Below are 120284 nucleotides of genomic sequence, written 5' to 3' on the forward strand. Positions count from 1 at the left end.
TACATTTAAAAATAAAAAAAATGAATGCAAAAATAGATGAATAAATACAAATAAATGCAAAAATAGATGAATAAATACAAATAAATGCAAAATTGTATTTAAAAATGAATAAAAATAAATACATTAAAAAATATAAGGGAAAATTAAACAGAATAATAAATAAATAAGGGAATTAATACAAGGACAAATAAATAAATAAGGGAATTAAAACAGAAATATCAATGTGTTGGCAGTAATGGGACATGTAGCTAGCTAGCTGGCTAGCTACGTTATGTAGTAAGCTTACACTTGACGTTTAGCTATAGAGGCACTGAAAGCTGCTGGTTAGCTCTATGAAGCTAACGTGTTAGCATCTTTCAGTTCACTATTTTACAGTTTTGGTTCACTCAGTTCTCTCATAGCCTCGTTTTTGGCGGTTATTTTAATAAAAAAAGAAGCTTTAACACCGATTATAGCGTTAACTACCTTTTCAACAGACAGACAGTTAAAGTTACCAACTAGTTAGCTTAGCTTAGTTAGCAACTAGCTAGCTTAGCTTAGTTAGCAATTAGCTTAGCTTAGTTAGAAGCTAGCTTAGCTTAGTTAACAACTAGGTAGCTTAGCTTAGTTAGCAAGTAGCTAGCTTAGCGTAGTTAGCAACTAGCTAGGTAGCTTAGCTTAGTTAGCAACTCGCTAGCTTAGCCAAGTTAACAACTAGGTAGCTTAGCTTAGTTAGCAACTCGCTAGCTTAGCCAAGTTAACAACTAGGTAGCTTAGCTTAGTTAGCAAGTAGCTAGCTAGCTTAGCTTGTGAACATAGCAGCATTTAGCTAGTAGCTAACGTTAGCTCGCTAAACCTCAGGAGTTGGAGAGAGAAACAGAGTTAAAAGGAAATATAATATATTAGACTTACTGTTGTCAGGTGGTCAGAAAACAAATCCATTATGGAGTTTAAATATCTGTCATCCGTTCAGAAGTCCAGACCAAACAGCATCACTTTCTCTGTGGTTTTATTTTCTTCTAAGGCCAGCTGAGCTCCCCTCACTCATCCCCTCACTCAACCCCTCACTCATCCCCTCACTCAACCCCTCACTCATCCCCTCACTCATCCCCTCACTCAACCCCTCACACATCCCCTCACTCATCCCCTCACTCAACCCCTCACTCATCCCCTCACTCAACCCCTCACTCATCCCCTCACTCAACCCTTAACACAACACTCAACCCCTCACTCATCCCCTCACTCAACCCCTCACTCAACCCCTCACTCATCCCCTCACTCAACCCCTCACTCAACCCCTCACTCATCCCCTCACTCAACCCCTCACTCATCCCCTCACTCATCCCCTCACTCAACCCCTCACTCAACCCCTAACACAACACTCAACCCCTCACTCAACCCCTCACACAACCCCTCACTCAACCCCTCACTCAACCCCTAACACAACACTCAACCCCTCACTCATCCCCTCACTCAACCCCTCACTCAACCCCTAACACAACACACAACCCCTCACACAACCCCTCACTCAACCCCTCACTCAACCCCTCACACAACACACAACCCCTCACTCAACCCCTCACTCAACCCCTAACACAACACACAACCCCTCACTCATCCCCTCACACAACCCCTCACTCAACCCCTCACACAACACACAACCCCTCACACAACACACAACCCCTCACTCAACCCCTCACACAACCCCTCACACAACACACAACCCCTCACTCAACCCCTCACTCAACCCCTAACACAACACACAACCCCTCACTCATCCCCTCACACAACCCCTCACTCAACCCCTCACACAACACACAACCCCTCACACAACACACAACCCCTCACTCAACCCCTCACACAACCCCTCACACAACCCCTCACTCAACCCCTCACTCAACCCCTAACACAACACTCAACACACACATGTAACTATGCATAAGAGGGAAGGACTGATACAAAACATTTACAAATAAATTAAGGCAAATATATGTGGCAAAGAATTCAATGTAAATAAACTAAATTAAATGTCAGAATTCAGTGAAAATATGAATACATCCTGCAGGTCAAATATAAGGCAATGATCTGTGGGCTTCACAATAAGAATTCATACTTTGACTTATTATTATTATGACACAATAACTGCTATATTATAGGGGTATCTCATTTTGGCAAATATGATTATTCCTATTTTAATGTAATTTTTTACCAAACATTTAGCAAATGTTACTATGTCAACATTTTGGCAAAATATGCAGTCCTAATCTGTAACAGAGAGATACAATTGGTGCAAAAATGATCATACATACTGATATTAATGACTAATCTGGTGCTATGTTGCCATAATTCATGTATAATTCAGTTAGGTATTAACTGACTTAAATTATAACAAGATTTCTTTTCATTTAAAAAAAAAAATCAGGACCTAAATGTGTTCATTGTATTTGTATATTCAGAGAAGCACCCTGATAGTAGCTGGATGTATGTTACCCATCAACAGACAGCATGGAAACAACCTGACAGCCTCACAGTGACCTCTCAAATCACAATTTAAAAAGAAATATTGAAAATAAGGCAGAGTGATAACCGATTCTGCGATATTAGTATCCAACAAACATAAACAAAGTAATATAACAGTGGAACAGTAGGAACATTAAATGATTGTCATTTTCCTCTGGAATAAATAAATTAAAACACCATGAAGCCACAATGTACAGACAAAAAATGATTAAAAACAACCAAACATGCATTTATGTTTTGATGTATAGACAGCATGCTATCAAGCCCGAGTTCACACTTCCACAATGTATACTAGAATATTCTGCAGTCTAAGTAGGTTCATCACATCTATGGAGGAAAAATAATCATCCAGTCATTAAATATAGGAAACATAATATTAAAAATAAATGCAGCCATTAATTAATTGATACAATTTCTGTTGTATTAATTCCGTTATATATTTACTCTTCTGTTTAATTTTCCCTTTTATTTATGTATTTATTTTTTTAATTTATTAATACATTATTATTTTTATTTATTTTTTTATTATTAATGTATTTTTTTATTTTTTATTTACGCATTTATTTTTTAATTATTTTATATTTCTATTTTAATTATTTTATATTTATTTTTAAATGTATGTATTTATTTATATATTTATGTATTTATTTATGCAAGATTTCCCCTATGCATTTCACCCATTATTTATTTCCGCAAACTTATTCATTTATGTATAAAGAAATGTATAAAGAAAAGAATACATAAATAAATAAGTTTGGGGAAATAAATAAGGGGTGAAATGCAAAAGGAAAATTGTGCAGAAATAAACAAATGCTTAAATACATAAGTAAACATATAAATTTAAAAATAAAACATAAATGCAAAAATAAAAAGGAATGCAAAAATTAATTTAAAAATTAATAAAAATAAATACATATAAACATAAGGGAAAATTAAATTGAATAATAAATAAATAAGGGAAAGATAATACAAAAAGATAATTAAATAAACAAGCAAATTAAAACAGAAATATCAATTTGTTACATTTTATCAATTAATTAATTAATAGCTAAATTTATTTTTTATATTATTTTTGCTAAATTTAATGACATTTATTTATCAATTTATTTTTGGCAGGTTCCGTCCTCCATACACATCCACCAGCATTAGTGTCAATCCCTTCATGATAAAACAAAATGTATTAATATATAATAATAAAATAGTAAAGTAGTATTGTTTATGGTAAGACTTCTATGGATTTTGCCATGAAATCATTAATATTCTCATAGCTGATACGGGTAGAGGGTGGCAGCACACATTCTCCAGACTAACAGACAGAGAAGCTGGGTCTTTAAAGACTTCCAGGATCATGTCCTGTGGCATTTATCATAGTGGAATAATCACATTAAAAGACCTTTTTCATTGCAGGAAACACACAAGTGGAACTAATAATATTAATAACAATGGTTCTGTTCCATTGAAGTGTCCCAGTAAGACACAGCTGTCCTTGAACTGCAGTACTTGAATGGAAGTGCAGTCATGATTTGATATTAGCTACATGTGTGTTTGACAAGTTGAGCAACATGAGAAATATAACGGTCAAGGCAAAAAACATCGACCACGACCTCCTTTCATGTTGATTATACATTTTAAATGTTTGGCATTCAAGCAGGTGCAAACCTAAAAAACGACGACAGCGCTAGTAACAAAATATGTAGAGAAATAAATTTCATTCCAAACAGGCAAGTTCAAAAAGGTGATGATTAGTGTTATAAAAAAATGAGTGACAACAGGAAAGAAAAGGACATTATGGGCTCTATTGTCATGTCAGCACAAAGACAAGTGGCATGTTTTGTTTACTTAGTGCAGTACTCAGTTGTTGTATGTCACCACGAATGCAAATTTAACTTTAAAAAGGCAGATCATCTAATTTTGGCTGCAGATCGTAAGTTAGGGATAATGTACAGTGAGCCGGTCATTGTTGTGAAATAAACCCCGACAAGGCCTGAAGGGTTTTATTTCACAACAATGACCCCGCCAGCTGTACATTATTGTATTATTATCCTGGCTTCTTAATGAGGAAATCAATAATTTGGCACAAAAATGGTCCGCCAGAGTCTGACATCAGAACTGCACCCATAGCAACGGTCTGTTATACATAGCAACGGTCTGCTATAAAGAAATAACAGACTGTAGAACGCCATGATTGACCAATCAGAGTTGAGTATTCAACAAAGCCGTGTAATAATGCCCCGTATTTGCTGCTTGGTGAGTTATTTTTTTCCCATGCACTAATGTGATTAGCACAACTGTTAAAAAGGTATGAGACAAGTAATGTGACTGAGTGAGAGGATGAATAATCACCACTGCATCTATATGAGCAATAATAGCAGATGCACCTGTGTTCATGTTTGTGCTGGTCCTCGTGATTGCAACAGGAAAATAGAGCCCTATGTGTTTGCTGTTAGAGAGCTTTCCTTATGAGGTTTTTTTTTATGAATGCAATATATGTTTTTGATGAAGACAGCCTTTTGGAATGAAAGCCTTTCAGGTAATAAATATTAATATTAATCTGTCACGTTTCTGTACAGTGCAGAAGTCCCGCAGTGAGTTCAGTCGGGCCTGTTGCGTCTCCTGAGGCCAGACGCAAGCTGCTCCGCTCCGACCTCCTCAATGTTTGTCTCATAGGGGTCCTCAAGTGAAGGCATGAGCTCACAGTCCTCCGATCCTTCTTCCTCCGCCTCCTCCTCAACCTCCTCCTCCTCCTCCTTATCGTCGTCCTCCTCTTCCTCCGCTTCCCCATCCGATTCCTCCGGTACGAGCTCCTTCATCTCTTCACCTTCCGTCGCAGCTTCATCTTCCACAAGCTTTTGATAGACTTTTTCCGAAGGCTCTGCCGTCACCGGAGAGGTCTGCTTGTCCACCAGAGAAGCTTCCACTGTCGAGGTGTCGTTGGCTCCGAGCGACTCGATGAGGTCGTCCAGGTTACGCTCGCAGGATGCCTCTGAAAGACAAGCGATAACATATTCTATTGATTATCAATAACAAAACTGTGTGAGTAAATTCTCTACTAAAAGCTGGTATTTAGACACAGTCAAGTCCCAGTCTCAAAGAACAGACGGACACTAACTAGTATAGATGGTTTGGGTGTTTTGAAGTGGGGTTGTATGAAGTACTTCTCCATAGTCAGTGTATTACCTACAGTAGATGACGGACGGCAAGCCCCCAGCGAGGTTGTGTTCTGATCTTTTTGCAATTAGACTTCAACCACATTCATGAGTGGAAAATCAGATGCAAAACTCTTTGTTTTTTTTAAGAGATGTGTCTCAATGTGGCTGCTCTATTTGAATTTCAAATTGTGGTTTATCACAACAACACACGCAAAGCTGATGTCACACCAACACAGTATACAGGTTGTGACTGCAGCATGAGTGTGGCTGCATTTTCAGTATCTTGCTGTTTGTTTGCTGTTTTTAGGTCTTTATTGGAAAAAATGCACCGAGTCGTAATTCTTAAATTCCTGAGAAAACAGTCAAAGTCAGTTGATGAACCCACCGTTGATGTTGAGGGGTGGACAGTCCATACCTCTCTTCTTCATCAGGTAGCGGATGGTCTGGAGCTGAGACATGATCTCGTTCTTCTGCTCCTGGGCCACTGACTTCACACTGAGGAGAAAATAAGAACACATTAACCTCAGAGGAGCTACTCCGAGCACGGAGTAAAACACTGCCCTTTAAAGCTGGGGTAGGCAGGGTGAAGAATAAAACGGTCACTATATCCTGACAGTAGTGCATGTTTATTTTGGGTTCATACCGCAGTAGCGACGTGTGGCTCGCTAGATATAGTCAGTGCAATGGCAATGTATGAGAATAAAGAACGCCGCCGGGTGACGTTATGAAACCAACAGACGACAGCGTTTGGTTTTCCGACACATCTGGGACATTATGTACAAAGCAGCAACGGTGGTTACTTCTTCCGTGGTTAATGGCGGAAACGATGGATAGAAAAGTTGTTGTATCTATGGAGACAAGCTCTTTCTCCCTCTCTGGTGCGTCTAGCGTGAATGAACAGAAATGATACTGGCGCGCGTAAAGCAAGGTGAAAATTCGCTTCACTCTTGGTCTGAACGCAGCTGATCATCACTCACCAGTTGGTGAGCGGGTCCAGCTGCGTGAGGATGGAGTTGAGCATCCTCTCTGTCTGCGCTAGCCTTTGTTCCAGCTCGTTCAACTGGTTCTCTGCAAACACACACACACACAAGAGAGAATAGAAACCCCATATCTGAGTTACTCACGGTAACCAAATACATGTTTGACCAAAGAAAACACACATATACAAACAGTGCATGCAACACACACCTGCCTCCACTGATTTTTTGGCCCCTTTTGCAAACTTGTCCTTCTGTGCCTGGTCGTCTGCAGACTTGATCTGAGAGTTGAAAAGAATGATGCAGATTTTAGCCTTTCAAAGTTGTGAATGATCTCGATGTCATTTGTTTGTTGCATTTTTTAACTTACCTTCAAAAACTTGTAGGCGGCAAACACTCCCACTCCGATGGCGTAGAGAGGCATCAGCGTGAACACGTAGCCCTTGTTGCTGTTGGTCTTGTACTTGTCACTCTTCAGCTCTTGCTCCATCAGCTTCTTCATCTGCTGCATGTTCTCGGGGGTCTGAGGCGAGCCGGGTGCGTTCACGTTGATGGGTTGACCTCGGACCGCGCCGGGACCCGGAGCTGCTGCTGCAGACACAACGTGATGAGGACAGACGGGGACAGATGGAGACGCTGCTGTGAAAAATTCAGTCTGACTGAGAAGTGTTTCATAAAACAGAGTTACCAATGAAACCAGGCTTACTGCAGGAAGTCAGGAAATGTGCTTTACTAAACGGAGGTTTGAATAAATCTGACCTGAGTTACATAGAGACAGCGCCGCTGACGCTCTACTGTACACACAACAAACACTGATATCTGTCTGAGAACAACTAACAATTAATGTTGAATACGAATACTGAATAATGCTCTGGGGTTATTCCTCATTTCATGATTTATAATATATAATATACTGTCTGTAGTCTTCTGTCATGCCTCGAGCGCTGCAGGACAGAAGACTACAGACACAGTTTATAGTCAGGACAGAAGACTACAGACGGAACACTACAGACAGTTTATGGTCCAGACAGAAGACTACAGACAGAAGACTACAGACTACAGACAGAAGACTACAGACACAGTTTATGGTCCAGACAGAAGACTACAGACAGAAGACTACAGACGGAAGACAGAAGACAGAATACTATAGACAGAAGACTACAGACGGAAGACAGAAGACTACAGACACAGTTTATGGTCCAGACAGAAGACTACAGACAGAAGACTACAGACGGAAGACAGAAGACAGAATACTATAGACAGAAGACTACAGACGGAAGACAGAAGACTACAGACACAGTTTATGGTCCAGACAGAAGACTACAGACAGAAGACTACAGATGGAAGATTACAGACAGAAGACTACAGACGGAAGACAGAAGACTACAGACGGAAGATTACAGACAGAAGACTACAGACAGAAGACTACAGACAGTTTATGGTCCAGACAGAAGACTACAGACAGAAGACTACAGACAGAAGACTACAGACAGAGGACTACAGACAGAAGACTACAGACAGTTTATGGTCCAGACAGAAGACTACAGACAGAAGACTACAGACAGAAGACTACAGACAGAGGACTACAGACAGAAGACTACAGACAGTTTATGGTCAGGACAGAAGACTACAGACGGAATACTACAGACAAAAAGACTAGACAGACGACTACAGACAGTTTATGGTCCAGACAGAAGACTACAGACAGAAGACTACAGACAGAAGACAGAAGACAGAAGACTACAGACGGAAGACAGAAGACTACAGACACAGTTTATAGTCAGAACAGAAGACTACAGACACAGTTTATAGTCAGAACAGAAGACTACAGACGGAAGACAGAAGATTACAGGGGGAAGTTTACAGACAGAAGACTACAGACAGTTTATGGTCAGGACAGAAGACTACAGACAGAAGACTACAGACAGAAGGTTACAGACAGACAGACAAAAGACAGCTGTCTGTTGTCTGTCTGTCTGTCTGTAGTCTTCTGTCTGTAGTCTTCTGTCATGGAGCCGTTCCTGCAGCTGTCTGTCCCTCTGCAGACAGACAGACAGACAACAGACAGCCAGCTGTGTGTCCTCTCACCCTTCCGGGAGTAGCGGGGGTCGAACCGGGTCTCCTTCGCTCCGGTTCCTCCTCCCACTCCGAACATCCGGGGCAGAACGACGAAGGTGAAGAGAACCGCCGTGAACGCCAGAGCGACCTGCTGAGCCGTGGACAGCACCATCACTACAACCGACAGAACCGACACCAGAACACCCAGACAGCCCGCTGAGAGACAGGAGACAGACAGGAGACAGACAGGAGACAGACAGGAGACAGACAGGAGACAGACAGGAGACAGACAGGAGACGCTGAGCTGTCAGCCTGCAGTAGAACTGAGTGAAGCTGGTTGATATCTGAGACTGAACCAGATCTTCTCTTCTGGTCTAAACAGCTGCTGTCTGATCCGCTGCAATAACACTAACAGGATATCCGGGAGGGGTGTTTTCACAATAAAAGCGTCAACTAAAGAAACTGCATGTGAATGGATTTTTTTTAAACTCTTATATATAAAAAGGAAATAGCAAGTGGTGGAGGCAGTCTATTTTAATTAAATAAATATTTAGAAATATTTTATTATATTTATTTTTATTTATATAATATTTTGTATTATATTATAATTTGAAATAAATTACTTGATAAATAAATAAATGTCATTAACTGTAGTAAAAAATATAAAAAATAAATGTAGCCATTAATTGATTGATAAAATGTGACATAATTTGATATTTCTGTTCTTTATTTATTTATGAAATAAATTATAAAACAAATGATCAATTTTCTTATTTATTTTCTCTTCTGTTTAATTTTACCATTTATTTATTTATATATTTATTTTTTTATAAGGGGTAGAATGCAAAGGGAAAATCGTGCATAAATAAATAAATGCATACATTTAAAAATAATTATCAATATGAAATCAATAAAAAACAAATGAAAACAAATTATAAATAAATGCAAAAATAAAGGAATAAATGAAAAGTAAATGCAAAAATAAATACATAAATCTAAAAATTAATGAAAGTATATACATAGATAAATAAAAGGGAAAATGTAATAGAAGAGTAAATAAATACAAAGATAAATAAATAAAGAAGCAAATTAAAACAGAATTTATCAATTTATGTCACATTTGATCAATGAATTAATGGCAACATTTATTTTTAATATTATTTTGCTACATTTAATGACATGTTTTAATTTATCGAGTCATTTATTTATTTATTTATTTATTTTTTGCACGTTCTGCCATCCATATCTGTGTCCCTGGTCTGCATCACAACAAAATAACAAAAAAGAAAAAAACACAAATCTACTGTGGCATACAATCCTATTTTGTGTGTTTGGAACTATACATTGTGGAATTATATACAATATGGATCAGTATTAGACCTGCAATGATTCCTTTGAAAATACTTGGGTGTAAATATTAAAGGTCACCTATTATGCAAAATGCACTTTTCCATGTCTTTTAAACATCAATATCTGTCCCCAGTGTGTCTACAGGTCACCATAGTATCATAAAAGACCATCCTCTCTCTTTTTCTCCTGCTCCGTTTGTCCGGAAATGGGTGTAGAAAATCACTTCGCAGATTTGCCTTCTCTTCTGACGTCATTAGAGAATTGCAAGCCATGTAAGGGTTTCCTGGTCGAACCAGAGCAGAGCCTTCAGTAGCTGACCCCGCCCCACACTCTCAACCGAACTATGAGCAAAGTAGCTCCTGTTAGTCTGCAAGAACCAGCAGAACAGCCTTCATGTACTCCCATCATCTAAATATAACATGTTCTTTCACAAAGGCTTCTGTATCTCCATGTAAACAACTATTTGCTCACTGCTAATGTTTTCTTCTCCTCTGGGACGATTCTGTCGGTCATTTCTCACAGATGGACCTGTAAAGACAGACGTAAAACAGAGTGTATGTTTACGGTTTACAGAGTTGATGCATAAGGTAAACACTGAGCTAACTAACAGAGATATAAACAGCATTATTTACCTGAGAGAAACCGTCAGGAAAACCTGGAGTATGGACCGCAGATGTTGTTCATTTGTCGCCGATTTCTGATCAGATTCCTCCGGTAACCTGCGCTGTGTGAAGTTTCTGGTTTATAAACTTTAAAGTGGTTTATAAACGCTGACGCTGTGTTGTTGAGGACGTTTGATTGACAGAAACGCTGACCAATCAGAGCAGAGTGGGAGGAGACAGGCTGTAAATCAGGATCTCTCAGACAGAGGCTAAATGCAGGCTGAGTGAGAGAGACACTATGAGAAGAATAAAGTTTTTTTTGAACATTGCAGCATGTAAACATGTTCTAGTGCAACATCAAAATACATCTATGAACCTGGAAATGAGCATAATATGAGACCTTTAAAGTACCTAATTTGCCTGCTTATATGCTGCTGTTGTTATTCAACCTATAACCCAACGGTTTAATAAAATTACACATTCTCAACTTTATTACATCATCAATTCATCTTAACTTTTAGCAGGTGTGGTGAGTAGATACAGAACCTATTTTAAACAAAACATTTTTTACCAGTGAAGAGTTTGGGGCTTTTATTTTGAATGCTACCTGCACAAACTTCCAGGACTACTCGTTTGACGTCATCTCTGGTAGTAACACACCAAGGAACCAGCCTGACTGCCCTCTGCAGGCTTCAGATAGACTCTACATCTCTGTTTAGAGAGCCAGCAACACATGAGGTCACCACTGTGCCTGTATAATAAATGAGGCAAATATGTGACAGAAATCACACAAAAATTAATTCTTTAAAAAAAACATAAATCTAGGCTATTTTAATATTATCATAAGTATTAAATTAACAAAATTCAGAAATAAACTCTGTTTAAAAAAATAATAATAATAAATGTAGCTATTAATTAATTTATAAAATGTGACATAAATGTATTGATTTTTATTTATTCATGAAATAAATTATAAAACAAATGATTAATTTTCTTATTTATTTTCTCTTCTGTTTAATTTTACCTTTTATTTATTTATTTTTTATATATGTATTTTTATAAGGGGTGAAATGCAAAGGGAAAATCGTGCATAAATAAATAAATGCCTAATTACATAAATAAATACATACATTTAAAATTAATATCAATATATAGTAACTAGTGGTGGAGGCAGTCTATTTTAATTAAATGAAATATTTATTATTATATTATATATATTATAATTTGAAATAAATGACTTGATCAATAAATAAATAAATGTCATGAACTGCAGCAAAAATATTAAAAATAGCCACTAATTATTGATAAAATGTGACATAAATTTATATTTCTGTTTCAATGTGCTTCTTTATTTATTTATGAAATAAATTATAAAACATATGATTAATTTTCTTATTTATTTTCTATTCTGTTTATTTTTACTTTATTTATTAATATATATTTATTTTTAAAAATCACACAAAAATAAATTGCTAAAAAAAACATAAATGTAGGCTATTTTAATATTTTTAATTTAAAGATATATTCACAAATCTCTAAAAGTAAAAGACAGGTTTAGTGGGGTCACATTTCCTGACGACAGCCGTCAAAAATGGTGACCTTTTATGTGTTGCTGGCTCTCTGCGGCCACCACCTTTCAGCAGAGATCGACAAGTGTTGCTCATGGGTGTATGGTGTTGCTGCTCGCAGCTTTCTCGAGAACTGCTCCTACAAACAACTTCACACTCATCACTGCACTTCCTTTGGTCCTCAGCAATATACTGCTCCTTTCTAATGACATAGTTGCATCACACACCCAAGTCTAATACATTCATGTCTGTTCCAACAAACATTAATGTACATTTAAGTTATTGTGCTGATAATGTACTTAAATGTACTTAATGTTTGTTCCAGGTGGAGCTTTCAATTTAATTATGTGAATCAAATCTGAATCTGCAACGTATCCAGCCAAGTTATTGTGCTGATAATGAATGAATGAATGAATGAATGAATGAATGAAAGACTTTATTTCGAACATATAATAAATAAAAACAGATACAAAATAATAACAAACAAAACAAGAGTTATAGTGTCCGAAAAGGAGTAGGTAGAAGAAAAACTTATATTACCCTACCCCTTTCTCACTTCTCCTCTATTAACTCATATATCATAGAATGATAATATAAAATAATATAATATAATATAAAAACTATCCCAGATTTATTTACATCCTAAGTTGAATATATGAACAGCATCCCAAGTTTATTTACAACCCACAAATACATCCGGAGTTAAAAAGTATATAACCAACCTTTAACACAACTCTTCTTCAACCATATACCTCCCAAAAATATCTTTCTTGTATAGCTTTTTAAATTGATTTATATTTGTGCTCCCCTTCAACCCATCACCTAACCCATTCCACAAATCCACCCCACAGACTGAAATACACATACTCTTCTTTTTTGTACGAACACAATGCTTTTTAAAATTAAATTTTCCTCTAAAATTATAACCCCCCTCCCTGTCACAAAACATTTTTTGAATATTGCCCGGAAGTGAATTATGTCTTGCTTTAAACATAATTATTGCGGTTTTAAATTTGACCAAATCCATAAATTTCAATGCATGTGACTTCAAAAACAGTGTGTTCGTCTGTTCCCTATATCCCACATTATTTACTATCCTGATTGCTCTCTTCTGTAGTATGCATAATGGTTGTAAGTTGCTTTTATAAGTGTTACCCCAAACTTCTACACAGTAATTCAGATATGGTGATACAAGCGAAGAATACAGAATGTGCAGTGATTTATGATCCAGTGTGTGTCTTGTTTTCCCTAAGACTGCTATGCTCTTTGCCAGCTTTGTTCTACATAATTTATCTGAGGTTTCCAGCAGATTTTGTGGTCCAGTATTACACCCAGAAATTTATTTACATATACTCTTTCAATAGTCACATCATCTATTATCATTTGTACTGGTATGTCTATTTTTTGGTTTCCAAATAACATAAATTTAGTTTTGTCCAAATTTAATGACAATTTATTTCTGTCAAACCACCGTTGCAATTTTCTGATTTCTGATGTGGCCACCTCCAAAAGCTGCTGCAGATTTTCCCCAGAACAAAAAATATTTGTGTCATCTGCAAATAAAACTAAATTCAGTATCCTTGATACCCTACCTATGTCATTTATATACATAATAAACAATTTTGGACCCAATACTGATCCCTGCGGGACCCCACAAGTAATACCTGAGCATGTTGATTTGTAGTCCCCTATTTGCACGTACTGCTGCCTGTTTCCTATATAACTTCTCAACCAGTTCAGCACTACCCCTCTTATACCATACCTTTCCATTTTATTGAATAATATATCATGATCAATGGTGTCAAATGCTTTTTTTAAATCTATAAATACTCCTACCACATACTTCTTGTTATCAATACAACTGGTTATTTCTTCTGTTAGCTCCATTAATGCCATTGCTGTTGATCTGTTTGCTCTGAACCCGTATTGACTGTCTGTCAGTAAATGGTGCTTGTCAATGAAGTTATCTAATCTTCCAATGAACAGTTTCTCCAATATTTTAGAGAACTGGCAAAGTAAAGATACAGGCCTGTAATTAGTGAAATTATGTTTGTCCCCAGTTTTATATAGTGGAATAACTTTAGCAGTTTTCATTTTATGTGGAAATGTGCCAGTTATGAATGATAAGTTACAAATGTAGGTTAGGGGGTTTGCAATACTGTCAATGACTTTCTTGACTATCGTCATATCGATTCCATTCAAGTCAGTAGATGTTTTATTCTTGCACTTGTTAACTATGTCTATGATTTCTTTTCTGTCTATAGCTTTGATATAAATTGAGTTTGAATTTCTTGCAATGTGGCTTTCAACAACCTCCCCATCCTTTGGAGACGTGTCATTGATTTTTCCTGCCAACTTTGGTCCCACATTTACAAAAAATTCATTAAACCCATTAACCACATCATTCATATCATTTAAAGACCTATCATTATCAATAAAATATTCAGGGTAACTTGAGCTCGTCGAACGGTTTCTGATAATACTGTTTAATATATTCCATATGCCTTTTATATTGTTTTTGTTATTTTCTAGTAATTTGGTATAATATTCCTTCTTGCATATCCTCATAATATTAGTTAATTTATTTTTGTATTTCTTATATTTATGTTCTGCCTCTTTAGTTTTACATTTTATGAATTGTCTATATAGAGTATTCTTTTTTTTACAGGCATTTTGCAGTCCCTTTGTGATCCATGGTCTGTTTGTGTTATTATTCCTAGCATTATCTTGTTTTATTGGACAGTTTTTGTCATATAATGACTTAAATATATTTAGAAATGTTTCATATGCTGTATCAACATCATTTCCTTCATAGAGGGTTTTCCAGTTTTGTGATAGCAATTCGGTTCTGAATGCATTTATGGATTCTTCTGTTCTCAATCTCCTATATTTGATTTTATGGTCCTCCTTCTCTTTTCCACAATCACAGTCATGGATCACAAAAACTGGCAAATGGTCACTGATGTCATTCATCAGCAGCCCGCTCACTAAGCTACTTTCCATGTAATTTGTAAATATATTGTCGATTAGAGTTGCACAGTGCGCTGTTATTCTGCTTGGTTTGGTGATCAGTGGATATAAACTCATACTATACATTGTGTTAATAAATTCGTCTGTCATTTTGTGTTTGTTAGGATTTAGCAGGTCTATATTGAAGTCCCCACAAATGAATGTAACCTTCTGATTAGTTTTGGCAAATATTTTCTCCATACTGTCTTTAAAAGTTTCAATGCAGGCTCCTGGTGCTCTGTATACACAACTGACCATCACATTTCTTTGGTTTTCCATGCAGATCTCTACAGTGATGCATTCCATCACATCATCAATAGTGGTTGACATGTTTTCTAAAATCTTATATTTCAGACTATTTTTCACGTACAGGGCCACACCACCTCCTTTTTTGCTCTTCCTGTTCATGTAATTGAATTCATATCCTTTCAACTCGAAATCTGCTTCTTTCTCAGAATTGAGCCAGGTTTCAGATATTGCAATGACATTGAATGGTTTTGTGAATTGACCTAAGTATTCTTTGATGTTTTGGTGATTAGCATATAAGCTTCTACTGTTGAAGTGAATAATTGACATTCCTTGAGTTGACTTCACATTGCTGTTATACTGTTCATCGGTGTAGTAGCAACATGTGTTGTTTAGATGGTTAAAAAAGTTATTGTCAGGATCAATATCTTCCAGTTCCAGTTCATGCATATTGTGTTCAGATAATGTTCAGTGAATGTTATGTAATTCCACAAGAACCCATTTTCCACAGACAGGTATGATTACCTTGTTGTGTTGTTCTGATGTCACTGGTATTTGTCCAATTCTTCAATTTCTCTGATAACCAGCACTCTGGCCTCCTCTGGTGACCCGTTCAGTTTGATGATCACTTTACAGTTTGCAGTCCACGTTGATTGAATTTTCCTCTGCTTCCTTAGAAAGCGTGCCTTTCTGGCAATGTCTGCGTTTTTCTTTGTAAGATGTTCATTCACATAAACGTCGGACCCCTTTAGCTTCCTTCCTTGTCTAAGCAGCGTATTTTTGTGCTTTCTGTTGGTAAACCGGATTATTAAGGCCGGTTTGTCGCTCTTGTTCCTCCGGGGGAGAGGGTGGCATGACTCGATGTCGGTGTTGTTGATGGAGATGCCTTTGTTGTTGAAGAAAGCCGTCACCTGTTGTTCAAGGGACTGTTGGTCGGGCTCGGTGAGCCCCCCGCCGTCCGCTGGTGTCACCGCCCGGGCGTATGACCGTGGCCTGGTCTCCAACCCGCTAACGATCACGTCGTTTATGCGGGAGTACTGCTCCAGATCCGCCACCCGGCACTCTAAGAGGGTTATCCTCTTGTCCTTCTCGACATGTTGTCTCTTCAGCTCCTTAATTTCCCCCATCAAGTCCATTATTAGTTTTTGCTGTTTAGACACAGTTGCAATTTCTCCAGACATAAAGTTCAGCGCCTTCTTTATCTCTTCGATCTCCTCGTCCGAGATTGCACTGCTTTGTTTGGTTGTCTTTGGTGGCATGTTGTTGTTTTGTTTGTTGCTAATAATTCACTATGTTAGTTTTTTTCACTTGGCCTTGGTCCAAAAGAAAAGTTTCTCCGTCCACATGAATCCAACGCTGCGTTCAAGGGCTGTAGGAGAACAGCTACGTCACGTAAACAACAGCCATAATGTACTTCAATGTACTTCAATGTACTTAATGTCTGTTCCAACAGACAGTGGTGTAACTTAAGTATGGAAATTACGTGACAAAAACTACTTAGTTAGCTTTTAATTGTGTGAATTCCCCTTTTATATAGACTTATTACACAGCTGTGTTGAATATTCAATTCTGGTTGGTTAATCCTTAAACCGTGAAGATAACATATTTACTTAAACCACAATGTAATCACACTTTTATGCCACTAAAAATGCAGTTGTAAATTCCCCATCTGTGGGACCAATAAAGGATCATCTCATGTTATCTTGTCTTATCTTACAATAGATCAGGTGTCCTTGCAATATCTTACAATACAAAGCTTCCTCTGAATGCTTTTTATGAGCGGGAGAGACTTTGCCCTTAACATTGTGTTCACTGTCTACTGATAGGAAAGAAACTGATCACCGTTACAATCTAGGAGAAGTCATGCAAAGGTCAGGATTAAACAAACCCTGGAGCAGGCAAACACGGGTATCATTCAAGAGATCCGTTACCTTGTCTGTTCTACCCACACAGATATGTGTTGGTTTGGGGGGCAAGAGCCAATAGTTTCAGTTGAATCATTAACCCCTCATGAAAAATGTTGTGTACTTTCGCGGTCGATGAAGACAGACTTCACTGTCGTTCAGAGGCTGCAGCAGGTTCAGAGCTGGAGAGAAGCTACTGACATCATATGAAAATAGAAAACCTAAAGAATCCACCGGTATCAACCATGTTATACGAGCATGTCGGGAAGGAGGCTAAATAACGCTCCAAAGTTGGGCTCAATTTAGGCAAGGAAAAACTGGCAAGGCCATTTTCAAAGGGATCCCTTGACCTCTGACCTGCCCACTTTATGACTAACACTTTCAGTTTTATGCATGCAGTATACTAAATGTATTATTTTTAACCTATTCTAAGAAATGATGTATATGAATATTTCTGCATATTGAGGTCCCTAAACAGTCTTGGAATTACATAAATTGGGTATCACTGTAAAGCTGAGAGTCTTGTGGATCCAGTGAGCCCAACTGTATTCATGTGTGGTTATGTTAGTCCCCATAGGAGACATTTCATTGCAGTGAGACCATTTTTTTTAAAAACTTGACTTCACTGAATAAAATGACCTGTGGTGACCTCTAGGATAATCACAGCCTCACGAAACTTTACAGCCACAAACTAGAGACCTAGAGCATTCAGAGGATGGATGGATCAAACTAGAGACCTAGAGCATTCAGAGGATGGATGGATCAAACTAGAGACCTAGAGCATTCAGAGGATGGATGGATCAAGCTAGAGACCTAGAGCATTCAGAGGATGGATGGATCAGACTAGAGACCTAGAGCATTCAGAGGATGGATGGATCAGACTAGAGACCTAGAGCATTCAGAGGATGGATGGATCAAACTACAGACCTACAGCATTCAGAGGATGGATGGTTTTCCTAGCTACATTGACAATAAGGGGGTTTCTGAGCAGATTACACAACAGAAGTGCTCGCCATCCAATTGTCGAAAAATGCAATTCTTGCAGAAATCTCAAAATGTCTAAAGTTTCGCAAATCACAGCATGGCCTTTTATAAATCCAAAAACGCTGATCTCTGATTTTTGACAGTTGAAGTACAATCAGTCATAAAATATATTACTATTACTTTATTGTCACTTTATCCCTTTCATTCCGATGTTTATCTTTAACGTGAAATAAAGCAATAAAATTCCCAAGGTGGAGCTCTCTTAAAAGATTAAAATACATGTTTATACTGCAGCATTAAAAGAAATGAAGATACCTTTGTCTTTATTGAGCCAGCGGATGCAGCGTCCACAGTGGGTGAGGTTTAAGCAGGAGTTCTCTGAGGAACCGCCACAGATGAACGGGCTGACCCGAACAAGACCAAACTTCACTAAATGCAACATGTGTTATCAGCCAAACCAGAAACTCTGGTCTGTTTTAGGCCCTTTTGAGATTCTGTGTTCTTTGTGTTTTGTTTATTGAGAGTGTTGACTATCCTAGTTTGGGAAACAAAATAAATACCAATCAACTGGGTTACCTGCACTAGGACGATTAGGTGCTATTTGTGCAAGAATCTGGCTTGCCTCACGATAGCCTAACGCCTGCAGGCTGTATTTTGTTATTCTATTCATTTGTTGATTTTCAATGAAACCCTTTATACCCATTTCTTTTAGTGTATTTTATTGGGGGAAACTTTAAAGGAGGGTAAAAGGAAAAATAAAACCAATATTTCAGTTTCCTTAATTGTTTGTTATTGTAGAGGCATTTGTTCATTATTATTATTAAGGAGGCATTTTATTTTATATTATTATGTGGATGGGAACTGTTTTTCAGTCTTCTGCCTGAACAACTAAAGTCTGGGGAAATCAGTACCGCCACAACGATACACTTTATTTTCCCATTGGAGAAATTTGTCTTGGACTCAGTGCTGCACACCATCAGCTGCCTCCACAGCAGCATCAATAAATAGAAACATTAAAAACATTAAAAACAAACAACATGTAAACAGAGAAACACATAACAATGTAAACCATAAACAACATATATTGCACATTACCCGACTGACATAGAGGTACAATAACCTTATATTTTTGATGTTAATAAAATTCACGAACATGTAGGACATCACTACTGACATTCGTGTAATATTACGTCACAACGTCTGCTGTATCAGCCGTGTGTTTACTACGTGTTTATGTGGGGTGTTATATTTACCTAACGACAGGTATCTAAAGAGCCAGGGGGCTAAAAACAACCGGATTGACGGGTGGTTACATTAATTATTAAAGCTGCTGGGGTAATGGTTAACTATCTTGCAAAGCAAAATGTGCCTTTTATTTCTCAAATGTAATCAAGTGTGTGTGCGTATAAACTATTCAATATTTTAATATTTTAAAAAAGGAGATTGATACTCGAACCACTTCAGCAACACACCGTAGCCTGCTGTCCATCCATCTCCATCTCCTCCAGCATTGATGAGCAGCAAAGAGCTGCTGTCTGTTTAGCTTGATTTTTATTTTCTAATCTTTAACGTTTTTTATTTAATTATGTCTTGATGTTCTTTTGCACTTTTGTCGCAATGTTCTTGATTGTTTTGTGTAAAGCACTTTGAATTGCCATAGAAATAAAGCTGCCTTGCCTTGCCTGTGTGTCTGGCTGCAGATCAACTTCACAACTTTTTGGAAGAAACCAATTCCATGAAGAGAGAGGGGGGGGTGATAAGACTTTTTGAGGTATGATCTATGACATAATTAGAATAAATTTGACTCCTATTATAAAATAACAATAACTACATATTATAAAAATACTAATAAAATAAAATATAAAATAAAAATGTAAAAAAAAATGAAGATATCAAGATCTGGTGGTGATGCTCCAGCTGGAATGGGCTTGACCGTTTAGTAACTGTATTTCACTGAACCTCTTTACAATTACTCTTGGGATAAAGGAGCATCTCTATCTGGGTGAGTAAGATGTGTTATTCTGTTGAAATGCTCTTAAACCAGTCCGCAGCCAGGTGTGACAGGTGAGTCACTAACTTTCCCACTAAGGCTAATCTAAGTTATTGTTTCATTTATTGTTTTTTTTGTACGGTGTTGGCAGCAAAAAATGATTAGCCCGGTTTTCTAATTACATTTGAGGTTGGTTCCTTTGAAAATAAAAGTGGAAAAAGTAGTTTCTACTCAAAGAAGCAGTACTACAGTATAAAAATACACCCTCACAAGCAAAATTCTTGCAGCCGAAAATTCAATAAGTAGCCTAAAAGTAGGCTATGATATTGATATACTGATATTACTCAGTGGATTAATGAGTAAATTCATGTGCTCCCTTGGAAAAAAATAACCTCTGCTGTAAGAGGTAGCACACAGCTTTTCTGTAGGATATGGGATCCATGGATCACTTATATAGAATTTTCTTAATCTAACCTTTCTATTGTATTTACTTAATTATTAAATATTATTATTATTAATTTATACCGACAAAAATAAATCAGTAATTGGACTTTTAATCTAGTAAATAAGACAAAATTAAACACAGAAAATATTTGAATACTCAAACATCTTTTGCATTTTAGTTTACAAAAAGGTTTTTTTTGTGACATTTTCCCTCTGCTTTTTATGTACCTTTTTTCGATGTTATGTTTTTATTCCTGTTTTTATTCCACTTTGGGAACCTTTTGGTTTGTTGTAAAGGGCTAAACAAATAAATGTTGATTGATTGATTGATATTTGTTCCAATCTGCCTACTGCTGCTTTAATAGTAAAGTCTCTCTTTCATGATATCGATCACATATTGAAACACATGTTGTACAACAACACATTATACAAGGTGGCATGACGAAGGAAAAAAGACTATTGTGTAAAGATGACAGTGCACAAACAAAATCAAATCAGCCATGCAAATAGCAAGAAGAGGAAGCTGAACATGATATGCAGTGGCAGGTGCACAGCTAGCTTTTCTAGGGTTGCATTTTTTGCATTGTGCTTTTGTTGGGCGGTTAGAGCCGGTTGTCCACCAATCGGAAGGTCGGTGGTTCGATCCCCGGCTGCTCTGGGTCACATGTCGATGTGTCCTTGAGCAAGACTCTTAACCCAAATTTGCTCCCAAAGGCATAGGTGTGTGAATGAGTATTTAGATTAGATCCTGATGGACAGGTTGGCACCTTAGCAGCCTCTGCCATCAGTGTATGAAAGTGTTCCAAATGGTTTATTATAATTTGGTTGATTCACTGTCCGACTGCTGCTGAGGCAGAACAGGGTTAGAGAGTGAACTCAGCGTCAGGACTTCTCTTTGCTCAGCTCTCGGCATTGAGGGGCTTTGTGGTGATAGGAGTTGCTGGTTTTTTTTAATGAAGCCGATATTTGATTGTTCTTTTTGGACTTCTGATCAGGGATGTTAATAATTAACCTTTAACCGACATTGAGAATTTTTGTATTTTCAATTTTGGGTTAATGCTCCCAGTAGTTCTCTTCTCCCTCTCTCTGATTCAAATGATTGACCGAGTGTTTTTTTTAAACACATTTGATAATAACTTTCCTTGAGAGCAGGGATACTCAGCTTGCTTTGTAAAATGACAGGAGGCCAGGGGGGTCAGTTAATAAACACATAACAGACATTCAGGGCTTAGCTTGCAGCTCTATTAGTCTATTTTGATGCTTTCTTTATTATCATGCACCTTCATTCAAAGTACAAAAAAAAAATTAAAATAGTTTATTTTTTTTGTGAATTCAAAACAGATCGGGCGAGGCCACCTGGCACTCCATCTGGCCTGTTGGCTGTACGTTGAGCATTAGGAGTGGCACTCTCCTATTCACACCCACACACATAGAGTAATTAGCTCAAGTAACAACTGCATCCCGTAACTATGGGAGGAAACCGAAGCAACGCCTTGAACGGGAAACCGGAGCACCAGGATTGAATAATAATAATTAAACATAATTAATATTTAATTCGCCCTTACCTAGTTTGGAGATTTATGACCTGAAGACTTTGGGTAACATTTTATAATAAGCATCATTTATAAATGGTAAATTGATAGTTTATTGAAATTGAGATAATAGTTATTTCTGTACTATTAACAAACAAAGAAATTATGATTAATAATGTTTACTAATTATTAGTAATGCCATGTTATTTTAACAGTTTATTGTTGCACAATATTTTATATACTCGGCCTGCGGTGTATGAAGAACAGTTTATTTTCTCAGTCTCAATAGATAGTCAGCTTTTAAGCCAATTTATCAATCAACGTATCAAATTTCAAGACTTAGTCAGGATTGTGGTGTTCAGAAATGGACAAAAATATGATTGACGGTAACATTTTACTGTTCCCAACATGAGGATCCTCAGTATCCTCGAAGTACAGCAGCAACTTTTCTCTGCTAAAATGTTCTTTTCTCCACTTAAAATTGAACTTGTGTCTAACGTTTAGGTAAAATGACCTCTCAAACAGCGGAGGTGCTGCTATCACTGGATGCTGAAGCAGTCAGCTCACTCAAAGAGGGAGTCAATTTCAAGAAACACCCGGAGGACGGTAAATGTTTCATCATATACAAGAACGACGACGGCCTCAAAGCGTGCAAGAACCAATGCAAACACCAAGGAGGGTTGTTCATCAAAGACATCGAAGACCTGGATGGCAGGTGAGATCATTCTGGCAGAAGCACTACGGAGGGTGGAACCTGCCACAATCATAAATAAATAAATTAAAAAATTAAAAAAATTAAAAAAATAAAAAAATAAATGACTCGATAAATAAATAAATATTTCATTAAATGTAGCAAAACTAATATTCAAAATTAATATAGCCATCAATAAATTGATCAAATATGACATAAATTCATATTTCTGTTTTAGTTTGCTTCTTTATTTATTTATCTTTGAATGAACTCCCTTATTTATTTACTCTTCTGTTAATCATTATTATTTATTATTATTATTTGTGTATTTATTTTAGTTAATTTTTAAATTTATTTAATTTATTTTTGCTTTTTAATTTATTTTAATTTATTTTTTTAAATGTGTGTATTTATTCATGTATTTCTGCATGATTTCCCCTAAATAAATATAAAGGGGAAAATAAACAGAAGAGTAAACAAATAAGGGGATTAATACAAAGACACATCAATAAAGAAGCAAATTAAAACAGAAATATCAATTTACGTCACAATATGATCAATTAATTTAATTTAATTTTTTTTTTGTCTACATTTAATGAGATATTTATTTATTTATTTATTTACAGCAGGGATTATGCTGTGTTAATAGAACTTTTCGGTAGAACTGACAGGCTGCTATGTTCCCACAGGACTGTTAAATGCACTAAACACAACTGGAAGTTAAACGTATCGACAATGAAATATGTGAATCCACCAGACAGCTTCTTGCAGGACGAGCTCGGTAAGTTCTGTACCGTGTACTGTAATCACTACTGTACTGTTGTGTTGTCAACACACTGTTGTCCTTTTGTGTGCACACGTTCATGTTTTTAACCGTCTTCTCTTTATAACTACTTCTTTATCACTGCCTCTTTATAACTACCTCTTTATCACTACCTCTTTATAACTACCTCTTTATAACGACCTCTTTATCACTACCTCTTTATAACTACCTCTTTATAACTACCTCTTTATCACTACCTCTTTATAACTACCTCTTTATGCACCATACTGTCACACTACCAGCTACTGCTGACTACCCAAACAAAGTCATCCCTCAGTGCCACAGGCACTCTGACCCATCCACCTCCCAACCTGGTTAAATAAATAAGGTGTTTGTTGGACCCATCCACCTATAAGTGGTCTTTCTCGCTTTTTATACTACTAACTCTACCGTCACATTTATACGCAGGTGCGTTTACATTGCAGTCAGTACAGGATACGTGGCGTACAAATGACACACGGAAATCAAGAAAGGCGTACTTACTGCACGCTTAACGCCTTACATGCCAGGGCTCTAGACTTTCCACTGGTAGCACTTGTGCTACCAACTTTCTCAGTTGGTCGCACCCTTTTTTTTGGGTTACAGCATGGTATTAATCAATGACCTTGCATGCTAGTAAATAACATTGACAATGCCTCGAAACTTGATAATTGCAAAATATTTTAACCAACAAGTTTAGAGTTGCCTGCAACAGACGGACCACATTGCCTACAATTAACACACAGCACAGTGTTCCCCTTGTACTGTAACCACGGGTACTGTTTTAGCCATTGTGGTTGAAAGTGGTACTTCTTTTTCTCCACCTGTCTGTCAGATAGTCTATCCGTGCCTGTTGCACATTCATCATCGGTGGAGTCTGAGTCGGCACCCCCCTTTTAGACTCTCCCTCACCGCCAGCTTCCTCCTTTCTCTCCTCATTTGTTTTTTTTAAATAATCAACGATAGACCGCTTCATTTTGGTGAACAGTGAAACTTTGGCGCCCTGCAGTGTGTGATGCACGTGAGCAGGGTCTTTAAATTGAAATTAACTTTTTTCCATTAACTGTAGTTTGTTTTTTGCCATCTGTAGTGGTTATTTGCATAAAAACATAATTATTAATTGTGATTATTTAAATATGATATGTATAATAATAATTCCCTTTTTATTATATATTTTTCGAGGAGAGAGGAAACGAGGAAACATGTTTTTAGAGACATGAGACGTCGTTTCCTCTGAAGCGTCACGTGAAGCGACGTCAGCAGCTGATCACATCTGGATCAGCTGTCAGTCTGCTTTAACAGCTGTTATCAGAGCAGCAGTGTTTCTCTCTGTAGCCTGTTATCTGTTTAACAAACACCTGCACATGAATAACAGCTGCAGTCTGTATTTATACTGTGGACTGAGTCCTGCTTAGAGGACCAGGAACCATCTCTACTGGATCAATATCTTTATATTATTTATTCATTATTAGCGTCTGTAGTTATTGATATTCTGACAGTAGAAGTTATGTATTAGGCTGAATGTTTCAGGGAAAAGTGAAATGATATAACTCATATCAAACCCGACGTTCAGGAATTATCAGCCTCATGTGACTGAATGGAAAAGAGGATAAATTATGTAAAAGGTGTAAAAGACAGACCCTCCTTCTCTCTCTGACTTTAACTGGATACTTGATAAAAGTTATTGAGTGAAATAACAGATCATCAAAAGATTTTGATCTCTTTTTAAGGTGTATTGGTGTTGGGATGTGTTTAAGCTACTGGATGCCTAAATTTCCTTCGGGATCAATAAAGTATTTATCTATCTATCTATCTGAGTTCTGCAAATCCAGCTAAACACATATGTTATGTTATGTCACATACAGAAGTAGAGATTTTGGATGATGGGGGTCTTCAGCTGGTCGAGTTGAACCCCATGGACCCCTGGCTGGCTGACCCTCGAGAGCCTGTGGAGCTCCAGGAAGGAGAAGTGAAAGTATGTATCTCGCTGTCTACTTTTTACTTTTTACTCTCTTATCACAGTTTGTCAGATCTGTCCATTGTGACACAACAGAATTGTTAACTTCCCACCCAGGTGACGTACTTGACCCACGCCTGCATGGAGCTGCAGCTGGGACAGAGGCGGTTCATGTTTGACCCGTGGTTGAAGGGTCCTGCGTTTGCCAGAGGCTGGTGGCTTCTCCATGAGCCTCCAGCAGACTCCCTGGACAGACTGTGTGCAGCAGATCTCATCTACATCAGCCATATGCACTCTGACCACCTCAGGTAAACCCCGTCAGTGTTGTTAAATATAGGTACTGTTGTCACCCCTTAAAGTGGAAGTGAATCAGTCAACCAAGTTAAGCTGGCCAAGCTAAAGCGACATCTGATTACCAAGCACCCGGAATATCAGGGCAAAAAAAAAGTGAAAGTTGAAAATACAAATAGTTCCAATGGCAGTACAAATGGTTGTAAGCATTATGCTTTATCGGTGTTACGATTATGAGGGGGTCCTTTAAGGGGTCCCTAGCCCCAAAACGTTTGAGAACCCCTGCTTTAACGTATGGAGAGGGGGCTGCCTCATAAGAAGCGACCAGAGCAGCTGGGGGTTTGCTGCCTTTTGGTGTTTGGTCAGGGAATTTCATTCACTTATAGTTTTAACTTAAAATGAACTTAAAAAGGCGTCAACATTTAGACAGTTTGTAAAAGAACATGTACTGTCCTGGGATCTGACCTGTCCTGTTTCTTTTCTAGTTACCCCACACTGAAAGCTTTGTCAGAGAGAAGGCCAGATGTCCCCATTTACGTCGGGGACACATCGAGACCTGTCTTTTGGTTAGTAAAGCGATGGAGCTCAGTTTAATCCATTACATCTATTATATTAGAAACAGATTGTTTATGCCACATTTATCCACATGTCTCTCTCTCTGTCTTAATGCAACAGGTATTTGGAGCAAAGCCAAGTCAAGTTGACGAACATCAACGTTGTTCCTTTTGGTGTCTGGCAAAATGTAACTCTCTGCTGCTCACGTCTGGTCAAAGGGCGATAAACAGAACACCCTTTCATGAAATGTGTAATGAACTAGAAATGAAACTACACAATACTGTCATTAGTCACAACCCCGACCCTTGGTCTCCCTCAGATTGACAAAGACCTGAGATTCATGATCCTGATGGATGGAGTGCATCCCGAAATGGACACCTGCATCATTGTTGACTATAAAGGTGAATACATTTAAATACCAGTTGCAGACTAAAACATATTCATACGATCGGTTTGTTAAAATGTGTTTGTCGATTGCAGGTCACGTGATCCTCAACAATGTGGACTGCACCAGGCCAAACGGGGGCAGGCTACCGCAGAACGTGGACTTAATGATGAGTGACTTCGCTGGGGGTGCATCTGGATTCCCCATGACCTTCTATGGTGGGAAATACAGCGGTGAGGCTCACTTCAGTGGTTGGGAATTTCACCTCATACTGCACGCCACACTATAGACCCTTTTTTGTGTCGACGTCATGATGACGTCACAGGGTTAGCTGGAGGCAAGACAAAGCAAACACTGGAGGCTAAAGTCACTCATCTAAAATGTAATCTTGTTGTGTTGTTGGGTGCCAGAATTGAGATATTGCTGACATCTGAGATGACAAACTGTGATTCGAGGCTCTAGCGAGCTACAATATTGGAGAAACGTTACAGAGATTAGCTTCCCTTTCTCTCCGTCTCTGAAACGCTTCGCCGATATTGTACGACCCTCTTTTTGACTGACTTTACTGAAGGATAGTTAACTATAGACATCCAAAGATTTATACGCCCTCAATTGATCTTTACAGCGCTGCCGTTGGCTGCCAGCCACATGCATGTGAGAACTATGTTTGTAGAATGACGCTGAACTGAACTGACTTCAAAGAAAAAAGAGTCCTGCCAAAATATAGATGCGGTTTAGCAACGGCACAGTATGTCTATTATGTACCACACTGTCTGCATAACAGCATTTATTCAAGCAGATGACAGTGTTTTTGTCTGTGCCCAGATTCCTGGAAAGCGGGGTTCATCAAGAACGAAAGGAAGAAGCTGCTGAACTACAAAGCTCAGCTGGTGAAGTCCCTGCAGCCGGCGATCTACTGCCCGTTCGCTGGCTATTTTGTGGAGGCTCATCCATCAGACAGGTAGTACAGAAGGGTTGGCCAGAATCTGTGCAATATCAGTGGACGATAAATAAATTTCAGAGAAAGAGAATTGGGCTTTGAATGGACGTTAATATTTTCCATGACGTCACAGTTGATGCAGCTGCTATGTTTAACTCTATATCAGACTTCTCTTGGAAAATAAACTATAATATGAATAAACTGCTGAATCGTGATAACATGCACAAACATGAGTCCTTGTACGGTAAAAGTGTCTCTACTGTGTGTCTAGATACATAAGGGATACAAATGTTAAGAACAGTGCAGAGGACCTCAATGCGCTCATCAATAAGGTCGCACCGGACATCAAGACATGGACGCCCAAGCCGGGCGCTGTGCTGGACCTTGGCCTCGCTCTGAAAGACCCCACTAACAGGTTGACAACACCTCAAGCTCTGTGTGTGTGTGTGTGTGTGTGTGTGTGTGTGTGTGTGTGTGTGTGTGTGTATGCGTGTGTGTGTGTGTGTGTGTTTTATCTCACATGAGAAAGCAAAAGACTGTTTGACTCAGTGATTACATTACCACTAGATAAATCATGAAAATTTAAACATACATGTCTTTAGTTTTGGTCATCATTTCTACTGGGTATGATAACATTCTGTTCACATCGGTTGAGATGTGGGAACACGTTGGCATTGCCACAACGAAGAAACGCGAGCAGTCAGATGATCAGACGATCTAAACCACTTTATGTAGTGGTAAAACTAAAAGTGAGCACATCTGAAATGTCAGTAACCGTCTCTTATCGCACAGGAAAGGTTGATCCAAGAAGTCCGGCATGTAATCTGTGATGGATGTTTCAGCAAAAGTGCAAAGAGTGGATTAAACTGTGTTTTGCTGCTCAATCATAAGCTGCAAATGTTAGCATGTCCAGCTAACTATCTTACTACCTACAATAGTAATGCCAGCATAGGGTTATTTACTTGTATGTCCTACGCATATCTCGAGAACCGTTCATCCGATCTACTTCACACTTGGCGGGTGTATTGCTGGGGATCCAAAGACGTGCAGTGTCGAAGCTGGTACAATTTGGAAACGCGCAACTTTCAATATTAATATTAATGAGTCCTAAAACCCAGAAATGAGTTAGCGTTTTAGCACTTCCTGTTCCCTCGTCTGGAAGTTGATGGGTTTCTTTAATGGGTTTATAGTTAGATGCTTGAAATAAGGTCTGCGGTTAACACAAGAACAACACATATAAAATACGTCAGTAAATATCCCATAATCCCATAATCCAAAACCCAATGGAAAAATCCCATTGGCGTTTTGTCAAGGGAACCAGGGTGATGCCAACTTCCTGGTTGGCTGACAAAAATACGTCATCCCTGGAGCACTCTGTTGGCTAACGTTACATTACTTTGTGGGGTTACAGGTTACATTAGGAAAAGCTCTGTTGCCAGGATGCTGACTTGGTCTTGGAAAATTTAGGTTTAGCCTCAGTCTTTTAGTTCAATATTACATATGTAGCCATTAATTGTATATTTAAGAGCCTACATGTTTTTAAATGAGTCAGTCGGAGAACGCGTTTTCAAACCAACTGCATTAGCATTAATTAGCTAGCTAGCTACAGCTGATAAAACCTGCCAGCAATGGTTGTCTTTTCAACAAGCTAAATCGACATTTGCCAGCTAGAAGCTTTTGGAGGATAAAGGGTAAAAGAGTATCATCCGCTGACTGTTTACTGCAAAAGATAACGCAAAACAGTGCACAGTGAATAGATTCAAAAGCTGAATTGTAGTATATATAGTCAGACACAAAGGTAGGTTGATGTTATGGGTTTCATTTTACAAGATACCGGCAGATTAAATATGTAGTATTAATGGACGTTTTGTTAGTACTCCGTTAGCACAACATTAACTAGCTTATCTTTGTCCGGATGATTGTGTAGTTGGCTTGTAGATCTTAATGTCGTATACATACCCATCGGCCTCCAAAGATACAATACACTACCCTCCAAAAATGGCGGCACGACCCCAAATGCTCCGCGATTCCCATTCCCTATTAACATGGTGAGTGTGATGTTATTATTACTAATAGGAATGGTGGCCAAACTACAAAGAAAAAACATCCAAATGGTAATACATTGAAATTATCCTTTAAACTGCTCATATGACGACCAATAAGTTCTATAAGTTTCACCTTATTTTTATGTGAATATTTCCTTTACTGCACTGCCAAACATAGTGAGGCCATCACCAATCCCCCAGCCAGTGCTAAAATCTACAAGGACAGTTGGGAGTTCGACTTGTATGTGGATGAACTGAACAGCGCCATCAGCTGTGAGATATTTAAACGTCCGAGCTGGACCCGGTTTTACTACACCTGGGCAGGCTTTCAAAACTACAACCTAGTAGTGCGGGTAAATATATACTTGACAAACAAGATCCTCTGTGTTCTTTTTGAAACTCGGACACTTCTAGCTGTTCTTTTGCATAGACTTTCCTGAGCAATGGAGCATGTTAATGTGGTCTGACCTTTGGGTGGCACAAACTTTGTTCTGGTGCTTTGTTCTACTTGAGAATCATGGCGTAGAAGAACAGCAGCATCCCCGGTTCAATTCCAGCCAGTGGCCTTTGCATGTCATCTTACCTCTCTCCTGTCATTTCCTGTCACCCCTCTAATTCCTGCTACCTTCTCTGTTCATACATCAAGGTGCACCATTGACCTCTGGGTACGATACATATTCAAGCATAGGTTTTTTTTGTAGTTTAATAGTTTAAGTTGGAGAGAACTAAGTAGCTTTGAAAGGTTTAAAAACAGCTTCCTTACAATGTTCTTGGCTAAAGATATGCATCATCTGTAGGGGTGGAACGGTTCACAAAATTCACGGTTCGGAGATATTTCTTTCTGTACCAAAGTGGTCGACCGACTGACCGACCATTGCTATCTCATCAGAGCTAGCAAGGCCATGAAAGGACATGTGGAGGTCATATCGTGCAACGTAGAGATTTTAAAAGCCAGCGCTCTGCTCGGTTTCCTCCTCATCATCTTTTTTCTTTCCTTCCAGCTCTGATTTGTCCTCCTTTGCTGATTTCTTTCAGAAGCCCCGGTCTGTGGGCTTATTATGAACTGTGACTTCTTTTTATTGCTTGTTCAAAGTGGATGTCTGTTTGATGAAATGCAAATGTCCCAACATGTACTATATTCAAGGTGATTGAGACAGATGACAACTTTGAACCCCTCACTGACGGCTACGACTACTTGGTGGACTTTTTGGATCTGTCGTTCCCCAAGAAGAGACCTGACAGAGAGCACTCCTACGTAGAGGTGAGACACACTACAGCATAACAGAGCTTTTGCAAATATTTTAACTTTACTACCTAAAAAGCATCTATTAGAAGACACTAAAGGAACAAGAGAGGTAGAAGATCTTATAATCAACGTGTTTCCATTTCCCTTAAAAATGGACGATGGATCCAGTAAGAAACACACAACACAGTTTACATGAGTACAAACAAACTGATGGCTGACAATGTCAAAGCAGACTGAGCATCTTAAGGCAAACCAGTCCTCCCATTGGTTTGAATGTGGGTAGTACGTTTAGGCTGCGGTGGTTGGGAGCACAGGGGATGCCGGGAAAAAGAAACGCAGCGACCTGCAGCAAAAAGCTGAAACGGAATCAACTTTTGGAGAAACGTAACCCGACGTCACGCTGCATTTAAGTCGTATATTAGTATGTTTATAGTGTATTTTAGTATATTCTTTATAATGTGTATTTTATTGATGGATGTATCTCTCTCTCTTCTAGTGTTGATGATGTATATTTATTATGTATTTGCTGCTGTAATTGGGATCAATAAAGTACATCTATCCATCCATTCATCCATCCATCTAACCGTCCATCATCTATCTATCCATCCAAGCATTTTCCATCATCTATCCATCATTTATCCATCCATCCATTTATCCATCATCTATCCATCCATCCATCCATCTATCTATCCATCTTTCCATTTATCCATCATCTATCCACCATCAATCAATCCATCCATCCATCCATCTATCTATCCATTTATCCATCATCTACCAATCCTCTATCCATCATATATCCATCATCTATCCATCCATCCATCCATCTATCTTTCCATTTATCCATCATCTATCCATCATCTATCTATCTATCTATCTATCTATCTATCTATCTATCTATCTATCTATCTCTCTATCCATCATATATTCATCATATATCCATCCATCCATCCATCTCCCATCTATTCATCCATCCATCATTATCTATCCATCTATCCATCATCTATCAATCTATCTATCTACCCATCAATCAATCCATCCATCCATCTATCTATCCATTTATCCATCCTCTATCCATCCATCCATCCATCCATCTATCCATCTATCTATCTATCTATCTGTCTATCTGGAAACCAGATACAGGAAACCACCAGTAAAGTGTGGGCCCTGGTTGGTTTCAGGTGGTTGTCAACATGTTTTGGTGATCTATATCACAGAGGTTAAAATTGTCCAGAGGATCCACTTCTCCAAATCTCTGTGTATCAGTCGTCTGACTCACCGGATGTAGTCTGTGGGTATGAGCCTACCATTAGCTAAATATTTCATGTGGCACTCTCCTACCCAAGAGCACCGTCGCTGCATCCTGGACTTGTGATCGGTTTAAAGAAATACAAACAAGACAGAGCAGACAGAATTTTCTCCAGCACCGTGTCTGGCTATGTGAGACGAGTCTATCAGTATCACCGTTATGTGTAAATCGCTATCTTTCAGAGAGTTGGAAGAGAGGCGTGTTGCTTTGACGGAGCAGTAACTCTGATGTTTCTTTGGTTTCCTCCTTAAAGGTTAAAAACAGGATTGGGGTGATGAGGTACGTGGTGCTGCACGGTCGTCTCTGGGATGATCTGTACATCGGCTTCCAGAACCGCATAAGCCGAGACCCGGATATCTACCATCACAAGTACGCACACTTTATCTCGTATAGAAAACACCAGACATTTGCTACTGATCACAAAAGAGGAGACGTTCAGGTAACACTTTATAATAACCACCGCGAATAAATGGTACATTGATAGTTAATTAAACTTTAGTTTATTGTTATTTTATGTTAACAAACAATGAAATGATAATAATGTTTACAAAGTATTAGTATGCTATAATCAATGTTATTTTATCAGTAGTTTATGTAATATGAAATAATTAGTTTATAAATTATATATTGTACCATAGACAATAACAATTATATTCTGATTACATTAGTAAAGTATTTATTAACAGTTAATTGTTGCACACATTATTACATTTTATATACTATATTAAGTATTTGCTAGTGATTACCAAATGATTTGTAAAGCTTTAAGAAACTGTTAAATTTGTAAAACATCTATAAACGTTACATAGATAGATGGACCAGAAACCAATTATTAACCATTGACAAAGTATTAACTATACAAATAATTAATGTTTATAATAATTAAATAAATAATTAAAGATGCGTTACAAAGTATTTATTAAGCATTTAACAAGGTATTATAATCATCAGTTGCAACTTTATAATAAACATCCAAATAATGTTTATAGATGTTTTACAAACAATTTCTTAAAGGTTTACAAATTATTTCGTAATAATTAACAAATACTTAAAATAGTATATAAAAGTGTGCAATAATAAACTGTTAAAATAATAAATTATAGCATTAATAATAATTGGTAAACATTATTAATTATCATTTAATTGTAACAGTAAAATAACCATTAAATAATGTTAAATTAGCTATCAATTTATTTATATACCATTTATTAATGACGGTTATTATAAAGTGTGAAATATTACAGTATGCATCGCTGGACACTACGGCGGTAAAATATCCCACAATTCAATGCGGTAGTGACGACAACGTTCATAACGGATGTTGACGGACAGTTCTGTAACATCATTAACACTTCAATTTAAGTATAAGATTTCACTTTGCTATAGACGTTATATATATTTTAAATTAACTCAGATTATGATTCTCACAATACGTCGTTTTGGGCACATGATGCTGGCACGGGTTACCATGCCAACCAACAAGAAGGCTCTCAGGAAGTGACAGCGTAAATCACAGCTCAGTGCGTCCAAATAGATACATACTACTGTTTATTCACACAAAAGTATGAGATTTAGGATGAAGCCAATATGTTTACTGTTGCTTTGATTCATTGCGACGCCCACTTATAGTAAATGTTCTGAACTTTAATCTGTCATGTTGGACTCTACAGGTTCTGGAACCACTTCCAGACAGAGCTACCAGCTCGCGGGCCAGACTGGGACCAGTTCCTGCAGCAGGAGACCTCCATCCAGGAGCCTGACCCACCATAAGAGTGGCGCTGCGTAGTGTCATGAATATGGATTATCGGTTTATGAAGATCACTAATATTTGTTAATGTTAGATTTACAACATGGGAGTGGGTAAATATGCTGCTTTATGCAAATGTATGTATATATTTATTATTGGAAATGAATTAAGGACACAAAACAAAGACAGATATTGTCCAGAAACCCTCACAGGTACTGCATTTAGCATAAAACAATATGCTTAAATCATAACATGGCAAACTGCAGCCCAACAGGCAACAACAGCTGTCAGTGTGTCAGTGTGCAGCGTCCTCCGACCGCGGCCAACACTGTTTAACAGACGGGCTTCACTAGATACAACCAAGAGGTTTTGGTGCTTCCGTGTAGTTTGTGTTGGAGTCTGAGTCTGAACAGCGTAGCCACACAGGAGCGCGCATGGGACACCGACCCGGATTGATTTATACGTGTAAGAAGTTACAAACAGTCCCTTTAAAGGGACTGTTTGTAACTTTTTAGGCGTATAAATCGTACCGGGTCGGGACACATGCGCGCTCACGAGTGGCCGCTGTCTCTCCTCCTCTGCCTGCTTGCCTTCACTCAGACACTGCGTGCATTCTCATGTACTCGCTCCACCTCTAGACGTGAACGCGCGCTCACTCCACACTGCAGAAGAGTTAGTTTAGCTCTGAGAATATCTAGTGAATGTACAGTGGACGTTTGTGCAGAAATAACTGCTGCAGCTCCTCCAGACCAACAGAGGTTTCCCGTGTCTTGTGAAGTGACGGAGCTCCGCAGCGAGAAACGTTATCGTCTCCGACCGGGTGCCGGTGTCTCCCCCGTTCCCTCCGGCCGCGATCGTGAGGCTGAGGCAGGAAAAGCCAACACTAGGATCAGCATTGATTCATGGAGAGACCTCCGTCTGGTCAGCTAACATTACTGCCAAGCAGCTGAAATATAGAGTGATATTGTGGTTTTAGCTGACGTCTGTCGTCTCACTGTTTTGAGCGATGCTCGTTCATGTCTATGTAGAGCGAGCACAAGCGCGAGCAACAGGACGCTGACTTTAGTTGACTTCACGGCCACAGGTGTCGCTGTTAACAAGCATTACTGAAAGTTACAAACAGTCCCTTTAAGCATTGAGTTGAAAAGGATTATTTGTTGCAGCGTGACTGCACCAAAACATCAGAAAAACATATTCCAGCAGGTTTCAAGTTGCCTACTTTGTGTAGCAGTCGGTGAGGAGGGTTTTACTCAGCCATAAAGGAAGATTGATGATTCTCTCTAATGACCAGTTACCGCAGCACTAATGCTGGAAATGAATCCTGCTTTCTCTGATGCACAACTGACTGTAATTGATCTAAGTGGATTTATATGAAAGAGTTTCTCGCACTAATGTGTACGGGGATGCTCACAGAAAAGAGCAGGGAAGCTTTCCTACAATGGCTTGTGTTTGTATTTCAGTTAATCATATACAGTATATAAGAGCAAGAACACAGTCGTATTGTTTGTATGAGCATCAATATAAAGAGGGAATTTTAACGTCACTGTACGTCACTGTGCAATAACCCAAATATGCAAATACTGAATAAAAAGATAATAATGTAAATACAAAGCTGTAGGTAACCGGAGGGAAAGGTTCAGTGTGTTAGTTTACAATGTGACTGAGGACATCTGCTGGTCACTTTCAAAAAGACAGTTATCAAGATATTCTACACTATTTGTTTTGGATTTCCAAACAAATTATATATTGTTCAAGCTGAGGTTCTAAAACATATTTTTCTTTCTATTTTCTGTTAAAATGAACTGATTGGAGTGGATTTGCAAAAATAAACAATAAATTCTTTGGTGGATTTCTTTCAATATTTATTCAACTTGTGAGGTAAATAGTTTAGTTAAAGATGAGAAGACCTTGTCTAATTATAATTCAAGAATACTTAAATATACTTTTCTTAAGTATATATTGATCAGAAGATTAAGTAGAAGTAGGCCTATAAGCCAAACACACTTAGACTTTTCTGTATACTAGTCAGTATAAGCCAAGTATACTTAAGTATATAAAAAGTTAACTGAAAGCATCGAGTGTGTTCCAATCCACGTACTTCTGTACTTACACTTACTATTTTGAGTGCATAAGTGCGTTCACACTGGGAAGTACGGCAAAATGCAGTGCACTCAAAGTACCCGGATGTTGTACTCAAAACGGTCAGATCGTTGAGTGTGGACCGCTGGACACTTTTCACACTCAATTGTCGCCATCTTGGCTACGTAGCGGAAGGGGCGGAGCCACGACCACTATTCAAACATACGTAGATAACAGAATAAAACAATACGTAAACGTACCGGTGCATTTTCAGCCAACAGGAGGACACATCGTAGACGACCACGTTGGAAACGTAATTTCCACTCTGCTTTAATTCTTTTCGCCACTGAGTATTCGATTTGAGACGATTCTACCCCGTTGAAATTTACACACTATTCAAGTACAGATTGCACATAGTGCACTACATTGAAGTGTACTTCAGGAAGTACGTTTATTGGAACACACTCATAATCTCTTATTTTAAGAAGAAGTATACTAATAGCTCACTTGAATAAACTTCTTTTTTGTAAGGCAGTAAGGGAATCACTGCTGAAGTGTGTGTAGTTTCAGGACTTAAACTTGCATGCTGTTAAATGTTACAGCTGCTAGGTGGCGTAAGAGAACACTAGAATATACTGTATGGGGAAGCTGCTTTAGTAGTTTCAGAGTTGGATTGAAGCCGTGTTGTGTTGTGCGACTGGACTGAAGAAACCTGTGTTATTTCGACAGACTCGCGTTTGGTTAGTTACGGAATGCGACAAAAACTACTCGCAATATACCACGACAATACTACACACCAATTCCAAGCATGAATTAAAGCAGCAGTAGGCAGGTTGGACCAAATATGATTCAAAATGGTCACTATATAAACGAGAAAGGTGGTGACCTTGCCGTCATGTTGAGATCAGTTGAAGAAATACCAAGCACCGCCCACCAGCCAGAGAAAACTCTCTCATTTTACAGCTAAACGGTGCACTACAAGATGTTTCTGGAAACATTTGAGGAGAGAAATAGGCATTAAAGTAACAGAATATTGATTCATATTTGATCAGCGCTGCCTAGTTTGACCACTTGATCGGAGTTTGCGAGTGATTGATAGCTGCCTCGGTTGAATGAACAGCCAATAGGAACGCTTTCTCTCTCTGAAATGACCTGTGATTGGTCAAAGTCTCCCGTCACGTGCTAGATGTTTTAAAGCCTGAAAACAGAGCCATGAGGAGGTGCAGAAGTCTAGTTGTCTCTCAGAACACTTGAATTACAATATGCTGAAAGGTTATTATGGATTTGTTGCCCAATGATACCAAAAATATTCTGCCTACTGAAGCTTTAAGTTTGTGCAGTCAGGATGCTGACTACAAAAAAAATGCTTGATTCTGAGTATGCTGTTGTGCACTAATGTCCCACAATGCAATGCAACAAAAAAAAGAAGCAACTTACAGCTGCAAATAAATAAATAGCAAATGATGAAAAGACAGCAATATACTGTCCATCATAGTGAAACTGTCCATCATAGTGAAACTGTGAACGTGCACAAGCTTGATTTCCACTTCCAGTTTGCCTTAAATGGACACAGAAGAACACCTGAAAGCAACTGACTGCAAGGAACAGTTGTTGAGGTTCTGACATCACACTCCGATCACTATAGCAACATCATTGTTGTGAAAAATGACAGTTACAAATGCTTCTCAAAAACACTGGCAGCCCATACATCCGGTTTCTCTTGAGTGAGTTAATTTCCTGTTCCAGTTTCACGGTGTATTTCTCAAACTGCAGCTGCAGTGCCTTCTCGGGTGGCGTTTTTTTATTCTCTGCAGCATGATGAGCGCGGTGCAGATGTTGCTGTGGGCCTGGATTATCCTGGAATCAGGGTTGTGTTCGGACTTGCTGCCAGAGATCACTGATGGGAAGTTCATTGAAGAATGTGTGAGGGAACACAACAGGGCGAGGTCGGCCGTCGATCCGCCTGCGAGTGATATGCTGTACATGGTAGGCATTTTGATTTCTCACTATCTTTTCTCACGATCATAAAAAAATGACAGAAGTTCAGCAGTAAAGCGACCTCACCGACAACCGCAATGTGTTCATCCAATGGGTAAGGATTTAAAACTCTGATTAATGTAATGCTCAAGTAAACTGAGCATGACTTCCATTCATCTCCATTGTATCGGAGAAACTTTAAAAACCTGGACAAATACCATGAGGAGGACGTTGGGAAGGAGACAACCCTTTAAGAGCTTAAGTTTAAAAAGGTGGGTCATTACAAAAGGACAGCTGCTTCATAATCTTTACCTCTGTTCACTCAGACATGGGATGAGGGCTTGGCCATTACTGCAAGAGCGTGGGCAAGGCACTGTGTGTTTAAACACAACATCTACAGCGGAGTTGTCCGCCGCATGCACCCTACCTTCTCCTCTGTAGGGGAGAACATATGGGCAGCCTACCCACCATCGTATTTCAATGTGGCACGGGCCATGAAAAGTTGGGTGGAGGAAGAAGAACAACATTACGACTTCAACGCCAACACCTGCACAAAAGTCTGTGGACACTACACTCAGGTGAGTGTGCACTTTTCGTTGAAACATACTGATAACTTGTGCTCTTTTTCTCTGTTTGTGTTGAAATGTTTAAAAGAGGTCAGGGACCAAAAATGAAAGAGGAACTGCTCGTGAAGTTTTTATATTTGGTCTGCATTGCACAATTTAACCCTTTCGTTGCTTCCAGGTCGTGTGGGCGAGCAGCTACAAGGTCGGTTGTGCCGTCCAGCTGTGCCCAAACGGTGTCAAAGAGACAAACTTTGCTTCTAAAGAGGGTGTCATTTTTGTATGCAACTATGCTACAGCGTAAGTTGAACACGTCTACCAATACAGACTTCAGAGTTTGTGACTTATAAAACTGTTTATATTCAAGCGTGGGTTAAAAACGGTTAAAAATGTTGGATAATAGTTTACAAAAATGGTCACCTGTCCTGTCAAGATTTTAAAATTTGTATTTTCCTTTGGTGACATCTTTCACACGGCTTCCTCATTAGCATTTCTCTGCTGGTGTTTGAGGATGTGGTTAGGTTAGGGGGTTCAGCCCTGGTTTCATGTGAACATGACAGAGCAACCACTAAAGCAAGGTTCAGTACAGTAAAGCAACAAGGCCGGCAGTGTTCTCTGCTTTTCATGGTTATCAACAAATCACATTGAATTATCAAAACCAAACATGACTCACTCAACCGCTATAAATACTCGCTACTAGAGCACTAAATCCAGAACCTTTTAGTGCATGTTCGTGCCCCAATATGTGAGAGTGATTTAACTTGATGATGGTTCTTTGTGCAGGGGTAATGTGAACAGAAGGCGACCGTATAATAATCAAGGGGCAGGCTGCTCTGGATGTAAAGACACCTGTGAGGAGAAACTCTGCCGTGAGTATTTGGTCCACTTTTTGGTTAAAAAATAAATCTCCATATCCTGATTTTGAATAGAGTTGTGCAGAGATGACGTATTCTTGTAGACCAACGTCACGTTCCCTTGACAAAAACACAACGGGATTGTTCCATTGGGTTTTGGATTATTGCAGAAAATAAACTCTGTGGCAAACAAACGTTTATCATACTTACACGTTTTGTTCCGTAAAATAATCTCCACAAATTAACACCACTTTTATGATTTCTGAAGTGTAAATGCAACCGCCGGCAGTAAAAAGCTAACGTTAGGCTATAAACAAACTACACCACGGTCGCGTGAGCGCCAGTAAACACAACGAGGCTGTGAAGGAGGACGAGTCGGCGTGATGGCGTTTATTAGTCTCATTTAGTCACTTGTTAGCAACCGCCTGTTTTAAGACACATTAGAACTTCAACACATTCCTCAGACATTCAAGCATCCAACTAAAAACCCATTGACTTCCAGATGAGGGAAAAACCTGAGAAATAAATCTAAACGATATATCAATGTTTTTGCTCAAGAGAAGTCGGCATTTTAACCTTTTCTGTCTTAATGTCTTTGCAGGAAGCCAAGAACGAGATTCACCGAAAAGTAAGTGACGGCACACAATCCGGGAAATACGGTTTGAAGCAGAGAGATGCAATCCAGACGGGTTTTCAAATACACACCCAGACTAGGGATGTCACGATACTCCTTTATTACCGTTTTCATACTGTTTTTTTTTACAATATGGGACCTTTAAAGCATGTAAACGTGTTCTAGTAGAAACCCAAAATACAAGTCTTAACCTGGAAATGCGCCGATATATCCCCTTTAAAAAGTACTTCTGGTTCAAACATGATGTTAGTAAAGAAGTACGTAACACATTCCATCCGTGTTTCTAGGTTACAACTGGACCCCAGACTGGGACCCTGCTCCAAGTCACAACTCTGCCACGGCTCCCAGCGGCTACAGCTATGTGACTATTCTGGCAGTCCGGCCCATTGCCCTCGTCTTCACCTTCATCACAGCGTATGCAGTCCACCACTTTTATCCCGATGTCTTCTGCTATGAATAGACCACCTGCAGTGATCTGAAGGACATGGACTAATTCAGCTAGTGCTAAGATGAAGGTGCAAGTTTAATTAAACGTACATACATAACAATACATGTAAGTGCATGCTTTTTACCCACCAGCTTCTTTGGGTCGTGTCTAGAAGGTAACCCACAAGTTGCGACACTCTCCGGAGATGGTTGTGACCTCGAATAGTTGAGGTTAGGACAGGTCGTCGGGCGTCAAGTCTAGTGAGTTTTCAGACTGTTTGCAACTTGTGGGTTACTTTCTACACACGACCGCTTCTTTTGTAGTGAGCCGCTAGCCGCAGATTTAAGCCACCAGACAGGAAACATGCAGTTTAGGTTGTAGCGGGCTCAGTTTTAAAGTTAGAGTGAAGATACTGGCACCATGTCATACTAGCTTGTCGGAAAGTAGGCTAAATAACGCTCCAAACTTATGCTACATTCTGAAGAGAAAAATCTGCGACAATGCATTTTTACAATGAGCCTCTTTTTTGTGATCGAAAGGAATGAAGTCAAACCTACAGGTATGAGATCCAGGTTGTTAAAAATCTCGATTTAATTTGACATTTCCATCCGATTGAGTCGGCCTCCTCCTGAACACACATCGCCCTCGAGGAAGGAGAACAACATATTTTGAAAACCTATAAACACTGACCGTACAAAATCTGGTCAACAGTTAGGGGGAAGACAAGAGGAACATGTATGACATCACTAACTGGTGGTCTGTTCATGTCTTGGTCTCCAGATAGAAGATTATTCTAGGTAATATGAACAGGAAATCCTCATAAAAGTATTTTCAATTCATTTTGATCCAAGCACACACTGTATGTCTGACGTCCCATCTTCTTGTGTCCTTAATCTGTCCAACAAATACCATCTCACATGGTACATATCACATCTACGATGGTGGAAGTCTGTGGTTAGCCTCTGCTTTTTGTTTTGCTCTTTTTCTTTCTGCCGCCGGTGCTGCTGGTGGCGGTGGGGGGGGGAGCTGGGCTCACCGGTGGAGCCCCCAGTTTCTTGGTTTTGGCTTTTTTCACTTTCTCCTTAATGGCTTCGATGTCCAGTTTGCCTTCCGTAGGAGCTGTGAGAGAAACAAGGTGAACAGAGGAGGGGTGGAGGTTAGCCGGACTATTGATACACAGACAGGTTCAGACGTATTTGCTTTAGTTCTCAGGTTAAAAGATGTGTTCCCTTATTTCTACCTTTGCTGGTTTTCTTCATTAAGGGCTTCTCTTTAGGAGGAATGAAAGCTTTGTTCCGCTCTTCTTGCTTCTTGGTCAGCGCTTCTGCTTGTTTCACCTGAGAAAGGGGAACAAGGTCACGCAATAGTAGGTCAGTTCTCAGATGATCATGCAATTCTTCCTCTTCCTCTTCCTCTTCATACCATTTCAGGGTGAGTTTCTGCAGCATTTCACAGAGACTGCATTCAATTCAATTATGATAATCAAGCTGCTCTTCAGTGAAACTGTAACGATACCTGGTATTAACATGCGTCCTGAGTGATCGGATCACAAGTGGACAGCTCTAAGTTACGCACTCAAGACGCATTGAGATCCGATAGCCCGGACCACATTGAGAGGTGGTCTGAGCCGGATAACATGACTGTAACATCCCACATGTGAACAAGCACTGCAGCCCAGCAGGAGATGAATCCGCTCACCTTGATCTCTGCCATCTTCTTCCTCTTTTTCACACTTTCACGCAGGAAGAACTCTCCTGTGGCGAGCTCTCTGTCAACCTGCAAAGATCATCCACAAAGTTAAAATCAACAATAAAATAAATAGTCTAAATAAGTCTCAATAACACGGTTCAAACAAAGGAAAAACAGTCCTCTCTTTGTTGTTAGTTTATATTTAAGGTTTAAAATAGATGCTTTTAGCGTAGCTTCTTATAATAGAGAACACTGTTCATGTTATCTTTAGCTCTTGAAGCAACTAAGCTAATGTTACCGTGCTCTCTAAAAACGAGACAGAGACAATTATTATGTTCAAATAAATGGGTTTGAAAGCAAGCGTCTGACCGTGCTGTCTGGCTGCGCCGGAGGGAACGGCGTGTACTCCTTCTTCGTGCTCTTCTTCTTGGGCTCCCTGCGCTTGGTCAGGTTCTTGGAGCGGAACTTGGGCAGGAAGCGTTCCCAGCTCTGCGCCCGCAGGTCGGGGTCTTTGGACAGCTCCTGTTTGATCATCAGCGTCTGATGGTTCCGGCCGTCGGAAAAATGTGGGGTGGGGGTAAATGGGATGTTTGGGGTGGGTGGAGTGAAAGTAACAAAAATGTGATATTTCTGTGACGCCATATGCCCTGTCTGAACTCAAATGTAGTTTTAGTACCATTGTTAGTGTATAAATGTATCGTTCATGCAGGTGTGGTGCGGCGATAATGCCCCATGCATATTATTGCCTCAGTTATCAGTATTGATCAGTGCGTTGTCACAGCAGGAGGCCAATTTCTTCAAAGCTACTGTTCATACTAACACATCACTGTCAAAGTTTACGTGATAAAGCATTAACGCAACTTGCATGAAGACACTGGCATCATATGAAACCTAATAAACCAACAACCATGTCATACTAGCTTGTCGTGAAGGAGGTTAAATAAAGCTCCTAACTTACGCTAAATGTTGTCGAGGAAAAACTGGCATGGCCATTTTCAAAAGGGGTCCATTGACCTCTGACCTCTAGATATGTGAATGTAAATGGGTTCTATGGGTACCCACGAGTCCCTTTACAGACATGCCCACTTTATGATAATCACATGCAGTTTGGGGCAAGTCATAGTCAAGTCAGCACACTGACACACTGACAGCTGTTGTTGCCTGTTGGGCTGCAGTTTGACATGTTATGATTGGAGCATATTGTTTTATGCTAAATGCAGTACCTGTGAGGGTTTCTGGATAATATCTGTCATTGTTTTGTGTTGTTAATTGATTTACAATAATAAATATATACATACATTTTGCATAAAGCAGCATATTTGACCACTCCCATGTTGATAAGAGAATTAAATACGTGACAAATCTCCCTTTAAGGTACATTTTGAACAGATAAAAATGTGTGATTTATTTGTGATTAACTATGGACAATCATGCGATTAATCACAATTAAATATTTTAAACGATTGACAGCCCTAATAAAAACTGTTTTAATTTGAAGGCATGCTTTTACTGTGGAAGTGCCACAAGAAAAGTTGACAATGCTAATGACCTTATCTTATGAAAACTTGACTTATTAAACATATATTTTGATGTTTTTCAGCTCTTCTTCCTGTGAAGATGTTTAGAAACATTTCATGGATGCAATGAATTGTTATTCCATCTTTGACAAGTCATAATAGAAGGAGCACAGGTCTGAAAACAACAACCTCTGTCAGTTATGAAGAAGACGGATCCACACAAGTGAAGTGTGTTAGATGTGGGCCAGAAGCATTTTGGGAGAAAACCTCGCTTCGCTTGTAATGTCTAATGAAGATGAGCAACGCCTCGGTACGGAGCTGTGACCTGCGATGACGATGAGAATATCGGTCAGCCCAAACCTACATGACAAAATGTGGCTGTCGCTTGTATTAAACAAGTCAGACACGACGGGTGGCCCCACAGTGTTGTTATATTAAGACAAGTTTAAATAGGTAGTATATGATCAGACTGAGAGCTGCTGAGCGTCTGTGGCTCTTTCATGCCCTCAGCTCCAGGTTGAGCCAGCCTCGGCGTACAAACCCAGAGAGATTTATTTCAATCAGGAGATCAAGAACAAGGATGGAAACATCTTCATCGGGCATGACTGCAGCCTGTCCAAACATTTCTATCTATCCAGTACTAATGCTCCCTGAGCTGTGGCCTGGCGGTAAGAAGCCTAACCAAGTCAGCCAGGTTTCTGTCAGCAGTTTCAACATACCTTGATGTTGTAGATGGGGTGGATGTTCTTCAGCGTGTCCATCACCACTTTGCGCACCTGAATAACAGAAAAAGAGATATTTAAAAAACAAATCTACAACCGCTTTTCATTGGGTAAAATGTTATTTTAAAATTGATAATTAGATCTTTTTTTAAATAGAATAATAGATTGAGAGTTTACTTGAGAAATAGCTAAAAAAAATATATAAAAACTCAACTCTTTGTTGTTATTTCATCATTTAATGACTGAATTTGGATATGTTTTGTTTCATTATAGACATTTCTATTTCAAAATGCAATTTTTACGGCTGGGGGATATGGCCAAAATCTTCTATCATATAGGTAATTTACAGTCATGCTCTTGCTAAAGGGCACTGGGTACATCTGGTAGCAGTTGAGCTTGCTTAAGAGACAGGGGGCATGTGATTGGCTGAAAGGTCAGAGGACAGTGACAACACCTCTGTAATGTGACATTATGAAACAAAATGCTACAGGGAAAATATAGAGTGAAAAATTAAAATGAAATTTTAAAAAAGTATTGAAAGAGGGATTATTTATTTCATAATTAGTTATTTAATATTGAACACTTCTTTGCTGGATGCGGCTACTATTTGCTGCAGCCACACAGATTTCACAACGGGGATAAATATAGTTTCATCACACCTCTGTGAACAGACAGAGGCTCTGTGAAGTCCTTACCTCCTTCAGGCCGTTGTAAGGCCCCAGTGCCGACACCGTGTTGCCCTGCACCATCACATAGCAGTTGGTCAACAGCTCTAATGCCTGGAGAAGAGGAACAGGAAAGCAGTTAACTCATGACTTAAAATGATCTATTAACAGTAGTAACGATACAAACACTCAGGTATTGTGGCGGATTAGAAGCAATGCTGCCACCTAGTGGCATTTATCCCAAAATGCACCATTGCGACTGGCTCAGTGAAACCTTGTAGATGCCGTTAGGAGCACCGGAGGACACAGAGGCACAGGATTTTTTTCAGATTATTTTGTCTCATGCACTACTATCAGGATATAGCGACCGTTTTATAAAAATAACTTCTTTTAAATCATATTTGCTCTATTTCTACCCGCTGCAGCAGGTATGAGATGTGCTGGATGATTTGGTGTGGGACTCACTTTTAGGGTGGAGCCCTTGGGGCCAATCAGCCGCTGTCTTCGCTTCACAAACCGCTCTCTGTTCCTCACCAGGGTCCCGATTTTGATGATGTCACACGCCATGTCATCCTGTAATATCCGCACAGCCTGGAAGCAAAAAAACTGTGTGAAAAGCGAGGCAAAACAACCTAATAATCAGAATTCAGCACCACTCTTGTGTTTGTGTCTAATGCTGTCATCAAGCATCACAAGTTTCTAAAGCCAGGTCATCCCTGCATCCATCCCGAAAGTACTGCCCACCCGACCAGGGTCTTTTTAGGGGGTAAAAAGGTCCCGTAAAATGTCCCTGGAAGTTAATTTAGACACTGGTCCTTGCAGTTGAAACGTAATGAGTTCCTCGGAAGGTTCTTAGTTCTGGGGGGAAAGTTCCCGCGGTGGAAACGGGGCTTAAAACTCTACAACCCTACGTGACAGCAACGTCCTGTGATCATCATCACCTGTTCGAATGGGACGCTCCTGGCCAGCAGCTTGATGAGATCTCTGGCTCGCACGATGGCGTACGGGTCAAACGTTTTCTTTGTGGTGCAAACTGTGATGCTTCCCTCTATCAGGTCCAGAGTAGCTTTGACGTGCTGAGAAGAACAAACATCTGTGTTACACAATACAGGAACACCACCAGGTGCTTGAACCAAAACTAAACGGCACCGTACAGTGCTGATGGTGATAAAGTAATCCAGCCAGGTTGAAGCTCATTTTCATGTGCATACTGAGGGGTCAAATACAGGCTTTAAAACACATACTACTTCTAGCTAGATTCATTATGTAACCTATGAAATTGAATTCTTTGTGCATGCAAACGTACTGGGTCTAATAAAAGTGATTCAGAAACATTGTGGTCTGTTTTCAGCACGATTTGTCTCAGTTAAAAGCTTGAGCTGACTCTGTGAACTCACTGCGTCTCCTAAGGCCTTCTCCACGAGCGGCCAGCACTCTTTCAGGTAGGCTTCTCTGTATTTGGGGAAGAGGGTGGCGAAGCTGCTCTCCTCCAGCAGACCGCGGGGGTTGTCTTCCTTTGAGAACGCCGCCTCTTTCCATCCATCAGGGACAGTCAGGAGTTCAGATTCATCCACTGCGTGACACAGACATCAGAACCAACACGTTGTTTTACCCAGACAACAAAAATACCATCTCGTCTGTAACAAAGTGAGGGACATTGACATGGAGGAAACTCCAGATAGGACAGATAATAATGCACTCTTCTGCACTATATTCACATTTTTAATAGTCCTGTATCACAGCTGTTACTCTGCGCTATATTCAGTTTTAACAGTTTTCTTCATCTCATGTATTTTTATATCTGGTATATATATTTTTTTGTACTTTGTACTACTAACTTTTTTACTGCCTTTTTACTAACATGTTTTGCACTATGGAACTGTGATGCTGGAAACTTGAATTTCCCTCGAGATCAATAAAGTTACTATCTATCTACTTAAATTACTAACTAACTATCTATTTATCTATCTATCTATCTATCTATCTATCTATCTATCTATCTATCTATCTAACTATCTATCTATCTATCTATCTATCTACCTAACTATCTATCTATCTATCTATCTATCTATCTATCTATCTATCTATCTAACTATCTATCTAACTATCTATCTATCTATCTATCTAACTATCTACCTAACTTACTATCTATCTATCTATCTATCTAACTATCTATCTATCTATCTATCTATCTATCTATCTATCTATCTATCTATCTATCTATCTATCTAACTATCTATCTATCTAACTATCTATCTATCTACCTAACTTACTATCTATCTATCTATCTAACTATCTATCTATCTAGCTAACTATCTATCTATCTATCTATCTATCTATCTATCTATCTATCTAGCTAACTATCTATCTATCTATCTATCTATCTATCTATCTATCTATCTAACTATCTATCTATCTATCTATCTAACTATCTAACTATCTACCTAACTTACTATCTATCTATCTAACTATCTACCTAACTTACTATCTATCTATCTATCTATCTATCTAACTATCTATCTTACTAACTATCTAACTATCTACCTAACTTACTAACTATCTATCTATCTATCTATCTATCTAACTATCTATCTATCTATCTTACTAACTATCTAACTATCTACCTAACTTACTAACTATCTATCTATCTATCTATCTATCTAACTATCTATCTATCTATCTTACTAACTATCTAACTATCTACCTAACTTACTAACTATCTATCTATCTATCTATCTATCTAACTATCTATCTATCTATCTTACTAACTATCTATCTATCTAACTATCTACCTAACTTACTATCTATCTATCTATCTATCTAACTATCTATCTATCTATCTAACTATCTATCTATCTATCTTACTAACTATCTATTTATCTATCTATCTAACTATCTACCTAACTATCTATCTATCTATCTATCTATCTAACTATCTATCTATCTATCTTACTAACTATCTAACTATCTACCTAACTTACTAACTATCTATCTAACTATCTATCTATCTATCTTACTAACTATCTATTTATCTATCTATCTAACTATCTACCTAACTTACTATCTATCTATCTATCTATCTTACTAACTATCTATCTATCTATCTATCTATCTATCTATCTATCTATCTAACTATCTATTTATCTATCTATCTAACTAACTACCTAACTTACTAAGTTAGTTAGATAGATAGCTTGTTAGTAACTATCTAACTAACTAACTACCTAACTAGGTATCTAACTTAGTTAGATAGTTAGTTAGTAAATAACTTACTATCTAACTTAGTTAGTAACTAACTAATTATCTCTCTCTCTCTCATTAAAGGAGTGTTTCCATCACAGACAGCTCCTCTGCTATCCTGCAGCTAGCTCCAGCGTGCTTCGCTCTCTATCATGTAAACAGGCTGAATAAAGAGCTAAACTCGGTTCTTCTTCTCAGTGGACTGGTCACCGGGTGTCTAATAATACTGTTCTACCCGGTAGAGTTCATAACTCACCCTGGTTTTTCGTGTTTTTGTGTTTTTTCCCGGTTTGAGCTTCACTCACGCCTCCCGTCCTGGAGGCCGCCATTGTTGTTGGGAGAAGTTTTAACTTCCGGTTTTCTTGCAGGCTGAAGTGTTGCGTCACTTCCGTCTTCTGGAGACAGCTGACTCCTGCAGCCTCTTCTCCATCATCACTCCTGTTCTCCTCAGGAAGATGACCAAACATCTACTGCCTTGTGAACCTCTATCGAGGACAGAACCTGCCTAAATAAAAATAAATTAAAAAAATAAAAAAAAAATAAAATAAAAAATAAAAAATAAAAAATAAAAAATAAAAAATAATAAATGGCTCGATAAATAAGATGTCATTAAATGTAAGTTTTTGTAACATTAAAAATAAATGTAGCCATCAATTAATTGATAAAATGTGACATAAATTGATATTTGTTTTAATTTCCTTCTTTATTTATCTTTGCATTTTGTGTTTTTGTCTGATGTGTCCTACTTGTCTGTCTGTCTCTATGGTAACAGTATGTCTATTGTATGTGTACTTTTTCTCAAACTGTGCTGCCTATGAATGCAAAATGAATTTCAGTGCAGACTGACAATGAAGTTGTATCGTATCGTAATTCCCTTACTTATTTACTTGTTTATTTTTTCCTTTTATTTATTTATTCATTTATTTATTTTTAATGAAATTTTAAATGTATTTATTTATTTTGCATTTTCTTTATTATTTTATATTTATTTCTAAACATACGTATTTAGTTATGTATTTATGCATTTATTAATTTATTTATGCACAATTTTCCCTTTGCATTTCACCCCTTATTTATTTACCCCAAATTATTTATTTCTGTATTCTTTTCTTTATACATTTTCTTTTTACATTACCACAGGTAATTTTATACAGTGAGGTGAAGTTTAAAAAAATGGTCTCACTACAATGAAATGTCTCCTATGGGGACTAACATCATCACACATGAATACAGTTGGGCTCATTGGATCCACAAGAGTCTCAGCTTTACACTGATACCCAATTCATGTAATTCAGAGACTGTTTAGGGACCCCAGTATGCAGAAATATTCAAACACATCAAATTTTAGAATAGGTGAATTGCATTCAAAAAACTGCATGTGATTATCATAAATTGGGCATGTCTGTAAAGGGGAGACTCGTGGGTACCCATTTTTCAAGTTTCACCTTCCTCGTTTCATGTGTAGTCCTCCCTCTGCATCCACTTTGAAAGTGATTTTATATGAAAAATAGTGTGAAATGTGTAAAAAGTTTCATAAGAATTACGATAGGTTTCATTTCTGTCACATCTGTCTTTTTATAAATATTGTTCTGCATCATTACAGTGAACTGTCTTCATGATCAACACAACACACTCACAGACGGTGATCCAAACACTTTATTGCAGCCGTAGCTGCTCAAAATAAGTCATGATTGCTTTGGTTGCACTCACTGAGAGTACGGTTACTCCCAAAAAGCCAATAGATCCGGCCACGATGGAGATCATTGTCACCGGCTCTGCCCCTGCAAAGAGATGGACACAAGTCATTTCATCAACTCTGTATTTAGATTTCACACTGAACTTTACGTTAGACTTACAATAATGATAAAAATTTAAAAAAATCTAACAAAACTGCACGAGCTGTTATCAGTATACATTACTTCAATAATTTCAATTGTGCAAAAAAAAAATCTAGCTCGCCTAAAAAATACAATAATCAGTGAACTCACAGTGAGACGGTGGGACTCCTGACGTCCCCCTCTCGTTGACCACCAGCGGTCCAGCCGACACGACGGCAGCTCGTGTTCCCTCTCTGCCCGTCCGACTCACTGACCTCTTGCTGCGCTGCCGGCTGGTGCAACTCTATTACAAAATTAGGCTCAGTTGGTGATTTTCACTCCTCTACATTTATTTGACGGTAGAGTTGGGTCGGCATTTTGTCATTATGAATCGTTCTGGCTAATTAAAAAGTAGCCTATATCAGCAACATGTGCTGACAGCATCATGGCACTAAATCCATTAGTAACTAGAATTGCTGCCTTGCGGTTGTATGCCACACTGGTGCGGTGGCCATTAGAACAGTAGCTAGAATAGACCAGTAACCTGGAAGAGCTGAAAATATATCAACAGATAACTGGTGTTAAACATCAGCAGGTCTATCTCAAGTCTTCAGTTTACCTTCGTACAGTCTTCCTCAGGTCCACATATGTTGGCCAGGCAGTGGATGTAGACGGGCAACTGCTGGGGCATGGTGAACATCTGGATGGAAAACCTGCTGTTCTGTGCCAGGCCGTTAACAGAGAGCCAGTGGAACGTGTCGTCAACAGCACAGCTGGGGACGAGAGAGGATAACATTCAGGACCGTTATCACCCACTGCAACTCAAGCAGTTCAAATATACATTATCAATAAAGCAACGTAAACATTTTACTTAGGGGTGAAAGTTTGCTACAAGTAATACTGAATCTGATAAAGCTCAGTGAACACACATTAACAAAAGCAACAATTACTGATGTTAATATGCAGCTGCATCAAGAGATTAAAAAGAAAAACTGTCAACGCACTGAACTGATGAGTGACATGTTCACCTACCCATCCTGTAGAAGAACACCCCGAACCGAGTCCTGTGGGTCGGCGCTCTCGGTGGCCCAGCAGGACTCCACCTGCAGGAGCACGTCTGAAGCAAAAGAGTTGTTGGTCTGCAGGGCCACCTGGAGGTACAGGGTGTCCGTCGACTCCAGGGCGATGATCTCCCTGTAGCTGTCGGTGTAGGACCCGTCAGTGTACAGGCTCATGGTCAGGCCCAGCTGCAGTGACGAGTTGAACTCCACCAGGGAGACGGAGGAGAGCCTGCAACCAAAGATCACTTATTAACAATGCTATCTTTTTTTTAATTCAGACACACAGAGACAAAATATGAAGATGTTGGTCTCACCACAGCATATCCACACCGACGTGAGCGTTGCGAACATAATGCCGCGGGTAGACACACTTCCAGACGACGTTTAGATCCCGCCTGCTGATGGTTTCCTCCCTCGTCAAGGTCACGGTCAGAGTGTTTTGGAATTCCATGTGAGTTTTGTTCACCTGAAAAATCACACACGCACACTTAGTTTTGGTAAACTCATACGTCACACTTCAAAAGGGTAGAATAGACTATAGATAATAATAGCTCTAATAATAGTTCTTCATACTGAATTTCAAAAACACAGCATCGAGACTACAGGTGACACATCTTAATTGGTTGTGATTATGTTGAGGAATTCCAGACAAATGTATAAATTGTATTACAGTTCTAATGGTGAGGGTTATTGTATTCATTCCATGGGTAATTGGCGTAAGTATTAAGAAGATGCCAATTATTATGGCGGTATGGATTTGTAATTATTTTGCAAACACTTGTAAATGGAGATATGAAGGTTCCTTTCCCATAAGAATGTGACTAGGGATGCACCGATCCGACTTTTTCAGTCCAGATACCGATAATACACAATACTATACACCCGCCAAGTGTCGATCGGATGAACGGTTTTCAAGATATGTGAAGGACACACACACATACAGAGCTTCCTTGGCTGGATTGCTCTATAGTTACAAGCATTTTGCTGTTGGTACATATTTTATCAGTATTTATGTTCTCATTACTTCAAGTGGTAAGCGCCTCCCTGCAGCACACAATCTGTCCATCACTTTGATGAAGTCCTCTTTATCTTTTAATGATTTTGAAAAGGTAATGCATGCTTTTATCACCACACGTCTTGATTATTGTAATGCACTTTACGTTGGTGTTGGCCGAGCCTCTTTGAAAGCAGCTCTTCTTTTAACTGGTACACATAAACGTGAGCACATCTCCCCGATTCTGGCTTCTCTTCACTGGCTTGATTTTAATATTAACATACAAATCGTTAAATGGGCAAGCTCCAACTTATCTATCAGACCTTTTAAAACCACATCTTTTATCAAGGACACTCAGATCCACTGAGCAGTTGCTTCTGACTGTCCCGAGGTCTAGGTTGAAGCTCAGGGGTGACCGAGCCTTTTCAGTTGCAGCTCCAAATCTCTGGAACGCTCTGCCTCCACATGTTCGACTGTCCCCCGCACTGCCTGATTTTAAAATCAAACCTCAAAACACACTTTTATTCCTTGGCTTTTGGCTCGGCATGAGAGTCGACTATTTTAATCCTTTTTTTCCTTTCCTATTGGTCTCAACGTTTTTATTATTTTAATGTCCTGTTTTAAATATGCTTTATAAATAAATTGGGATTGGACTTTGTAATACAATGTCTTTTTATTACTTATCAGTCACTCACCCGCCTCTCAGTTCCACATTCAGAGGCTTTTCGTGATGTGCGGAAGTAGTAGAACACGCCGCTCTCCTCCACCGTGCATCGGCCGTCGTTCAGCCGCACGTCAACCTTTCCCCCGATGTGAGAGGTCAGGTAGGGTTTTGCTATTCCACCAATCAGCACCTTATCCAGACACCGGCTGAAAAGGCCTTTTTCTGTTTCAAAACAAGGCTCAGAGTCAAAAAATCACACTGGTTGCACACTATAATACAGAAGTAGTAATGTTTGCAGCCGTCGTAACTGAATGCAAAAGCCACAGTGGAAGCAGCTTAACATAATCCATCAATATAGACTGTTTAAATGTGTTTCATTGGATGAGATATGTAACTAAGTTTACCATTGCAGACAGGACGTGAACCCGCAGGACGCTTCATGACTGAGCTCACATCGTAGTGTCCGTGTTGGCACACACAGGTGAAGGAGCCCAGAGTGTTGAGGCACAGAGAATCGCGAGGACACGGAGTTCGCCTGGAGGAAGCACACAGATCTGGACCTGACAAACAAACAGTAAAAGCAAATAAGATACAACAGAAGAGAGTATTAGTTTGAATTCTATGAACAGACTCTTGAACAAGTTGAGCTGGTTTTTCCTCCGTGACCTACCGACCCAGTGAACGACCCCATCTGTAACCTTCACGTTGCTCGTATTCAGGGACTCGATGTAATCCAGCAGGTCCTCGACAGGTAAAGGCACGTCTTCTTCAGTGGCGGACGCATCAAAAGACATAAACAGAACCTGGGTTTTGTCTGGCTCTGCTGCAGGCTCAAAGGTTGCCAGCTCAACGCGGGCCGGCAGCTCGAAGTCTTTCAGCAGCTCCTGCAGCTGAAGGACACACACAAACATATGATGCTTCAAGGACAAGGACGGCAACCTTGAAAGGAAGAACATACTGTATGCCTGGCTGAAATGTATCAGTAACGATTTTTATCTTGCTGAAAAAGAAACTTTAAGCGTTTATGAAGAAGTATAAAACAGTATAAAATAAAGAACTGCACAAGTGTAGTTTCTCTGGAGTCAATTCAATAAAAGTAGCCGTATGAGTACTGGATTTGTAGCACAACAAATCCTGCAGAATCACTGGATGTGCAGTACGTGATCACTGATGTATGTAAACCATGCATCTTCTCCCACCTTATCTTTGAAAATCTTGCCCATCTTAGCTCTGGGTTCTGACGCGTCGTCCTGTAGCTCCTCAGGCAGTGACCAGGGCACGACCATAGTGAGAGCCATGTTGGACACATCCAACTGCAGATCTACAGAATCCACGAAAATAGAAACTCATTGGGTTTATCATGAAAGTATATCATAATCAGATTAAACTCCAACAGACTAACGGTAGCTCAGACTGACCTAGGTCCAGAGCGTGTCCACCAGCCCTCAGAAGGTGGTCTAAGGATGAATTGGTTCCCTCAAAACACACGTGAGAATGTTCCGACTCCCACCGCCCACCACATTCCTCCCACACGTCGAGGACGTAGGTCTTCCCTTCCTCCAGCCCCGAGAGATGCAACTCCGTTTCGGCGACACGGCTGCTCTGGATGGTGGTGCCGTTCTCCAGAGACAGCTCGTATAAGAAGGCCACGGCCAGCTGGTGGGTGTCGCGTGGGATCCACATCGCGGTGGAGTCGTTGGAGCGGTATCTGAGCTCGGACACGCCGTGAGGTCCTGGAAACACACAGCATCACGACATACATAAAACAGATACTGTGTATAATTCAGGGGTCTCCAACAAGTAGCTCGTGAGCTACCAGTAGTTCAGTGTAGCGTCAATGATAGTCCCAAGGTATTTGTATGATTGCACATGTTCAACAGTTTGACCTTAATGGTTGTGACTTCAAGCATGTCTTCTAAAATCAGTTTCTCATCCGTTTCTATGTTACCCGTGTTGGCTGTGACCGTCTTGGCGCTCATGAGCACGCCGTCTCCACACAGCGCCTCCACCTTGGCCCGGTGCTGTTGGCACGGCAGCACCCCCTCCACGGTGAAGTTGGTGAGGAGCGTGGTGCCCTGCAGCGCCCCCTCGTGGTAGACTCTGAACACGGAGATGGACGAGGTGTTCCTCACCTCCCAGCTCACGGTGTAGTTGTCGGGGCCGAAGGACGTCTGACGCAACGCCTCGATGCTGGAGTGAGCTGAGGAGCGGAGAGGGGATTATGTTTACCACGATAGTCTCTTCTAAAGGACGAGAACTATTAATCAGTTCGTCAACTCGTGCTGGACTCACCAGAGTTTCCATCGTTCAGGACCATCTTGCTGTAGCGGGACTCCATCCCCGCCTGGCAAACAGTCTGCAGGCTGAACTTAACCCTGACGCAGGGCTCCAGGTCAGACAGGGTGAACACAGAGTTGTCCTCCTTGTGCCAAAAGAGCACCTTCTCCGTGATGTGGTCTGTGCCGTTGAGGTAGAAGGCGGTGAGGAGGAAGGAGGAGAACTTCTCGGGGCAGTCCCAGGCCAACGATATGCTGCTGCTGTTCCACGACGTCATCTTAAAGTCCTCGGGAAGGTCTGGGTCTGGTGGAGAAGGGATAAACAATTGGCAAAGCGTTTTAAACCGGCGATTGCATTTGTTGTCTCATTATAAGTGAGAAATATGTTTTGGTTTTTGTAATCCGTGTGATGTGGATGTCCATACTGGTGATAGTAGAGAGGCAGGTGAAGGAGCGAGTGCCTTCGGTCTCCACACAGGGCACGTAGGAGCTGCAGGCCTCCAGAGCTGCGAAGCTGTAGTGGTTGCTGTTGGTAGAGTCCACGCTGAGAGCGTTAAAGGAGCCCCGGTCGGTGTGGTACAGGGTCACCGTGGAGCTGTTGTTGACTGCTGGGCGGTTCTCCACCCAGGATACCAGCAACGTGGAGGAAGTCCTGGACTCGAGCTTGACAGGGAGACGCATAGTGTGGCCTGGGATGAGCAGGAATGGAGTTTCAGTCATACAGAGAAATAGTCATTTAAAGCATTATTAAATATAAAGGTTAGAAACAGGAGTAATCTGCGAACCAAAGTATAAAAAAGACATGTCACGGGAGGTTATGTGCATGATGAGTATGAGTCTAGGGCGATCAACGTTAACCCGAAGCCCAAACCTGAACCAAATTATCCCCTTAAAAAAACTGAGGGCAGGTCAACATTAAAAACAAGAACATACTTAATAAACACAAACAGATAATCTCACCAATTGCAAGGAAGAAGTTTTCATCCTGGTGGAAGAATAATGTGCCGTTTTCACATGCAAACACCTCAGTGGGACTCATCGAGTCCAGGAAGCCCTGAAGGAAGAACGAGGGACCATCAAAGTAGTTGTGAGATGTACTACCATGACCGTCCATCTGTATATTAATGTAGTTTGATGACATGTTATATCAGAAGTACCTTAGTGGCATTCGCCGGTTGCTCTCTGGGTTTCTGCCGGCCTCTGATTTTAGTGAACTTCGTACCTTAGATAAACACATTTCATTAAACATTTATGGATTTTTAGAGAGTAAAAACATTGAAAGAAAAGGTTAAAAGATGCTTACTTGGGGTGATTCTGAAAGTCCATGCCTGAACAGAGCCTCCGTACTGAAGTGTCAGCTTGTTTTCAACACCCGGGGACACCGTCAGGGAGGTAACTTTACCCACCTTCCTGATGGATTTCAGTGCTGTATCGTTGAGCCATATGTTTCCATTGTGCCTGAAAGGATGGAAGATAATGAGGCCTTGGTAAACTCCCATTTTCATCCATATTATTCCAGATCCTATTTAAAAACCTGTCTAACATTATCCTGGTTATCACCACATAGACACATATAAAAGAGTCTTTAAACCAAAACAATTCTTGCAGAAATCTCCAAATGTCAAAAGTTTTTGATCCCAAATCACAGCATGGCTTTTTCTAAAGTGTTCCTCAAGGTCTTGGTGTGTCAATGTGGTATTTTGGAGGGATTATTGATCATTATTATCAATTCTTGAGTTGCAAAAAAATGGTTAAATTTAGCACCAAATCTGTGTAACAAATGGGATTAACCCAAACATTGCTGCAACAATTTATTGATGCATAATACAGCATTCAAAGATTCAAATTACATTGAAATAATGTGTGCCGAATTTACCAGGAACACATAATGAGTCATAAAATATCCTAAGTAATGTTTTACCACATGTCCAGTTTTGTCAATTAGCTGAGAAACACAAAATTGTGTTTCTTGTAAATGTAGTTTGGCGTGAAGTGCTCTTCAAACAGCAGAGAACTTGCACTTGATCAGGCTAAAAAATAAGCATTCTGTTAAATACTGTGTGTTTTCTAGTGTTTACCTGTCCAGAGCATCGTCCTGGCTCATCCAGCATATTGAGAAGGAAATATCATCGCAAAGTCCTGCAGGAAAAATCAACTAGAATATCTCCAAATGTCACAAAAGTTCATCTTAACTCAGTGATATATTCAGAATGCTACTCACCAAACGATATAATATGAGGCACCAGCATGAAAACCAGCAACGAAAACTTTAAAGAGTTCCTGAAAATATAAAAGTTGATTAATTCCAGTGAGAGAAGTGATATTAAACCGACTGTTAATACTAGTTTTTCTTACATTTTCTTAGTAATTCCAGCAGAGGAACGCATGTTGTGTTTATCAGAGTCTGGGCTGAGCAGGTGACTCCTAATGAATCACAGGTGTGTGCTGCGTTCAAGCACCTGCTGGGATTCACCAGCTTCCTGAGGACATGGGAATCCTTTATATCTTATATTGTAGTCTCTAGATCAGGGGTCAGCAACCTTTACTATCAAAAGAGACATTTTAGGCAAAAACAAAAAAAAAGAAATCTGTCTGGAGCCGCAAAACATGTGATCATTGTGATGAAGGGAACACAGTTTATAGTCTAAGTATATAGTATATAAGTCTAATGCAGTGAGGCCCAAAGACACAATGTACTACGGAGTATTAGGACCACATTGAGGGGAAAAAACATCTGAGAATAAAGTCGTAATATTACGAAAATTTATGACTTTACTCTCGTAATATTACGACCTTTTTCTCGTAAAGTTATGACTTTATTCTTGTTATGTTACAACTTTTTTCTCGTAAAGTTAAGCACGTGTAAATCTCAGATGTTTTTTCCCTCAATGTGGCCCTAATACTCCGTAGTACATTGTCTCTTTGGCCCTCAATGCATTAGACTTATATACTATATACTTAGACTATAAACTGTGTTACCTTCATCACAATGATCACATGTTTTGCGGCTCCAGACAGAATTTCTTTCCTTTTTTTTTGCCTAAAATGGCTCTTTTGATAGTAAAGGTTGCTGACCCCTGAAATAAAGAATCACTACTGCATGTTGTGGTGCAGAAGGCCTGTAGGTGGCGTTGTGCACCCTGATGTAGTCCACCATCTGCAATTTAGAAGTTCACAAATAGATGTTTCAATTAAACATCAGTAACTGATCAACGTGAATATAAGAACTGTAACAACACGTATTCCTTCATGAAGCCTGCTGTATTATCCCGTGTGACTCTGTGATTACATTAAGCAAAGGAGGGACGACTTGTCTTCTATTAGTGGTCCTGCATCACCAGCTTTTCAGGGTCTACTGGACGCCACCCAGCGATCGGACAGAGACGCTTTTGTCTGATAAGTCTTAATGCTAAATTGGAGTCACATGTATGCACAGTCTGTGGAGAGTTTCAGACTTCATCCGGACCATATTCAAGTCAAATCATGATCTGAGCAGCAGGGAGTCTTGGGGGAAAGTATAAGAGTATTCTAACGCAATATGGAGAGCCGGCACTGTTTGCTGCTGCTGTGCACACTAAGTTTAGCGCCGGCCTCTAGAGAGGCGACGAAAAATGATGATGACATCGACCTTGTCAGCTTCCTGAGAAGTATCTACCCCGGGCCGCCGGGGGGAGACGAGCCGTTCATCATCAAGAGAGACTTTGAGTTAAACTCCCCGAAGGAGCCGGGGCGCCCCGAGGTCCTCTCCATCACAGAGCAGACCAAGGTCAAACCGGTCGATCGGGATGCTCCCGGACCCGTGGTGTTAACCAAAGACGGCCGCATCAAGGGGATCAAGGTGGACAAGGCCTATATATTCTACGGGGTACCGTACGCAGACCCTCCCGTCGGGGCTTACCGCTGGAAGCCCCCCAGACCTGTGAGTCCTCGGCCGGGGCTTTACGACGCCTCCTTCCCCAGGGCGTCATGCATGCAGGTCTGCAGCGGACCCGTCACCGAGTGTCCTCGGAGAGTAAGGAACAACTTCTCACTTATTTGCATGTTTTTGTATAATATTTCACTTCAGGATGTAATAGCATGTCTGGTATTTTGGCATACAGTGACCAAGTTTCACCTGCTAGATCACCATCATTAACAGTAAAGGGTCCTAGTGCTCTGAAGACAGATTAAAGTTTGGGGGATTTAACTTTTTCTCAAAGTCAAAGATACTGCAGACGCATAGTTGATGGTGGATGGAGCTGAAAAGCCACCAGTTATTTGAGCTGAGCCATGGAAGTATTACAAGAACTGCATTCTGGGCTCCAAGATGGCGCCCAAATTCATTCCAATGAAATGTTGCCCATCCAGTCAGTTTATGCCACGATACTGTTTCTCTCCTTCTGGTTTGCTTCCACATTGAGCGGCTCATGTCACATGCACAGAGCCGTCTCTCCCTGCAGGGCCGTAAGTTCTCCTGATACACCAAAAACATCTCTAAAATCTGAACCAATTGTGAAGGAAATACTGAAACTTTTATTTATTCTTTGCTGGCTTAAAAGTAGTCAAATTAAATATTTTGAATCTAAAAATGCTCCATTCAGCCTGTAGAATATCTACCATGTCAGCTGTAAAATCCCGTTGGCTTTAGGTCGAGGGAACCAGGGCGATGCTAACTTCCTGGTTGGCCTACAAAAATATCCCTGGAGCACTCAATGTGAAATTCAGAGCATATCTATTGCCTCCACACGGCACTCAACATCTAGCCACAGTGCTGACGGAGCTAACAGTGTTAACCTGAGGAGGGCGGAACCGGAGGGTGGGTGCTACGCTTTCGCGACGGTGTTATCAGTGTAACCGCCGTATGAGAGCAGTGCAGAGCGGCGTCCGTGAGCTAGCCAGTGGAGCACGCTCACATACACTAAAAGGGCACGCGTGTCCAGCTCGACGATGTCAACAAAGCACGGAGAAGCTCTGATTACAACACACACAGAGTGACTTCATTTTCTACTCAGGTAGACATTACTCCTCTATATCTTTACATAGACAACAGTTGTTTGCTGCTACATTAATGCTCTGGATATCATAATATCACATATCAACCTGCCTCGTTGTAGCTTACCAGAATAGCAACCTAGAACTAAATAAAACTGAATGAATATTTCTACAGGTCAGTGAGGACTGTCTCTACCTCAACATCTTTGTACCTCTGGATGTGAACTTCATCTCCCCACTGGGGAGCCCGCTGCCGGTCATGGTGTGGATCCACGGAGGAGATTTCATAGCCGGCTCTGCGTCCAAGCCGCTGTACGACGGACGCTTCATCACTAACTTCACCCACACTGTTGTTGTCAGCCTGGAGTACCGACTGGGTGAGGAAGTTTGGTGGTGTTTCGATTTTATTGGAATAATATGTATTACCATAGAGGAAAGCATTGTTAGCCTACATATTCACTATACATGGCATTACTCTAGAGCGAGGTCAGCAACCTGCGTCTCCTTAGCTCCTCTATAGTGGATTTTTAAAAATGGAAATGAATAACTGTTTTTCATTTACATTTTCATTTTTATTTATCATTGTTGTAGGTCTATGTTACGACGGTACGACGGAGTATTAAGGGCCACATTGAGGAAAAAAAATAAATCTGAGATTTCGAAAATAAAGTCATAATATTACCAGAATAAAAGTCGTAATATTATGAGAATAAAGGCATAATATTATAAAGTATTAATAATGTTACTACCTTTTTCTCGTAATATTATGACTTTATTCTGTAAATCTCAGATGTTTTTTCCCTCTTTCTGTTCTGTCCTTTAATGGCCTTTTTCTTTTGCACTAAATCTGCAGGGATAAAGGAAGGATGACCTTTAGCACTGGAGTTAGCTTGGTACAAGCAACGAGCATCTCGTGGTAGACATTAGTGCAAATAATGGTGTGTTTATTGTAGAGTGTGTGTGCGTGTGTGTGTATGTGTGTGTGTGTGTGTGCGTGCGTGTGTGTATGTGTGTGTGTGTGTGTGTGTGTGTGTGTGTGTGTGTGTGTGCGTGAGACAGTATGAGAAAGGCTAATGTGTGCCTGTCATTATCTAAAATGGCGAGCCTGCTGAAACAGGAGCAGAGATATGTGGACGGTAATTTGGAAACTCAGAGGAAATGAACGTCTTGCTGGAGTCAATTACGTCTGATCGTGTGATTTTATGCCTGATTTAAGGTGCTTTTGGGTTCCTCTTGTCGGGCAAAGACCCTCACTCCTCGGCGGCGGGGAATTATGGGATCTTGGATCAGCAGGCGGCTCTTCTTTGGGTCCAACGGAACATCGCAGTGTTTGGAGGTGATCCCAGCAAGGCAAGCACGCACACACACAAACACACTGTTGGGAGAGGACAAAAACAAATTCACTCAAAAAACATTTGTGTAAAAACAATTGCAAAGATTTCGGGAATATTTGACAGATTTGATCAGGCAGCAAATGTTGTACCATAAGGTTGAAGAAAAAGTTGTCTTCCAATACAAGTAGGGATGCACCCATACCACTTTTTTCAGACCTAGTACAAGTACAAGTACTTACACTTGTGTGCTCACCGATACCGAGTACCGATACGAGTACTTCTCTGTGCTAAAAGACCCTCGTTAACAGCCAGCTGGAGGGTGTGAGCAACACACGGCAGGCTGGGGAGTCCCGCATACGAGGCGGTGCACCGCGACCTCGGCTCGGAAAGGCTCGGGGCGAAGGTGGCTCGCGGCCGCAGCTTTACAGCGCTCCCTGCCCGGACCTCGCTGCACCGTGGACAACGGCCCCCTGCTCCCGGTGCGGACTGTCCTCAGTGCGCACCAATCGCGTCGGACCTCCAGATTGGGGCTCGGCCCACGTAAAAGGCGCCAGGGGTCTGCGGCGATGTCGGCAACCCACCCGATCCGTCTAGAAACACGAACCAAGGAGTCTAACGCACGAGCAAGTCAGAGGGTGCAAGCAAAACCCTGTGGCGCAATGAAAGTGAAGGCCGGTGCACGCCGGCTGAGATAGGATCCCGGCCCAGCGGGGTCGGGCGCACCACCGTGAAGTGGTATCGGTGCCGTTTTGCGAGTACGAGTATGAGTACATGAGCACAGTATCGGACCCGATACCCGTTACAGGTATCGGTATCGGTATCGGTGCATCCCTAAATACAAGATTGTGATTATTTTCTCTGACTTCTCTTTGCTTCTTTTTACTGTAAAATACTTGATAGCTTTATCTCTTTTATACTCTAAAACAGTGGTTTTCTCCACTCTGTTGTGTTTTTTGTCAGGTGACGATATTTGGGGAGAGTGCAGGTGCTCAGTCAGTGAGTCTTCACCTGATGATCCAGAGCAGCAAGCCTCTGTTCAAACAGGCCGTCCTGCAGAGTCTGCCCTTCTCCATCCCTCTGAAGACCAGGTGAGGACCCGTCGGGTGAGGGCTGGTACTGCTCACTGGTCTGATCTGTGCCTGGTTGAAGGAAAAACAAAATACGGTGGACTTCAAGTATTAACTTTCTTTTTGTTTCCTCAGATAGTATCAGGGTGAGGTGTGTTTTTCCTGAGCTGTTCTTGTATTCAAACAGACAACTCCAAGCTGAACTGTCATGTTTGTATTCCTGCGTCTCGTTCCCAGACACGACGCCCTGAAGCTGGGAAGAGACTTCGCTAAACAGACCAACTGCTCCGTGAGCGACATCGTCTGCCTGCTGTCTCTCACCCCGCAGGCCGTGCTGGCCGCCCAGATTAAAACAAGTAAAGCGCCACAAACACAAACGGCCGGCCTACGCTCGCCAAATTTAGAGCCAACAACAGGGCTGAGGGCTGCCCACACAGTTACATAAGAGGGCAGGATATATAATAAACTATGTTTATCTGCAAAAAGATGATGAAAAACATTATTCTTATCCTGAGCCGTGGCATTTTGGAGAACAAAATCATGAAAAGCTGAGGACTAGTGGGCCTCTGAAGGGGCAATTAGAGGGACTTTACCGCCTCACAGCACCAAATGACTGTAATATACCTGACAGGGTTATTGATCAGTAGCACCGACGCTGTGATAACGTCAGCAGCTGCTGTTTTTTGCCTTTCAGGCCGACATATCTGGAACAAAAACACATAGGTGACAAAACAATACAGCTCGGACTTTATTTAATTTAATTTACTTTAATTTATTTATGTTATTACTTTTATTAAATTCAAAATGTATTTATTTTTTTATTCATTTATTTTTAAATGTATGTATTCATTTATGTATTTATGCATTTATTTATTTATTTCTGCACGATTTTTCCCTTTGTATTTCACCCCTTATTTAGTTCCCCAAACTCCCCGAGGTTTAGCTAGTTCAGAGTGAGAACTAAATAAATATAAAAATTAATAAAAAATATTAATAAAAGGGAAAATTAAACAAAAGAGTAAATAAATCAGGGAATTAATACAAAGGTAAATAAAGAAACTAATTAAAAATTATATTTCTGTGTTAATTTGTTTATTTATTTATCTTTGTATTACTTCCCTTATTTAGTCTTGTTTATTTTTACCTTTTATTTATTTATGTTATTATTTTTATTAAATTCAGAATGTATTTATTGAATTTTTTTAAATTTATGTATTTATTTATGTATTTATTTCTGCATGATTTTCCCTTTGTATTTCACCCCTTATTTATTTCCCCAAACTCCCCGAGGTTTAGCTCGTTCAGAGTGAGAACTAAATAAATATAAAAATTAATAAAAATATAAATAAAAGGGAAAATTATACAAAAGAGTAAATAAATCAGGGAATTAATACAAAGGTAAATAAAGAAACTAATTAAAACAGAAATATCAATTTATGTTACATTTTATCAATGAATTAATGGATACATTTATTTTTTATATTATTTTTTGCTACATTTAATTGTTTAGTTGTGAAAATCAGACTCAATCTAACCGACGTGTTTTTGATCTCAGGTTCCAAGATTGTGAACCCGTTCAGGTTCCTGGAGGTGTTTGAGACGTGGGGTCCGTATATCGATGGGGAGTTAATAAAAGAGCAAGCTGTCACTGCCTTCCAGAAGGGCCACTGGCAGAGAGAGAAGCCGGTGCTGCTGGGTAAGACACACATGCACACACACACACATTACAGTACATTTCGGAGGGAAATATTACAGTTACAGTTACAGTCTGGTGTTTTTTAACCCACCCATCCACCCCGACCTGCATTACTTTTAGTAGGTATAGCTACGAATGATATATGAGACCAGCCTGACCATTAAACATCAGTTCATTCTGGTGTTACCGTGCCTCCAGACTAACCTCTGGCCCGTCTCTCAGCGGTATGCTTTCTGGAGGACTCCCTTTGGCTTTCATTATAACACTATTTGTTTTCTCAAGATCATAACAAAGCTGAAGGCAACGTACAGTACATGCTTTCTAGGTAACTAAACCGCCTAGTAGTGAATCAAGGTGAAAGCTGAAGCCTTAATTACTTGTCGATGTAAAACTGCCCACAGTCATAACAGGAAGTCAACATGTTTAAGAGTGATTCTTACACCTAATGACAATCAGACAACAGGAAAAGCTGCAGACAACATACTGTAAGAAGTCTGCTTGTGTTTTGTGTCCTACAGGTACGACCTCGGAGGAGGGGGTGATCTTTGCGTACGGTGTCTTCACGAAGCCGGTCTCTGCGGTGGAGAGCACCGTGTACATCACGGCCATCTTTAAACAGCACGCACTGCGGGTCCTGCACAAGTACCTGCCCCTGTACAGGGACGCAGACCGCAGGGACATGCTAGCTCAGGTAAGAGGTGCAATATTCACAGTCTGTTCGTTTGCAGCATTGGAGCTGATATACAGTCCCAACACATAACTCGTCAAATACCGACACTTAGTCAGCAGCCCTACGCTTCAAACTACGACGCTCTAGAGTCAGTTCTGGACGTGTCGTGGACGATGTGTCAGTTTCCGTGGGTGCCGTCCACCTCGAGAGCCATCCAGTTAGTCCGTTACCTTGTGTAAAAGTTCAGCATTATCACCACTGTACACAATTCAGTGCTGCTCCTCGGCTCCTCAAACACATCTCCTATCATTCGCCTACAGAGGGAGCTGCAACTCCAGTTTTTTCCCTCAAAGTCTGACTCCAAAAAACACACCACAGTTATTTTCATTTCTCCTCCATACTTTGCATGAGTGAAGCATGTGGACCAACTGGAGTCAGGGACTTCTGTCTGTTTGAGATGCAGCCTGACTGCTCTCACTGAGACGCGACTCATGAATATCTACCGTGACAGGAGGGATGAGCCGAGGAATCACAGATGAAGTCTGGACTGGTCTGTCTTAAGCCCCAGTCACAGGAGACTAGTATTAACTGGGAACCTCAAGTGATTTGTAATAACTGCGGAGGTCGTCTGTGATCTTAATCCTGTGCGAATCTGCCATGTCTGTAATTTGTCAAGTAAAAATTCTAGGGCTTTAATTCCGATTAATCGCAAATTATTCTGACATTGGAGTGGGCAAAAAATATATATTTACGTGCAAAATAATTGCACGAAGAAAACCACCCCTGGTTTGTAAAGGCCTTTAGACTGCATTTGTTTCAGCCAGGTGTACCTAATAAAGTGGCAACCAATTGTTACAACTTTCATATATGTGTTAAGCTGCACTTATCTATATTTTTGTATGAACACGGAGTCTTTGGAGTTTTATCACTGTGAGAATACAGAGGTGGAACGGCTCATGATGACGCAGCCGTTCTCTTTCAGGCTCGTGCAAAGTGCAAGGCGGCGGCGGCCTCGGGGAGCTACAGGGGGTCAGGAGGTGACACTCCTGGACATATTTAGTATTCAGTCACAGTTCATGGTGCAGTAGGTAGACTGTGGAGTCACAACCACAGTCTGCCCCTACACACACACACACACACACACACACACACACACACACACACACACACACACACACCTCCTGCATCTCTTCATAAAGGGCAGTTCTCCAGAGGACCGGGGGACCAGTCTGTCACAGAGGAGGCTGATGCAGAGAGCTCAGCACGATGCTTTCTGTAGAATTGATAGGTTGCTGGTCAATCGATTAAAATAGTTACTCACGATTAATCGCAAATTAAGCACACATTTTGTATCCGTTCAAAATGTACCTTAAAGGGAGATTTGTCAGGTATTTAATATCTAGTGAATGTACAGTGGACATTCAACAATAACTGCTGCAGCTCCTCCAGACCAACAGAGGTTTCCCGTGTCTTGTGAAGTGACGGGGCTCCGCACAGAGAAACGTTATCGTCTCCGACCAAAACTCCGGCGTCTCCCCTGTTCCCTCCGGCCACGGTCGGGAGGCTGAGGCAGGAAAAGCCAACACTAGGATCAGCATTGATTCATGCAATGCTCCTTCATATCTATGTAGAGCGAGCACAAGCGCGAGCAACAGGACGCTGACTTTCGTTGACTTAACGGCCACAGGTGTCGCTGTTAACAAGCAATTTCTGATTCTTACAAACAGTCCTTTTAAGTTAGTTGTTCCAAATGTTTTAAAGGTTGTTCCTCCATGGCTTATTTTGGACTTACAGTTGTGAGAAATTGCTGAAGAACTTCCACACTGACGACATGTTGTATGAGATGTTACTGACTGTGCCGCTGGTCGGCGACGTAAAAACCATCATGTTGCTGCTACACACGTGTCTGACCGGCAAAAAATCGGATATATGAGATATGATCTGGCTTCAATCGGCTGCTGATCGACGGTGCGTCTCTAGCTGTTAGTTTAGGAAGCGCTTGATTTATGCAGCAGATCTTTCAATGAGCGAAGCATTTTAAACGTCAATATCGCAGTCGATCATGTTCATTTAATTGTGGGGAGCCAAAATCGTGATTAATATGCGTTTAATTGTGCAGCCCTAGTGGAAAAAGGGCAAACAGAGAGGAGAAAAGATGTAGGGCTGAAAGAGAGAAAAGGGACACATGGTACACATTACATAACCTCATTTCTACCTGTGTGTGTGCATGAGGCAGGCTACCAGTGTTCGGGTACAGTATGTGCTTGTTAGCGATTAATACATGTGTGCTTGTGAGGATAAGAACAAGTGAATCTCTGTGTCTGTGTCTGTGTGTCTTTCCATCAGCTCCAGCCAGCCTGTTTGTTTTCAGGTGTTTTCACATGTGGGGCTGTGTAGGCGCAGCAGTTGCTGAAAAAGACACCCTGGTTTCCCGGTAACAGGCAGAAAAAGACGGTCTGCCTTCATTTTCTTTTCGTGTCCTTTTAGCCGAGAGGGGAACAATAGTTTGTTGCTGCTCTGCTCCCGGCCCGTCTCTTTGTAGGTGTCTGATGCTAATTAGTCTTATTCATTCCCCTTTTCTACAAAAAACACTGCAGAAACCAGAAGATACACTAAACGTAAACCTTGAACCATTCTTCAACTTGCAAAGCAGCTCGTTTATACTTAATTTCCCAGGTTTTATAAAATATCTTAATGCAGTGCTGTTTAGTTATCGACACATGCAATAAGGCTGAAACTCCCAGAGCTGGATCAGCACCAAAATATATCCCACTGATCCTGGCTTGAGCCACTAATTTTCAGTTGTCACGATTATAAGCCAATGAGAAACAAGAGGGAATATGTAACGTCGTTCAACAGAGGTAATTATGAGAGAAAAGACATTCTTGAAAGAATAAAGGAATAAAAGATAATAACAAATTAACATAAATCCCATAATGTGAGTGACACAAAAACAGTAAAATCCGTAGACGACAGACACAAAGAAATGAGTCAGTGTGGTCATGAGTGGGAGGTTTGGTGTGTTGAAGAAGGGAAAGAGTCTGTGATGTCAGGGAGGAAGAGATTTGTGTTTGTAAGAGGAACAGCGGAAGGAAAAGAACACCCGATGTAAATCCATTATTGCTGTTAGTGTGCTGACACTGTGAGTCTATGAAACGCATAAAAACATGACAACGTAGGCCTCATTTAGCTTCCTGTCTGACACTAGCAGCTCTGTGAGGCTTTACTTAGCAATGTTTTGAGCAGCATAGTTAGGTTAGTTGGTAATGTTAACCATAGCCACATTTTAGTTTAGCATGTTAGTCTATTAGTTAGCAGTTCCGCGAGCGCTGTACCGGACTATTGTGGTGAAGAGGGAGCTGAGCCGGAAGGCATAGCTCAGTCCATCTACGTTCCTACTCTCACCTATATGGTCATGAGCTTTGGGTAGTGACCGAAAGAATGAGATCGTGGATACAAGCGGTGGAAATGAGCTTCCTCCGTGGGGCGGCTGGGTTCAGCGTTAGAGAGAGGGTGAGGAGCTCAGACATCCGGAGGGAGCTCGTAGTAGAGACGCTGCTCATTCACGTCGAAAGGAGCCAGTTGAGGTGGTTCAACATCTGAACATTGGAACGCCTCGGGTCCCCCAGAAAGAGCTGGAAAACGCTGCTGGGGAGATGGACGTCTGGAATTCCCAGCCTGCTGCTCCTGCAACCCAGCCCCGGATAAGCGGAAGAAAATGGATGGATGGATGGATGGATATATCTATAGTCTGACCAGCTGTCTGTCTTTCTTCCCTCTCCTCAGATCGTCACCGACTACGTCTTCCTGTGTCCGTCCAGGAGGTCGGCGCGTGCCGGCACAGCAGCGGGCAGCGAGGTGTGGACGTACGTGTTCGACCACGTGTCGTCAGACCATCGTGTGTGGTCAGGTCTGACTTTCTGCTACCAGCACGTCTGCCACGGCGCCGAGCTGCCCTTCCTCTTCGACTCTGCCTCGGTGGCTAACTTCACCCTGACGATGCCAGAGAAGCTGCTGTCCAATCGGATGCTGTGCTACTGGGGCGCCTTCGCACACACCGGCGACCCGTCCTCGCGGGCCCAACAGACCGCTTTCTGCCGGGAGCAGCGTCTGCCCGTTTGGCCACGCTACTCCGACACCAGCAGCTGGCTGGTCATGAACCTGACAGTGCGCTCACACGCACAAGTAGAAACCAGGAACCATATATGTGACTTCTGGGACCATCTGGGCATCTATTAGTGAGGCTGGGCAGCTGTTGGGCTGCTTTGCATCGAGGTAGTATCAATACATGCTGTTCTCTTTTCTTCCTTAGAATGTAAAGTCACAAAATCTCACAGCAGGAAATTGCGATGTTCACAAAAGTATATGCATCAGTATTAAATATGACCTTTTAGGAATCACTACCTCGCTGCAATTATTTCAATAAATCGTTGGTCACCAGTAGGGAAAAAAAGCCCCACCATCTTCCCTTTAACGTGACAAAGGATGCTCAACCTGAGCAAAAAAACGTACTCTCATCCTGAAGCTATATGACACTACAGCATTAAAGTATAGAGACGGAGAAATGGAGAGGGTCTAGAGGAAAATTACAGTTTCAGTTTTGAGATCAACATCTTTGTGTAAGCTGTGTTAGCATTAAAGTATAGAGAGAAGGACAAATGAGAGGGTCTAGACGAAAATTACAGTTTCAGTTTTGAGATCAACATCTTTGTGTAAGCTGTCAGATAAACACGCAGTCAGTGTCTGTTGCTAGCTAGCTAGTTTCTGATGAATAAACACAAAGTGCAAAAGCACTCCATAATCAAAATTTGCAAGCAAGGCAAAATCAACCAGAGATGGTCATTGGAAACCGTTTGGAAAAGGGGCAGGCACTTTAAAAAAAATACTTGGCAGGTGATTGGATGAACCGCCTGTCAATCAAACTCTTGCCGAAGCCAGTCGGGAGAAGAGCGAAACATTACGTTCTTTGCTCTTCTCTCAATGAAGAAATACTCTCCAGTTCTGATATAACTGATGCCATTGCAGCATCTACGTTAACCTCTTCAGGGGTCGTGTCTAGAAGGTAAACCCCAAAGTTGCGAAACTCTCGCAAGATAGTTAAGGTTAGGCTTTGACCTAGAATGGTTCAGGTTATGATAGGTCGTCGGGCAACGGAGTCTCGTGAGAATTTTCCCACGTTTTTGCAACTTGGGTGTTACTTTCTAAACACAACCCAGCCACCGTTCTTGTCCAGAACGTCCAGTCGCTTCTCCGTGTCGTCTCACACACACACCTTAGCCACGCCCCTAGCTGCCAGTAGCCCCTCACAGGACGCCGATTGGTCCGTATGCATTACTTGATGGGATCTTGTGGCGATCACGAGAATCCAACTGCCGTGCAAAGTAACTCTCAAAGCCTCCGAAGATTAATTCTATGAGACTATAAATTGACAGGTCAGGGCTGGACAAAAAGAGGCTTGCTTAAAATGCTGGTAGGAGTCCAGCTGTCTATTAGCGCTTAGTGATAAAAATGAGTTAACCAAAGAGAAGTGTATGTGAAAACCTTATTTTTAGCCCTGTGAAAGGTCAAATGTACAATAGCAAAATCAAGCAGTGTGGAAAAAGCTAATGTACTGTGACGTATGTTTGTCATTTTTAATTTTACTTGGGTCTAAATCCCAGAGCGTGTGTCTTACATGAAATGTACTTTTGTGGTTAATTTGTGTCTGAAGGTATGAGATGGATTTGATTAAAACCTTTCATTGTTATTGCCGATTTTAGACTCTTTTTAGGGGCGCTAAAGCACACCTAAATTTAATCTCATCACCCATAAAAATAATTATCAAACCCTCTGAGACCTGCGGGATCTGGGCCAACATTACTGTCTTTAAAAGGCTGTAGCGGGCTCGGTCGTAAAGCCAGAGTGAAGTATATTGGTATTTCATTGGTACTTTTATAAGTATGTAGATTTATGGGGGTACTGTGATTAATGGCTCTTTCAGACACAACGTGGTTCGAGTTGTGCTCGCTGCTGGGTTCAGTGTATTTCCCAGCATGCCGCGCCCAAAGTTCAACCTGGTTGAAGCAGCGCCCGTTGAGCGGCGACGCTGACGCTGCTGCGTCCACGCTTTGCTCGACACAGCGAAAAGCCGTCGTGGCACGGTGCACGCCATTGGAAATGATTGTTTTAGAGCGCAGTCGTGCTGTTGTTCATATTGTGCCTGAAAGGGGCCATTAGGCTTCAAGGACAACGTTTTTTGTGTCTATGCCTAGTTTATTGCATCACTCTGACTTCCTGTTGGATTCTGGGTAAAGATGTCTGTTTCTCTCGGTCACTCCGGCCAATGTGTGTCTCAAATAAAATAAATCTTTAAAGCTGCACTGATCAATATTTTGTATTGACAATGGAGAAAGTGACTATAATGAAAAAAGATATCACTCATAGTAATAAATTATCATCCAATTCTGCAGTTCTTCTCAGTCCTAAGAAATGTTTTAGCAACTTTCAGGTCATTTCTTTTGTTTTGTAGTCGACAACTTTACTGTTTTGGTTCCCTCTCATTGCTCTCTTTAGTATAATTTCCATCAGCAGCGGGCAGCTGTTTTCAGTGAGTAAAGCTCTGATAAATCCACCTAACCATATATACCATATATATGGAATATTTAGCGCCTATTTGGCATCATGAAGGCAAGGGAGTGACAGTTGACCTTGAAGTGACCATGCTACTTTTATTTGTTTTTTGGCATTTTTCTCAGGTTATAGATTTAAAAAGCACCCGTAACAAATAAAGAGGTAAAAAAAAACATGTCTGTGATCTTCTGACAACTGATCTCATCAGCTTGAAAACACCTTGGAAATCATTAAGAGTCATAAAATCAGTTTTAGGCAACATTTAGGAATATTTAGCACCTATTTGGCGGCCACTTGGGAGAATGGCTGCCATGGCCCCCTGGGGCCAAATTGGCGGCGCCCCGATATCTATATCTTTTCATAACTTATAAACCTACATCTGTGCCAAATTTGTTGCTTTTATCGCAAAATGCACAATTGTTATGCTTAACTGCCCCGCTAAGGTGGTCAGAAACACAAATCTATAAGAATGTTAATGTTGCTCCGTATCAGGCAATCGCTTGATAATGTCTTTATCAACTTTTTAATGGTATAATATATCTGTGATGTCTGGTACAGCTTGTTTGGTTGCTCTCAAGTGGCCAAAGTGCAACGATTAAACACAGCAATGATACAACGACGACTCACTTTTAGGTGCTAACCACTGAACCAGTGAATGAAAATTGAATGAAAAAATCATTTAGTGTAATGCATAAAATCAATCTCTATGTCTGTCTCTGTTTCTCTCCAGGTAGCGACCACTCGTCATTTAGAAAAGCAATACTTTGTATTGATTCATCAGTTGGAGGTTTGGTTTAATATGGTTGGCTACAATCTGAAATCTTCCCTCCAGGCAACTTTCATCATATAGATATTAAGAATCTCATTTAATGAGTCCTTTTTACTAAAACTGTATTTGAAGGTCAAGGGTTAAACGGTGCAAAACACTACAGTCTTCAAAGGCCTATTCATACTGTTACCTTCCAGCAATATAAAGGAAGAAAGAAAAGGGAAAATTAAATAACATGATGTAACATTGAAATATTCTCCCCCAATAGGTTTTAACCCCGAAAAAGGAAGAGTCTTTTGAGTGCAAATGTTCTTGGTCTTTCATAATCAAAATGTAATATCTCTAGAGCCGTTGTAATTAATGCAGAACATTCAGTTCACATTATCTGCACGGCGTTAAATAAAGAGATAATAGTTCTATTTTGTAAGGAGGAGGAATATGAATGCATTTGTTATTTGTTATAGCTCGCCCGTCTGGAGTACTCAAGCTTAAGAAGTGTTTTCTATGAGTTCAGCCCAAGGATAAAGGATAGCAAGACCTTTGAATAAGGAAGAAAAAGCGCCGCTCATCTTGAAGTGTTCTTCATCATGAAAAGGAGACATGGATGTCTATTTTAGTTTCGCTCTGGAGACCATCAGTTTGAGGAGAGCTTCTTCTGCATGATTGAGGTGGTTTGTTTTTCTGTTGATGAAGTTTTGGTGCCATGCTGTTCATGCAAACTGCCCAGTTTGTCTTTTATTTTATTACAAAGAAACCACATCATTTCCTGTGAGGGAGAAGAACTAAACACAAATATAAAAGCTTTCATAAACAGACAGTTGTGTTGTACCATCTGGGAGCGAAGCATACGGCCACTTTAGCAACAATCTATTGATGGTAATGCTGGTTAATCGCTCCACCGATTTGGTCCAGACTGAAATATCTTAACAATTATTTGACGGATTGCCATGAAAATTTGTACATATACTGATGTTTCCCGGAAGATGAATCCTGCTGACTTTGGTGATTCCCCAGACTTTTTGTCTAGTGCCACCGTTAGGGGAAATGTCTCAATAACTTTTGGATAGATTTGGTACAGAATTGTTATAAATGTGATGATTAAAATTTTTAAAAACGAATCACATTCCCATCAGCCTCAGCTTGTACTTTGCGTTTAATACTAATTAGCAAATGTCAGCATGCTAGCACGTCACACTAATTTATTACACAGCTTTGTTGAATACTCGATTCTTATTGGTCAATCACGGCGTTCTACGGTCTGTTATTTCTTTATAACAGACCGTTGCTATGTATAACAGACCGTTGCTATGTATAACAGACCGTTGCTATGGGCGCAGTTCTGATGTCAGATTCTGGCGGACCGTTTTTGTGTCACATTATTGATTTCTTAAGTAAGCAGCCGTGTACTATGTGGGATAATGTACATGTATTGTTGTGAAATAAACCCCTTCAGGCTTTGTCGGGGTTTATTTCACAACAATGACCGGCTCGCTGTGCATTATCCCTTACATGGTGAACAAGGTAAACACTAGGCTATACCTACTAAACATCAGCGTGTTAGCATTGTCATTGTGAGCATGTAAGCATGCTGACATTAACCTGATGCATCAGATTGTTGGTTACACAGAACCATCTGAAAAGCCGTCATTGGAAACTGTTTGGAAAAGGGCGGGCACTTTCAAAAAATACTTTGCAGGTGATTGGATGAACCACCTGTCAGTCAAACTCTTACTGAAACTAGTCGGGAGAAGAGCCAAAACATCTTCTCTATCGAGAAAAGCCTTCAGTGTCGTTCTTTGCTCTCCTTTCAATGAGGAAATACTCTCCAGTTCTGATATAACTGATGCTATTGCCGCATCTACGCTAACCTCTTCAGGGACCGCCATTGTTGTTTCTCGTGTTGTGTTGTGTCGTCAAGCACACCTTAAACTGAGAAGTGCGGCTCAAAACATCGCCAACGATCTACTCGTACAGGAGGCGTAGGAAGTACACAACAACAATTCTAAAACGTCCAGCTTAAGCCACGCCTGTAGCTGCCAGTAGCTCCTCACAGGACGCCGATTGGCCCGTGGTGGTCTGGCTTTCTTGGACACAAACGCATTACTTGAAGCCTGACAAGATGGATTTTTTGTGTCGTGACATCGCAAGAATCCAGCTGCCGTGCAACGTAATGCTGACATTAGCATTCAGCTCAAAGCACCACTGTGCCTAAGTACAGCCTCACGGAGCTGTTAGCATAGCGGTAGACCCTTAAATTGGTTCTTGCTTTTATTACAAAAGAAACCACATAATTTCCTGTGTGGGAGATGTTTTTCCACTGAATGCAAATATAAAAGCTTTCATAAACAGGGTTGACCTTGTGATATATCATCTGGGAGTAATGCAGGAAGTAATTTCTATGAAACAGTTGCAGATTATTGCTTTAAAGGCGACTCAACAGTAGTTGCAAGGATAGTTCTTTCTGTTATCCAGATTTTTCCAGTCGATCTGGGAGCTAAACTGGCGAGCGTCCAGTGAATGAGCCTGTTTCTGTAGCCTCCAGGCGCCCACCAGCCTCGCCTGTCTCTTTCCAGCCCATCTGAAGAGGCCTCTCTCTCCGCTGGCACAAAGGCCACTGTGAACTGTCCTGTTTCTTTTGGCATCAGTTTAAAATGTGCCACATACACACACACACACACGCATGCCATGCACACTTATGCAAGGCCAATTTTATTGGCTGTTTACACACACGCGCATTGATTGGTAGACACTCAGGCCACCTCATTATCTCGGCAGACATTTACTTTGCTGTCATCCGGTATCAAAGCACGGCCCGTGCCGCGTCTGAGCCCGCCTTAGATGGCTGCACAGCTAATCAATCGCAGTTCATCCCAGCGGGGTGTCCACGGCTGGACTCTCACAGGGTGTCCCTTTCTCCCCCCTCCGTAATCCTGCTGCTCATTATAGTGACAACTGATAAGAGGGAGACAGTGAGAGACAAGAGAGACACGATCCTCTCTGTTGCCTGGATAATTTAGGAAAGGTTATGGAATCGATGTCTGGCCGTCACTCTCGGGCTCCAAATCACGGCTGCTGGCTTTGCATGGGCGCATTCCAATGAGATCCGATTATATCCACTGCGGCTGCAATTAAAAATCAGATGACAGCTCTCTGTGCCCGGCACGCTGCTCAGGCCAGCCAGAATACTGCAAGGGGGCCACTGCTGCCGTCGACAGCACACTGTTCACCGACATCTTTCTCATCTAAGTGGTCCTCATTCAATATAAATAGTATAGTTTGGCATTTTGGGAAATACACTTCACGCTTTCATGCCAAGAGAGGTTTGGTGAATATAAGCCGGTTATTTTAGCTTACCATAAAACTAGGGCTGTCAATCGATTAAAATATATAATAACATGATTGTCCGTAGTTAATTGCTATTAATCGCACATTTTTTTGATCTGTTCAAAATGTACCTTAAAGGGAGATTTGTCAAGTATTTAATACTCTTATCAACATGGGAGTGGACAAATATGCTGCTTTATGTAAATGTATGTATATATTTATTATTGGAAATCAATTAACAACACAAAACAATGACAGATATTGATCCAGAAACCCTCACAGGTACTGCATTTAGCATAAAACAATATGCTCAAATCAGAACATGGCAAACTGCAGCCCAACAGGCAACAACAGCTGTCAGTGTGTCAGTGTGCTGACTTGACTATGACTTGCCCCAAACTGCATGTGATTATCATAAAGTGGGCATGTCTGTAAAGGGGAGACTCGTGGGTACCCAGAGAACCCATTTACATTCACATATATTGAGGTCAGAGGTCAAGGGACCCCTTTGAAAATGGACATGCCAGTTTTTCCTCGCCAACATTTAGTGTAAGTTTGGAGCGTTATTTAACCTCCTTGGCGACAAGCTAGTATGACATGGTTGGTACCGATGGATTCTTTCTAGTTTCATATGATGCCAGTATCTTCACTTCTAGCTTTAAAACTGAGCTGGCTACAATTATTTCACAAATAGTCAGTGGTCGTGTCTATAATGTTAAATCCAGCAGTACATGTCCACCAGGACCGTTGGGGACGCTAGGGGACGCGCTGCTCCACTCAACTGGCCGTTCAAGCTGTTTCAAACAGGAAACAGCATGGTCGGCCTGCTCGTAAACTTTCTGTTATTCCGCCAAAATCTACTTCTGAAAACATTTTAAGCGAGAAACAGGCTATGCCACCGCTGAATCCCGTTTTATTTTAGAACTAGATCGCCAAGTTTCACAGCTTAGTCCAAGTTTCATCGCGCTGGACGAGCTCATTTGCATAAAGGACTATTCCCGCCTTTTCATTTTGAAAGACCAACGGCCAATGAGGAAGCTCCAACATTCGGCCGACCAATCGTGTAACTTCATCAGTCAGTCAGTCAGTGACAGACTTTTGCATTTGTAGGGCTGGCCCTATGCAGTCTAGCCAAAAAGGGAAGGGGAACCAGTGTAGATGTCAGAATAACAGTCTGAATTCATAATGTCTAGAGGATGCAAAAGAAACTGGAACAACACTGCAGCCAGATGAGAGTTTAAAGACAAATGAGGCAGTTTTTGCTTTTATAATGAAGCACCTTTTTGTTCTTTTCCTGCCTGGTCTCTTCCCTGGCGTCGCTCTCGGCTACATGAACGAAAAGCAACACAGGCACATATGCTGAGATTTGTCTCAACACGGTGAAGGCTCAAGGGCAGATACGAGAGGCGAGATGAGATTAGGATTGTTTATTTCCAAGCTGAAAAACAGAGCAGAAAAGGCCTTTGGCGGATATATCACATTATGACTTCAGTTACAGTTTGGCTTTGAATGTGCCCAAAGTGGGATCCTCTCTCTTATATTACATTTCAGTGCTGTAGGCGAATATCATTGAGGACAAACTCCTCTTTAAAGACATGCCATTTATTGTGCTCCGAACAAAGCAGCCTGATCTTTTGCTGTGCGGTATCATCTTTCATTCTGTGGTGCTGCGGACTCAGCAAACAGTTCACAGAAGGCAACAAGCCAAGGAAACCCCAACAAGAGCAAACATTTCACTACAATGAGGCCGAGAACTGATCAAATGACATGAACAGTTCAATTTAAACCTGCCGTAGGCAGACATTATTTGGCATCATTGGGCAGAAATTCCATAATAACCTTTCAGCATATTGTAATTCAAGTGTTCTGAGAGAAAATTAGACTTCTGCATGGCTCTGTTTTCAGGCTTTAAAAAATCTATCACAGATCACAGATCATTTCAGAGAGAGCGTTCCTATTGAGCGTTCCTATTGGCTGCGCTCCAGCTGGTGGGCGTTGCTTCGTATTTTATACCAACTTGTGTACCGAAGTACCGAAGTGTTTTACGATGCTCTGCTACTAATAACAGCTAATCTCAACATAAACAAATACACGTGGGAGATGACGCAAGTGTACTCGGGTACGGAACAACTTTACTAATGTGAAAGCTGAGTGGAGAGCGGGGGCAATCGTACTCGGGCACGGTACGGATCAATCGTACCTAATATGAAAACGACCTTATGCTTCAGAAGTTCGAGGTGGGCTCTGCACCGTGAATTTCATCTAGAGAGGAATCAAACTTTGGAATCATTTTCATCAGGTTCACTACTTAAAGCAAAATGACTCTACTTTTAGCTGCAGTTTTCCCATTACGTTGCTACTCCACAGGGAAACCCAGACCCTCTACAGTATATATCCATTTTATCAAAGTCATGCCCCCCCGTATGGTCTAAAAAACACTGGCACACTCACAGTAGGTCCTTTAGGCACATAGGCCCGTTCAAGTGGCAATTAAAAGTGAAAAAGTCACTTAATCAGCTTTTTTTATTACTCTATGATACAGAAACCATGTGCATATAAATTGCTGCTTTCAGAAGATCTGCTGTTTTCTGCTGACTCGCATGCCTCTGTCTCATTCTCTGGAGATTTACCATGTAATGGGAAAGCAGCAGCTAGGGCTTTTTTTCCCCTCCCCAACGTGAATTGAATCGGTCCCAGGAGTTATCAGCGTAAATTCAGAAGGTAGACTACAGCGCAATTTGCTCATAAATCACAAAAAGAGCAGTAATTCTGAGCAGGGGCTTATGTGGGGAAGAATGAGTGGGTGGGTGGGAAGAGATAGCAGAGTATTCAGGCTCCAGTCGGCTACAGTTTACTGGAACAATAATACTGATAGCAGCAGAAAGTTCCCTTGTGTGCTGCAGCTTTAAAGCAGCTTTGACCCTACAGTATGTGGACTGACTGTGTTTGAACAATATGAATAATAAGAAATTAAAAATGAAGATAAGAAAACAGAAAACAGAAAACTTCAGTGTGACTCTTTTATCGAGTTGTAACACCGACCCCTCGGTATCATCGGTGGGCATCAGTGTCTCGTATCAATGAGACTTTTAAATTTGATATTTGCCAATTGCACCTTTAAAGGAACAGTGTGTATGATTTAGGGGGATCTATTGGAAGAAATGTTAAATAATATCAACAAGTATGATTTTTTTTTAGTGTATAATCATCTGATAATAAGAATTCTTGTGTTTTTGTTAGCTTAGAATGAGCCGTTTACATCTACATATGGAGCGGGTCCTCTTCACGGAGTCGGCCGCCAACTAGACCACACTGTCAACCATCATACCAAATTTGAAGTTCCTAAGTTAAAGGTACTATATGTAACAATTTACATATATTAAGTGCTTTGTATTGCCAATGTGCAAACAGATTGTACTGTAACTTAAAAACGGAGACCTTCCCCGACTTTCTCGGTTGCCTATAACAACCTGTGGACTGATTTCTACGTAAAGGACTCTGGACGGTTTTGCTTTGTAGCGTTAGCTGATGAAATAATTTGCAAATGGCGAGCTATTTAGTATCATGGAGACTGGACATTACAGATAGTAACGGTGATATATGATTGTAATATAATGTCACGTCACTGTTTTGGCCGATGCCTAGGATAGGATGATCGCTCGCACCTACAGAGTGCGAGCACGTACACAAGTAGCAGCATGCTGACTGCAGTTCACTTAACGGCCACCGGTGTCATTAAGAACGCGGATTTTCTGAAAGCTACATATAGTACTTTTAAATAGTTTCCGAGTTGTACGTTGTTGCGGGGGTATAAAAATTAGGGTGCACTCATTCACACTCAAAATCCTGCTAACTAACTACCTGTATCTTTGTAAGTATGTCTTTGCCTTTTGAAAAGTCCAGTGTAAATGGCTAAATACAACAACTGACCATGAACAAGACAGAAACCCTGTGAAGAACGTATTGTTGCAGTCAGAGAAAGTGAGAGGTACGAGTACAGGTACAAGGCCTCTAACCTGGCCTGGAGGTTAGCACTGTTTCAACAGCCGTCATTAGCAGCCAATTAGACTGCAGCACCGGGGCTAACAGAACACAGCCGCAGCCTCCGGGTGATGGACACGGGGATCGATGCGGCCGACAGGTTCGGCCGGTGTTGGGTAAATTTATCGGTTCGTCCGTGAGCCCGGGGCTGCTCCACTGATGACCGAGACAGTTCATGGTGCATCTGGCTGCTCCTTAAGTTAACTGCGACACAGTCCCACTGGCCAGGAGGTGGGAGGGGGGAGGGGGGTTTATGGAGCCTGAAATAAAGTTAGTTTATGAGGCCGTTTCCTCTTTATGTGGAATAATCGTGTCGCTAAGCTCTCGGAGCAGCACAGAATTTCAATACACGGTCCTGACAGCTTACGGCCTCCGCTTCTTGAGGTTGAATGGAAATGACCTGCAAATGCTCCTATCTGTCAGCGAGCATTAGCCTCGCATCCTGCTTGCCACTCTGAGACTTCCTCTCAGGCCAGAGGAGGGAATCATCAAGTGAACTGTAGTCAAAGTACAACGGCTACATCTACATGGTTTCATTATAGGTGGAACACGGATCACTGATGTATTCGCACACTGATAGTGACCAGACGTGGATCAAATAGTTATTTTCAGAATGAATGAATGAACCTCTAAAAGGCAAAAGTGTTCGTACCTGTTCCAAATGGCAACGCTTGAAGGTGGGGCCAAAAGCCTGCAATTGTAACCTTGGTCTGGTCAGCTAACATTACTGCCAAGCAGCTGAAATATAGAGTGATATTGTGCTTTTAGCTGACGTGTGTCGCCTCACTGTGTTGAGCAATGCTCGTTCATGTCTATTTAGAGCGAGCAAGCGCGAGCCCAACGCTGACTTTCATTGACTTAACGGTGTCGCTGTTAACAAGCAATTCTGAAAGTTACAAACAGTCCCTTTAAGAAATCTATGTTTTTACACAAAAACGGTCCGCCAGAGTCCAACATCATAGCAACGGTCTGCTGTGGAGAAATTACAGACCGCAGAACGCCGTGAATGACCAATCAGAATTGAGTATTCAACACAGCCGTGTAATAAATAGATAGAATAGGAGAAGTTTGAAATTGAAGGTCAATGACAATGCAGAAAGTGGTGAGTCCATCTGATATGCAGCCTACGGTCCAGTCAGGTGTAGGAAGGAAAGGGTTGATGTTTGAGTGAAGGGAATGAACTGTCAGTCATCTATTATACAGCCAGTTCATCCACTGCCTCACCAAGGCACAACGAGTGAAGCATGAATAATGGGATAACATTTTCATGCCACATAGAAATGAACTAAAACCAGAGGATATGTGGAAGGAATGAAATCGGCCTGAATGTCTCTGGTACGCTGTAAACGGTCAATAGTAATTGCATTTTTTTGGCCTAAAGCATATTTTTGCATATGTTTGATTATAAATAAACAGCTCGTCATCGTAGCTAGAGGATTGTTTTGTAGCTTGAAATGACTGACAGTCAGCCTTTCCCCCCCCAACTCCCACTCAGCTGTTCAAGAACATAATGAAGTGATTGATGTGTGCATACAAGCAGAGAGCCAGATAGACAGACGTTGTCAATCGAGCTGGCAAAAAGTAGAACGAAGTGAGCAAGTGTTTGCCTCCTAACTTTGTGTGATGCTCGCTTTATAGAATAATGAAGTTGCACAGACCCCGGTCTAATCCTGTTGTAACATCTGCTGACAGGTGGTTCAGCCCGGTCTCACCACACGGCGTAGGAAATGACACAACAATTTGTGAGTCATTTTGCTTGCAATCACAACGCCGTTCTTGCTTTTTGGTAGTCCTGTAGTGACTGCAATGTAAACGCGTCTGTGTAAAGATGCTACGCTCAGAGCTGGTGACGTAGAATAATAAAGAGCGACGTTCAGAGCAAGTGAGGAAGAACAAGTGATTGTAATATAAAAAAGTGAGCAAGACTGCTTATGGTGGATGGATGGGTCAAACAAACACAGGACTTTCAACCAGGAGACCGGTGTGTTCAGGTCCCAAAGTGTTGTTAAATTATTTTGAAGTTACATTAGAGACGTTTGTGACGTGTTTTCCGTACTTACGTTTAATCGTTTACTTAGTTTATGTACTTATTTTAAGCCCAACCATGATGTTTTTCCTAAATCTAACTATGTGGTTTTGTTGCCTGAACCTAACTGCGGCCGTTACCGTAGTCTTATTGCCTAAATATAACTGTGATCGTTTCACGGTAATGACATGGCGTTAAATGACATGTAAAAAGCCATTTCACAACGTTAACCCTGTGCTGTTTGCGTTGGTTCAAGGGGACTTACTGAACCCCCTAGTGGCTGTAGCCAAAAATGCATTTAGGGATCTAAATGTTATATATACCTAACATACCTTTCATCACCTATCACTTAAAAGACAGATGAGTAGTGCTTGCCATCTTCCTACATTTATACTATTTAAACAGAAATATTATATTGTGATATTTATTGGAAATGACGTACAATATAACCAACAGCAAATAGGAAACTTTCAGGTGATCTCCAGCCGGCTGCCACCACATGGTGTAATACGTTGGTAGCATCAGATTTTTTATTTTCTTTGTGAACCCCCAACCTTAAAGTTCAAACTGCGCCTATGCACGACACGCAGCACGTCCTTAACATGGCGTGCTATTTATACGCCTTCCCATGAGATCACGTTGGGTGTTTTAACACTGACTGTTTGTCATGTTTCATTGTGACCTTGGGGGAAGGTCGTCTAATTACTTGCATCGCAGCAGGAGGGACGCTGCTGGATGCCGGAGAGGAGATTCTGTCATCACCTCCCAGGAGGAAATGAGAGAGAGAGAGAGAGAGAGAGAACTCTATTATCCCACACCTGGTATAGCGTTGTGTTTCAGACGGCACTCTCAAAATAACCCTCAATATTGTCGACCTGCTTGGTTTGCAGGGCTATCCTGAGACAGTGTCCTTCCTTTTCTGAAGTGCTATCACTACGTTTCCCTTCACGGTTACATGAAGGTGCAATTAAGTTATTATCAGCCCCAGTGAGTCATTAATCAGTGTGGAAGGTTTGTGTTGAGAACATTAGCCCTTACTCAGCCAGTGTTTCCCCAAAGGAGAACTACAGTATTCTTCATTGTCAGACACAAACAGTGGATGAAGGAAACACAGCTTATAGTCTAAGTATATAGTATATAAGTCTAATACAGTGAGGGCCAAAGAGACAATGTACTACGCAGTATTAGGGCCACATCGAGGGAAAAAACATCTGAGATTTACACAATAAAGTCATAACTTTACGAGAAAGAAAGTAGTAGTATTACGAGAAAGAAAGTTGTAATATTACGAGAATAAAGTCATAACTTAATTAGAAAAAAAGTCATAATATTACGAGAAAAAAGGCATAACTTAACGAGAAAGAAAGTCGTAATATTACGAAAATAAGGTCATAACTTTACGAGAAAAAAGTCGTAATATTACAAAAATAAAGTCGTAACATAACGAGAAAAAATATCATACTATTACGAGAATAAAGCCATAATTTAACGAGAAAAAAAGTCGTAATATTACGAGAATAAAGTCATAACTTTACGAGAAAAAAAGGAAATAACTACTTTATAATAATATGACTTTATTTCGTAATATTCTAACTTTATTCTCTATATCTCAGATTTATTTTTTTTCCTCAATGTGGCCCTAATACTCCGTCGTACCGTCGTACATTAGACCTACAACAATGAGAAATAAAAATGAAAATGTAAACAAAAAACAGTTATTCATTTCCATTTTTATAAATCCACAGGGAGCCACTGGAGAGGAGCTGAAGAGATGGAGGTTACTGACCCCTGACTCAGCGCTTGGATTTCAAAAGTGGCAGACAAAAATAAAATACTTGCCTGCCACAGTGGCAGGAAGTGAATAAAGTTAATTTCAGATCCCGGCTGGGGTTCATGTAAGCCTGCTCCGTTGACAGAGAGCCAAGCGGACAGCTTTCCTCCTAAAACTAGGCAACAAACTCAGTGTGGTCGCAGCGTTTCCCACCCACCGCTCGCCTTTCTTTCCTGTTCAGCCCCGAGCGTCTATCAAAACACATTACATTCTCCTGTGTCAGCGCCGCCGCCACAACCCGCCCGCGTTGCCTCTCCAGAGTCTTGACTCTGTTTGTTGTGGTGCCCTTACCCTGGGCATCACGCAGACCGGGCCACTCTCTGTGTGTCTCCTCGGGGTGGGTCTGAGTTTATTCAGACTCTCTGGCTGGTTGAGCGACCAGCAGACCTCAAGGACGATTGACATGACACCACACACACACACACACTTTACACGGACACACACATATTTTAAGGGAAGATAGTCTGTCACCGTCCCTCTGCCATCCCATAATCTTCCACTGAGCCACTGAGCAAACATGACAGAGCTGACAGGCAGTAGCATGTAATTCAAGTCTCTCTCTTTCTCTCTCACATTTGCAAGCAGACTGTCTCCAGTTTATATCAGGCTTGTTATTGCTTTTATTGTCAAGGTCACACAGTTAATTATATACAACGTTTTTACACTCCAGCTTTGTAATTAATCTGAGCTGTAAAAACCTTTTCAGCAGATTGTATTTCAGTTTTAACCCTCATTTGAACTCCACCTCAGAGCAGAATATCTATTACTAGATTTCCTCCACTTCCTAATGAGTTTCAGGTTATCCATTAAAGCAGTTACACGTCGCATTTTATCATCAATAAATCATTAGCTCATTAAATTCAACATATTATGAAAGGATGAGCACTTTAAATAATTGCTTTGATCAGTTATTGTTAATTAAAACGAAGGAATAATCATTAAGGTACCGTTAAATTCCTTTATGGTGCACCAATAAAAATGTGATCTGACTTCGACTTGAGGAGCCAGCCAGATGAAATACATGCAAATGATGTCGTAAAAACAGTTTTGATGTAGAAAAAACCTTAATTTTATCAACTTACTGAAGATGATTTCTACTTTTCCTATAGATCCCTTTTCTGTTAGTCAACATGATGACGTATTTTGTGGGCGGAGCGTTTAAGGGACTGTTTGTAAGAATCAGAATGTCTTGTTAACAGCGACACCAGTGGCCGTTAAGTCAACGAAAGTCAGCGTCCTGTTGCTCGCGCTTGTGCTCGCTCTACAAAGACATGAACGAGCATCGATCAAAACAGTGAGGTGACACACGTCAGCTAAAAGCACAATATCACTCTATATTTCAGCTGCTTGGCAGTAATGTTAGCTGACCAGACGAAGGTCTCTCCATGAATCACTGCTGATCCTAGTGTTGGCTTTTCCTGCTTCAGCCTCCCGACCGCGGCCGGAGGGAACAGGGGAGACACCAAGGAGTCTAATGCACGCACAAATAAGAGGGTGCAAGCAATGGCGCAATGAAAGTGAGGGCCGCCACGCGCCGGCTGAGGTGGAATCCCGGCCCCGCGGGGTCGGGCGCACCCGCGGCTGGTCTCGCCCGCACCGTCAGGTGGAGCCTGAGCGTGTGCGATAGGACCCGAAAGATGGTGACGAGAGGTTTATGTCACGCTGCTGTAAAGTGGTATCGGTGCCGTTGTATCGGAGCCCTTTTGCGAGTACATGAGCACAGTATCGGACCCGATACCCAATACTGGTATCGGTGCATCCCTAGCTGAGACGCTATCGCAGTGACAAAAACTGTCCACAGACAGACAGACAGACTCAAAACTGCTTCTGTGGTAGTTCCTGCTACATCCTGCTACTATCATTTTGCCATGTCGACTCAAACACAGACTCACAAGATGAAAACAATACCAGCCACACGCTGTCTCAGCTGGTAACAACTGCTGAGTGCTTCCTACAATGCACTTCTCCACACAGACGGCCAATTTCAAACAGTAGACCTCTGCAGCTCCCAGATATGAGAGAGTACGTCGGTGTGAGAGGGAAGCAGGGTGGAAAGGTCAAAACAACCTGCAGCAGACTAAGTATAAAGTTTCCTCTGCAAACAGTCGCCTTTCATGTTAACAATAGTCTCTCCTCTCTGTGTGTCCCGTATCTCCCGCCTACGTCTCCTGACTCACAGAGGAGGGTCTCCTCCCCGGGGGAGACAGGAAGCTGACAGCTGCACGCCACCGTCTTCACATCTTTTCTTACTTGCCTGCTACCTGATCGGCCCTTAATTTAAAGCTCTTCAGAAAGAAACCATTACTGGAACTCAGCCCTTTTCTTTCCTCCCATGAATGAACACCCACACGGTATTCTACACTGATGGCGTTCACTCTCGTTTTCCTTACAATTCTATATCATTTCCAAGTCTATAAAATGTACACGTGAGGCGCTTTTCATTTTAAAATAATACCTTAGAGTTAGCAGTCTATCTATTCACTTGTTTCCCTTCTCATCTAAAGAGCTAAAGGCCATTTTGTGGAGTGATTCTCGCAGCGGCTGATTGGAAATATGATGTTAGATGACCTTTACCTTCTCGCTCACGAAGACTAAAGTGCTCTAAACAGCCGTGTGATCTTCACACACACTTAATGATACACAGATCCACAGTGACAGAGGATAATGATTCCAGGTAAAGTCACCGGCGCTTCTATACCCACCACCCACTCCATTACCTTGTTACTCAATACCTCCACCCCCACACATGTTGAGACATTATACTGGTGGGAAACCATTAAGACCAGAGTGGAACCTACACAACAATACAAGCCTTTGGTTTATTTTTGAGGGTTACACACTGAAGCGTATCATATTTTAGATTGCTTATATGAGGAATTATCACGTCTAAAACTGATTTAAAAAGATGTCAAATAAGCAAATTGATTTTCAAACAATTAGGTTTAAATCTACTCACCTATGTGTTGCGATTTTTTTAATGCCAGAATCAATATATATGCTTCATTTGAGTCTATGTGGAGGTAGAAAGAAGTTACCGCTTTTATTGTTGTAGTAGCGTGACGTCATATCTGTTCTGTATCCGTCAACCAAAACAAACCGCAGCGAGCCGAAACAAGAAAGTAGAAAACGGCGGAGGGTCTGCGTGGATACGACCTGCACCCTCACATTTTTTCTGCCGTCCCCGTCCACAGCTCTGTATTGCTTCGCTCCGGTGCCGCTGCTCCTGTCTGTTTTTCCAAACTGGGGGAGTGTCGACCGCCATCTACTGTCGGTAACATACCTGCTATGGGTAAATACCTCATACAACCCCACTTCAAAACACCCAAACTATCCCTTTAAGGCTAGTAAAAAGATCATGGTTTGTTTTAAAATAATAACCGTAACTAGCACAAATAAATAACCAGTCCAAACTTAGCGGACATTCTTGCGTAACGTTACATAAAAAGCGTAAAACAATATTACGTAACAAGCGTAAAGTCAGCGTTTCCTTTTTGTTTCGCACGCTTCTCCTGGGGGAAAGTCCTGTGTTTGTTTAACCCACCCACCACCCTTTCCTGCTTGTTATACTCATTATTATACCACTAACTTTCAATAACGGTTGCTCGATATACTACTGTACTTGCTCTGAGCGTCGTATCCGTGGTTTGCAGAAACATACATTTTTTCCTGCAGCATAGCAAGAACAACGTGTAAACACAATGAACAAGGAAACGTACAAATCAAACAGACGGCTCAGATAGCGAGATACTTAGCAAAGATGGATTGTCGGGATTCTGGTGAATAGAATAACAAGCAAGAGGAGGTGTTTATTGCGAATGTTAAAGAGCGTAAACAGCACTTTGACAAAATAAAGACAGACGTGTTAGTGTCACGTCGCCGGGTGTAAATATACAGTAATCCAGCTCTGTCTGATCTGTACAGTCTAATGTTGACGTCAGGTGTCTTCCTCAACTCTGTAAGTCGTCTTTCTACCTCTTCTCTTTCTCAGTTCCCCAAAATGGACAGTAACACTTCCCACTTCTCACCTCCTCATTATCTCATTTTATATCTTGTTCACTTTCCCAGAAAGAGAGAGAGAGAGAGAGAGAGAGAGAGAGAGGGAGAGAGCCCTTGGCAGCTGCCTCGGCCCGCTCTGTTTCCAAGTGCATTCACACCTCAGAAGGTGTGAAGGCGAGAGGAGGAGGAAAGACAGAAAACACACCCACAGCCTCCTCCTCCTCCTCTTCCTCTTCCTCCTCCTCTCTCCTCCTCTTCCTCCTCCTCTCTGCCTGCAGATATTGGATTCAGCTCGAGAAGTTTGCTCCCACATTTGATCCCGCCGCTCCCCTCGTGGGATTAAGTGGCGTGCCGTATGTGTATGTGTGTGTGTGTGTGTTAGAAGGGCAGCCTCCAACGCTCCCGCCCATCAAGCTGTTTCCATAGCAACGCCGAAAGAAACGTTTAGCAGGTACGGTGGGACGTCGAGGCTCAGAGGAGCCGTTAGCCTCGTTGGCCTCGGAGTAAACTGTCCGACGCTGGCTGACTTTAATGAGACGGGTTGGAGGTTTGATGGAGGCCTGTCGTGGAGTGTTAGCAGAGCGGATCCCCGAGGAGGCGAGGGAGGGATGAGTCGTCGGAAGAGTGACAGAAATAAGAAAGATTGATAAAATGCTCTCAGATGTTCTTATTAAAGCAGATCAATGACATGATGTAGACTAGATAAATAAGAGCAAAGAGTCACCAAATACCGACGAATATCTGTCAAAGTTAACGTGCTACTAACGCTAATTAATTTTAACACCACTAATTTCTTTAAGGCTTTAACACAACTTACAATTTTTTAGGTTGTAGTGGGCTCAGTTTTAAAGCTAGAGTGAAGATACTGGTATCATAAGAAACTAGACAACCTAAGGAAAAACTGGCATGGCCATTTTCAAAGGGGTCTCTTGAACTCTGACCTCCAGATATGTGAATGCAGTCCTGGACAATATTTCTCATAGTTTTGTGTTGTTAATTGATTTCCAATAATAAATATATACACAAAATGCAGTTTTAAGTTGATGATGTATTTCTATTTACAGTAAAAAGGAGCTTTTTTGCGAAAGAGGTTAAATAACGTTCCAAACTTACGCTAAATTTTGGCGAGGAAAAACTGTCATATCCATTTTCAAAGGGGTCCCTTGACCTCTGACCTCCAGATATGTGAATGTAAATGGGTTCTATGGGTACCCACGAGTCTCCCCTTTACAGACATGCACACCTTATGATAATCACATGCAGTTTGGGGCAAGTCATCGTCAAGTCAGCACACTGACACACTGACAGCTGTTGTTGCCTGTTGGGCTGTAGTTTGCCATGTTATGATTTGAGCATATTGTTTTTATACTAAATGCAGTACCTGTGAGGATTTCTGGACAATATCTGTCATTGTTTTGTGTTGTTAATTGATTTCCAATAGTCCAAAAACTCTCCATACAGTATCTGCACCTTTCTCCTCTGCAGGGCTGCAGAGGGCTGCAGACGTGAGGCAGGAGGCAGGAGGGCAGGGAGCTCCCTGGACAGTTCAGCAGTCAATTACAGGGCTGACACAGATAAACTGCTCACTCTCACATCTGAAATTTAGACCCACACAGATACAGGATATGAATGTGCCCAAGGGCCCTTTAGCTGTGAGGCTACATTGCTAACCACTGCCACATAGATCCACATAGAACTACGGCTGTAGAAAGTGGTTGGTGCTTACAAATGAAATGTGTCACAACTAACAATATGACATAAATAGAAGCTGTGTGCAGTCACACATTAACAACGCCAGCTTGCACGGTACTAGGAATATATTTCCATGCATATCTAATATTTACCGTTCTCCTAATCACCTAAAGAGTATGCATCACCATGTGCCTGAGGGTGGCCTGTATGAGGCAGAGAGACACAGTATGTAAACAGTCCATCAGGGGCTGAGTCTGCACGGTGCATACATCACAGACAAAAAGACGCCCAAAACTCTGACAGGTCCAGTAATTGCATTCAGTGGATCATAAAATTGCACGAATTGCATCATTCTTGCCCCGATGACAGGGGGGGGGGGGGGGAGGGAGGGATGCGGTTCAGGCCTGGGTTTGAATGCACGCCGCGTTCCAATGCAGTTTCACTTAATTAAAAACGGAGGGGCGCTGTGTGCATAGCAATGCGTCACCTCGGAGCCGGCCTTCACCGAAAAAGTCCACCTTGCATGCGGAGCTTGGAGGGGGCTGTTTACTTTCTCTCTGCGATATTTTCACCTCCCAACCCCACGCACGGAGACTCCATTAATTGCCAGCGTCCTCATCTGTGTAAATACGGTGGACACACATGGATGTTTACAGTGCACAATCAATTTTGTCGACTGCAAGTGTTTCCTCAGAGAGAGAGAGAGAAGATAAACTGTATGTATGTGTGTGTTTAGAAGGCAATACAGCAGTTTACCTTGACCCAGAAACCGATCGCAATTACACTCCTCAAGAAGGAAATCTCATTAAAGATGCACCATTAGGAAGGTTTGCTTATTCAGCTGAGTATCATCTTCTGAGCACAACAACAGTCAGTGTGGAATATGAATGGGATATTGATCGTTGTATTGATCAGAGAATATCCTCTCTTCAGATTCAGATCAGTGATTTGTTTTACATGCAAGACTAAACATGCTGCAGCAATCTTAGCTGATGACTCCTAATTAGTGTGTGTGACAGAAGGGTTGTCACTCTATTGTGTTTATATCTACACTACAGTATATAGTGAGCAGGAAAGATACTGGTATCAAATGAAACTAGAACACCTGATGAATCCATCAGTACCAACCATGTCATACTAGCTTATCGTGAAGGAGGCTAAATAACGCTTCAAACTTACGCTCAATTTTGGCGAGAAAAAACTGTCAAGGCCATTTTCAAAGGGGTCCCTTGACCTCTGACCTCCAGATATGTGAATGTAAATGGGTTCTATGGGTACCCACGAGTCTCCCCTTTACAGACATGCCCACTTTATGATAATCACATGCAGTTTGGGGCAAATCATAGTCAAGTCAGCACACTGACACACTGACAGCTGTTGTTGCCTGTTGGGCTGCAGTTTGCCATGTTATGATTGGAGCATATTGTTTTATGCTAAATGCAGTACCTGTGAGGGTTTCTGGACAATATCTGTCATTGTTTTGTGTTGTTAATTGATTGCCAATAATAAATATATACATACATTTGCATAAAGCAGCGTATTTGCCCACTCCCATGTTGATAAGAGTGTTAAATACTTGACAAATCTCCCTTTAAGGTACATTTTGAACGGATAAAAAATGCTAAATGCTAACTCATTTCCAGGTTTTAGGCATCATTCCTGCACCACTCTATTTCCCCTGAGTAAAAGGTCAAAAGCTATTAAAACTGCTGTGCTTGAATCCGACTCTGTGTACTCTGTCAGTTCATTAAGTCCATTAAAAAGTGTGTGACAGCGACCAGACAGTAATAAGCCCCGAACCATGACTGTACCAGACGCTTCCTGTTCATCCTGTCTCTACCTGTTAATCATTATTCATAACATGGTGGTGGAATTACAGTCTAATAAATACTAATAAAGCTATAATCAGGTATTTCTTTGTGCGCTCTTTGTGGTTCGTTTGTAAAAAGTCAGTGTGAAGCAAATTAATCCATCTACAGGTGTGAAAGCAGCTCATAGATTAGTGTGTTACCATGCTAAACTAATGATTGTAACATAATTATGAATAGTATAATGAATTGTTGCTTGCAGAGAAAATGCAGGGCAACAGCGTGAACATAAAGGAACGTTTTAATGAGTTCTTCGGCTCCTCTACATCCCATGCTGCTTCTCTGAACTGTCATCTCCCAACATGCTTTGCATGTTTTATTCAAAGCCGAACTATAAGAGAAGTAGGTTCATGTTGTTCGTCACATGCTGTGTTGATCTGTGGTACGGAAGCTATATGGATTTAATTGCACATGGACAGAAAGAGGAAGCAGCTTTACTTTACTTCAGTTATGTAATAAACACACATATGTGCATATACAAAAGTACGATGGAATACACTGAATGTTGATTTTATGCAACATATTAAGAGAATAAATTTCATGTTGCATCGGTTTCTATGACGATTCTCAATTAGAAGATGCTTCCTGACCTTTATTTTTCAGCTTTACTCTTATGTATGTATGTGGAACAAAATGATTATCATTAATGATCGTATGATTATTATTCTGGAGGATGTTCTTTACTGTCATTATGGGTACTTCAGTGTTACAGACGTTGTAAGGAGAGGTCAGTAAATAGCTCCCTCCTGCCTTCTGTATTAAGCAGTTTGTCTCTCTGTCTGGGCTGAAATTAGATAATTCACTCTACACGGAGAACATCAACCGTGTATTTATGAAAGACGACGTCTACGACCGGATTGTTTCACTAGCAGCCAGCGTACGCTCAGTTAAAAGTTGATTTTTCAGCTAATAAAAAGCTATCAGACGATATCCGGTGGGTTCCCAGATTGCATTTTGGCCAATGCGTTCCGCCTCTTTTCCGCTCTCCACACGGACCGTTTCTCTGCATCCAACCAAAGCCTGCTCCAACATGATTGTTCGATATTGCTCTGACTACCAACTGATTACAGAGCGCTTCAGATGACAAAATCTTGTCAACACGGTCTCATTGCAGTTCGTAGATAGTCACAAAATTGTATGTATTTGATTCTCGTACAAAGACGCGAATTTCCCTTTTTTTCGTGACGCTCAGCACGACTTTTAACAACGTATCTTTGGTGCGTTTCATTACGAATGTCCAGCATCACGTGGCGCACGTCTCAATTTCCACTCCAGTCTTTTCAAAATAAAACTACTTAGTTAGGTTTAGGAAAAATTGTGGTTTGGGTTGAAATAACTCCGGAAGTGTTGTAACTTAAAAGGGACTGTTTGTAACTTCTTACACGTATAAATCATTGCGGGTCTGTGTCCCATGCGCGCTCCCGTGTGTCTACGCTGTTCAGACTCAGACTCCAACACAAACTACACGGAAGCACCAAAACCGCGAAGTTCTATCTAGTGAAGCCCGTCTGTTAAACAGAGTTGGCCGCGGTCGGAGAACGCGGGGGAGACCGTAGCTTTGGTCTCCAGGGCCGTAGTCTTTGCTCCTCTGCTCCTCTGCCTGCTTGCCTTCACTCACACACCGCGCTCGTTCTCGCTCTGTCGCTCAACTCTCACGTGCATGCTGCTCACTCCACACTGCAGAAGAGTTAGTAGCTCTGAGAATATCTAGTGAATGTACAGTGGACGTTTGGAGCGTTATTTAACCTCCTTCGTAACAAGCTAGAATAACATGGTTGGTACCGATGGATTCTTTATGTTTTCTAGTTTAATATGATACCAGTATCTTCACTCTAGCTTTAAAACTGAGCCCGCTACAACCTCTGTAGTTAATGCATTAAAGAAATTAGTGGCGTTAAAACGAATTTATATGATTATCGTGTGAACTTTGACAGCCCTAAAAGCAACATTTCTGTTACAGAGGAAAGCTAAACTGCTGTTACCTCGACTTCATCTCACGGCCTCCACCAGTGTTCCTCTCTACAGCTGGTTGCTAATGAATCTGCCGTACCTCATCACAGGCTGAAGCGGAGGAGACACTGTTCAACATCAATTGACTATTAACAAAGACTTCATAACAAGCTGCTCTTTTTCTCAGAACAGAACAGTCTTCACAAAGTCTTTCTCTGCCACGGCGCAGATAACGAGAAAACAAACGCAGAGCTGCCGAACAAAAGCAATTACTCTCTTTTTTTATTCGGCGGGACAAAAGAGTTATTGACAGGCACTGACTAAACGGTCGGGGTTTTACTGATACACGGGGTTCCAGGTTTTTTAACTAAAGGCTGTGTATTGGACTGAACACTGCAGGCAGGAAGTCTTTTCAAGCCATCTGCTTTTTTTTTCAGGAATTTATCTAATGTTGCAGCATTCGGAGGTGATGAAAGCCCCGGCCGCGTCCGTGAAAGGGACAGACTCTCGGGAAGGAATACACAACAACCTTGTTCTGAGCAATTTGTCTCCATTAAACAAAAAAAAAAGAAATCGCCTCAACAGGAGGCGCAGTGAATAAATCAAAACCTGATCGAACATCCTTCATGCCAGACGCCCACGTGCGTTTTGTCATTCCCTGCAGCCGTTTAATAAAACAAAGGCTCATCTGCAACCTTTGAGTGTTGCGATTTCCATGGCAACCACATGAACCGTGGCCATAAGGTTTCTGAATGCAGCCCAGATTTCATCGAGAGGGTCACTGTGAAGCGAAGCCGAGTAGGGCACGCATGTAAAAGGAAACGTGCTTAATATTTCAAAGGCAGATTAGATGAATGTTAGAGAGATACTACAGGGCACGGGAGCAAAGCCTACCAATATTTAACATTCTAGTCTGTAGTTCAATCTGCTCACCAGAATTTCATTTCATAGAAGCTTGAAAAAATGTTGGGATATTAGTGTTTTAACAGCCGGCATATTACAGATTAATCCTAATGTTTTAAAAAATCACTTCAGTTCCATATATATATGCACTAATTTAACCCTCTGAGACCCATTTTTTGTCTTTTTAGGGGGGTCCAAGGGGTCTTTAGGGGGAGATAGCAGGTCAACAGCAGATGTCACATAGAAGTGGTGAACATCATCTGAAAGCTGAGAACCTGAAGATTAATTTGAGATGCAGCTCAGCACTGTGTGTCAACTTGTTCTAGTCATTAAATCAGAAATAAACATAAATTATTTGATTATTAAATTACTGTAGTCTCACAAGTTGTTGCAGCAATTTCTGGGTTGATACCATTTGTTATACAGATTTGGTGCTAAATTTAACCATTTTTTATCACTCGAGAATTGATAAAAATTATCAATAATCCCTCCCAAATACCACATTGAGACACCAAGACCTTGAGGAACACCAGAGAAAAAGACATGCTGTGATTTGGTTTCAAAAACTTTTGATATTTGGAGATTTCTGCAAGAATTGCCTTTTTCAGCGATTGGACGGCGAGCGCTTCCTGTTGTGTAAACTGCTCAGAAACCTCCTTATTGTCAATCTAGCTAGGAAAGCCATCCATCCTCTGAATGCTCTAGGTCTCTAGTCTGATCCATCCATCCTCTGAATGCTCTAGGTCTCTAGTTTGTGGCTGTAAAGTTTCATGAGGCTGTGATTATCCTAGAGGTCACCACAGGTCATTTTATACAGTGAGGTCAAATTTTTAAAAATGGTCTCACTACAATGAAATGTCTCCTATGGGGACTTACATCATCACACATGAATACAGTTGGGTTCATTGGATTCACAAGAGTCTCAGCTTTACAGTAATACCCTATTTATGTAATTCCAAGACTGTTTAGGGACCCCCAGCATGCAGAAATATTCAAACACACCATTTTCTGTAAATTTAGCCCAAATTTGGAGCATTATTTAGCCTCCTTCTTGACAAGCTAGCATGATATGGTTCTTGGTATTTATTCTTTAAGTTTTCTGGTTTTGTATGGAGCCTTTAAAAGTCCTCAACAGATGCTTCTATATGAGACTGTTTGAATGACAAACATGGATACAGAGTTGACTGTGAAGAGGCCCAGTGACTATTAAAGCCCACAAGTCATTTCCCCGTGCAAATGTCTGATACATGAGTAATTTTACCGTCAGCATCATGACCGTGTTTATCTACACGTCGAAAAAAACAGTCAGATAAAAACACAATGATCCCACGTGAAGAGGATCTGTTACACAGCCGGATTGAATTACTACGGATTAGTAGATTGCATGAATGTAGTCCCAAAGTGGCGCGCTGAAATCAATATTTAGGGGATAGAAATGCTTTTTCTAAATTGATTATATCCAACAGAGTCCGCTGAGAGGAGGAGAGCGGGGGCAAAGATCTCGTCTCCGTAAACTGATTATATCTTTCAGTCAGTGAAGTCACACAATTCACTTTGACCACAAATGAAATCAGACCTGAACATTTAGAAACATAAAGCATAACCTCATCTTTATATGTCTTTCTTTTTACCCGTTATTTATTCAGGAAAGTTTCACAGAGCTTCTCTTTGGTTCACATTCACACAGTTACACGCATTCACACCTGGAAGCTGCCCAGTGCAACCACAGTCTGATCTGCTGGCCACTGAGCAGCTCCACTGGAGCGGTTTGGGGTTACGGGCCTTGCTCAAGGGCACCTCAGTGGTGGTAATGAGGGAGGAGCAAGCGCTGCTTTTTCACTTTCCCCATCCAGATTTGGTAGTGACTAGAAAGGAGCCTGCAAAATGGGGAAATGGAAGTAAAAATGGAAATGAATAACTGTTTTTTGTTTACATTTTAATTTTTATTTATCATTGTTGTAGGTCTATGGTATGACGGTACGACGGTACGACGGTACGACGGTACGACGGTACGACGGTACAACGGTAGGACGGTACGACTGTACGACGGTACGACATAGTATTAGGGCCACACTGAGGGAAAAGTAAATAAATCTTTTCTTGATATTTCGAGAATAAAGTCCTAGGTTTACGAGAAAAAAAGTCGTAATATTATGAGAATAAAGTTGTAATATTATGAGAATAAAGTCCTAGGTTTACGAGAAAAAAAGTCGTAATATTATGAGAATAAAGTTGTAATATTACGAGAATAAAGTCATAGGTTTACGAGAAAAAAAGTGGTAATATTTTGAGAATAAAGTCATAAATTTAAGAGAAAATAAAGTCATAATATTATGAGAATAAAGTCATAGGTTTACGAGAAAAAAGTAAAAAAAAAAAAGTCCCACAAAATCAGTTTTTATAAATGTCCGTGCGATTTTTTGGACGAAAATCCGTGCTTGATGTGAAACTGCTTTAACTGTCTCTGACAAAGGAGGGTCAAATAAAAGTGGACGTTGCAACAGTTTCATGGTTTCAAATGCTGGTGTGACTGGGCCTTTTTGACATATATACACTATCAAAATGTAAAGAAATATTCCAGTAGGGAACGATTATAGAGGTTGAAGTAAATGTTCATGACAACAGCTCAAACGTTCATGTTGAAGTGAGCACAGGAAGCTTGATATGGGACGGTGGGCGGGGGGAGCTTGATTGAGGAGGAGGGTAACACGCTGAGAAAAGCCCTAACGTTACCTTTTAATTACAGCAATATCCACAGATGATAAAGCTGCCTCATATCATGAAATAATAAAAACATCAAACCCACGTATTACTCCTCATTACCCAGCGGGGCAGAGTCGCGGGCCCAAGGATACAATTAGAGGAGAGGGGACAGAGAAGGATCCTGTCGCACATGAATCAGGCCGAGCACTGAGAGCTTCAGATGACTTTACGCCTCGCAAGACGCAAGGAACCGACTTTGTATTCTCTTTGAGGAAATAATAGGGAATAATCTGCCGTGGTCGGGGTTTCTTTGATAACGTGAGGCAGTCTCTGAAGTGCGCTGTGAAGTGCAGCCGAATGCTCTCTGGGAGCCGTCTGCAGAGGCCCCTGGCACCCGGTATCATTAGTTAAAGCAAATAAACAAACAGCATTGGATATCTGATTCTTTTCAAAGTCTAATTTCACTTTCTTGATGAGACGTGTAGCCACTTTAGTCAGTCTGTTTGGTCTTTGGGTTTGTACTCCGCAGAGAGGAGCAGGCCATATCAAGCATCGATAGCTGGCAGTTTACAAACAGGAAGCAAAGAGTTCCACTACAAACTGCAGAGTGTCCAGAGCTTCAGCCATGTCTGACCCAGAAACCCCCTGAAACTCTGCTTCAAAGAGTTGTAAAGTGAAGCAGGAGAAGTGGCTTCATGTTCTAATAAAAATTAATGCTAAGGGCAAATTGGTGCAGTGGGGACATCATAAACAAAGTCACATTTGTATGTATATGCCACATCTAAATGACCAAAGACATACACTTTTACACAAGCAACAAAACTGAGAGTGTACAGTCAATTGATTAAAATATTTAAAAGTGATTAATCGTACATTTTTTATCTGTTCAAAATGTACCTTAAAGGGAGATTTGTCAAGTATTTAATACTCTTATCAACATGGGAGTGGACAAATATGCTGCTTTATGCAAATGTATGTATATATGCATCATTAGAAATCAATTAACAACACAAAACAATGACAGATATTGTCCAGAAACTCTCACATGTACTGCATTTAGCATAAAACAATATGCTCAGATCATAACATGGCAAACTGCAGCCTAACAGGCAACAACAGCTGTCAGTGTGTCAGTGTGCTGACTTGACTATGACTTGTCCCAAACTGCATGTGATTATCATCAAGTGGGCGTGTCTGTAAATGGGAGACTCGTGGGTACCCATAGAACCCATTTACATTCACATATCTGGAGGTCAGAGGTCAAAGGACCGCTTTGAAAATGAACATGTCAGTTTATTGTCGCCAAAATTTAGCGTAAGTTTGGAGCGTTATTAAACCTCCTTTGCGACAAGCTAGTATGACATGGTTGGTACCGATAGATTCCTTAGGTTTTTTCTAGTTTCATATGATACTCTAGCTTTAAAAGTGAGCGCGCTACAATCTAAAAATCAAAAGTTGCGTTAATGCGTCAAAAAAATTAGTGGCGTTAAAACGCGTTATTATCGCGTTAACTTTGACAGCCATAATCTACAGCCAGGCTCTACTCAGGTACAGCAACGCTTCGATCTAAATGCAAACTTCAGTATTCTAACATGCCGAAGTTTAGCAGGTACAGCGGTTGTGTCTAGAAGGTAACAACAAACAAATTGTGAAATCTGATCTGGAATCTGCAAAAACTTGCAAAAAAACTCTCACGAACTCGCCGCCCAACGACCTGTCCTAAACTTAACTGTTCAAGATCAATGCCTCGCCCACCATCTCGCGAGAGTTACCTCAACTCGTGGGTTCCCTTCTAGACACGACCAGGTATAGTGTTTACCATATGCACCAGTTTAGTTTGAGTTTGAGTTTCGTGTCTTTGCTTATATACTATACTGTTAGTACTAAACATAGTTTTGTTTATTTGTCAGCCTCATTTTCTGAATAGTCAGGAGATCACCAAAGTTATTATAATTCATCCTGAGCGGAACATGAATGTTTGTGCCAATGTTCACGGCATATTCATCCAACATGTGCCAAGATACAGTGTTTCAGTTTGGACCGAAGTGGACAGCGTGACACTGCCATCTGTAAAACCGCGCTGCTGGCGTTTAGATTAAGGGATTTAGATTAGGCTCAACATACGCACGAGAGCAGCAGCTCTATATGTTGTCCTTTCAAACAAATCCATCATGGGTGTGCTTTTGTCCTCCACGCTGAGCCAGACAGCTAATTTTGCGATCTACAGTTTGACTGCTTCTTTATTCAGGGAGCTCGGTGACAGACAGAAGGGTGTGAAACATTAGACAGATGTGGAGTAAACAAACCCGCTGACTTTATACTCAGTGAGGAACAGCTGACTGAACAGTGGGGATGTCCACTGGGGCTCAACCTGTTGAAGGCATTCAATGTTTGCAACAGGTTGAGCTCCTTGTGTTGCACCATGCACAGGTACTATAATAAGCTCACCAACAACTGTTTAGAGTAAATCTCTTTTCACCTCTTTCACACCAGTGTGGGGTCGTAACATACTGTAGAAGCTTTGTTGCAGTAACTAAATGAAAGAACTCTTTCTGCCACCTGGCAGCCTCTATCTGTTTGGAAATCCAATCTTCCATCCGCTGCTGTTCAATACGTCTCTGTTGTTGTCTTTCAGAGTGCCTGCATGTAAAACCAGAGCTCTCTGACTATTTCATAATTTCAAACCACCCGTTGACGAGGCCTCATCTGCAGCTTAGAGCTCTCCTGGTGCTGGTTTGAATTTTTTCCTCTTCCTCGCCTAAACCTTTTCATCTTCTCATTTTATCTTTTGTTATTCTGCTTGCTAGTCTTGACTACATGTGTTCCTAAAAGCTTCAGTTTTTTACCAGCCGTGTCAGCGTGTGGCTGGTATTGTTTTCACCTTGTGAGTCTGTGTGTGAGTCATCACGGCACAATGTAGTTGTGGAGACACCGACTGTAGCGGGGACTACCACAGAGGAGGTTTTCACTACTTTACCAGTTGTTTCATATTTCTGTCTGCCTGTGGACAGATTTTGTCACCGTGATAGCGTCACAACCGTGCAAGATGCAGTCACACAACTTTACAGGTGTGTAGTTGAGATCAAAATGAAGGTTGAGTTCGAAGATGGGTGTGGTCCGAGCAAGGGTGCCGGAAGCAAGCCCTCGGCCACACTGGGAACGCCAGTAGCGCGTGGCGGCTGAGTTACCTGTTGTTTTTTATTTCGGCGTCCGTGTTAACAGGTTAGAGCAGCCACACTGCGGCACTGTTCACAGCAGCAACAAACAGTGAAAGTGATCTATTGACTGTATATTAACATCATAACAGCTACATTACTACAGTTTCAATGTCTGCATCTGTAGAATATTTCACGGACATGGAAAAAAAAGTAAAGATTTATTTTTAAATCAACACTTCCTGCTTTCATTTTTATAATAAAAGCCCTCGAGCGTTTTTTCTGTGGACAGAATTCCTTCATTTGTTAACACAAGGCTTTTATTCTGAAATATGTGCCGGACAGTGTTGTAGAACATGCAGTGACTTGCACGGCTCCAAGAATGAATGAAGTACGGGTTTTTAATTTTGGATTATTACTATTATTTACTAATTACCACACGTTTCTTAACCTTTCTCTGTCTCAAATAAATATAAATTATATTTGTAATGAAATGAAATGGCCATTACGAAAAGGCAAACTCTATGTAGAAAGAAAGGGCTGACAGCAGCAGCTGAAACGCAGCTGGTGTGAACACCCGACGTATCAATCACGCAGCCACCACGCGATGCAGACGCAACGCACTCCTGACGTTCCCACTTCTTTATGCCCCTGATCCAATTTGGCGTCGCGACTGCTGTGATTCCATCACAAGATGGTCTCTAGTTGTTATTTCTTTCTATACTGAGTAAAGACAAAGTCATTTAAATTGCGTGCTGAGCAGTACAATCCTTGAAGCACTTAATTAGCTCCAGAAATCTTGTTTACCAGGAATGAGATAGGCTAATTTTAAACTCAGTATAGTATACCTAATTAAAAGAAGAACAGTTCAGGATTTGACAAAATGTTCCTCTGTGAAATTTCAATGAGTGATTAGTAAGGGATGAGTAAAGCTTTCTAATTGCTTATTTGTTATCTTGGTTCCTTGGTGTATATATTTTGTGTATAACAGGAGAAGCTGCACAGTCAGGGGTGTGTCACCGAGATCTAGCAGGAAACTGCAATTTGGGTGTCAAGGATTACCACATTTTTACCTCTTGATGCACGTCTGCTGGAGCCAGGACTACAACAAGTCTGCAGAGTGCTCTTGTCTCCTGTTTCTGTCTTTTTATGTAGTATACAGGCTTCTCCACAATCACACATAATTAAGCAAAGCATGCAAGCTAGTTCTGGCAGTCACTGCTCGCTCCCTGCCGAGCCGTGTTGTGACAAGGTCAGACCCGAGATACCAAACACCAAGAAAGCATGTTTTCCACCGAAGAAATAGTCTGCAGACCGGTTGGAATAATAGTTCTGTGCTCCAAATGGTGTATGAATGACACGGTAACTTGTAAGTCATTTTGCTTCATTCACCTCTATTATATTGGGGCAGAAATCTCAGAAGTATGTTCAGATATGTAAAATGTTTAGGGCTAAAAACGACTAAAGGGCGTGGGGGAAAATGTACCTTTAACTACCATTCATCAAGCAATAAAGATGTAAATTCACAGAAAAAAGGGCAGCTTTAAGCAGACTAGGACAATCAGCTAGAATATGACTAAAATAGCAGTGAATCAGAGTATAGATTGATGAGTGACAGCAACATCTGTCATCGACATCTGCTTAGAGATAGTATCAAGGACACAGTGCGACTAAAGCTTTGTCCACACAGGGAACGTCAGGAGCGCATGGCGGCTGCCTCGCTGAACGGCTGCGTGATTCACGCGTCGGGTGTTCACACCAGCTGCATTTCTGCAGCTGCTGCTGTCAGCCCTTTCTTTCTACATAGAGTTTGCCTTTCATAATGGCCATTTCATTTAATTATAAATGTCATCTATATTTATTTTAGACAGAGAAAGGTTAAGAAACGTGTGGTAATTTGTAAATAATAGTAATAATCCACAATTAAAACCCCGCACTATATTCATTCATGGAGCCGTGCAAGTCACTGCATGTTCCACATCACTGTCCGGCACATATTTCAGAATAAAAGCCTTGTGTTAACAAATGAAGCAATTCTGTCCAAAGAAAAAAACGTTTGAGGGCTTTTATTTTGAAATGAAAGCAGGAAGTGTTGATTTTAAAATAAATCTTTGCTTTTTTTCCATGTCCGTGACATATTCTACCGATATAGACATTGAAAGTAGTAGTAATGTTGCTGGTATGATGTCAATATACAGTCAATAGATCACTTTCACAGTCTGTTGCTGCTGTGAACCGCGCGTCAAAAATAGGCGAGACCTCGAATCTCTAGAAGAGACGCAGCCGGGCAGTGTGGCTGCTCTAACCTGGTAACACGGACGCCGAAATAAAAAACAACAGGTAACGCAGCCGCCACGCACGCGGCCTGGACACGCTTTAACTGTGGTTACGGTAGCATCATTATCAGCCAGTGTAGCTGTTGAAATGTTCACTTTGTACAGAACCAGAAACTGAAACACAACCAGCTCTGGACATCCAATATGGCTGCCAAAAGGACCCGTTCCATCAGCTGACAGCCTGCTTATTGCCTCCATCAGTTTAGGATCTAATTATTGCTGTGCTAAGTTAACACATATTGAATATTCCCATTACCTTGTCAGGATGTTTTGACAGGTGCTTTGCTTCCCAGCGTGGTGGAAAGCTCCGGAGCTGGCACATGAGTGAATGAACGAATGTGCTGGTTGTGGAACTATTGACATTACGTGGGATTTGTAGATAGCGTGTTATTTCCCCGGAGGCACCAGCACGGTTTCCTCTGCAGCAAACATAAGCTCCGTGATTGAAGGTCTTTTGACATCAACGATACCTCCTGACATGCACCGGGCACGCTCTGCCAATTCATAGACTGGCCCGTAGCCTCGGAGGGATGGAGTGTGGATGGAGGATTCAATGATCAAGATGCACTGTGTGTGCATGTGCGTCTGCTCTTGGCTGATTTTTATATATATTTTTCTTCATCTTTAATCAAACCCCCTGCATAAAAAGCAGTCGGGGAAGATATAATGTACCACAGCACTGTCTAAAGTTCTAAACATTTGAAGTTTTCTCTTTCATGCAAAGAGAATATTTGATTTCCAAACACAGTCGGCTGGTAATGGGGGAATAGTCCTGCTGCTGCTGCCGCGGCTGCTCTCAGGATAACAAGAGCTTTCTCTTACAAGGAGAAGAAACAAGGCCATTTTCACCAAAACACTGCTGCTCACTACTGTTGCCGTTTTGCAGCGTTGAGTTTCCTTTTTGGGGGTGGGGGGGGGGGGCCTGGTGTATTGGTGGTTGAACAGAAAGAGAAAATGTTGCTTCAGACAGCAAACACAGCTGAAATGGATTTGAATGATCGACTTGAGCTTCCAGAAGGCTCCCAGTATAAATATTAATAATATAAATATAATATAGAGGAGAGGATGAAGTGAAGTTTGAATAATAATACTTAGGGCTGTCGATCGATTCAAATATTTAATCACAATTAATCGCAAATTTATCTCACATCTTTTATCTGTTCTAAATGTACCTTAAAGGGAGATTTGTCAAGTATTTAATCCTCTTGTCAACATGGGAGTGGGCAAATATGCTGCTTTATACAATTTATATTGATTATTGGATACATAAAACACAAAACAATGACAGATATTGTCCAGAAACCCTCACAGGTACTGCATTTAGCATAAAACAATATGCTCAAATCATAACATGGCAAACTGCAGCCCAAAAGGCAACAACAGCTGTCAGTGTGTCAGTGTGCTGACTTGACTATGACTTGCCCCAAACTGCATGTGATTATCATAAAGTGGGCATGTCTGTAAAGGGGAGACTCGTGGGTACCCATAGAACCCATTTACATTCACACATCTGGAGGTCAGAGGTCAAGGGACCCCTTTGGAAATGGCCATGACAGTTTTTCCTCACAAAAATTTGGAGCGTTAATTCGTCTCCGCGGACCCTCCGCGCGTTTTCTGCTTTCTCGTCTCGGTTCACTGCGGTTTGTTTTGGTTTGGACTGATACAGGATGGATATGACGTCACGTTACTCAGACTACAACAATAAAAGCGGTTACTTCCTTCTACCTCCACGTAGACTCAAATGAAGCAAATATATTGATTCTGGCATTAAAAGAATTGATTTTAAAATACACAAGTATCTGTTCCATCAGATGCGTTTGAGACGGACGGCTGAAAAACATGGCTGGAACGCCTCCTGTGTAGACAGCGTAGTGTAACGTTATACAGACATAACAAGGCTGCTGAATGAGAGAGGCATCCATCGATAGGATAGCCCACACTTCCCTTTCCCGGGCCACATTAACCAGCTCTGACTGGGGGATCCCGAGGCGTTCCCAGGCCAGTGTGGAGATATAATCTCTCCACCTAGTCCTGGGTCTTCCCCGTGGTCTCCTCCCAGCTGGTCGTGCCTGGAACACCTCCCAAGGGAGGCGCCCAGTGGGCATCCGTACTAGATGCCCGAACCACCTCAACTGGCTCCTTTCAACGTAAAGGAGTAGCAGCTCTACTCAGAGTCCCTCCCGGATGACTGAGTTTCTCACCCTATCTCTAAGGGAGACGCCAGCCACCCTCCTGAGAAAACCCATTTCGGCCGCTTGTACCTGCGATCTCGTTCTTTGGGTCATGACCCAGCCCTCATGACCGTAAGGTGAGAGTAGGAACGAAGATTGACCGGAAGATTGAGAGCTTTGCCTTTCGGCTCAGCTCTCTTTTCGTCACAACGGTGCGGTAAAGTGAATGCAATACCGCCCCCCCGCTGCACCGATTCTCCACCAAATCTCACGTTCCATAGTCCCCTCACTCGCCAACAAGACCCCGAGGTACTTGAACACACACAGAAACACACCCTGTTAATAATAAGACGACCGCCTCAATGTACCGCCAGCTGTGAGCTGTGATCTGTTTTTAAAGTCACGCGTTGGCGGAGGTCTGCGCTCTCTGAGTGCCATTCTAGTTTTTTACTAAAACCACTCAAAGGAACACTGTATTAGGTATGCTCGTCCATGCTGTCTTTGTACAGCCTACTTAAATCTCAAAAGGAGAGGCTGTTGTTCCACTGTGGATGGCTGACTTCATGCAAATAAGATCACTCATCCTTCAACCAAAAATGTAGACCGAACAGTTAAAGGCTCAGCAGTTCAACGGTCCGCATCACAAGAGGTTGCTAATGTACTCGAAGCGTCACAGAATGGAAGTACAATGTTAATCTGCATAGCGTTTTTAACTGCGCCTCACGAAAAAGCACTTCACACGCACACACACACTGGTGCACACACTAGAAGCCCTCGGGGAGATGGAAGTCAAGCAAGATGTAAATGCGATCCATTATTTATAATGTATCTGAGAGATGTGGCATGGAAGGGGGAAAAAAAGAGCCATATTTTTAGGTCAGCATGTGGAATCCACTCTCACAATGTAGAATCACAAAAAGCAGCAGAATAGTTGAGTCCCACTCGTCTCTAACCAGAAAGAGACACTCGAATCCCATTTCTTGAGAGCGAGCGTGTTCTGGCTTTACAAGTGCCAGCCCAGTCCATTACCGAGTCTCTGAGTGTCTGCGTTTATGGCGGGGGAGAGAGAGAGACGGAGGGAGCATCTTATTGGCATCATAAAACACCATCAGTGTCACATTGATCCAGTTTTATCCACTGGCTGACTGGCCTGGGCACCAGCAGCCTCCATCAATCAGAGACGAGGGGCTTCGGAGAGCTCGCCGCCGCCACCGCCGCCGCTCCAGAAAAGACACTTTCAAATGTTTTCATCTCCATTTGCCAAGTTAACAGACTGGGGCTTCTGGCAGCAGATGTTCACAGAGAATTAGTTTTTCTAATATTTATTTATCCGCTGAAGGTTATCTGATAATGTATGCTCTTTTTCAGCTGGGAGCCGCAGACACTCACACTCCTCTACGACTCCACTGGTGCAGTCTGAGTTCACCTGTTTTGCTCTAGAGCGTTTCAACATCTTCCTTTTTTCAACCCACTTTTGTAACCTGTGTGCCATTTACTGCTCATAACCTTTATTTAAACACCACTTTGTTTCCTGCTTTGTCACGGTATTAAAGCGTCTACCTCTCGGATGTCTTAAAGGCTCTGCTTGGTGCTGGAAAGGCAATAACAAGTGGTACAAAAAAGACAAAACACTTCCACACACTGGGTCGTAGCCAAGGCAAATTTGGGGTTTTGTAAAGCTTCCATCTACTCTTCAATACAAAGTTAATCTGTTTGATTCTCTGGATCATCATCCTCATGTCTCTGCATGTCATTTTCCTTCTCTCGGTTAAAGATTACTTTGAAGATCTTTGCACAGAGAGGATGATTTTTCCTTCTCTACTCCCTCACATGATTCGGCAAAAGAAATAATAATAAAGCCAAATACCAGCTAAATATATCACAGGAAATTATATTAGAAAAGCCGAGCAACACCTTAACACTAATAACAATATAAATATAGGGTTCCGGTATTATTAGATTATTTATTATCTCCGCCAGAGGGGAGATCATGCGTTCGGTCGTGTGTGTGTGCTTCCGTCTGTCTGTCCACGGCTAATCTTGCATACTACTGGACCCATCAATTCTGCAAATAAGCATTCCTGTGCTTATCCATGACTATTTTATTGACTGATTTATACCATCATTGACTCCTCACTCCTCTTTTGCTATTGCTAATTATTATTATTTGCTTATAATTTTTATAAATATTCACTTCCCATCTCTTCCCTCAGATATCAGGGCATCAAGTATGTTAAGTTGTACAGAGGAGGTCAGAGAGAAATGTATATAATGTACAGTATATGGTATGTAAAAGTATGTATATAATGTAAATAAGTGTTTTTGCATTCTGTTTTGCGTGCATATGTGATGAAGCTTGTGAATGTATAAAATGAGAGTATGACTATGAATGAAGCTGAGATTTAATATTTCCTTCTCAGCGTCAGTGGAGACCTCTTGGAGAGTGGTCGGTGGAGATTTTCAGCAGGGAGTATTCTCGACTCTCGGAGCTAAATGAGAAGACACATGGCAGGAATACAGAAGACAGGCTTAGACTCTGTTAATTTATTGGTCCTCGCGCCAGCAGGCAGCTTGACAAGGTGAGAGAAGCCAAAGAGAATTTATTTTAGTGGAGACGATGTGGAGATCTGACACTTTCTAATAAGAAACTTAAACACCTCTCTTCCTCTCGTTCTGTTTTTACTGTTGTCTGTGCATTCTCTGGTTTACAGATCTGGTATTCATCGTGTGGCATGAAGAGAGAAAGTCTTACATTTGTGATTTGGATCACCTTTATACTACATTATATTTGGGGGGATGAATGTCTTTTGATAATAACACTCCATCAGACAGATTAGCAGCATCATTAGTTTGCAGCCGCACTGATCTGTCACAAATGGACAAAATGTTTCACAGGTATCTCTCGGCCCATTTGTAAATGTTGTGAAGAACTTATTACACGGCTACTTACTGAAGAAATCAATACTTTTAGGGATGCGCCGATACCGAAACTGGTATCGGGTCCGATACTGTGCTCATGTACTCGTACTCGCAAAAAGGCACCAATACCACTTTACGGCAGCGTTACATTAACCTCTCGTCAACATCTTTCGGGTCCTGACGCTCCACCTCCCCGACGGTGCGGGCGAGACGGGCCGGTGGTGTGCCCGACCCCGCAGGGCCAGGTGGTGCACGCCGGCCCTCACTTTCATTGCTCCACGGGGCTTTGCTTGCACCCTTTGACTCGTGCATGCGTTAGACTCCTTGGTCCGTGTTTCAAGACGGGTCGGGTGGGTTGCAGACATCGCCGCAGAGCCTCTTACGTGGGCCGAGCCCCGCCCTGGGGGCCCGACGCGGTTGGGGCACACTAAGGACAGTCCGCCCCGGTGACACTTTGTCCCCGGGAAGCACCTTCTCTCCGAGCCTTTCCAAGCCGACCTAGAGCCGGTCGCGGTGCACTGCCTCGTATGCGGGACTCCCCAGCCTGCCGTGTGGCGCTCACACCCTCCAGCTGGCTGTTAACGAGGGTCTTTTGGCACAGAGAAGTACTCGTATCGGTACTCGGTATCGGCGAGTACCCAAATGTAAGTACTTGTACTTGTACTCGGTCTGAAAAAAGCCATATCGGTGCATCCCAAAAATATTTTGCCATAAAAACAGTCCGCCAGAGTCTGACATCTGAACTGCACCCATAGCAACGGTCTGTTATACAGAAATTACAGACCGCAGAACGCCGTGATTGACCAATCAGAATCGAGTGTTCAACACAGCCGTGTAATAAATGCATGTAATCCTACACATTTTTATCTCATCGTTGACAGCCTCACTGCTTCACTCTCTTTCCACAGAGTCAGAGTTTTATTAAGTTACTGCTATTGCAAACGAAACATCCGATTGCCTCTGCTTCACATTAAAAGCAAGTTTGACAGCAATCGATTGTAAAGCCCAGAAAAACATGTTCCAGCCTTTAGGGACAGAGTGTGAAGCTTGAACTATAATAAAAAAATAATAATAAAAGAAAAAGTGAGGAAAATAGACACGGCCAATAGCTCTAAATGTAAAATGAAATCCTTCAATGTGATAGACAGTGAAACTAACTTGTAAAAATGGAACTGAAATAACGTTTGGTGTGTGCACCGTGACCTTTTTTTCCATTGATAGGACAAACAAGCCCCTTCAGCGCATCGGCAGCTCTTCACAGATTATAACGCGCCGTGGCAGGAGACGAGCTCCGCCGTCTATAAAAAGCGCCGTTCTGCCCACGTGGTCGAAGTCTGCAGCACATCAGACGGACGCACGCGCACACGCTGGACAGCGGGGACTGTGTGAGGCTGGAAGGATCGAACCCAGATGGTCCGTTTCTTTGTGAACTGGCGCTGGGTATCCTAATTATTATTCGTGTGAAGAGAGGCTCCTCTTTGAGTCTGATAGCGTTGGCTGACATGGCCCGAGGCGAGGCCAAGACTGACCCCGAAAACACTGCAAAACAACAGAGCTATTCTCCATGCGGGAGACACACAAACACACACACACAAACACACACACACACACACACTCTACAGCCTGATATATTAAGATTTATTAAAAATAACTCTGGAATATCAGAGCTGGTGATAAACATACCAGCATCAACCTCAACCACCTTCTGGTTGAATTGACACACACAAGAGACAAACCTAAATAGATAATAATAATAAAGTAGACACACACGCCTACACATAAGTACACAATACACACACACAAACACACACACGGTCCAATGCCAGGACTGAAATAGCAGCTCTCAATCATGTCAGTGAATGAAACTTTTATGTCTTTTTATGGTGTTGACTGCGCTGCTCTTTAGTGCCTTTGTTCCCTTACACTACGCAAAACACAGTTTAGCCTACAAAGAACACAGTGTGTGAGCTGCGACGCGTCCGCGCCGTACAGTGTGTGATTATGTGCCGATGTCTTCTCGGTTTCTACACGTCATTTGTCTTCTAGCTAAGTCAATTTTTCAATCGAGTTGCGGAGTCAAAGTTCCTCGACGTAGAAACATGGGACTCTCCCGGATAATGTAGAAATACAAGATCTTTGTGTTATGATCTACAGTTTGAAGTATTTCAACTGTGTTTGTGAAAAATTATGTTTTCCCCGTCGTTTTGGCATAGCGGATGTTTCTAAATATTACAACACCCATGAGACTCCATACCACCGTTGTTATGAAAAAGAAGAAGCATGAATCAGAACTACAGTGAATTAAAAACGATTGTTGCCGTTAGTGGACTCTATTTCTAACCGAACGTTAGCTCCGGTTGCACACTGTTAGCCCTGTAGTGGAGCTGAAGAGAGTAAAGGCATTCGTGCGCGTGCATGACATCATATCTGTTGGATTATCCCAGAAAAAATCAGCCCGCGTTCTTCACATTAAAAGCAGTGTACAGGCTGAGAGAGGAAGCATAGAAAGTCGCGGAAGGTCTCACTTTTTACACGATATCAGCCCGATTATAGACCGACGCGGCCGTCGTAGGGTGTCGACTCGGATCGGGAACCATAAATGAGCGTCGTGTGCGACAATCGATCGCTTTATCTCGTGTAGTCTGTCATAGTTCACGACGTGTTCCGTCACGGCCGTGAATTTGACCGGCTGAGCACAGACACACACAGCTGTAAACAGAAGCACATGGCTACTTATTATGCAGAATGATGTCATCCGACCTTCCAAGCGCATCTAGGTTGTGTCGGAGTAAAAAACTCCACCGCTGTTGCTTCTTTGTACATTGAGCGTCTCGTTGCGGGAAACAGCTAGCCTGATTCTGTCAAAAGTTACAAAACCTCCAAACCAACACCTCTAAAGCTCACTGTTTAACATTTTAGTTTTAAGCAGAGACACAAAACTGGTGCTTTTTTGACAGCAGTCGCTAGGTGGCGCTGCGGTAGCAATTTCGCCAATTTGGACCGAAAACGCCAATGAGTCTGTGGCCATGGATGTATAAAGAGACGTAAGTAAATCAGAGGATCATTCTTTTTTAGGTAAATCAACTTCCAAGTGCGAACACTTAAATAGCCCTCATTTAAATCATCATGTCCTAACAGCAGTTATTTTCAACGTTGCATCAGACCCACTGGTCCAGTACAACAGATGGCAAACATAAAAGGAGCGGTCAATGGCAAGCTGGCTTTTGTAGAGGAAACTGCATTATTTCCATTGCCGTAACTATCACAGAAGCAACAGGCCTTTAAGCATTAAGCAGAATGGCAACCAAGTCAAGACAATATTGTATTATGTTCATGAAAAACAAGACGTTTTGGTGTTAATGTTGAATTAAAATGTTTTAATTTAAATGAACTTTTCCAAGGTTTTCTAGAGGATCCTTCTGCATGGTGAGAAAAGGGAGACTTCAAGTAGCCGCTGAGCTGTTGGATGTTTGCTTTTTCGATTCTGTTGTTGAGTAAAATATAAAAAGTTTGAATCAAAACTTAGTGCACCGAGCTGAACAACAACATTGCTAGTTTGTAAGCAGAAGCTCTCAGTGCCTGCATCCATCCTTGACGTGCTCCGACCTTCAGTCACCTCACATCGCCTCTGAGAAAATGAACATAACCTGGTGCAGCAGAAAAACCTCTATAAAGTCTATCAATAAGTATGATGTGAAAAAACTGACTATATAAGTAGCAATAGCTCAGACAGACAGACAGATAGTCAGATAGATGGAATGTGAATGAGTGAAAGGAAAAGTCAAGGACATGGCAAAAAGGTGGCATTAAAAAAGGGCACAGTTATCCATCCAATTAAATTTATAACCCGCATTAAGCACATTTGGCAGTCTGGGTTTCAGAAATTGAAAAATGGAGGACGTGCGTCCTCAGGCATGTCCCTCCAACACACACACACACACACACACACACACACACTGTACTCCTCAATCAAAGCACCGGCAGCTGTAAGCATCATTTCAAGGGACGCCATTATGCAAGGAAAATGTCATTAGCGATTTTACAATTTCACGCATCGGTGCCGCGAACATGTCTCTGAAAGACGTCGGGCGCGGGCGAAAGGTAAAGGGCCCCAAACTCTGACAGCAAAACCCGTGACAGAGATGGAGGAAAGTGAATTCTCTGCAGCAGACCGCCCCCCCCCCCCTCCTCCACTGGTACCGTACATTACTCAACGGCTTCAGACTTCTGTTGGAATAACCTCCATCAGTTGTTTTTTTTTAAACCCACACAAAAATAAACCTAACAGCCTCTGTGCTCCCGTTGGAGTGTGGAACAATAACGGTGGATCAAGCTTGTGTGTTCTGCTCCTATACCTCCCATTGTTCCATGAGGAGGTAAGACTGCTAACAGGGACGCTGAAGGCCTACTGTTTAACTGCAATCTAAATTAAAAATATATATATTGTTTAGGGCTGTTCACCAATTAACAACACAAATCAATGACAGCTATTGATCCAGAAACCCTCACAGGTACTGCATTTAGCATAAAAGAATATGCTCCAATCATAACATGGCAAACTGCAGCCCAACAGGCAACAACAGCTGTCAGTGTGTCAGTGTGCTGACTTGACTATGACTTGCCCCAAACTGCATGTGATTATCATAAAGTGTGCATGTCTGTAAAGGGGAGACTTGTGGGTACCCATAGAACCCATTTTCATTCACATATCTGGAGGTCAAAGGTCAAGGGACCCCTTTGAAAATGACCATGACAGTTTTCCTCGCCAAAATTTAGCCTAAGTTTGGACCGTTATTTAACCTCCTTCGCGACAAGCTAGTATAACACGGTTGGTACCGATGAATTCATCAGGTTTTATAGTTTCATATGATACCAGTATCTTCACTCTAACTTAAAAATTGAGCCTGCTACAACCTAAAAGTTGCAAGTTGCGTTAATGTGTTAAAAAAATGAGTGCCGTTAAAAAAAATCACTAACTAACCACAACCTCTACCTACAACCTTTTTTGCGTTAACGCGTTAACTTCGACAGCTCTACTTTATATACTTAATAATGATATACTACTTAATAATACTCCTTAGTTTATTATCCGAGGTCCGGATGGTACCACCTCCGCCGGAAAAACCCAGGATGGGTCACTTTCTGTTTCAATATGTAGGAGCTCCATGAAAACCGAGGCTGCTAATTTTAGTCAGAGCGCCGCGTTCCCTCCCCTCAAAGCCTTTGTGCATCTCTTTTTAATTTGTTGCTGCTTATAAAAAGTGTCCCTACTGTACCCATTCAGCTCTGCTCAATTGTGGTACTGTGTTCTCTTCCAAAAGAGTGACAGCGCTGACAGCTTGTTGGTTGATCCCTCCAAGACGTCTCCGAGGATGTGGCTTAATTATAACCTCTTTTGATCCAAGAAAACTCTGGCAGAGTCTGAGGCTCTCTGTGGAGGGAGAGTCATCCATCTCTCCCCTGCCCACGGTTAGACACTCATTTGCAATGCAGATTTTTTTTCTACTTTTGTAGTATTTTAAATGTATTAACTGCTCATGAGAGGGCCTGGACGGCGTTACTGTAGATACTGCTATATAGACACCACATGGAAGAGGACCTAAGTAACATACTTGGATGAATACTACGTACTGGCATGTGTGGAAGCAAGTAGTGATATACTAAGACTGTACCGAATGTCATTTTTATACATTCACAGCTTCTAATGAGGATTTAGAATGAAGCTTTGACTGTCTGTCGTCATATTTTATGACGTCATCACCATAAAAAACAATAAAAGATCGTCAAACAAAATCCTCAAAGTGATTCCCTTGACCTCTGACCTCCAGATGTGTGAATGTAAATGGGTTCTATGGGTACCCACGAGTCTCCCCTTTACAGACATGCCCACTTTATGATAATCACATGCAGTTTGGGGCAAGTCATAGTCAAGTCAGCACACTGATACACTGACAGCTGTTGTTGCCTGTTGGGCTGCAGTTTGCCATGTTATGATTTGAGCATATTGTTTTATGCTAAATGCAGTACCTGTGAGGGTTTCTGGACAATATCTGTTATTGTTTTGTGTTGTTAATTGATTTACAATAATAAAACATATACATACGTTTGCATAAAGCAGCATATTTACCCACTCCCATGTTGATAAGAGTATTAAATACTTGACAAATCTCCCTTTAAGGTTCATTTTGAACAGATACAAAAATGTTTTAAACGTGATTAACTATGGATGCGATTAATCCCGATTAAATATCTGAATCAACTGACAGCCCTAAATTTAACTCTAATGTAAGATTATGGGAGAAACGAACTGAATAGAAACTTGCAAAAAGCCAACTTCCCCTCAAAATATGACATAATAAAATGAAACTTTTAGTTCATCAGATTTTCAACAGGGATGAAACTCCCTCTGGATTCATCGTCATGGTTTCCATGGAGAAGAGGCTCTTTTATCACATCAAATAGCCAAACGCAGCCATCAAACAGCACTTCTTCAGTGCATTTTTATTAACAATGTCTATTTTTAGCATTCTGTATCCACTCTTCTGTCCAAACGCCAAATCCTCATTGGTTGTTAAACTGTGCCAAGTCAGCGGGGGCAGAGCAATCTAATAAATAATCCATAATCGTATCAAAGATAATTATCACTGCATATCTGAAGAACACAAACATCTTGTTCTCAGCCTGAATTTTAAGGAGGAAAAAAAAAAAAGAAGCAAAGACAAAGACGACGAGCAAGCTGTTGGTTCTCCAGTCACTATTTGATTGATGCTCATATTTCTTTAATTATATCCAATTTATTCCCCACTTTGGCAGCGTGCCATTTCGCAGCAGTGTTAACAGCTCTACTAAATCAAATTTGGACTTGAAAGCAGGCTTGTGTTTGTGTCGCGGCCCTGATAAAGCTACTGTATCGTGGCTACCTTCAGGCTATTTCACAACAAGAGCGCATTGAGGGGAGTGTTTCCAAAAGCGTTCGTCCCAGGGGTCGCACACGATCAGCATGACGTCAAGGCTCACAGCTATGGCGCTCTGGAGGAGGTATCAGCAGAAAAAAAAACCTCTGCTGGCTCGGAAAACCTCAGTAAAGGACGGGGGAAGAGTCGCTGTAACACCGGCGGGTGACAGAGTGACCTCTGTGTCTGCTGGAGGGTGAACTGATGAGCTGATGAAGTGCTTTCAAGGCAAATTTCAACGTGCCTTTATCTCACCTCTCACTGTAGAGTGGAGACGAGGATTTCTCTAAAGCACAGATATGATCTTACTGTCGTCCTTCAGGGGGAAGATCAGCTTCATTTTGTCAACTTGGATGACAAAATGCAATCTTGGATCCCACGGCTATCGTCTGATGACGATTCAGCTTTTTATTAGCTTAAAGGGACTGTTTGTAAGAATCAGAATTGCTTGTTAACAGCGACACCTGTGGCCGTTAAGTCAACGAAAGTCAGCATGAAGACATGAACGTGCATCGGTCAAAACAGTGAGGCGACACACGTCAGCTAAAAGCACAATATCACTCTATATTTCAGCTGCTTGGCAGTAATGTTAGCTGACCAGACGAAGGTCTCTCCATGAATCAATGCTGATCCTAGTGTTGGCTTTTCCTGCTTCAGCCTCCCGACCGCGGCCGGAGGGAACAGGGGAGACACCGGAGTTTTGGTCGACTCCGTCACCGGAGACCAAAGCTACGGTCTCCCCCGCGTCCTCCGACCGCGGCCAAAACTGTTTAACAGACGGGCTTCACTAGATACAACCAAGAGGTTTTGGTGCTTCCGTGTAGTTTGTGTTGGAGTCTGAGTCTGAACAGCGTAGTCAGACGCGAGCACGCATGGGACACCAACCTGGATTGATTTATACGTGTAAGAAGTTACAAAAAGTCCCTTTAACAGCAGAGATTATTTCTGTGTGGTGAGCAACCATTTGGCCAAAACTGAGTCCAATTATTCGTTAACAAAAACCCACCCTGCCGAGCACGATAAAAGCGTTAGACCTCTCACGCTGACCGGTTGTCTCCGGCATGATGAAACAGTTCAGATCCACCGACTGAGAGGACAATGAGAGTCTTATTTGCAGCTTGATCAACAGCACTGGCAGACGGGCTGATGGTGAGCTGCACTTCAAACGAAGGCAGCCTGTTTAACACAGTTAGAGAAGCACAACTGAAGCTTAGCGGAAGTTCAGTCAGGAAGACTCTTTTCACGCTGTGACCCATTCACCACCACCAGAGTCTAGACTCCATCAGGGGGAATGTTCCTGTACTAACCCGCCATCACTACCCCCCTGAATATAACAACGTCACGACATGTTCTGATCGCCAAAGACTCTCCACAATTCTCCCTTTATTGTGCACCATGTAATAAATTTATGTGTCCACTCTAAATGCAGTCTCTCCTGATTGAACTGCCACCAGCTGAAATGATTACAGGTCTGACCAAACAGAGCCAGCAGTTCACTGACCCCAGAGGAAAAAACTGGGATGCCGTCTGTCAGAAATAATGGTCTGCGTACGTACACACACCTGTGGGGAGGACTCGTCGGCGTTCGCCCCTCGTGTTGTTGGACTGACCTCAGCTAGATTACACTCTTGGAGTCATTTGTAGAAAATGTAAAATGAGGCAGCAAAGGTGACTGCTGGGTCAAAACACACACAACAATAAATTGGCGGAGGCGAATGGGAGGGTTGAAGTAAACAAACTGATTGGTAAACAACCTCCATTATTTATCAGTTCAATGCAGCAAAAACTCAATCTGCGAGGCTTCTGCGCCGGTGAAAAACCCCTCCACCGTGGCACAGTAATGACAAATTAAAATCCATTCAGACCGCGGACGGTAATTTGTTCGCCACGAGCCAGCTAAGCTGCCTAATTGGGGGCCCAATGCGAAGGAGGGTTTTGTTCTAAACAGCGGATTGGATTAAGGCATTGGATGTGGAGAAGAGATTCTAAAGATACTGTTCAGAGGGATTACTCTTAGCAGATGTGAATATCACATCAAAAGGGATTTGAGAGTGTCAGCCGGTGGTGGATTTATGCACTGTGGGAGTGGGGGGGGGGATCTGCAGCTGGGTGTCTTTGTGTTTGGAAGAAAAGGAGCAGCGGAGCTTCCTCCAACCTGAGATCACAATGTCACTGTGAAACATGGGCAAGAATGCAGATAGGACGACGACGCTAAACTAAAGCCTGATGCTCTTTAACTGCTGTTTCTTTAGCTGTGGTGAAGAAGTAACCGATGTGATAATGGCAGGGGAACAATACCTGTAGCAGAGTTTAGCAGGCAGGATTAACAACATGGATGTTGTCTACCTACACAGCTACCTGGCGACACTCATACAAAATAAATAGGGCGGTCCAAGTGAACGTGATAACGCGTTGACGCAGATTTGTTTTAACACCACTAATTTCTTTAATGCATTAACGCAACTTGCGATTTTTAGGTTGTAACGGGCTCAGTTTTAAAGCTAGAGTGAAGATACTGGTATCATATGAAACTAGAAAACCTAAAGAATACACTGGTACCAACCGTCATACTAGCTTGTCACAGAGGAGGCTAAATAACGCTCCGACCTTACGCTAAATTTTAGTGAGACAAAAACTGGCATGGCCATTTTCAAAGGGGTTCCTTGACCTCTGACCTCCAGATGTGTGAATGTAAATGGGTTCTATGGGTACCCACGAGTCTCCCCTTTACAGACATGCCCACTTTATGATAATCACATGCAGTTTGGGGCAAGTCATAGTCAAGTCAGCACACTGACACACTGACAGCTGTTGTTGCCTGTTGGGCTGCAGTTTGCCATGTTATGATTTGAGCATATTGTTTTATGCTAAATGCAGTACCTGTGAGGGTTTCTGGACAATATCTGTCATTGTTTTGTGTTGTTAATTGATTTCCAATAATTAATATATACATACATTTACATAAAGCAGCATATTTGTCCGCTCCCATGTTGATAAGAGTATTAAATACTTGACAAATCTCCCTTTAAGGTACATTTTGAACAGACTGTTTTTATGGGCGCAGCTCTGATGTCGGACTCTGACGGACCGTTTTTGTGTCAAAATATTGATTTCTTCAGTAAGTAGCCGTGTAATAAGCGGGATAATGTACAGCTAGCGGGTCATTGTTGTGAAAGAATCCCCTTCGCGTCGGGGTGCGGCATCTCCCTGTCGGGGATTCTTTCTTCGTTATACATAGCAACGGTCTGTTAAAGAGAAATTACAGACCGCAGAACGCCGTGATTGACCAATCAGAATCAAGTATTCAACACAGCCGTGTAATAACTAAGGTGAATACGCATCACAGCAACTTTAAAATGAGTGGACGCGAGGAAAAAGAAGTCAGCCTCAACCTGCATTACAGTATACTGTATGTACCCGAGCTAAACTATTACCATATTTCTTTTTACTTTGCAATTAAAAAAAGTTACATCCCAGTTCTTCTTTTGAAATGAAAAAGTCTGGTGCCATCAACAAGCGCAAGCTGATGCCCACCTTTCATTTATTTTCATTCACACCATACTTCCATCCTTAATTAGACGGCGCTGAAAATAATTAAAGACCTGCTTCCAAGTCTAATGAGTGAGTCAGAGGAATTAAATAAGAAGCTGATGGCCACACGCATTCCAACATCAATCCAATTATCCCGGTGCCCTTGTCAGTTTTGTCCCCCGTGCGAAGTGGGAACAAAATAATTTGAGTCCACACCCTCTGAAACACATCAAAGTGTGGGAACTGGCGCTCCGTGGGATCACCTGCCAAGTCCGCCCAAGTCGCAGCGCCGGTCCCCTCGGAGCCGTCGGGCTTCGGTCGCAGCGGGAGGGAGGAGGTTATTAGATTTTATCGGTATGCGTGGCGTGTTGGAGGGATTTCCATCCCGAGCGCAGAGCGGCAGAGAGAGAGAGACAGAACCTGAATCGAAAAGCTGCACAATGACCTGCATTTAAATTCAGTCCTAGCCCTCCCCGTCAGTCCTCCGAGACACACACTCTTCACACTCACACACACTCACACTGAATCTATATGAATACATGTCACGGATATACACACACAGACCTTTAACATCTCCTTGTGGCACATACCTATGTATGCATACACAAACACATACATAGAATTAAGACTTCCAAACATGCATATAAATGTAAAAACCTGCTTTACACATGGTTGGTCCCTGACTGAATTATATACACACTCCCGATTCAATACTATCACGATACTTAGGTGCCGATTCTTCTCTCTCTTCTAAGTATTGTGATTCTGCAAGCATTGCCATTCGATATTACGATTTATTGCGTTTTTTTAACACTAGACCATGGGAAAACGTTGAATCATACACTTCTAGGGACTTTTACTTTGGAAAATATCTAAATTAATACAGTAAAAATGTTTGATTTTCAGCATGTATGTAGTCAGAGATGTCCTGAAGTCAAATATATCAGTCATTGTCAGCAAATATTTATTAACCAGCAACACAAAAATCAAAGAATAAAGATATTTCCCTCACAAATTAGTGGTATTTTTGTTTTGATTTATAAGGGACATGTAATGTTTTATACTTCTGGTGAATATAATCCAATCAATCTTATTTCCATATATGTATTTTGTATATACAGTTCCCTTTGTTAACACTTTATTTTGAAAACCAGACATAGTCCCACGTGTCTACTTCCTCTAACTTCTCCAAGGTGGTCTCTAGCTCTCCCGTCAGCTCTGTTCTCTTTATCCATCCATGGTCAGCTCCATCGGGGCCGTTTAAATGCATTTAACATAAATGTCAGTATCTGGGTGCTCTACAGTCGTAGCGTCGGCCCATTTGACCACGGAGACGAGAGCGACGGTCTGCTCGACCGCAACGTCACCGCGATACGATAACGTTTCCTGTCCATGACAGAGTTAGCATGCAGCTTTAGCCGTGATGTCTAGCTCTGCTTTTCCTGGCCATGTGTGAAACCCAAAGTGTTTCCCTCCTTTACTGGATGTGTAGTGTTTACCACGCTGGATTTAACATGTGAGGGTGCAGGTCGTATCCACGACGACCCTCCGCCTTTTTCTACTTTCTTGTTTCGGCTCGCTGCGGCTTGTTTTGGTTGACGGATACGGAACCAATATGACGTCACATCACTGCAACAATAAAGCAGTAACTTCCTTCTACCTCCACATAGACTCAAATGAAGCAAATATATTGATTCTGGCATCAAAAAATTGATCTAAAAATCGTAAAAACATATTGCGATACATAGCTGAATCGTTTTTTTAACCACCCCTAGGGACTCAGAGTTTAAAGTGTCTTAATTGTCTTTGCCTCACGTCTCTCACTCCGCGTCTCTCCATCAACTCTCCCTGTGCCTCAGTTTAAAAACCTCTGAACTAAATCAATGGAAAAATCAGGTAAATTATTGACCTGTGGACGTGTTTAATTGATAAGTTTCTGGTACAAAGAGTGTTGAAAGTGGGGGAACTAATGAACCATGGCTCCAAATGTACCTGAGCCTTCAAATCAAACACAATAAGAACAGACCGTCTGTCTGCACACATCCTGTTCTCTCTTATCAGAAGTCCAGGTTTTTAAATGCACATTTTATGTATTTTATTTGGGTTATCCTGCATCTTGTGTCGCTCTAGTGTAATTAATACTGAGCCACAATTGATTGTCTCAACAAAACGAATGGAAATCCATGTCAGCTCACCCCAGTTTGATCTGTCATCTGACATTCCAGCTTGACTCCGAGCTGTTTGTTTGGTTTTGGCCGAGAGCGCCGGCAGCGCTAGAACGCTCATCTGTTTTCCCAGTCGTGTCCCGTGGTT

At 41.4% G+C, this 120284-nt stretch overlaps 6 protein-coding genes across 9 annotated transcripts; 3 read left to right on the forward strand and 3 right to left on the reverse strand.

Moving 5' to 3' along the window:
• Nucleotides 1-4935: 4935 nt before the first annotated feature.
• ccdc107 (coiled-coil domain containing 107) lies at nt 4936-21804 on the reverse strand. 4 transcript variants are annotated; one of them, XM_037761100.1, is made up of 8 exons: nt 21793-21804; nt 21671-21673; nt 8714-8865; nt 6996-7216; nt 6837-6906; nt 6626-6716; nt 6034-6143; nt 4936-5482 (listed from the first exon to the last, which is right to left on the reverse strand). In XM_037761100.1, exons 3-8 carry the CDS (start codon nt 8853-8855, stop codon nt 5091-5093), a joined length of 1026 nt encoding a protein of 341 aa, XP_037617028.1. In that variant the 5' UTR covers nt 8856-8865; nt 21671-21673; nt 21793-21804; the 3' UTR covers nt 4936-5090. The 4 variants fall into 4 exon arrangements, with proteins under 4 accessions (XP_037617028.1, XP_037617029.1, XP_037617030.1 ...); XM_037761101.1 differs by lacking the exons at nt 21671-21673; nt 21793-21804 and adding an exon at nt 8928-9107 and having other exon boundaries at nt 6996-7213; nt 8714-8888; XM_037761102.1 differs by lacking the exons at nt 21671-21673; nt 21793-21804 and adding an exon at nt 8928-9102 and having other exon boundaries at nt 6064-6143; nt 8714-8888.
• Nucleotides 21805-22777: 973 nt separating this feature from the next.
• Nucleotides 22778-34437, forward strand: cmah (cytidine monophospho-N-acetylneuraminic acid hydroxylase). Its single transcript, XM_037761098.1, has 14 exons — nt 22778-23027; nt 23693-23784; nt 25671-25780; nt 25880-26070; nt 26539-26619; nt 26729-26795; nt 26928-27009; nt 27089-27226; nt 27819-27954; nt 28205-28348; nt 30157-30331; nt 31123-31239; nt 32784-32899; nt 34201-34437. The coding sequence occupies exons 1-14, from the start codon at nt 22822-22824 to the stop codon at nt 34298-34300; spliced, it is 1755 nt and encodes a 584-aa protein (XP_037617026.1). The 5' UTR covers nt 22778-22821; the 3' UTR covers nt 34301-34437.
• Nucleotides 34438-38038: 3601 nt separating this feature from the next.
• On the forward strand, nt 38039-40934 carry glipr1a (GLI pathogenesis-related 1a). Its single transcript, XM_037760772.1, has 6 exons — nt 38039-38342; nt 38660-38911; nt 39078-39196; nt 39680-39765; nt 40352-40378; nt 40672-40934. Exons 1-6 carry the CDS (start codon nt 38172-38174, stop codon nt 40842-40844), a joined length of 828 nt encoding a protein of 275 aa, XP_037616700.1. The 5' UTR covers nt 38039-38171; the 3' UTR covers nt 40845-40934.
• Nucleotides 40935-41378: 444 nt separating this feature from the next.
• krr1 (KRR1 small subunit processome component homolog) lies at nt 41379-49069 on the reverse strand. The gene is made up of 10 exons (XM_037760771.1): nt 48901-49069; nt 46802-46977; nt 46346-46480; nt 45870-45995; nt 45435-45518; nt 44737-44793; nt 42870-43040; nt 42510-42587; nt 42052-42148; nt 41379-41930 (listed from the first exon to the last, which is right to left on the reverse strand). The coding sequence occupies exons 1-10, from the start codon at nt 48971-48973 to the stop codon at nt 41767-41769; spliced, it is 1161 nt and encodes a 386-aa protein (XP_037616699.1). The 5' UTR covers nt 48974-49069; the 3' UTR covers nt 41379-41766.
• A 1213-nt stretch (nt 49070-50282) lies between these two features.
• On the reverse strand, nt 50283-57959 carry LOC119482872. Its single transcript, XM_037760770.1, has 19 exons — nt 57812-57959; nt 57678-57736; nt 57535-57595; nt 56760-56914; nt 56614-56678; nt 56417-56510; nt 55882-56145; nt 55473-55760; nt 55129-55380; nt 54599-54913; nt 54380-54501; nt 53851-54070; nt 53585-53740; nt 53212-53402; nt 51837-51988; nt 51494-51751; nt 51081-51234; nt 50633-50765; nt 50283-50425 (listed from the first exon to the last, which is right to left on the reverse strand). Exons 1-19 carry the CDS (start codon nt 57841-57843, stop codon nt 50301-50303), a joined length of 3096 nt encoding a protein of 1031 aa, XP_037616698.1. The 5' UTR covers nt 57844-57959; the 3' UTR covers nt 50283-50300.
• Nucleotides 57960-58565: 606 nt separating this feature from the next.
• LOC119483082 (cAMP-regulated D2 protein) lies at nt 58566-69785 on the forward strand. Its single transcript, XM_037761114.1, has 8 exons — nt 58566-59468; nt 60603-60804; nt 61644-61777; nt 62722-62849; nt 63066-63184; nt 64384-64524; nt 65043-65215; nt 68981-69785. Exons 1-8 carry the CDS (start codon nt 58995-58997, stop codon nt 69431-69433), a joined length of 1824 nt encoding a protein of 607 aa, XP_037617042.1. The 5' UTR covers nt 58566-58994; the 3' UTR covers nt 69434-69785.
• Nucleotides 69786-120284: the final 50499 nt, after the last annotated feature.

The sequence above is a fragment of the Sebastes umbrosus genome, chromosome 23, assembly GCF_015220745.1.
Source record: "Sebastes umbrosus isolate fSebUmb1 chromosome 23, fSebUmb1.pri, whole genome shotgun sequence".
NCBI lineage: Eukaryota > Metazoa > Chordata > Actinopteri > Perciformes > Sebastidae > Sebastes > Sebastes umbrosus.

What these genes read in the sequence shown, in the direction of transcription:
- ccdc107 (XM_037761100.1), bottom strand. Translation starts at nt 8,855, where the DNA reads ATGGTGCTGTCCACGGCTCAGCAGGTCGCTCTGGCGTTCACGGCGGTT. An exon ending in CCGCCTACAAGTTTTTGAAG is followed by an intron (nt 6,907 to 6,995) that starts GTAAGTTAAAAA and finishes TTCAACTCTCAG; the next exon opens with ATCAAGTCTGCAGACGACCA. An exon ending in CTGGACCCGCTCACCAACTG is followed by an intron (nt 6,144 to 6,625) that starts GTGAGTGATGAT and finishes TTTTCTCCTCAG; the next exon opens with TGTGAAGTCAGTGGCCCAGG.
- cmah (XM_037761098.1), top strand. Translation starts at nt 22,822, where the DNA reads ATGACCTCTCAAACAGCGGAGGTGCTGCTATCACTGGATGCTGAAGCA. An exon ending in GAGGCTCATCCATCAGACAG is followed by an intron (nt 27,955 to 28,204) that starts GTAGTACAGAAG and finishes CTGTGTGTCTAG; the next exon opens with ATACATAAGGGATACAAATG. An exon ending in ACTACAACCTAGTAGTGCGG is followed by an intron (nt 30,332 to 31,122) that starts GTAAATATATAC and finishes ACTATATTCAAG; the next exon opens with GTGATTGAGACAGATGACAA.
- glipr1a (XM_037760772.1), top strand. Translation starts at nt 38,172, where the DNA reads ATGATGAGCGCGGTGCAGATGTTGCTGTGGGCCTGGATTATCCTGGAA. An exon ending in CGAGTGATATGCTGTACATG is followed by an intron (nt 38,343 to 38,659) that starts GTAGGCATTTTG and finishes CTGTTCACTCAG; the next exon opens with ACATGGGATGAGGGCTTGGC. An exon ending in TCTGTGGACACTACACTCAG is followed by an intron (nt 38,912 to 39,077) that starts GTGAGTGTGCAC and finishes CGTTGCTTCCAG; the next exon opens with GTCGTGTGGGCGAGCAGCTA.
- krr1 (XM_037760771.1), bottom strand. Translation starts at nt 48,973, where the DNA reads ATGGCGGCCTCCAGGACGGGAGGCGTGAGTGAAGCTCAAACCGGGAAA. An exon ending in CGGCGCAGCCAGACAGCACG is followed by an intron (nt 42,588 to 42,869) that starts GTCAGACGCTTG and finishes TGATCTTTGCAG; the next exon opens with GTTGACAGAGAGCTCGCCAC. An exon ending in AATGAAGAAAACCAGCAAAG is followed by an intron (nt 41,931 to 42,051) that starts GTAGAAATAAGG and finishes TTTCTCTCACAG; the next exon opens with CTCCTACGGAAGGCAAACTG.
- LOC119482872 (XM_037760770.1), bottom strand. Translation starts at nt 57,843, where the DNA reads ATGCGTTCCTCTGCTGGAATTACTAAGAAAAT. An exon ending in CAGGACGATGCTCTGGACAG is followed by an intron (nt 56,915 to 57,534) that starts GTAAACACTAGA and finishes CCATCCTTTCAG; the next exon opens with GCACAATGGAAACATATGGC. An exon ending in GGTGTTCTTCTACAGGATGG is followed by an intron (nt 51,235 to 51,493) that starts GTAGGTGAACAT and finishes TCTCGTCCCCAG; the next exon opens with CTGTGCTGTTGACGACACGT.
- LOC119483082 (XM_037761114.1), top strand. Translation starts at nt 58,995, where the DNA reads ATGGAGAGCCGGCACTGTTTGCTGCTGCTGTGCACACTAAGTTTAGCG. An exon ending in TCACCGAGTGTCCTCGGAGA is followed by an intron (nt 59,469 to 60,602) that starts GTAAGGAACAAC and finishes ATATTTCTACAG; the next exon opens with GTCAGTGAGGACTGTCTCTA. An exon ending in CAGCCTGGAGTACCGACTGG is followed by an intron (nt 60,805 to 61,643) that starts GTGAGGAAGTTT and finishes GCCTGATTTAAG; the next exon opens with GTGCTTTTGGGTTCCTCTTG.